The 121,896-nt window shown below is 48.4% G+C and overlaps 3 protein-coding genes and 1 pseudogene across 6 annotated transcripts; 3 read left to right on the forward strand and 1 right to left on the reverse strand.

Annotated features, from left to right (window-relative positions):
* Positions 1–52,352: 52,352 nt before the first annotated feature.
* KDM8 (lysine demethylase 8) lies at positions 52,353–76,105 on the forward strand. Of its 2 annotated transcripts, none has more exons than XM_043914555.1 (8): positions 52,353–52,506; positions 65,704–66,199; positions 67,398–67,564; positions 68,605–68,737; positions 70,671–70,715; positions 73,992–74,141; positions 74,977–75,069; positions 75,145–76,105. In XM_043914555.1, exons 2-8 carry the CDS (start codon positions 65,732–65,734, stop codon positions 75,307–75,309), a joined length of 1,221 nt encoding a protein of 406 aa, XP_043770490.1. In that variant the 5' UTR covers positions 52,353–52,506; positions 65,704–65,731; the 3' UTR covers positions 75,310–76,105. The 2 variants fall into 2 exon arrangements, with proteins under 2 accessions (XP_043770490.1, XP_043770491.1); XM_043914556.1 differs by lacking the exon at positions 52,353–52,506 and adding an exon at positions 65,501–65,561.
* On the forward strand, positions 61,188–61,284 carry LOC122702374 (annotated as a pseudogene).
* A 3,847-nt stretch (positions 76,106–79,952) lies between the features above and the next one.
* On the reverse strand, positions 79,953–115,383 carry NSMCE1 (NSE1 homolog, SMC5-SMC6 complex component). Of its 3 annotated transcripts, none has more exons than XM_043914558.1 (8): positions 115,245–115,383; positions 108,120–108,266; positions 89,179–89,300; positions 88,091–88,168; positions 86,799–86,945; positions 81,835–81,951; positions 80,646–80,766; positions 79,953–80,169 (listed from the first exon to the last, which is right to left on the reverse strand). In XM_043914558.1, exons 1-8 carry the CDS (start codon positions 115,372–115,374, stop codon positions 80,090–80,092), a joined length of 942 nt encoding a protein of 313 aa, XP_043770493.1. In that variant the 5' UTR covers positions 115,375–115,383; the 3' UTR covers positions 79,953–80,089. The 3 variants fall into 3 exon arrangements, with proteins under 3 accessions (XP_043770493.1, XP_043770494.1, XP_043770495.1); XM_043914559.1 differs by having other exon boundaries at positions 115,166–115,315; XM_043914560.1 differs by lacking the exon at positions 115,245–115,383 and adding an exon at positions 109,425–109,443.
* Positions 115,384–115,408: 25 nt separating this feature from the next.
* On the forward strand, positions 115,409–119,764 carry LOC122701538 (protein FAM50A-like). Its single transcript, XM_043914557.1, has 2 exons — positions 115,409–115,578; positions 116,333–119,764. Exon 2 carries the CDS (start codon positions 116,412–116,414, stop codon positions 117,429–117,431), a length of 1,020 nt encoding a protein of 339 aa, XP_043770492.1. The 5' UTR covers positions 115,409–115,578; positions 116,333–116,411; the 3' UTR covers positions 117,432–119,764.
* The last annotated feature ends 2,132 nt before the right edge of the window (positions 119,765–121,896 follow it).

Here is a 121,896-nt window from a genome sequence, read left to right on the forward strand (position 1 = left end):
CTGACCTGCCTCTAGAGAAACCCATATGCAAGTCAGGAAGCAACAGTTAGAACTGGACATGGAACAACAGGCTGGTTCCAAATAGGAAAAGGAGTACGTCAAGGCTGTATATTGTCACCCTGCTTATGTAACTTATATGTAGAGTACATCATGAGAAATGCTGGGCTGGAGGAAGCACAAGCTGGAATCAAGATTGCTGGGAGAAATATCAATAACCTCAGATATGCAGATGACACCACCCTTATGGCAGAAAGTGAAGAAGAACTAAAGAGCCTCTTGATGAAAATAAAAGAGGAGAGTGAAAAAGTTGACTTAAAGCTCAACATTCAGAAAACGAAGATCATGGCATCCGATCCCATCACTTCATGGCAAATAGATGGGGAAACAGTGGAAACAGTGACAGACTTTATTTTGGAGGTCTCCAAAATCACTGCAGATGGTGACTGCAGCCATGAAATTAAAAGATGCTTACTCCTTGGAAGGAAAGTTATAACCAACCTAAATAGCATATTAAAAAGCAGAGATATTACTTTACCAACAAAGGTCCATCTAGTCAAGTCTATGGTTTTTCCAGTAGTCATGTATGGATGTGAGAGTTGGACTATAAAGAAAGCTGAGTGCCAAAGAATTGATGCTTTTGAACTGTGGTGTTGGAGAAGACTCTTGAGAGTCCCTTGGACTGCAAGGAGATCCAAGGAGATCCAACAAGTCCATCCTAAAGGAAATTCTAAAGGAAATCAGTCCTGAATATTCATTGGAAGGACAGATGTTGAAGCTGAAACTCCAATACTTTGGCCACCTGATGCAAAGAGCTGACTCATTTAAAAAGACCCTGATGCTGGGAAAGACTGAAGGTGGGAGGAGAAGGGGATGACAGAGGGTGAGATGACTGGATGGCATCACCGACTCAATGGACATGAGTTTGAGTAAACTCCGGGAGCTGGTGATGGACAGGGAGGCCTGGCATGCTTCAGTCCACAGGGTTGCAAAGTGTCAGACACAACTGAGCTACTGAACTGAACTGAACTGAACTTGCCTTTGCCCACCCAGTTTTCCCCACAGTCAGTCCCTCTCATCAGGAAGTTTCCCCAAATCTCTTATCCTCATCTCTCAGAAAGCAGACAGAATGAAAGCCACAATCACAGAAAACTAACCAAACTGTTCACATGGATCACAACCTTGTCTAACTCAATGAAACTACAAGCCATGCTGTGTAGGGCCACCCAAGATGGACAGGTCTTGGTGGAGACAAAACGTGGTCCACTAGAGAAAGAAATGGCAAACCACTTCAGTATTCTTGCCTTGAGAACCCCATGAACAGTATGAAAAGACTTAATGACTAAACAACAACAATCAACCTGGTAACTTTCTTTTGGAGGAGCTTCATTCTCTCTGGAAGATCCAGAAGCATCTCCAAGGTCCCTAGGATGTATACACATACATATGGGCTTCCAGGCAGCACTAGTGGGAAATACTCTGCCTGTCAATGCAGGAGACATAAGAGATTTTCGATCCCTGGGTTGGGAAGTTCCCCTGGAGAAGGAAATGGCAACCCAGTTCTGTATTCTTGCCTGGAGAATCCCATGGACAGAGGAACCTGGTGGGTTACAGTCCATAGGATCGCCAAGAGTCAGACATGACTAAAGCTACTTAGCACGGACACACGTCCATTGCCATGACCATCCCTTAAGAAGGCCCATCTATTTTAAGCCTCACTATCCTCAGAAAGACCTAATCCTCTTCTCCCTCCTCCCAATGCCCCACACCGCTATCCACCCTTGGCGCTCACTCCAGACGTATTATTCATGGTGAATTCATTTGCCCCCAAATGCAGATATAAGATGTAATTCCCAAAGAATTCAAATGTAATTTAAAGTTATTCTCCAATATCTAATTTGCCTTTTATTTATTTAGGGCGATATTTCAGCTGGTGCCTTCCAGCCAAAGTGCCAGGGTTTGTTTACAGTGTCAGACCCGGCAATGGAAGCCACGTGCCTGAGACACAGACGTTACCAATTTAAAAAGTAATTACAACACTGAACACAGCCTTAAATAAAAGCGAAAAGGCAGGAGACAGGAGGGGAAGCAAAAACATAAATTGGGAACAATGCTGTTTTCCCCAGACGTTTTGTAATATTTGCAGCCTGTCTGGAACTGGTGCCCTGCCTTGGCTGCATCAGGCACAAACAAAGCATCCGGCAAGGAGGGACAGGGTGGCTCCATTCTGTAAAGAGGTGGAAAGACATTTCTAATCATGAGAAATCGTCTATCCGCCTGTCTGTCTTTTTTAGTAACATCTTTCTTTAATGAGAACACTCTTACACCGGTTCCCAGGAGACAAATTAGTCAACTATACCATGAGAAGTGATCAAAACTCAGCCCAGCACAAATGGACCTAACTAGAAAATGGGTATGTTCTGGCTCATGAATGGACATCAGTATGAAGGCAGGAGGAGAAGGGGACAACAGAGGATGAGATGGTTGGATGGCATCACCGATTCAATGGACATGGCTTTGAGCAAACTCCAGGAAATGCTGAAGGAAAGGGGAACCTGGTGCGCAACGAGTCGGACATGACTGAGCGAGTGAATGACATCAGGGTTAGCTTCAGATGTGGCAGGATCTAGGTGCTCAAAGTCTTCAAGAATCTCTTCATCTCAACTGTTGCCTCTGTTCCCTGAAGAGTTGACTTAATTTTCAGCCAGGCTTTCTCCACCCAGTGGCTAAGACAGTATCCCCACAGCTTCAAGCTTACATCCTATCAGCCTAGCGTTCTCAACAGAAAGAATCTGCTTCTCTTCCCACAGTTCTAGTGAAAAATCTCAGGTCCTGCTTTCACTGGTCCTCCCCGGGTCACGTGCTGATCCTTGAACCAGTCACTGTCGCGGGGGAGTTTCAGTGCGGGGATTGGCCAGACCTGGATGAGTCTTGCCCCTTGAGAACAGAGGAAGGACCAGTCTTGCCCAAACCACTTGGACTGAGAGTGGGGAGGGAAGGGTGACCCTGAAAAGGAAATTGGGGTCCTCTGAGAGTTGAAGAAACAGTGGGACTCTGGACAGGCAAAGGCAGCTGGTTTCTACCACAGATATGAATGATTTCTGTCTGTTTTTAATCCCTGCACTCTTCCTACATCATCCCTGGAGCATGTTTAGAAATATGTGAGCTCTGAAGAGGGTAATCTACGCTTCACTGTCAGGAGGATAACAGAACCATCCTGAAGAACATCATACCTCTAGTTTCCTCCCTCAATTTTACTTAAGTGAGTGAAAGTCGCTCAGTCATGTCCAACTCTTTCAACCCCATGGGCTATACAGTCCATGGAATTCTCCTGGCCAGAATACTGCAGTGGGTAGCCTTTCCCTTCTCCAGGGGATCTTTCCAACCCAGAGATTGAACCCAGGTCTCCCACACTGCAGGCAGATTCTTTAAAAGCCGAGTCACAAGGGAAGCCCCAACTTTACCTAAAGAAGCTGTCAATTACAGATGGCCTTCTGTGTTCACTGAGGGTAGCCTGTAGCATAAAAACAGGCACAAAGCAAGTTGCCCTTCAAGTGGATTACCTTCAAGATGTAACAAGAGCTTTGAGGCTTGAATGAGTCAAATAATTGCTTGTTGTTGTTATTGTTCAGTTGCTAAGTAGTGTCCATCTCTTTGCGACCCCATGGACTACAGCACACCATATATCCTTTACTATCTCCAGGAGTTTGCTCAAACTCACGTCCATGGGTCAGTGATGCCATCCAATCTCCTCATTCTCTGTCACCCCCTTCTCCTTTCTCCCTCAATCTTTCCCAGCATCAGGGTCTTTTCCAATGAGTTGGCTCTTCTCCAAATAATTGCCAATCACCTAATAATTAGGTCAGAGGGGAAGTAAGATATAATAGTTATGAACTGACTCCAAACCAGTGACTGTGGGTCCATCTTTCACCCAAAGAGTGACTGTGTATGTGAAGCAGCTAAGTTGACCATAGAGCTGTAACTGTGGGGCCAAATACCTGTACCTCTCAGCCAAGCATAGCACTGAAGGAGTCAGATACCCAGAAACTAAACCCGTGGTGACCACAGAACAAACCATCCCCAAGAATGTGCAGAAGTTAGCTTCAACAGCGACCCCTTTGGTAAGAAAAAGCAGCTGCAGCAGTGGACTTGCTATGAATGGACTGGAGGAAGACAAATTCCCTTGTGAACTAACAAATTCTTTGAGGTTCAGAGGGCAGGCAAGGGAGGGGTGGGGGCCAGGAAAGAACCTTAAGAGAACAGTGGTAAATGACCTACCAGTAAGGCAGGTGAGTGTTGAAATAATTGATCAGAAAGATGCAAGCACTCGTTTATGCCCCCACAGAAGTGGAAAGCTCTTGCAAATGACACAAGAAATAGACAAGAGACTAAATCTAAGTGACCATTCCTGGTACGTTTGTTGTTGTTTAGTTGCTCAGTCGTGTCTGACTCTTGTGACCCCACGGACTGTAGCCCCACCAGGCTCCTCTGTCCATCGGATTTCCCAGACAAGAATACTGGAGTGGGTTGCCATTTCCTTCTCCAGGGATCTTCCTGACCCAGGGATCAAGCCCTCATCTCCTGCTTGGCAGGCAGATCCTTTACCTTTGAGCCACCAGGAAGGCCCCTCCTGGTACATAGTAAAGGCTATTGTCATTGTCGGCCAGGTACCATGGTCATCTTTCACTCAATACTACCTCATTTTCTTTAATCCTTTCAGAAATTCTGTGAGGTGAGTAGCCTTGTTACTATTCAGCCTCACAGTCAGTTCAGTTCAGTCACTCAGTCATGTCTGATTCTTTGCAAGCCCATGGACTGCAGCACGCCAGGCTTCCCTGTCCATCAAGAGTTCAGAAAGATGAGAAGAGATGCCCAAAGTCACATCATGGACTAAATCCAGACTTCTTACTTTCCATTCTAGTGCTTTCGCTAACAGAAGTCTTTCTGTTTTTGAAGGGAGGGGGCAAAAAGGGAGAGGAAACTTGCATTTATCCGGCACTTATATTGCCTGGCCCTGTGCTCAGCACTTCCCCCCGTTAGCCCATTTCATCTCCACCACAGTTCAGTGAGACCATTCTATTGTTTCAGCCCCGTTTTAGTAATGGAAAGTGGAGACTCAGAAAGGTGAGGTACCTTTCCCTGCATTACTTTACCAGATCGGGCCTCTGGTGAGATTCAGCACAAGAAGAAACCTAGAAATTCTCCAGGAGCAGAGCCCCTCATTCACCAGGGCTGGCACAGCCTCATCTCTGCCCCAATTCCCGAGACATCACTGGGATGCCCTTGCTTCCCAAGAAACCAAGTCTGTGCACAACCCTGGGCCCACTAAGGGACCCCCAAGCTCTGTAGTTGGGTGAATCCAAGAGGAGAGATGTCCAGGCTAACAGTGTGATGCCAGGTGATTTCTAAGGTAAAGAGAGAGACACAGACAGTCAGAGCCTGCGAGAATTGGCAGAGAACCTGGAAGGAGAGGAGAGAAAGGGGGAAAGTGGAAGAGAAAGGACAGGGAGGAATTAAGAGGAAGGGAGAAGAGTGGGGAATGGCAAAGTGGCAGAGGAGGAAGAGAAAGAGGAGGAGGCATCTGGGTGTAAACATATAGAGATTTTGTCATAAAGGAAAAAGCAAGCTCTTTGTTAAACAGAGTCAACTCCTAACCTGTACTAACCATTGCCAAGTCATCACTCTCGAGCATGTAAATGAACGAGTGTAAAATGATGCACAATCGATGCTATGATTGTGGAGGGACTAGATTCCCCTGGAGATGTCAAGTAAGTCTTCACTGAGCTGCTGATGGGAATGCCAAGAGTGTGGATCAGCTTCCCATGTGGACAGGGGTAGAAAAGCTTTCCAGACAATGGAACAGCATAAGCAAAGATCCAAGGATTTAAGAGAGTGTGTGGAGTCCAGGAATGACAAGGAGCTAGTGAAGGCTGCAGCAAAGAATGGAACAGGGCCCAGAAATGAGGCAGTGCTAGATCCTGCTAGAGACTGGGGTTTTTATCTTGAGGACCTGTGTCTAAAACTTTCATTAAAGGGTCCCTGAGAGTTTGCTGATTTACACTTAGGGATTTATGAGTGCTCATCAAGAACTTGTAAAATATTGGTGTGTTCACCAAACACTAGCAGGTTCTGATCATCTCCTTGACAAGCAGCATGGAATGTCAGTGAACAGGTGATGTTTTTGTCTATGATCACTTTGAGGTCTAGTTACAGTGTTTTAATTGTCCCAGGACTAAAGGAAAAGAACATGAATAGACCTGATACAGAAATGATGTGTTTGTAACAGATAAAAGCCAATGGATGGCTTGCCATGACAATTAAAGGTTCTCAGAGAGAAAAGGGTAGGAGAATTGAGTCTCCACACCAAATAATAAAGGCAGCTAAACTCAAAAGAACATTTCCTAGGACAGCAATTCATCTTTAGTAAGTGTCAGTTTAGTTTCACCAAAACAACATCATCTATTTTATTAAGTAAATATACTAATTTGAATTTTATCACTTTCATTTGCACTTAGCTTCTAATTTTCTCTAGTCTTACAGCCATTTGTGAACTTTGTCATTTGATTCTAAAACAACTATAAAATTGGGATGCATCTCAAAATTTAGAGCCTCTTACAATTATAATTGACAGCATTTTTCCCTCTTACTGCTACAAAAACTAGTAACACATCTTCGTGCATTTTACTTTTTAAATTAATTTTTGGAGTATAGTTGGAGTGTAGTGTATATATAGTAAATATATCAGAGTATAGTTGCTTTACAGTGTTGTGTTAGTTCCTACTATATAGCAAAGTGAATCAGCTACACGCATACATATATCCCCTATCTTTTGGATTTCCTTCCCATTTGCGTTGAGTAGAGTTCCCTGAGCTGTACAGTAGGTTCTCATTAGTCATCCACCTTATACATATTATCAATAGTGCATACACGTCAATCCCAGTCTCCCAGTTCATCCCACTTCAGTGCATTTTAGATTCCGTGAAGATAGCATTTGGGGAATGAGATCAAACTTAGTTTTGTTTGTAAATAACTAAGTAACATAAAAAATTTTAAGTCAATGTGGAGCCCATAGAATGTCTTCCATAAAAACAATTTATATTGTTTTTCTATAAATCAGTAGTCGGTTTGGAATATCACTGATGACCACGAGGCAAGAAGAAAAACTTTTAATCACAGAAGTCAGATTTCCAGATTAGAAAGATGCTCCAGCGCTATGTTGGAGAGAAACAGGGAGGCCAGTTTTGTAGGAGGTCAGCTGAGAAATTATGAAGACCCAGACTGAAGAAATATAAGGGAAGATGAGGACTTAACCTGAAAAGATATGCAGGAGGCAGAATTGATCAGATTTAGTGACTGACTAGATGTAGAAGGGTGAGGATGTGTGGAGAGGGAAAGAGGGAGAAGCCGTATCCAAGGATGAGAGGGAATCCCAGCCCCCAGGCACAGAAAGGTAATGGAGGTTGGGATGCTCTGCTTATGCCAGTAATGATGCTGTTACTGACTGTCACGTTGCAGGCTGTGGTGATGATGGGGTGGTGACGGTGATGCTGAGACTGAGGATGGAGATGATGGAGGTGGTGATGGTGTGTCATTGACAAAACTGGCTTGGATAGTGGTGATAATGGTGATGATGAAGGTGATGGTGGTAGTGACGATAATGATGATGATGCAGGTGATAGCAGTGGTGATGACGGTGGTGCTGGTGGTGATAAAACTGGGTAAAGAGGTGATCACGGTTGTAGCGGTGACAGTAGTGATGACAGTGATGACTACAGTAGAATTATAGTCAAGATGTCATATATGACCAGGAAACCTAGAAGTAAATTGACCCCTCAGCTTCCCCATCTTGACACCAGGCACCTACTGGGGAAGATCCTACCTTCTCCTGGCCTCATCCATGAAACAAAAATCACACCTCTCTTTCCCCCATCACGATGGTAGGTATCACTCTCATGCTCTACTCACTCAATGAGAAATAAATTATAAGTGAGCACTGGAACCAACGGAGTCCCTCCACAGCAGGGAATATCCATTATTTACCCATAAAAATATTTTAAGGGTTATTAGCATGTAAACTGTGATTAATTAAGTTCACAAAAATTGTTTCTGATGCATGCAAATGAGATGGTTCCTGCTAGGTGAGACTGAGGTTTTACTCTATCTGCTGTGGCTAGCAGTTGTGGGGGGCGGGGGGGGGGGGGGTGGGGAGTGGACTTTACTGAACTTGTCTCCAATTCCAGAAACTTCAGAAAAAGTAAAACTATAGGGTCCACCTTCAGTGAGGTTCTGCTCTGAGCTCTCCCCAGTCAGGTCTGCACAATTAAGGAGACACGTTTGGATGCTGCTTTCCCTATTTGGAAAATTATTCACACCCATGAATCTAGAAGGAGCCAGAAGGTCACAGAGCTTGAGGAAACCAAAAGGGAGAGAACCAGCTAGCAGTGGTCCACTCTGACCACCGAGTTTAGGAAAAGGCCAAGACTAGCTCCAAGTTACATTGATTCTTCTAGGGCTCTCTGTGTGCCTCCTAAATTCTTACAGAATTTTCGCGAAGTCCTCAAGATCCTGACTGCATAGCCAACGGAAACTGGCCCAGAATTTGTGGCCAAAAATAAAAGAGATGGGGGCAAAGGAAGATGAACAGACCAGATCGAGTTGCATTGCAGGGATCTCCAGCACCCAAAGGGATTGTCCATTGTCTCAGTCTTTCAAGCCTCCAAGATCCACCTTGCTGTCTCTCTAGGCATTTGGTGCCACAAAGGGCGCACAAGGGTTTCATTTATCCAAGAACTCATCCAGGTCCCCAGCGCCCACCCTGGTACAGACGGTCCTCAGCAAAGGTTGCTCTTCCTGCAACCTCCACGAGTTCAGTCTTCTTTTCTCCAACCCCAGAAGTGCCCATCTCACCCAGACATCTGCTGGGTTGGGATGTCTGGAGAAAAAACATCCTGTGTGTGTCTGCATGGAAGCCCCAGTGAGTCGGCACCTCCGGGACATGCCCTCTCCTGCTAGGACCCGCCCACATCCAGAGGCGAGGAGGACTTGTCTAGACCTATGGGCGGCCAGAGGCTCTGTTGTGTGTTTTCACTCACAGCCCTGCAAGTGATGCCATTACTCAGGTTTTCCTGATGAGGAAGTGGGGTCAGCCATGCCTGTGGATACTAGAGAGTAGCCCCCACTTACCACAACTAGAGAAAGCCGGCGGACAGCAAGGAAGACCCAGCACAGCCAAAAATAAAAAAATAAAATTGTAGGCAGGAAAAGCAACTGGTTTGGTATCCAAATCTCCCAGGTGTTTTTTTTGTTTGTTTTTTTTTCCTGCTATTCACAAATAAACGGATAAGTAAGAGATACAAATGGTAACCAGACTTAGGAGATAAGAGTTCGATCCCTGGGTCAGGAAGAATAGGAAATGGCAACCCACTCCAGTATCCTTGCCTGGGAAATCCCATGGAGGGAGGAGCCTGGTGGGCTACTGTCCATGGGGTCACAAAGAGTCAGACATGACTGAGCACAGAACAATGGAAGCAGTATCAGAGGGCGCAGAGTCAAAAGTAATTTCCTCATCTAATCCAGTCACTGGTCCTCATTTTCAATCCCCACAGTGACCACTGGAACAGTCTCAGGCGTATCCCTTCTAGAGAGGGTCGAGAATACACAAGCAGACATGAATACTTCCCTCGGCTTCTCCTCTCCCTTCCAGATGGAGACACACCATCAACACTCTCCCCATCTTGCTTTTCCCCCTTAATATGTATTAGAGACTATGCCATTACAATATGTGCAAATCTCTCTCATAATTCTAAACAGCTATGGATAACCACAATTCATTTAATGAGTCCCCTTCTGAAGGGCCTTTAATAAGTTATTAAATGCATCCCATTTAATCCTCACAATCACCTCTGAGACACATGTTATTCCTGTTGAACAATTCAGTGTAATTCAAAGGCCATCCTTATACCATCTAAAATGATTAGGAGTCCTGAGATACTGTGATTGTGATTTATAATAAGAAATATGTATATTTGGCTTTTGTCCCTGTTCCTGGCACAGAGCTCCTAAAACACTTGGAATTTCCTAAGTGATAAGAGAAATAAAGGTGTCCTGATAATTATAATAGACCCCTTTTGACCGCATCTGAGTTTATCTTAATGGATGACTTTTGGAAAATACTTCTAAGGGGAACCAACCACATGATTGGAGGGTTAGACCATTCAGTCTGTCGACTTAAAAAAGTATTCACAACCTAAAAGTTGAGAGTTATGTTTTATTTGGTGGGAATTTTTAGGACTTCAAGCCCGGGAGGCAGCATCTCAAGTAGCTCTAAGAAAAATGCTCCAAGGAGGCAAGGGGAGAAGCCTGGTTATATAGAAGCTTTGCATCAAAGGGCAGGTAATCTGAACATCAAAAGATTATTGTTAGTTAAAGAAAACCAGATATCCCAAGTTAAGGAATTTAGCACTTTTCTATGTATGGAAAGATACAAGAGTCTGGGTTCGTGGAAATCACTCCTCTCATATGCATATTCCTATCTGGGGCCAGCATCCTGTGCTTCTCACATCCTGAGCTCCCTTGGGGCTCGCCATAGGAAGTGGCTGCAGTCTGGTGGATACTTGAGCGCAAGTATTCTTCTCCTTTCTCTGTGCCCTCAGGGTTCACTGGCTCACACTGGAGGGCTACAATTGCTGCTGACTGTGACATCCTTATTAACTGATAGGGCAGGCAATATTCCATTTCTCAAATCCCACCCCCTGACCTTCCAAGAAGGGAAAGGGGTGGAAATTGGATCAGTCTCCAGTGGTCACTGATTTAATCCATCATGCTTATGTAGGGAAGCCTCCATAAAAACCCAAAGACCTGGATTCTGAGAGCTCCCTGGTTGGTAAACACATGGAGATTTGGGGAAAGAAGTGTGTTTAGGGACAGCCTGGAAGCATCACGTCCTTTCCTATGCCTTGCCTTGAGCATCTCTTCCATCGGGCTGTTGTTGAATTACACCCTTTTACAATAAGCCAGCAATCTATTAAATAAAAAGTTTCTCTGAGTTCAGAGAGAGCTCCAACAAATCCCTGGAACCTAAGGAGGGGATCTTGGGAAACTCTGACTTGTGCCCAGTCATTCAGAAGCACAGGTGACGGCCTGGATTTTGACTGGTACCTGTGGTTGGGGTGGTGTGGTAGGACTGAGTCCTTCTGCTGCTACCTCCAGGGAGACAGTGTCAGGACAGAACCCCACTGGTGTTCAGGAATTGCTCGGTGTAGAGTTGGCATCAGAACCATAAATCCTCAATCCTGGCTGGACCACAGAATTACCCAGGGAGCCAGGCTGCCCCTCAGAGGTTCTGGTCCTGAGGGGCCTATGCTCCACCCCAGCCCTGGCCTCAGCTGCCGGATACAGTGTGAGGCACGGGCAAGCTTTGTGATAATCAGTCCGTCCACTTTTATTGGTATTAAAGGTGCTATTTCTACCGACTGCCTCTGCCACCAGGCTACTTCGGGACATTAACCTTTATGGCCAGCCCTCCTCTGCCACTGTATCTCGGGTAGCATCTTACTCCTCTCCACAAAGCAGCGGCGGCCGCAATAACTGGACATTTCATCCTCCAGGGCCCTTGAAGGACTGCCCCCAGATGGGACTGTGGCCTTTGGTTCTGTCCCCTAGACTGTGGTGGAGCTATACACAAACGTAGTAAAAGAGCAGTTGAGAGGATGGAGACAAGATACCAAGGGAGGCAGAAAAACAGAGGTTTGTGCCCTCGTCCCAACTGTACAAAGGTGACTTGTATGAATTGGCTCAAGGGCATTTTAATTTTTTTTTTACTCATAGATTTGCTATTGGATATGCTGGGTCTTAACTGCCACACCCAGGCTTTCTCTAGTTGCAGCGAGTGGGGGCTACTCTCTAGTTGTGGTGTTCAGGCTTTTCATGGCCGTGGCTTCTCTTGTTGTGGCGCACAGGTGCTCCAGAGCATGCGGGCTTCAGGAGTTGTGGCTTGCAGACTCTGTAGAATACTGGCTCAGTCGTTGTTTCACAGCATGTGGGATCTTCCCGGACGGAGGATCGAATCCACATACCCTGTACTGGCAGGCAGATTCTTAACCACTGGACCACCAGGGAAGTCCCAAGAGCATTTTAAATCAGATAAATCACCATTTATTAAGACACTGCTATCAATAAAAAGCATTATCCAGAGTGCCTACTGGATGCCAAAGGTAATATAGACATCACTTCTGGTTCTCTCTGAAATCCTACAAGGAGGTATTGTTGCAAAGAAACTAGACTATAGCCCAGAGGATGAAGTGTCTTTATCCAAGCATATCAGTCAGTGGAGACTAGGTCTTGCTGTGGTAACAAACATCCTAGTGTCATGAAACATTGGAGAGCAGAAAGCCAGTTCCTGCTCAAGCTGGATGTCCAGCAAGGGATGGCAGTGACTGCGATCCACGTCACCTTCTTTTGTGGACACTCGGCTTCATCCCCAAGACAGAGGATGAAGGACCTAGTCCTCAGTGATGTCCTGGTACATTTCAATAACAGTTCTCTGGGAGAAAAAAAAATACATAAATACTCATATTTGTTATTTTGCTGATATCAAGACTGTATAGTGTGCAGTTTATATATAATAATAAAATATGTAATATGCTTTATTGTAAATTCCATAAAGCCCAATAGTTCTCACAGAATGCTGTTATTGATTTTTATTGAACTCATACATCCACAGCCTACCGGTAGTAGCAATTCAACAATGATTTGACATATTTTTTTTTACTATTCACAGTGTAACAGCTACCCATAACACTTACTCTGCCTTTTTTCCTATCACTTTCTCAAGTCTAGACCATCAGCCAAACAAAAGGTAGCGCCCTGACTTGTAGCATTTGCCAACTTGGGTGGGATAAATACTCCCACTAGGATGGATGTCAAGCTGCCGAGGTCACTGAATGCAGAGCTGGAGTTGCGTGATGTATGTATGTGTATGTACATACACACAGTATGTAGTATTTCCACCGTACAACGATGTAAATCAGCTCAAGAGCTTAAGTAAAATAAAATGTAGCAAAGCAAAAAAAAAAAAAGTATCAAAGCAATTACTTCCTAAAGCGATGAGTTTTGAGTATTTATTACCTTTGTTTCTAATAAAAGGTACCTAACTATACACTTATGTAATTTAATTTTCAGTAAGGACTATATTTAATAACCGGCTCACCAAATTCCTGAACATTTAATAATCGGTTCTCGTGGGCTGATAGAAGCCTGCTCCCGTGCATCGCCGCTACTCTCCAGCTGCTGGGAGCATTGCCTTCCTCTTGCAGCTGTCATTCCACTCCAGGAATGGCTCTCAGCTGAAGAGCTCCATCTCCTACAAGATCACATCTCCTTCCTAGGGGTAACTTACATCCAGTGAGTGACTGACATGGGGTATGAAAGCTCAGATCATTGCCCCAGTGTGGGATGTGTCTGAAAGAACACCCCAACTTCAGATCTCTTTGCAGAGTCCAAATTCTCCATCTGCCCAACCTTACTTTCTTTCCTTCACCCATGAGTATGGGCCCTGAGAGCATCACCTCAAAACTTCATGTGGGTTATAATATATCCTTTTCAGAATCTGCTTCCCAGACAGCCCAGCCTTCACTCTGAGGTCTGGGTTGGTGGATCAACACATCTGGAACATTTGTGTGGGTCATCACGGAAGAAGGAAAGAGACATTTCTGAAGGGTGTCACTTCTGCTCACAACCCATTGATCGGAGCTAGTCACATGATCCCATAACCATCCTATTTAGTTTCCCCAAAATGGGTGCTCCAGAATACTTGGCCAACAGCACCGGTGATTACCACTGCACAGACACTCACAGCTGGGAATAGCAGCTCTGGGATGGGACTCCAGGTTTCTCTGACCACAGAGTCTATGGTCTTTCCTCCAGAACCTTCAGGTCCTTCTTCCTCACTAGGTCCTGAGAATATGAAGATGAGTAATATCCATTCCTGACCCTGAGCACCACTCTGAAGCACCCACAACACGAATGCTGACACATAGATGTGTCAGGTCAGAAATTCACACACTGACTGGATCTTAGTACCCCCAAGAGACCCCAAGAGACCACCAGTTGAGGTGGGCAAATACACTCCATCCTCCCACCGCACATAATACATGGCTGACATCACTAATCAATCATGACACTTCTTCCCAATAAAAGAAGTGGATGTGGTAAGATCTCCACTGGTGGTTCCAGACAGATATTATTAATCAATCAGAGGAAGCACATATTTTAAACCCACTTGTCATTCTGAAATCCTCCATTTTAAATATAAGGAACCTGAAGCCAGAGAAGAAAAGGTCATAAACTGCATCCATGGTAAGTCAGTTTGGCCACACTGTCACTGCAGCAAAGACATATGACCTGGGAAGACGGAGGACAGCCTGCCTGAAGCACTCAGTCGCGGCCCAGAGCTATCCCCAGTAATCCACTTTGCTTGGTTGATAATAACTAACAGCAAAAAACAATGAGGTTTGCCTTTTATTGGGCACATTCCCTGTGTGAGCCCCAGTGGTAAGTCCTTGAAACGCATGAATCATTTCTCATCCTTACACCATCCTCAGGTTAGCCATAGGTAGCATGATGTCTACCCATTTCAAAGATGGAGAAACTGAGACTTAGAGAGATGAGGTCCTATCTCTCCTGCAGTGAGTGTTTATTACATGGCAGGTTCCACCTCTCTTGATCCTCAGAGCAGCCCTATGAAAGGGGTAGTATCACCCGCTTTTTGGCAGACAGAGAACTGGGGCTCAATGAGCTTGTGTCTGTGACCTAAGGTCTGGAATCCAGACAGTCTGACTCTATCATCCAGCTCACGGTGGTGCATGCAGACATGCTAAGTTGCTTCAGTCATGTCTGACTCTGTGCAACCCTATGACTATAGCCCACCAGACTCCCCTGTTCATGGGATTCTCCAGGCAATACCAGAATGGGCAGCCATACCCTCCTCCAGGGAATCCTCTCGACCCAGGGATTGAACCTGCGGCTCTTACATCTCCTGCATTGGCAGGCGGGTTCTTTACCACTAGCGCTGCCTGGGAATCGACTCACACTGGTAGTGAATGACGATAAACAGAGAAGTTAGGAACTGAACCCCCTGTTAGTCTGACGCCCTCAACCACTAAGCTTTACTGACAGTGCTCACTGCCCATATGAGGGGTGATGGTAAGGAGAGACTTGGGGCCGGATCTGGGGTGCAGAGACCTTACAGTCTGCAGGGCAGGGCAGGACAAGAGAGTGGGATGGCCCACCCAAGGCAAGAGGTGATTGGCCAACAGGAAACTGATCCGGGCAACAGAGTGTTCTGATTGGCCAGATCTCATGCCCACCACAGGGCTATACATCCCCACGGCTCAGTGCGATGTCCAACAAAGATTATGCGCCCATGAAGTACTTGTTGAGTGATTGTTCCAGTTTATTCTTAGTGCATAGAAAACTACCCCTAGCTGCAGTGGCTTGAAACAGCAATCACTTCATGTACACACTGCTGTACTTTACATGGCTAACCAACAAGTCCCTACTATATAACACGGGCAACTCTTCTCAATGTTATGTGGCAGCCTGGATGGGAGGGCAGTTTGCGGAAGAATGGATACATGTGTATATATGACTGAATCACTCTGCTGGAACCTGAAACTATCACAATATTGTTAATCGCCTATACACCAATTAAAAGAAAAAAGAAAAAAACAGTCACTGCGTTTAGCTCGTGGATTCAGCAGAGTTGCTGGGCAGGCTCATTGGAGTTGGATGGTCTGAAGAGGGTTCACGCAGGTGTTAGCAGGCTGGTTAGCATCATCCGGGCTGTTCAACTGTTTCACGTCATCTCTGCTCATCCAGCAGGTTCGCCCAGGCTTCTCCACATGGAGTCTCAAGGCAGCTCAAGGGAACTCACAGCTGGCACTGTGTTTGCCCGCATCCCACTGGCCAAAGGCCTTCCCATAACCAAGCTCCAATCCGCGATTTGGAGTAGACTTCACTTCCTAGCGGACAAAATGCATCGCCAAGGGGCTGGATAATGGAAGAATTTTTGTTGCCACCTCACACCGTGATTAAATAAACAAGTAGATGGGTAAACAGAAAGGCAGAACGGAACTAACAAAAAGGTTATGTCCAGGTTGAGCCTCTGAATTCTGTCCGACCTCAGAAACTCTTATATTCCTCTGTCCATGGCGAGGAGCAGGGGAAGGAGGGCCCATGGCCCTCCGATGGGATGAAGTGGCTGAGGAAAAGCCAGCAAGAGTGAGAAGCTGAGCGGGTCCAGGTGCTCAGCTGAGTCTGAGCTCCAGGAAACTCTCCCGTCCAGGGTCCAGGTCCCCAACTAGCCCTGGGGAGGAGAGACGGGCTTGTGTGGTCACCAGGTCCCTGGGTACCATCCTCCTGCCTTCTCCTGCCCCTCCCCCAAGTCCGCACCCCAGCCTCTTGTCCCAGCCAACCCTCTGCCCACCTGAGCATTCTCCCAAACCCCACCAGTGCCCCGTGTGATGCACAGTGCAAGGGAGTGTAATCGCTGAAGTGATTACTTACAGCCATTACATTAAGTTTTAAAATGCTCCCTTCAAATTGAACAATGTTTTTTCAAAGTCAACAGCTGGCTCACAGCTTGAATGCAACCGTTAGTATAAATTAAATAAAAAGGGTAATAAAATCACAGCCTAAATTTAATTTCTGAAGAGTGCAGAGACTCAAAAAAAAAAAAAAAAAAAAAAAAACGAGCATTTAAATAATGCCTTTAAAATACAGCCAGAAAAGCAGAAGTTAACTCACTCCTTGATTATGTCAGCTAATGGACACACTGGCACGATTAAGCACAAAATTGTTCTGGTGTGGACAAAGTTCTGAACTCACTCTCAGGGTTCTACTGTACAGCCCGCAGGGTCTGCGTGGGAAGGGGTTCTCAGAGAGGGGACCGTATGTGTAGAGATCCCCACAGACTGGCTAACACAATTACATACACACACAGGTGAACACAATATCTATCCGGGACCGGCTGTCCCTTGAAACAAACTAACAGCAGAGATAATGTACAAGGCAGGCCCCCATCCCAAAGCATCTTCCCAGTACCTGCAGCTACCCGAGCCACCATTACCCGGCAGGATGGCTGCAGCTTCGTTGAACTTGCTTGTATGCAAGTTGCAAAATCTGGCTATAAAACCCTTTGGCTCTAAGAGGCTGCAGAACATACCACCCCAAAATATACCTCTTTGGCCTAAGGATTCTTTTGAGCTAAAGGCGATTTTTTAAAAAGGGATACAATAAAAGCTCTCCACCACCCCCCATTTGTCTAAAAGCAAGACATGTATTTATAGAGGTGTCCCTCCTCTCTGCCAGGATGGAGAGAAGTTCATTAGAGACAAGGCTAGACTCTCATCAGCATGGAAATGGCACCAGAGGAGTCCACACAACAAACCTACTAACTAGCTCTCATCTTCCATTTTTGTTGTTGTTCAGTCACTCAGTCGTGTCCGACTCTTTGTGACCCCAGGCGTCCCTGTCCTTCATCTCCCGGAGCTTGCTCAAACTCATGTCCATCAAGTCACTGATGCCATCCAACCATCTCATTCTCTGTTGCCCCCTTCTCCTCCTACCCTCTATCTTTTCCAGCATCAGCGTCTTATCCAATGAGTCAGCTCTTTGCATGAGGTGACCAAAGTATTGGAGCTTCAGCTTCAGCATCAGTCCTTCTAAGGAACATTCAGGGTTGATTTCCATCTTCTGTTAGTTTCTCCAAATAGTTACCTTGCCACCATTTGCCATCCTGGATACTCAAAGTCCGTTTCCTTTTCATGTCACTTCTCTAGCACTATATTGTGCCTTTGTTAAGATGCTATGTAAGGGCTTCTCTGGTGGTTCAGTGGTTAAGAATCCGCCTGAAGATGCAGGGGACGTGGGTTTGATCTCTGGTTCAGGCACAGCAAGGAGATTCCCTGGTAGCTCAGTTGGAAAAAATCTGCCTGCAGTGCAGGAGACCCGGGGTTCAATCCCTGGGTCGGGAAGATCCTCCGGAGAAGGAAATGGCAATCCACTCCAGTATTCTTGCCTGGAAAATCCCATGGACAGAGGAGCCTGGAGGGCTACAGTCCATGGGTTTGCAAGAGTCGGACACGACGTAGCGACTAAACCACCATTGTGCACAGCAACAAAGACACAGCACAGCCAAAAATAAAGAAATAAATAAAAATAGAGAAATAAATTTTTTTTTAATTTAAAAGATGCTACGGAAGCCCCAGTTCTAACCACCCCTTTGAGTTACATGACACTGTATACTCTCCCATGTGTATGCTGAACTTACATGTTAATAAACTTCTGTGTGTGTTTCTCTTGTGAATCTGGCTTCTGTGGGCCTAATTCACAGGGCCCCAGCCACTGAATCTAAGATGGGTCCAGGTTCGATCCCTGGTCAGGGAACTAGATCCCACATGTCACAACTAAGACCCGGCACAGCCAAATAAATTAATAAATATTTTAAATGAAAGAAAGAAAGGAAATCCCTGCCTGAAGGAACATAGATCCTAGCAGGCCAGACAAACAATGAAAATAAACAAGAAGCAATATGCATAGACTAGGAGAAGGTAATTCGGGTTTGGGGAAAAGAAGGAAGAGGAAGGAGGGAGTTGATGTTGTAGTTTTAAATAAGGTGTTTGGGGAAGGTCCTGCTGAGAGGGGGCAATTGGATTGAAGCCTGAAGGAGGGCAGGGAGCCAGCCACGTGGATATCAGGTGATGAGCATCCAGGCAGAGGGAGGAGAAATGCAAAGGTCTTGAGGCAGGAAGGAGGTTAGTGTGTCTGGAGCAGAGTGAGCAAGACAGTGGTAACAAGTGACGTCAGTGAGTTGCCGGGGAATAATAAGATCCAATGCAAAGGGCTAATCCATTCATTTGATTGGTATTTAACATACACATCAGACAGGTTTGTTGTGAGAACTAAATCAGATCAAGCAAGGGCAGTTTCTGGGGCTGACTAAGCTCTCCACACATAGGAGCCACTATGACTGCAGAGAGAGGGACTCCTGCATCCTGGGTGGGGGGAGGCAGACACGCCGCTCAGGGGAGCCTGGGTCCTGGCTCTGCGTTCTGCCCCTTGGTCAGGCTGCAGACCCACTGCCAGTGAACCCGGCTCCAAAGCCAGAGCCTGAAAGTGTGAACTGCCCTTTAATGGGGTGTCCAAGTGGTTGGGTTCCTCTGGTGGCTCAGACAGGAAAGAATCTGCCTGCAATGTGGGAGACCTGGGTTCGATCTCTGGGTTGGGAAGATCCCCTGGAGAAGGGAACAGCTGCCCACTCCTGTATTCTGACCTGGAGAATTCCCTGGACTGTATAGTCCATGGGGTCGCAAAGAGTGGGTCACGATTGAGCGACTTTCACTTATACTTTTCAGGGGGCTGGGGGATTTCTCCCTGGCCATTGGTCCAGGTGTGGAAGGTCTGCATCACAGCAAGAACTCTGCTGTGCCCTCTGCCCTTAGAGGAGAGGGACGCAGGAGCTGGTCCCATGGAGGGAACCAGGGGAGAGAGTGAGAAATCAAGAGAAGGTGCTCCTCCTTGGAAACTGCCCTGCGCAGCCTCGGCTAACGTGTGCACGTGGGGTGGGGGGTGGCAATCCACCTCTAGAGTCCACCTCCTACACTGCAGTTATTCACTCTTCATTTACTTACTATGCCCTCCAGCCTGGGCACCCAGGTTCACTCACTACCTGAGTCGGCCACAAGGGGGCGCTCGAGGTTCCCCTTTCCTCTCCCTCCTCCCATGAAGGTTTCAGACCAAGCCCATCTCTCACACACACACACACAGACTTCCTTCTCCATCTTCTGTCAGTTCTTACTCTTGAAAGTACTGGTCCCAGGGCTGGCATGGTAAGGGGGAACTCGAGGTCCCCTCTGGCTTCTGAAGGATGTTCACCCTGGGATGGCCTGGTGGGTCACATGGATCAGAGTTCTACAGAAGCACTGGGGCCATGGCTTTCTCTTTCCACCACTGTGCCCTAAGATCATCTCTCCTCACCTGAATGATATAAGACCTTAAAAAAAGATCAGCCAATGCTTCCTACCTTTAGGATGAAGATGGGGTGAATGAGACTCCCGTGGGCCCCCACGTCCCCCCACCTTAGGCTGTGGCATAGAAAAGATTGTCCAGGGAAGCGTCACAAACACCTGGGTGTCTATGAACTCCCTGGGCTTCTTGTGAAATTGCAGACTCTGTCTCAGGAGTTCTGGGGAGGGGCCGAGAATCAGCATTTATAACCAGCTCCTGGACACTCTGATGCAGTTGGTCCAAGATCTCATGAGTGGAAAGGATGGGGGCTTATATGGTTTCCATCCTTATGGCTGTTGCAATACCCCGACTCTTTCCCTCTCTGGACAGAGAGCAGTGATTCAGTGAAGCACTATTTACTTTTTAAGAAGTATTTGAAATAACTCAAGTATCCATCTATAGGAGTCTCAGTTCAGTTCAGTTCAGTTGCTCAGTCAAGTCCGACTCTTTGTGACGCCATGAACTGCAGCACACAAGGCCCCCCTGTCCATTACTAATTCCCGGAGTCAACCCAAACCCATGTCCATTGAGTCAGTGATGCCATCCAACCATCTCATCCTCCATCATCCCCTGCTCCTCCTGCCCTCAATCTTTCCCAGCATCAGGGTCTTTTCCAATGAGTCAGCTCTTTGCATCAGGTGGCCAAAGTACTGGAGTTTCAGCTTCAGCATCAGTCGTTCCAATGAACACCCAGGACTGATCTCCTTTAGGATGGACTGGTTGGATCTCCTTGCAGTCCAGGGACTCTCAAGAGTCTTCTCCAACACCACAGTTCAAAAGCATCAATTCTTCGGCACTCAGCTTTCTTCACAGTCCAACTCTCACATCCATACATGACCACTGGAAAAACCATAGCCTTGACTAGACGGACCTTTGTTGGCAAAGTAATGTCTCTGCTTTTTAATATGCTGTCTAGGCTCGTCATAACTTTCCTTCCAAGGAGTAAGTGTTTTTTAATTTCATGGCTGGAGTCACCATCTGCAGTGATTTTGGAGCCCAAAAAAATAAAGTCTGTCACTGTTTCCACTGTTTCCCCATCTATTTGCCATGAAGTGATGGGACTGGATACCATGATCTTAGTTTTCTGAATGTTGAGCTTTAAGCCAACTTTTTCACTCTCCTCTTTTACTTTCATCAAGAGGCTCTTTAGTTCTTCTTCACTTTCTGCCATAAGGGTGGTGTCATCTGCATATCTGAGGTTATTGATATTTCTCCCAGCAATCTTGATTCCAGCTTGTGCTTCCTCCAGCCCAGCATTTCTCATGATGTACTCTACATATAAGTTAAATAAGCAGGGTGACAATATACAGCCTTAATGTACTCCTTTTCCTATTTGGAACCAGTCTGTTGTTCCATGTCCAGTTCTAACTGTTGCTTCCTGACCTGCATACAGGTTTCCCAAGAGGCAGGTCAGGTGGTCGGGTATTCCCATCTCTTTCAGAATTTTGCACAGTTTGTTGTGATCCACACAGTCAACGGCTTTGGCATAGTCAATAAAGCAGAAATAGATGTTTTTCTGGAAGTCTCTTGCTTTTTCGATGATCCAGAGGATGTTGGCAATTTGATCTCTGGTTCCTCTGCCTTTTCTAAAACCAGGTTGAACATCTATGCAGCTATAAAAATATATATATAATAATAGTAGTAGAATAGTTAGATGGCTTGCTCTGTCGACAGAGGTCCAGAATAAACTGGTAAATGGGGGGAAAAAGCAAGATATAAAATAGTACATACAGTTTGATACCTTTGGTGTAATAAAGGAGGAAAATACACACACACACATAAACAGTTGACTGTATTTGCATAAAGAACTGTCAGGAAAAGTTGCACAAAAGTAATAAATGTGGCCATCTAAGGAGAGAGAGAGGAAAAAAATGAGCAGAGACAAGAAAAAGAGTGATGCTATTTTGTAACTATTTCCTTACATTAGTTTGCTTTTTGAAAGATGTAAACACAATAGAGCAGCAATTCAAACACTTATGAAAGAAAGCAAATCAAAAAGGCAAGCAAGTGAATGGGACATTCTCATTGGGGCCACAATGAGTTGTTCTATAACTCCTGAAGTAAAGATATGTCCCATTTCTTTAAGCTTCTAAATCAAGTCATATCCCCATTAATAAATTCAACTGTAGTCAATTTCTGGAGCCTTCTCCTTTCTGTGGATCATTGGATGATTCTAGGGTAGGGTTCGATCCAAAATAATTAGGAATGATCCTGTTTTCAGCTCATGTGGTCATCACTCTCACACTTACTGCCTGTGGGTGTAGATCCCAGGGACCAACCACAGACTCCACAGCTTACGGCCTGTATTTAAACCCCAGCTCTCCTTTTCACTGGCTGTGTGACCTTGGGCAAGTTGCTAAACCTCTCTGTGCCTCAGTGTCCTCGTCTGCAAATGGGAGTAATAAACAAGACCTATGACTTAGTGTATTTAATAGGAGACCAATCCAATGCCTGGCCCTAGGGAACGATGGATAAATGTTTGCTACTGACATTGTCACCGTCGTGCACAATGCCTCTGTCAACAGCTGCCCTTTGGGATGGGTGACAGATGCTTTGCAAGGGTCCTCTTCACTGATGCAGGGCTGTTTGGGGCCCCATGGATCATATTCCCAAGACTGCAAGATGGACAGTCCAGCTCCCAAAGCCCTAAAGGACCCACAACACCAAGGACATACCACTTGAGGGTCCTTTGCAAGGGGGCCTCACCCACCTCACCACTACCTCCAGAACTTTAGCATTTCCCACCTCACCACTACCTCCAGAACTTTAGCATTTCCTCACCCAGTCCCAGAGGCCAAAAGATACCTCTTTCCCCTCCAAGCACCAGCCCCTTGTACCTCTGCTGCCCAGACATGCATGCTCAGTCGCTCAGTTGTGTCCAACTCATTGTGATCTCACGGACTGTAGCCTGCCAGGCTCCTCTGTCCATGGAATTCTCCAGGCAAGAATACTGGAGTGAGTTGCCATTTCCTTCTCCAGGGGATCTTCCTGACCCAGGATCAAACCCACTTTTCCTGAATTGGCAGGCGGATTCTTTACGACTGAGCCACCTGGGAGACCCTCTGCCTCCCAGAGGAACTGGCTAAATTCCCCTCCAGGGAGCCTCAAACACCCAGCATTCTAACCAACGACATCAGAGTCTCCTAAGTGCCTGTTTAAAATGCAGAGTCCCGGGCCCTCTGGGGGCCAGAACTGGGGGTGGGAGGGGGGCCCGGGAATCTATGTTTTCAGCCAGCCCTCTTCATCCTGCACATCCTGCTCTTGGGGGTGTGGAGCCTCCGATTTTGCAGCAGGTCCTGGGGAAAAGGGAAGAAAGATCCCTTTCATTGCTTTCTGATGAGCCTAGAGCAATAGAAGGAAAGGGGAGGGGCGGGAAGACACCAATTAATTTTTCAATAATTCACACTGCTCCCAAGGAATAACTTTGAATCAGCTCTAATTCTGTTGAAGTTAATCATTCCTTGACGTCAGTTCTTCAACAGCTTTTAATATCAAATGACTGTGATCAGCCTCACCTCCAATTACAGCCCCCCACCACACATTTGGGAGCCCAGTAGTAGGGTCTCAACTGTTTTAACACTCAAAAAACTTTTTGCCCACCAAATTTTGTCCGGAACTCCAAAACCGAGAATCCCATTTTATGCAAATTTGCATCATGTGACTTGGAAATCGGGTGATTTAAAAATATTAATACAGACTTACCGTATGCTCCAATTTTGAAATCATGCAAATCTTGCTTTACGTTTATCCCTCTGGGAAATTTAGTCTTGAATAATGCATGGCTTCGGGAATGAGTCCCTCGCATAAATCGGATGAGAACCAATCTGCTCTGATGTGGGGAGGGGACCCCACACAACCCTTTCTTCCCTCTCTCACCCTCCCGATGTCTCCCACAGGAGCCTGTAGCCTGCGGTCAGCTTGGGTGTACATTCAGCTTTTTAGCTAAGATTTCCTGACCAGTCACGCTGCTGAGACTTGCCCTCTTCACAGTGTCTACACACTGGACCAGTCTTCCCAACAGGCTGAGAAGCCAGCATTATGACCGTCCCCAGCTCAAGATGAGGAAACTGAGGCTCAGGTCAAGGTCACCCAACAACTATATTGTGCAGAAGCCACAGCTGAAAGCAGCTTGTCTGATTCCATCTGTTGGTTGAAGGGCAGGATATTGGGTCGGGGGCGGGGGGTGGTCCCAGATCCGGGCCAAATACTGTTGAATCTCAACTATGGGCCTGTGTTGGAAGGTCACTGAGATTGTGATCATGCTTCTGTGGTCAACCCTGGAGAGGTGGGCAATGCCTTTGTCACAGGAACCTCCTACTGCAAGGGAGGTCGGGAAGGCATTTGGTGAGCACCCTGTTGACCCTTCCTATAAATATAAATATATATATGAGTTCTGTTATTAGAAGGGGGAGTGGATATTGAGAATGCAATCCAGAGTGCCTCGTGCAGAAAGGAAGCTAGAGGAGGAGTCTGGGAGAATGATGGGAACATTCCAGTTGAACAAAGGCAGGGGAAAAGGCTCTGCATACTTTAACATTTAGAGGCAGGAGAAAACGGCTGTTGACTTGGAGACCCAGAGAGGGAAGAGAGGGCCTGGGGGCAGAGAACAGGTTGGAAGACAAGGCTCCGAGCTGCTGTGAGGAGACATCACCAGACTCGCACGTTCCAACAGGTAGGATCCCAGGGGAAAGGAAGAGGGGTGGGAGCGTCTTGTCACATCTGTATGGATTCACAGAAGGATGACCCACCTCCACATGGGGGTGTTTTGAGCCCCTGCGAGTTAAGCCTCTTCTTCATAAGACTGTGGTACTTTCTCCCTGGGAAAGTCTAGATTCTATGAAATGTTACATCTCACTTTGTTTCCGTAAAACCAGCCCAAAGGCCCTCAACTCCTCTCACACTGAATTCTGCATATATTTCTGCATATAAAGAGAAATGGCCACATGGGGGAACCTAGTGCCTGGGAGGGTGGGCGTCTCCCTTCTGTGCCTGGCATGTGACAGGTGTGGAGTTAATGACCATCTAACCTAGGGGTCCCCAGGCCCACTTGCCTGATGATTGGCAGTGACTTGGATTTACCTGCTTTGACAAGAATTTTGGGCCTCCAGAGTCCTGTTTTCCCATCAGCAGTATTTATGGGATTACTCAAAAGTACTCACGTGCGTGCATGATCAATCGCTTGTCAGCTCAGTTGCTCAAAGTTCATGTCTGACTCTGCAACCCCATGGACTGTAGCCCACCAGGCTCCTCTATCCATGGGATTCTCTAGGCAAGAATACTGGAGTGAAAAAAAAAAAAAGCCTACTGGAGTAGGTTGCCATTCCCTCCTCCAGGGGATCTTCCCAACCCAGGAATTGAACCTGTGTCTCTTTCATCTCCTGACATCATCATCTCTTTCATCATCTTCATTGATAGGCGGATTCTTTACCACTTTACCACGTGTGAAGCCCTTAAAAGGTACCCACATAATACTCACAAATACTGGGCTGGCCAAAAAGCTCATTTGGGTTTTTCTGTAGATGTGATGGAAAACATGAATGAACTTTTTGGCCAACCCAACAGATCTGAGCCCCCCAGGAGTAGGCGCATCCTTGCCAGGCATCAACGTTCCCATCACCCTGGTCCTCCATGTATCACTGCTGTGGGGCGGGGGGGAAGCAGGGGAGGAACGGGGCTTTTTTTTAAAATTCACTGTTACAGCAGCCTCATGTCAGAGTCCCTTGGGACCAGTGTGTTCCAAAATAAAAGAGCTCTATCTGTTTTGAGTGACAGCCAACCCCCCCCAGCGTAGGGGCCGCCAAGAAGTCTGAGTGGCCTCTTTGGCTCCAGCCACAGAAACTTTCGAGACTATGTTTAGATCCTTGGGGATATGTGTACAGCTCCCAACAAATTCTCCTTCCCGAAGGCTGCCAAAGGGAGGGAGTCCAACAAGAGCATCGCCCAGCTCCCTGGACCCAGCGAAGGGACCGGGCCTGGACAGCTGACCCACGCTGAGCCAAATGAACTTCTCATGCGAACTGGATGCTGAGACCAAGAGACATGGGGTCTCTGTCTGTGAGGACCAGAATTTGCAACCATGGCCCCTCAAGAGGCAAAAATCCGAGAAACTTCATCCACGCTCAGGGCCAGACAGAAAGAGAGATGACAGGCACAAGAAAAAAGCACATGGATGTTTGTCCTGTTCCCAGGTCCTGGCCTTTCCTTCCCCGTGACTTCCACGAGGCCTCTGTATCATCCAGGCTGGTCAGGGCTCTTGGGTACCTGCAACCTGCTACACTCTAGTCAGCGGAGGAAATTAAGGCATTCACCAGACAATGCTCGGTGAGTCTCCAGAAGAATGAGAGGACTGAGCTGGAAGCCCACAAAGCCAGAAAGAGTCCCCAGTGGTCACTGCAAAGATAATCACAGCTGAGACCCTGCAGTGACCACTCACAGTGTGGGGGCTGGACCCACGGCACTCCTGCCAGGACCTCCTGCTGTCCAAAGCATGCTGCACACCCAAGTTGCAAGGGGGGGGGGGCGCTGCCAGACAGCACCCCCTGGCTACAAAGAAACACAATTTCCTAAAGGTGTTCAAAAGAAATCACCGATGTCCACTGCATCACTGTATCATTCTCTCTCTCTCTCTGCTCTGTCAGGGGCTACTACAAGGTCTGATGATGAAACTCTGGGCTCGGCATCCTGACCTCACTCTGACCACTGGACCAGTCTGGCTTCTTCCCAGGGTCAGGAGGGGTGAGACAAGTGTAGTGCTCAGGATGCAAAGCTTAAGGAGGCGCCGACTCTCAGGCTCATGGACGTTCAGGGCTGGCACCTGGGAGTGAGTATCTCCTTAAATAGGGTGTCTTGGCCTTGCCCTAGTCCAGGCTCTGCCCCTTGCTGCTCCCCAGAGCTTTTCTCTTCAAGGTATCTCAGTCTTCACATAAACACAGATGGGGGAGCCTACACCCCGCCATTCCCGGCACATTTCAACATGCCCTAATCCACTTAAAATTCATAGGAACCACTGACACATGTGTTTGGTTGAGTGATAATTAACAATGATAGAAATAAAGAAAAACACTAATCACGCACTGATCTTGTGCCAAACGCTTGAGTATTTCAACAACTCCACAGCTCTTTGAGACTGATATTTGGATTCTCCCCATTTTTACAATTTCTAAGTCACAGAGAAGTTAAAGGATTTGTCCAAGGTCATACAGCTAGTAAACAGCAGAACCAGGAATCAGCCCCAAATCTCCACACTGCCTCTTCCAAACCCTTTTCAAGGAAACCAGATGCCTGGCTGTGAGAGTCACAGAAACAGTGTAAATGAACATTTTGAGTTCAGTGGAGGTGTTTAGAATGGCCACAAGGTAACTGAGTCATCACCGAAATCTACTAGCTATTGTTAAAATTAGTAGCCTAAGAGTCAGTGCCACAACCATGACTATGGACCAATTCTTTTTTAATTTTTTTAATAAAAGATGGTTAGCTTTTGCCTTGTCTTTATTTAAGGGAGCATTTCTCAAACTTCAGTTTTTCTTTTTTGTTGTTTTAGAATTACATTCACATTATTTACCATTGTCTCATCCCTATCATTGTTTTTCCTTTGATTGATTGATTGATTGATTTGTCTGTGTTGGGTCTTAGTTGCTGCTTGCTGGTTCCAGGGCATGAAGTCTTTATAGCAGCCCTGCAGACTTAGTTGCTCCAGGGCATGTGGGATCTTAGTTCCCTGACTAGGGATCAAACCTGCATCCCTGACATTGCAAGGTGGATTCTTAACCACTGGACCACCAGGAATGTCCTGGAGCAATTCTTTGTGTTGGATTTAGGTGGGTGACCCATGTAACCTTCACTACAAGTAAGAGATGTCATTATCCCAATTTTATAGTTGGGGAAACTGAAGCACAAAAAAAGTCAAGTGAGTTGCCCACAATCACACAGCTAAGAAGTAACATCAGAGCTCCAAGCAGGCAGAGTGACAGGGTGGGTGTGGGTGCAGAGGTGCAAGAAGAGCCCATGAAACATATCCAACCCATCAACCACAGATTCTTGAAATGGACTGAAATCTGTCTCCTCCCAACTGCTCTTTTGAAACCAAATTAAGGCCCCCAGGAACCCTCTCCCTCCCCACAGCCTGTTCAGAGGAAAGATCATTTTCCCCAGAATCCCCACACAGTCTCCAAAAGACCATAGCCTTCCAGAGGCCTCGTATAACCCTGGTGACGGTAACCAGCTCTCTCCCGTCTTCTGCTGTCAGCCAAGTGACAATTATTTCAGGCTTATACAACACATATAACATGTGGTAATAATTATATCACCATATTGAGGGTGAGAAGCATTAAATAAAGCTCAGCATTAAGCCAGCCAGATGAGCACGAAGAGGCCTGGGAAAGGGTGGAGGGGGCAAGGGTCCTTTCTGGTGACTCCCAAGCAAAGCCAACAAGAAATCGTGGGTTGGACTGGGCTGGGGGACACCAGGATGGGAAGTGGGAGCTGGGTTCTGGGATGTGCCCTGGTGTTTCGGTGAGCACACAAATTTTATAAGATTCGATTCTGTTCAAAGTGGGGCTTCGCTGGTGGCTCAGACGATAAAGAATCTGTGTGCAATGCAGGAAACCCGGGTTCCATCCCTGGGTTGGGAAGATCTCCTGGAGAGGGGCATGGCAACCCACTCCAGTATTCTTTCCTGGAGAAGCTCCATGGACCAAGGAGCCTGGAGGGCTACAGCTCATAGGGTTTCAAAGATATGGACACGACAGAGCTGACTTAACACACACAGCACACTCTTTTCAAAGTAACTGTTTAGTAGGAGATGGTGATTAATACAGCATTCATGAGGTTCCACTAATAACTGAGGCTGATGATGATTTGCCCATGAATCACCGTCCCCTTCTTAGTCATGTTTATACCTTGGCATTTAACACAAGGTGCTTCAAATACAGGGGTGACTCATAAAGGTATCCGTGACTCGTCCTGAATTGTCTCGGTGGTGATGAAAACAGGAGTAATGGTAGTGGTAAAAGCAGCGTTGGTGCTGGTGGTGTGGTGACAGGGAAAGTCAAGCCGTAGTGACAGTGGCGGCTTGTGGGGAATGACGACGGTGAACAGGCTCACAGGGCGAGGAGGGTGATGGGGCAGCGCTGTGGGGTTGATAACAGTGACTGCAATGGGGATGAGGGTGGCGTGCTGATGGCAGACGTGGCACCGCTGATGGTTTGGTGACAGAGGCAGGGGCTGGTGATGGTGGCAATGCCATGGGTGATGGTCATGATGTAACACGATCCCAGTGTAACAAGGACAAGGGGCTGGTGGTGAGAGGGGTGGAGCATGGTGAACAGGGATGTTTATAATAGGATGATGATGGTGGTGAGGAAGGCTGTGTCGGTGGGAAGTGAAGGAAGATAAAGGAGGATGGAGAAGAAGGAGAAAGAATCTTGGGGCGCTGATGTCATCAGCCCTGTTGGCAGGGGCTTTGTTTCACCCTCTTCGGTCACTGGAGGTCAAAAAGCTCGCTGTCCTCCAGGCGAGGGACCCCTCCCACTACCACCACTTCAGCCAGAATGCACAACCTCGACATGTGCGTGCGTGCTAAGTCGCTTCAGTCATGTATGACTCTTTGTGACCCCATGGACTATGGCCCGACAGGTTCCTCTGTCCATGGGATTCTTCCGGCAAGAATACTGGAGTGGGTTAACATGCCCTTCTCCAGGAGATCTTCCCAACCCAGGGATAGAACCTGTGTCTTTTACATCTCCTGAATTGGCAGGCAGGTTCTTTACCACTGAGCCACCAGGAAGGAAATCCCTTCCTAGAGGAAAAACTGGCCTGGACCAGGTTTCATAAATACATAGATGCCCTCCCCCCCTCCATTGCCTAAATCATGAAGTAGGCTCCAGGAGAGAAAATACGGCAAGATGATGTGGCAGTCAAGAATCTGGACCCTGGAGTTCTCCTGGATTTGAATCCTTGCTTGTGTTGTTCAGTTCAGTTCAGTTCAGCTCAGTTCAGTTCAGTCAGTCAATCGTGTCCAACTCTTTGCAACCCCATGGACTACAGCACGCCAGACTTCCCTGTCCATCACCAACTCCCAGAGCTTACTCAAACTCATGTCCATTGAGTCAGTGATGCCATCCAACCATCTCATCCTCTGTCATCCCCTTCCCCTCCCACCTTCAATCATTCCCAACATCTGGGTCTTTTTAAATGAGTCAGTTCTTCACATCAAGTGGTTAAAGTATTGGAGTTTCAGCTTCAGTATCAGTTGTGTCCAGCTCTTCACGACACCATGGACTCTTGACCCCACGGACTATATAGTCCATGGAATTCTCCAGGCCAGAATACTGGAGCGGATAGCCTTTCACTTCTCCAGGGGATCTGCCCAACCTGGGGATCGAACCCAGGTCTCCTGCATAGCAGGCGGATTCTTTACCAGCTGAGCCACAACAGAAGCCCTGATGGTGCTGTGTGACCTTAAATAAGTTACTGAACCTCTCTGAGCTTTGGTCCCTTCATACGTAAAATGAAGTTCATAACAGCATCTATCTCCCACGATTGTTGTGAAGACGCTGGGAGACAATGCCTTAAAACATGTCATTCAGTGTGGAGATTCAATAATGTTAGTTATTAGTATTATTGGCCACCACTGCTGTTAGACAAATAGAAAGGACTGCAATAAAGGGTCAGGTCCCCCGGATTCTATGGAGCAGGGGGACTGGCATCAAGAGGCTCTCTCTCCTGGGCTCTGCACACTGTCCGGTGCCATCTGTCTTTGGGAACCCACGGGAGAGGCATCCTGTTTTCAGAGCAGCAATGCAGAGGTCAGAGTGGGAACCCTGTAAGACTGGGTTGCCTCTGGCTGGGGATGGCAGGGATCGAGTCTCCATCAGAGCAGCCTGGTGGTGTAATTTAGCTGGTCCTCCTGTCTGCAGAGCCTCCAAATCTGACAGTAGCCCTCTGGAAATGCTGTGATCGACTCATTCATTCGTTTTTCCTCTTCAACTTAAGATTGCTGGAGTGGCTTCTATGGTCTGCAACAAAGAGACTTAACGGATACAGCTGTGTTCCCTTGTTTACGGCCCATCTCCTCTGATCAGATGCTGTCCTTCCTCAGTCCACCCAGCTTTACCTTGGTCCCTCACCCTCTCCCAGGCACTGCCTGGAGCAGTTTTGCCTAAAGAGCCCCAAATCTCAGAGGACTGGGCGCCAACCAATATTTCCCTCCTTCATCCAGTCTTAATGAATCAGGAGTCTGCTAAGCAGATTTCCCTGGTGGCAGCATGCATAAGAATCCACCCGCCAATGCAGGGAACATGGGTTTGACAACTGGGAAGATTCCACATGCCACGGAGCAACTGGGCCCACACACCACAGCTGCTGAAGCCTGTACACTCCAGGGCCCACAACACAACTAATGAGCAGCTATGCTGAAACTACTGAGGCGCACACACCCTAGAGCCAGCAAGTTGCAGCTACTGAAGCCCGTGTACCCAGAGCCTGTGCCCCGCACGCAACAAGAGAAGCCACTGCAATGAGAGGCTGGTGCCCTGCAACGCAGAGTGGGCCCCACTCTCCACAAGCCCACACATAGCAATGAAGACCCAACGTAGCCAAAAATAAATAAATAAAAAGTAGTTTGTACATGTCAGAAAAATAAAAGACAAAAATTTAGAAAAAAGAATCTGCTAAGTATCTCACAGTCCCATGGGAAACCGTTATCACAAGAGGAGTGTGATATCCTTGACAAGGCAGGAACAGCGATAAGAATGGTGTAATAACATGATTTAACATGCACTCAGCCCTGGCCAGATAGCACATGTTTTTCGAAGCACTGTAATTCACTTAATTCCCATAGCAACATGATGAGATCGATCCTAATAGTCCCACTTTATAGATAAGGAAATCGAGACACAGACAGACTGAGCCACTTGGCCAGATTCTTAATGGCTTTAAGTAGCAAGTCAGGATCTGAAGCCTGACAACTGAACCCGAGTTCAGCTCATAACCACTCTGCTATCCTGTTTCTCTAAGGTTATTTAGGAGCACATAACAGAAGCACCAGACCAGGTTTTGTTTTATTCTGTTTTGTTTGGGGGGAAGGAGGGCACAGGAGGAAGGGGAGGTAGCCAACAAACAGTGGTGCTCCCTCAGGGCCTGGAAGATTTGTAGGCGACAATGTGGTGAAGAGATGGGGAAAGAATGTTCTTGGCAGAAGGATTAAGAACTACTTGCGCAAAGGCTCAGGGGTGAAAGGAAGCCCAGTACATACCTCTGATCGATTCCAAAGGCAATAGTACGTGGAGAGTTGTAAAACGATAGCAAGTAGGAGGAAGATAATCACGCACTGTTTGCTTTCTGTGTTCCAGGCATTGCACTAGTTAGGATAAGTAATTCCAGATGCTGTAACAAACAACCCCCAGTAAAAAAGTAACTTCTTGCTCCTGGTGAATCAGTCCAACATGGTGACTCCTGGCAGGCATGTGGCCTTCTATGTGGTTACTCAGGGGTCCAAGCTCCTCCTATCTCGTAGCTCTGCTATCTTCTAGGGCCAGGGTCGGCAAACATTTCTATCAAGGCCCAGATAGTAAATAGTTTGGGTTTTGTGGGTCATAGAGACTCTGCCACAATTACTTAACTCTGCCATTAGAGCACAAACACACAGTAATAGATGATCTATAAATGAATGGACATGGCTGTGACCAAATACAATTTTATTTACAAAAAGAGGCAGCACATGAGATCTAACTATGGGACATTATTTGCCAACCCCCAGGTGGCGATAGTGGTAAAAAAACCTGCCCGCCAATGCAGGAGACACAAGATACTGGGGTTCGATCCCTGGATTGGGAAGATCCCCTGGAGGAGGGCATGGCAATCCACTCCAATATTCTTGCCTAGGCAGTCCCATGGACAGAGAAGCCTGCCGGGATACAGTCCACACAGTCACAAAGAGACATGATTGAAGTGACTTAGCACACAGGCATTCTTTTATATATATATATATTTATTTTTATTTATTTGGCCATGCTGGGTCTTCGTTGTGGCATGTGGGTTCTTTAGTTGCAGCATGAGGGGTCAATTCCCTGACCAGGAATCAAACCCGCGCCCCTTGCATTGGGAGTGCAGTCTTAGCCGCTGAACCACCAGGGAGGTTCCGCCAACCCCATTCTAAGTTATCAGAGCCTTCCACTTTGAGCTTCACACTCAGCCAGGAGACAGGGAGAGTAAGAAGGATCTTAGGGTGGTGGGAGCAGTATAACAGTGCTGGCTTGGAATTAACGGCATCACTTAGGTCCACATTCCACTGGCCAGAACATAGTCACATGGCCACATTCAACAGCAAGTGGGACTGGGAAACGTAGGCTATGTGTCCATAGGAAAAAGGAAAGGGATTTTGGTGGACATACAGCTGTCTCTGCTACACACACTTGACATGCGTCCTCTCACTGAGTGCCGGGTAGGTAGCAAGAAAGTTATCAGTGGTCCCAATATACAGCTGAGTATACTGAGGCTCAAAGAGGGCTAGAAACTGGCTGAGGTCATCCAGTCAGTTGCAAAGGCCTGGCACTTCCAAAAGCAGTCTTGAGGGAGAAGAGGAAAAAGTAAGGAAGTCAGCCCTCAAGGAGGAAAGTATAAGTAAAAATCCTCCACAATGGAGGATGAATTTGGACTAAAATTCGCTGAAGCCAAAAACCCAAATGTGGACTTGCCTGATGGGCCACTGGTTAAGAATCTACCTGCCAATGCAGCAGACACAGGTTCGACCCCTGGTCTGGGAAGATCCTACATGCCACAGGGCAACGAAGCCCAGGCACCATAACTAGAGTCCATGCCCTGGAACCTGTGCTTCGCAACAAGAGAAGCCACCTCAGTGAGGAGCCTTCGCACCGCAACTCGAGAGTAGCCCCCATTCGCTGCAACTAGAGAAAACTCATGCACAGCAATGAAGACCCAGCACAGCCCAAAAAAAATATTTTATAAATACCCCAGGCATCATTCTCTGATCCCTCCCTTTCCCTCACCTGCTACAGCGCCTCAATCCAGGCGAGAGAGGACCCCACATTTTGAGGAACACTGCCCCAGTCTCCCGTGGCCACCACATCCTGGCACAGAACCCCAAGAAGTCACAGAAGTTCTAATGCAAACCTGGCTTCTACATGCCTACAAACAGCTGCTTCCCAGGCCTGGAGAGCAGAGTGTGTTTCATTTCATAATGGTGCTGGCTCGACTTCTAAATATTAGACATGTAGGGAGATCTCTGTCGGTGCTCTTGCCCTGGTCCTGCCAACAGTAGAGGTGGGGAGACCATCCTTACCCTGCAACTCCACTTCTTAACCACGGCAAGTACCATCTCTATGTGCCTAAAATACTTCCTGAATTCACCCACTTCACTCCCACTCCACTGCTTCCACCCTACTCCATGCCATCTTCACCTCTGCCTGGGCTAGGGTGATGAATGGCCTCCTAACGGGCTTCCCTGCTTCCCTTGGACCCCTCTCTGTCCTTTCTCCGTATAGCAGCCAGCACCACTATTGCTAAATGCAGTTCAATTCCCATTACTTCTCTATTCAACATCCCCCCGTTCTGCCTGTTCTTAATATGTTATCCAGATTCTCATCACGAGAGCCATGTCTCAGGTTCATCTCTTGCTCGTTGCCTGCTATTGCTCAAGCGCTTGCCACTCCTTCAGCAAGCCAAGCCTGTTCCTACCTCAGGGCCTTTGCACTTGCTGTCCTCTGCTTGGACCATTCTTCCTCTGGAGAGCCACATCTTGTACAGGATTCCCCCACAATCCGAAAGTAGAGTGTTCTATGAAACCTTTTGTAAGCTGAAATGCTACAAAGCAAAGAAGCAATTACCTCAGGACACATCTTGTTCACGGATGCACAAAATAAAACAAGATAAAGCACAGATGCTCACAGATACAGTTCAGAGCAACGGTGGCTTGATGCTGAGATGCTGAGTGTGATTCCCAGGGAAGGAGCTTGGCGGGGCCACTCACGGCTGAGGGTGCTCCACACCTGTATTTAACAGCTTGGGTGAATGCTAAGTCGATTCAGTCTCTTTGAGACCCCCATGGACCGTAGCCAGCTAGGCTCCTCTGTCCATAGGATTCTCCAGGCAAGAATACTGGAGTGGGTTGCTGTGCCCTCCTCCAGGGGATCATCCCAACCCAGGGAGGTCTCCTGCATTGGCAGGGCGGGTCCTTTACCAATAGCGCCACCTGGGAAGCCACGCGGGCTCTTCATAGGCCTGCTCCTGGCCTTGGATTTTTCTCTCCCCCATCAGCTCTGCTGAGACTGGCAGGTACCGAAATTTACAAATAGCCCCAGCCTGTACTTCCATGCAGAACAGCAAAGCGTCATAATTTCTGGGCTGTGACCAAGTGGAACAACTTTCCACCAGCTAAGGTGACACGTGGCAGCTGGCATTTGAACAAGCCGCTTCGCAGGAGCAGCGGAGAGACAAGTAAGTGCCACCTCGGGGCTATTACTCTCAGAGAGAGAGGAATAGCTACAAGCTCATGACTTTGGTTATTCAATTGGTGTTTCCCTTGAGGTGAAGGAAGAGATAGGTTATTTATTTAACAGGGCACTTACTGTGTGTCGGGCACAGCATCCTTTATGTACTGTTTCACATAGTGCTTTGCAAATGTCGAGTCAATTAAATCCGCATTGCAACCCTATGAGGTTGAACTACTACTATCCTCGTTTTACAAATAGGGAAACAGAGGCACAAAACACGGTATTGTGCTGGCTTTTGTCAAACGTCACTATGAATCAGCTATAGTCAGGGTTTGTTTTGCAGTAAGCTCTTAAACAGGCTTTTCCATGGGGCTCCTTCGCCGAGATGCATGAAATGAGTCAGGTCTCTCCTGCTCTGAACCCTCCAGCCCAGCTAGCCTGATAACTCCCTTAAGGGGTCTCAAGGTCAACTCCAGCCCAGCCCTAAAGTCTTTCTCAGTAGTCTGACTCTGCCACCCCATGGACTGTAGCCCACCAGGCTCCTCTGTCCATGGGATTCTCCAGGCAAGCATACTGGATGGGGTTGCCATTCCCTTCTTTGGGGGATCTTTCCCACCCTGGGATCGAACCCAGGTCTGCTGCATTGCAGGCAGATTCACCATCTGAGCCACTGAGAATTGTGAAATATCCAATCTCTTAAATGTTGACCCCAAAAAATGGAAAAAAGTTAAGACAACTCCAGCCAAACCTAGCATCTCTGTGGGCAGGATTCGACCAGAGGGGAGGCTAAGCTGGGGTCTCCCGCCTTAGGGCGGCCTCCTTGCTGAGACCTGGTCGGGGAGTGCCCGGAAGTAGAATTCAGCTGGGGGGGCGGGGGGGCCAGCTCCCTTCATCACCCCTCCCCTGCCCCAGTCACAGGAAGTTTCTCCGCAGCCCGGGGAGGGGACCTTTCTCCCCACCGTTATCCAAGACAGTTCCACGGTGCCTCAAATCCCCTGCAGCCTCTTCGACGGAGAACACTCTAAATTCTCCTGAGAGAGGAAAAAAAAAACAAAGCCGAGAAAGACTTATGGATTATTTCTTCCTCCCCTTCTGCTGTATCTCTCCCCTGAGGCAACAGCTGCCTGCCCTGATGAGAAGGGAAAGCGGGGATCTGGCAGCAGGAAAAACAACAGAAACAATAAAGTCGTATATCAAGACAGGATGCCGCTTTGCGTACAAAAGCAAACGGGAGGAAGGTGGGGAGGAGACGGAGCCGAGAGGACTGAAGTCCCTGGGACCGGACTGGGGTTGAGGCCAGCCCTCCCCGGGGCAGGGGGATGGACTGGGTCACTGGTTGAGATGAGGTAGTCAGGGAAGGCATCGCCTTCTGAGAGGTGACATTTGAGGTGAAACCTGAAGGATAAAGGAGCCTCGGTGTGGAACTAACCAGAGAGAAAGCATTCCAGCAAGTACAAAGGCTTCATGAGTGCCGCGTGCTAAGTAGCGTCGGACTCTCTGCGACCCCATGGACTGTAGCCCGCCAGGCTCCTCTGTCCTTGGAATTCTCCAGGCAAGAATACCGGAGTGGGTTGCCATTTCCTTCTCCAGTGGATCTTCCTGACCCGGGGATCGAACCCTGGCTTCCTGCATTCCAGGCAGATTCTTTACTGACTGAGCTACCAGGGAAGCCTCTCTTCTGGGTCTTTTTACAAATTTTCCTTTCAGTCTGTGACACCCTCCTTCCCTTTGTTTCCTACTCAGCTCTCTTCATAGAACTCAGTTCAGACCCAGGGATCGAACCTGCGTCTCCCGCATCACAGGCAGATTCTTTACTGCTGAGCCACCGGGGAAGCCCAAAAGGGGCAATGGGTCCCCCCAAAATGAAAATCTTTTAAGTGAGCCGAAAATATTTCCTGAGCACCTACTGTATGCCAAGCACAGTTCAGCAGGGAACAAGGCAGGCCAGATCCTGCAATCAGGAGCTGCAGCCTACAGAGCAGACAGGAAATAATTCTTTAGGACCTCGCTAGCAGTCCAGTGACAGAATCTGTGCTTCCACTGCAGGGGCCACAAGTTCAATCCCTGCTCAGGGAGGATCCTGAGCTGTGCCAGTGCAGCCAAAAAAAAAAAAGTTTATTTAAAATGCATGTCATGGGGACTTGCCTGGTGGTCTGATGGCTAAGAATCAGCTTTCCAATGCAGGGGACGCAGGTTCAATCCCTGGTCGGGGAACTAAGATCCCACATGCCACAGGTCAACTAAACCTGCACGGCACAACGAAGAGTCCACCTGTGGCAACTATTAAGACCTGATGCGGCCAAATAAATTAAAATAAAATTTTTTAAAAACACATGTCATGTTAAGAAGGCTGTGAGTGTTAGGGAGAAAGACAAACCAGCAGAGAAAGGAGAGGAAGGCCAGGGAGTTCTGAGAAGGGACGTCGAGCACGGCTGGAGGTGGAGGTGGGGCACTCCAGGCAGACGAAGCCAGAGCCTCCAAGGCCCTGAGGATGGGGGGCATCTGGAATGTTCTAGAAGTAGGAAGGAGCTGGGGTGGCTGGGACAGATAGAGTGAGGCAAGCAGGAAGACCACATTCTCAGGGCCCTGTGGACCATGGTAAGGACTCTGGGTACCCCCAAGTGAAATGGGGAACAAGCAGAGGGTCCAACTCACCGAGGTCCACTCCCCTCGGCTACTCTGCTGTCCTCCGCCACATACCCATCAACCCCCTTGAGTCCTAGGGAAGGCCGGACATAGCCCCCTCTTCTCACGGGCTTTTCTAGCCCAGCTGTCATCTCTGGGGCCAGCAGTGTATGTGATTTACAAGTCCCTCCCCTGGATGCTGGATTTGGGGGCATCTGGTCCGTTTTTATTGCTTCTGGACAGGGCTTTGGTACTCCTTCACAGATCAAATCACTGCCTGCCTTCCTGCTAATTCAAACAGCTGGTTGCCGCTCACTGATTCCCCTGTTCTAATTGCCAAGGGAAGAATTATAAATAAATGTGTACAAGCAAACAGATGCTGTCATTTAAAAAATCGATCCATCTAGCAAAAATGCCCCACTTAGGATTGAAGTGGCAGACTGCAGAGCATGTGTCTTGGTGACATTTTTAATGAAATCAGAAAAACAATGGCGCTAATGGATTCCCAAGGAGGAAAAGACCAAGGACGGAAGGAGGGACAAAGCAGGTATGGACCCACTTTGCAGCTCCAATACACGGGACTCAGAGCCATAGCAGAGACACAGGACTCCAGCGCTGTTCTGAATGACCTTCTCTGTTTTCCCCTCCTCCCAGCCTGCCCCCTCCTCTTCAACCTGCTGTGACATCACGTCAGATCATTTGTTACTGCTCTGTGAGTCTCAGATGCAACTGGTGGTCCTCACTTTGTGGTTTCCAGGAATCTCAGTCCGGGATGAAGTGTCATCCCCTTTGCTGTCCTGAACGCACATTTAAGACTGTCTCCCATCCTTCCTTGTGGCCAGCTTTGTCCTGAGAGATCACTGGATCCCAGAACAGAAGTGACTGCTGTCAGACATGGCCCATAAAAATCTTCCACGTAAGATCCACCACCATGGGAATATCCTTGGACAGAAGGAAGAAGACTTTGAGAGCCCTGCAGAGGGTGGAGCCTCACCTGGAAGGAGTGCAGGTCCTTGAATGACTGTATGGAGCAGAGCCTCCTCCAGACACTGGGCTGCAGTGAGAGGGAGAAATAAACTTAACGTGTCTGGCCAGAATGTTGGGTTAGTTTCTTCCTGTAGGGATCCTACCCCGACAAATACAGAAATCATTTATTCATTCACTCACTGAGCACATAGTAAAAATAATATCTAATTGTTTCCTTCAGACATCACAACAGTCTGGTGTAATGAATGTCATGAGCCCAGTTTTCAGATGGAGAAACTGAGGTTCGGAAAGATTAAGTAACCTGCTAAAAGACACAGAGCCAATAATAATAATAACAATGGCTCTCGTTAATGAACACTTTATATGTGCCAAACACTGTACTAAATGCAGAAAAGATACTTTTTTATTCCTCATAAAAATTCTCGTTGTTGTTCAGTCACTCAGTCGTATCAGACTCTGCAGCCCCATGGACTGCAGCGTGTCAGGCTTCCTTGTCCCTCACTGTCCCCCAGAGTTTGCTCAAACTCATGTCCATTGAGTTGTTGATGCCATCCAACCATCTCATCCTGGCTCCCCCTCCTCCTCCTGCCCTCAATCTTTCCCAGCATCAGGGCCTTTTCCAATGAGTCAGTAAAGAGATCAAACCATCAATCCTAAAGTAAATCAGCCCTGAATATTCTTTGGAAGGACTGATTCTGAAGCTGAAGCTCCAGTACTTTGGCCAACCTGATGGGAAGGGCTGACCCAATGGAAAAATCCTCATAGGTATTTTTATTATCCCTATTTTACAGATGAGGAAACTGAGGCTTAGAGAGATTAATCAAAGGGAGGAAGGGAGAAAAGATGGGAGGGAGGGAGGGATGGAGAGAGGAGTAGGGGAATAAATAAAAGCAGGGGATTCAAGCTTTCTGGTTTGAACAGGCTAGCTAGCACTGCCTGTTCTTGCAATCCCAAGAAGGAGTCTCTAATAAACGAATCACACTGCATCTTAAAATCCCAGCTTATCTCAAGTCAAGTCAGCCCTAGAGAAACACACACACATACTCCATAAAGGTTAAACCAGTTACATCAAAATAAAACATATGGCCACCCAAATCTGCATTTATTACATCTAATTGGAAGAGACGCAGTCAAGTACATGAATATTTTAGCAGTTTCCAACATGCAAATCACCGTGCCAAGACCCAATTACTCTCTAATCGGCACATGGCCGGCTGCTGGTGGTGTTGAGTTGGAACGGGCTCCATCCTTCCCCTCTGGGGACGCGGTGTTTGGGTGGTCTCTCATTCTGAGTCAGTTTGCATTTGTTTCTGCCTTTAAAGAGCACCCCATGAACAGAAAAAATTGAAAAGCTCCCTCTCACCAGGTTTATACCCTGGATTAGTGTCTGGGGAACACTATCGGCAAGCTATTTGGCTCTAAAACCAAATAGAAAATTCAAATCTTTTCATGCAATCTCTGACTAATCAGCTTTAATGAAGAGATTCTAGTGATTGTTGTTTAAGCCATTGGACATACAGGGAACAAATGGGAATTAACAGAGATTTATTTTTCTGGCCAATCCTGGTAAAGGCCAGAGTTCCCATGCAGAGATCAAGATGAGAACACAACAGCAGTATTTCCCCAAATGCCACTCATTTAAGTCCTTGCCCTGAGGATTTCCACCATATCTGAGTATCATGTAGCAAGTGAGTCACTTGTTTTTCTTTGAACTAATTCACCTTTTATTTTGGTAAATTTTGCATCATTATATAAATGAAAACTCAGTAACACTATTTAAGGTGTATTAGGTGATGCAGCAATAACATTTGATCCCAAGAGTTCAAACGTTTCACGTAACACTTGTTTCATTTTCAGAGTGGGTTGGCAGAAGACCCGCTTCACTCAGTCAATGAGTCTCGGGCAGAGAAAATCAATATCATCTCAGAACAGCCAGAGAGAACAGGAGGGTTGCACACAGGCTTTTAAATCTATGCACAGCCCATTGGCCAGGGATAGTCACATGGTCCTATCAAAGTGCAGGGAACTGGGATAAAGAGCGGGGTGGGGAGGATGAGCGTGCATACTGATAAGCAGTGAATGTCTCCATTCCAAAGAGTAACTGCCAAAGTAAAATAAATAGATATGATTAAATTCTACCTAGAAGGTTGTGCTGTAAGAATGTTCTGAACCAGAACATTAAAAAAGAAAGGAAATGAACATGTATTAGAAATGTGTTAACAACATTTGTAGCACCAAACTGACATGTCCTCCTTGACCCCAGCAGGACTAAGAGCTTGGAGAAGGCAATGACTGTCTCATAATGTGGCTTAATGTCATTTAATGTATGTCCCTCTATCAACTAAAACCATCATCAAGAAAAACCACACCATGGAAAGAGTTTCTTTGAGGCAAAATAGAAACCAGACAGGAGTGAAAGATATTTTGAATAAAATAAGAATCCTTGGTTGTGTAGCAGCACTGCTAATGTGACAGATATTTTCCAAAAATGAGGGCACCAGTATATCCCAACTCATCAGATCTTACCATGTGACAATAACAGACCTCCAACCAACAGGCAGAGAATCTGCGGTCTCTCCCCTTCATTCTGATTACAACAGAAGGGAAATCCATGACTTCTGAAGCTATGTTTAAACAAGCGATACACCCCAGGGGCAGTGAGCACACCTAACACCTGAATCTTGGTTTCTAAAACCATCCTTCAATAAAAAGGAACCAGGGCTCCTTTGAGAAATGGCTGATTCTAGACAAGATCAAGACATAGACACAATAAGGCTGGAATATCTTGTGGAACCAAAATGTAAGGAAGTGAACACACACACACACACACACACGATGAGAGGAGTGAAAGGGACACAGGAGTCAACCTGAAAGAGCTCCCAGTGGCCAAATCTAGAAGAATTCCAGCAACAAAAAAAGAACATACGCTGAGCACAATACTGAGCATGAGCCAACACTGACAAAAATCAATGGTTGCACACATAAATGAATGAGGGAAGACCAGACAAATCTCCCAGGCAGAAGAATTTCACAGAATGTATGTTAGATACTCTACCCTTAAGAAGACGGAGCCGAACTCCCCACTCTTTAAGCGTGGGCTGTGAATATTGAGTGACTTCCTTCCTCAAAATACAGTACGAAAGCAGGGGGGTAGGGGAGAGTGATTCTACAGTGGAAAAAACTCAGCCACCTGATCAAGATTAACATCAGTAGTGAACAGTCATGCTGACGCTATGTGCCCTTGTTATGATGTGATAGGAACCACATTCACCAATGTGGTTTTCTGCTCCCCCAAACCCATAACCCCAGTCTATGCACAATAAAAAAACATCCAGGAGATCCCAGTTGAGAGACTCAAAATTGTCAAAGTCATCAAAAACTAGGGAAGTATGAGACACTGTTACAGCCCCAGGGCACCACGGAGACTAAATGTACTGTGGTACCCTAGACGGAACCCTAGGACAGAAAGGGGATGTTTGGTAAAAACTTTCACAGCAAATAGATGAGGAAACAATGGAAACAGTGACAGACTATTTTCTTGGGCTTCAAAATCACTGTGGACAGTGAACTGCAGCCATGAAATTAAAAGAGACTTGCTCCTTGGAAGAAAAGCTATGATAAAACTAAACAGAGACTAAAAAGCAGAGACATTGCCAACAAAAGTCCATATAGTCAAAACTATGGTTTTTCCAGTAGTCATGTATGGATGTGAGAGCTGGACCATAAAGAAGGCCTGAGCGCTGAAGAATTAATGCTTTCAAACTGTGGTGTTGGAGAAGACGATCAAACCCGTGCCCCCCGCAGTGGGAGTTCAAAGTCTTTTTCTTTAATTAATTTATTTATTTATTTATGGCTGTGCTGAATCTTTGTTGCTGCTTGCAAGCTTTCTCTGGCTGCTGCAAGCAGGGGCTACTCTCTAGTTGCGTGCTTGGGCGTCTCATTATGGTGGCTTCTCTTATTGTGGAACACAGGCTCTAGAGCTGCAGTAGTTGCAATGCTTGGTCTCAGTAGTTGTGGCACATGGGCTTATTTGCCCCAAGGCATAGGAGATCTTAGTTCCTGGACCAGGGATCGAACCCATGTCCCCTGCATTGGCAGGCAGATTCTTAACCACCGACAATGGTGGGGAACCACAACCAATGCCAGTGAAGTCCCTCCAGTTAATCCTATGATGTCATTGTTCTAGTTGGTTTAAAGATGAAGAAACTGAGGCATGGGGAAATGAAGAGATTGCTTAGGGCCAGTCAGGTGGCAGAGATGGGATTTGAAGTTTCTCCCATCTATAAAATGAGGGTATCAGATAATAGACACCAAGGCCATTTCTGCCTCAGAGGTTGTGTTACGTATGGGTTTTGCCTGCTCAGCATCTGCTTCCTTTCTTCCAGTGTTTTCGACAGAACTGCCCAATCCTGACTCTCAATTAAGGGGGAACACATACCCAGTCTCAGCCAATCACAGGATCACAGCCAGCTTACACAGCGATTGGGCCAGGCATATATATGGGAACCCAGGCCACCCAATGGGAGTTTTCTTCAGGACTTCTGTTACAACTCTTTGGAAAGAGGCACTCTATTTCCCCTGGAGTTCCTAAGCCCAGGTTGTAAACTTGTAGCTGCCAGAGGCCACCATAGAAAGAAAGTCTACCTAGAAATAAAGCCAATCAATTCAGCAGAAAGAAGAGAGACCAAGAGATGTTGCAACACCATCTGAGCACCTAGATCCAACCTTGCCTGAAGCCATAATCCTTAAGATACTCTGTGATGTGATTCAGTAAATGTGACCATTTCAGCGAGATTTCTATAATTTATAACCAAAATATGTCTAATATAAATCAAAGAGGATGATATGTGCTAGTTTGTCCTTATTCTTACTCTCCCTACTACTAAAGTTCAGTTTCTAAGGACATAAAATATGCATTTCCATCTTTGTAGCTTCATCCTCGCTGCCCCCACCAGAGTCTAACAGTGCCTGGCTTATCAGAGGACTCTGGAAGTTATTTGTGGAATTGCCCTGATGGGGATCACTGATCAATTTCACCCCAAGCTTCTCCAGCTCCTTCACTAGAGGCAAGCCCTCTGAAGGTCTGGGGTGCTCGAGATTTGGTCTGATTCCTTAAGGAACATGAGGCTCTGGGCAATTAAAGTGCCTTCCTGTATTTTCTGCAATCAACCAGGACTAGAGGATTGGGGGACAGCTTTGCCCCAGTAATTGTATGACCTTGGGTAGGTAACTGCTTCAAGTTTCCCTTTTCTCTACTTTATAATGGACTTCTAAGGGCTTCCCTGATGATCCATTGGTTAGGGCTCCACAATTTCACTGCGGAATGTGTGGGTTTGACCCTTAGTCAGGGAACTAACATCCCACAAGCTGTGTGGTGTGACAAATAAACAAAATGAAGTGAAATAAAATAAAATAGAGTTTTAGTACCAATGTCTCCAGAACTATAAGCAAAGAGAAAAGGTGACAATGTGTATACAAAGCACCCGGCTCCTAAACACTCTAGAAATGGTAACTATTTCCACTGTTGAAAACAAAGGTAATCACAGTCATGATGATGATGATGATGTTAAATGGCTCTTCTGGTCCCCCTCCCCCCCAGGAAAAATCAATTAAGCTCTTTGTCCATATTTGCCCCCTCACTGCTCACTGATGACAGCTTCTCCCGATGGGCAGGGGGATGAACACAGGCGAGGACAGGGCGTCCTGTCCGACTCTTGCTTCTGCTTCATCCTCAGAGGCATCATCACACCAGGCTGAGCACAGAAACCTCCTGCAGCTGGGGGACAGCAGGGCAAACAGGCAGCCAGGCTGAGAGAGATGCCTCGGCAGCAGGGACTAGAATGTTCTGTGAGGAGCAGAACCCAAGCTGTCCCCTCTCAGGACAGCCCAGAGTCTCACACTTCTTCCCTCCCCTCTTCAGTCTACACTGAAATTCCTGGAGGAAGGAAGACAGAACAGCGAGATCGCAGGTAGGCATAGGAGGTGTAAGCTGAGCCTGGAGCCAGCAAGACCTGATGTGGTCTTGGTCGAACCTGGCCAGAAAGGGCCACCATCCCGCCGTCTCCCTGGTCCCTTTCCCCATGCCCTCTCGCAAGCCACATATCGAGAGTCCTTCCCAAGCGGCTCCCACTCTCCGACTCCCTTTGCCGGTTTTCCCATATTCTGCCAACCCCTAGTGTTGGTGCTATTTTCTTACCCCTCTTGATCTATTAAGATGCACGTGCATTTTCACATTTAGCACCTGAAGCCAGGATGCCTCTTGCAGACAACGTCATCGTGCAATCGCTGCAGAGCAGGTAGCAGTTGTGACCAAAATGTTATTGCCTGTACCTGTGCAGACTGGGCAGCTATTCCTAATGGAATGAATGCAACATCGACGCTTCAGCGTTCCCCAGCGTGGGAGAAAATGCCTCCCCAGGCAGTCCTTAGATCACCAGTGGGAACGCCCACACTTTGGGGGTCTTCGCTCTAGATCACCCCTACAGTCTCTTCTGCCCCCTTGCCCTCCAGACAGCCTGTTTACTCTGCCTGGAATAGCCCCCCTCCCCATGGAAGGTATCTGAATTACTCCCCTTCCCTTTATTTACCTCTGAACTATCTCAAGCTCATTCATACAACCATTACACCAGGCTTGCAGATTTGATGGGGTGGGAAATGGCATGGCAGAGGCAGCTTGTCTCTATTCCATCATAATCAGGGTTCGGCTGGGAAGACTTGCATGCCTAGGGCTAGAATCTTCGGAAGGCTCATTCACTCCAGCACCCAGTAGCTGGGCTTCAGGGTGGTCAGACGTCTTACATGGCCACTCCGGGCTCTGAGACTTCCAGCGAACAAAGAAGAAGCTTCACCAGTTTCTAAGACTCAGCCCCAGAACTCCCATAGCATCACTGCTGCCATATTCCACTGGTCAAAGTAGTCACAACCCTGCCAGAGACAAGAAACAGGAAGCAGAACCTGGACCAGTAGGTGAAGTTGGGACATACGGATTCTGGGACAAACAAGAGAACAGGGGATATAGCCTGAGACCTATAACTGTCTTATTAATACTCACCATGTAGTAGTCATGGGTAGGGAGGTTCTCATACCCATTTGCTGGAGAAGAACACTAGAGTTCAAAAAAGCAGTAAATGTTCTGGTCTGTCTGACTTGATGTCAGAGAATTTTTGCCTCCATCCCGATGGAGTCCAGCTAACAACACACCATGTTTTTTCCTGCCCAGACTTCTAAGATCATCTTCAACTTACTAACACCTTGCTGAAGCAGTGAAGATCACATGCCAAAGTAGAATGAAGGCACAGAGCAGGTTAAGTGACCAGCCCTAGGTCACACAGCAAACCACTGGAAGAGCCAGTATATGGGAGATTTTCACACCATCTTTAAACAATGAGAGTAAATTAAACGTCTCTTCTGTTGCCAAGCTAAGTGTTGTTTTTCAGTTTGAGTTTTGTTTGCATGTGTATATTTTAAATAAATGTGATAATTAAGCCACAAACATCCCCAGCACACTGGGGTATATTAAAATCACAGGCTGCTGATCAAATGGAGAAAAATCACAAACAGGGACATAAATGATGCCTTTTATTTGCTCAGTGCCTCTTGAAGCACTCAAATGGGTCTGTCAGCTTGATGGCCAATTCCAAGGCTGCGGGAAATGAGGGGAGGTGGGGTGGGGGTGAATTGGTGAGGCTGCAGGAAGTGGAACCCCATGGTGAAAGACTGCGGTTCTTTTCTTTTCTAAAAACATTTCATCTGTGCCATTGTTCACCTCAGCCAATTCTGAAAACACAAACAAGCTGGCCAAAGGGGTATTTATCATTGTCTGACCGGCAGCACTTCCCATTCAATGTTAAAGACCAGAATCTATTTCCTGATAGTGGAATAAAATCAGGGTATCCTTTTAGAGTCAGGGGGTCCTGGTTTCAAATCTCTTTTGGCCCCTGCAGTGGGGCCTGTCTGGGCTCCTAAAGGCCGAGTGTCCCCACTACTGAAGTCTCTGCCCATCCACTGTCAAATAAAAGCAAAATCAGACTTAGTAAGGGGAGGCTATGATTTGAAAAGAGGATTGCAAAGGGGAAAGGGGGTTATTGTATCAGAGACAGTGCTGTGACTATATTTCTGTAAGCGCCTCAAGGGTTAAGCAAAAAGAATCTTCCTTTTATATGGAAGAGAAAACAAAGGCAAGAAAGAACTGAGAGGGGGATGAAAGGAAGGTATGATGGGACAGTAAAGTGAAAGTGTTACTTGCTCAGTCATGTTCTACTCTTTGTGATCCCATGGACTGTAGCATGGCAGGCTCCTCCGTCCATGGGATTCTCCCGGCAAGAATACTGGAGTGGGTTGCCATTTCCCACTCCAGAGGATCTTCTTGACCCAGGGATTGAACCCCGTTCTCCTGCATTGCAGGCTGATTCTTTACTATCTGAGCCACCAGGGAAGTTAGGGAATATTTTGTCCTGAGGCCAGTCTCCTCTCATGAGGGATTAGGCTGAAAGTGGGGCAAAATTAAGGGATTTGGAGGAAGGAGAGAATTTAATCAGTTTAGTTAACAAGGGTCAACCAAAAAAAACCTCACAACCTAAACGCTGAGAGTTATGTTTTGTTCAGAGACATTACTGAGGACTAGAGCCCAGAATGGGACTTCCCAGATGGCTTAGTGGTCAGGGTTTCACCTGCCAATGCAGGAGCCGTTGGAGAGGTGGGTTCAATTCCTGGGTCAGGAAGATCCCCTGGAGGAGGAAATGACAACCCACTCCAGTATTCTTGCCTGAGAAATTCCGTGGACAGAGAAGCCTGGTGGGTTGCAGTTCATGGGGGTCTCAAAGATTCAGACAAGACTGAGGATGCATGCATAGCTCAGGATACAGCCTCTCAGATAGGAACCATTCCAAAGAAGTGAGGGAGAAGCCAAGATATAGAGGAGTTTTTGCTGAAAACAAAAAACAACAACAAAACACCCATGAAGTGGAACATCAAAAGATCATTGTAATCACAATATCAGACATCACAAGTTAACAATTTTAGTACTTTTCTATGTTTGGGAAGATGCAAGAGTGTAAGCTCATTAAAATTTTCCTTGCAATATGCATCTTAACTATGGAGGGCCAGTATTCTGTTCTTCTATATCCTGAATTCTCAGGGCTCACTGACAGGGGTGTCTGCTAGTGGCCCATGGCTTGATGATGGGCAACATTTGTTGTTTACTGAGGTGGTGGGCAACATTTTCACTTGGAAATGAAACTTTTTCATTTTCACAAGGAAAGTTGGCTCAGACTGACTGCTGGAGACAAGCAGTTCACCTAATCACTTATGAAGCAAAGAGCAGGGATTCAGAGGGTCTGTGACTGACCTTGTCATAGGTAAACAAAGTAGGCATTCATGAGTTTTCCCCAAGCCATAGAGGGAAGGGTGGTTCTTTGCAGCAAGTGGTTTTCCAGAACAAAAAAAAGGGTAAGGGGACTTCCTTTCATCCTGTTTCCCAGGAGCATAGGGTACAACTGAACCCTATCATCACTCAACTGGGGATGATAATTAAAAGAGCTATCTACAATTGTAATATTTTTTAAGTAACTTGGAATATTTTTAAAGTAACTTGGAGTGCACAGTAAATGTTCAATAAATATCCATGACTCTCACTGTGAGGTCCATAAGGGCCGGGTAAGTTGATTCAGTGTGTTTTCTTCAGGGCTAGCACAGTTGCCAAAATCCACTGATTAGCTGACGTGGCCTTGAGCAAGCTTCAGTATCCTGGACTATAAATGAGACATTTATAGTCTATAGGACTATAAGTGAAGTCGCTCAGTCGTGTCCGACTCTTTGAGACCCCATGAATAGTAGCCTGCACCAGGCTCCTCCGTCCATGGGATTTTCTAGGCAAGAGTACTGGAGTGGGTTGCCATTTCCTTCTCCAGGGAATCTTCCCGACCCAGGGATCGAACCCAGGTCTCCCGCATTGTAGACAGATGCTTTACCGTCTGAGCCACCAGGGAAGCCCATAGGGCCATCTATAGGAGATAGATGGGCCCCAGACTGAGCAGCCCCCACTGACCAGCCGGTGGACAGATATTCCAAGCTGAAGAGTTAGAGGAAATGTGCCCTGCCCAGACAAAAGACAGAGACCACGTATTTCTCATTCTCAAAGTAAAGGAGATAGTCCCAACTATACATATGCACAGAATGTTCCCTTGGAGGTCAAAAAGAGAGTGCTGTCATCCAACCCATAAGCCTCTACTGGAATCCATCTTGGCTAAGAGACACATGTGCATGCAGGGAAGGACCATGAGAGTAACCAAATAGGGACTCAGGGCCAGGCAAAGCAAGATGATTGGTCAAAGGGAATCAGGAAGATTTACCGGATATGAGTGACTCAAACTACCATGAGGGTGTGACTCTTTCTCTGAGTCCACCCATGTGTCTATCCCCAAGTACTCTTTTCCCTCCTAATAAACACCTTACTTGCTTCACTACTCTCTGTGGAAAAGGGTTTCTACAGAGCTTATGAGCCAGGGCCTTGTCACTGGCCTCTGCCCTGGTGGTCTAGGGGCTAGATTTAGCACCCTCACTGTCAAAGCCTGACTTCAGTTTCCGGCCGGGAAAAACTGAAATTTTGCTTAAAGCCACTGGTAGGTCAAGGTCACTGAGATCAACATGATAATCTTGACTGCACAGGGTTGTGGAAAAAGCTGCTTTAAAACTTAACATTCAAAAAAACAAAGATCATGGCATCTGGTGCCATCACTTCATGGCAAATAGATGGAGAAACAATGGAAATAGTGACAGACTTTATTTCCTTGGACTCCAAAATCACTGCAGATGGTGACTGCAGACATGAAATTAAAAGACATTTGTCATTGTAAGAAAAGCTATGACAAACCTAGACAGTGTATTTAAAAGCAGAGACATTACTTTGCTGACAAAGGTCTGCCTAGTCAAAGCTATGGTTTTTCCAGTAGTCATATATGGATGTGAGAGCTGGACCATAAAGAAAGCTGAGCACCAAAAAATTAATGCTTGCAAACTGTGGTGTTGGTGAAGACTCTTGAGAATCCTTTGGACTGCAAGGAGATCAAACCAGTCAATCCTGAAGGAGTACTTCCCTTGTAGCTCAGTCAGTAAAGAATCTGCCTGCAATACAGGAGACCTGCGTTCGATTTCTCGGTCAAGAAGATCCCCTGGAGAAGGAAATGGCAACCCACTCCAGTATTCTTGCCTGGAGAATCCCATGGACAGAGGAGCCTGGCAGGCTACAGTCCATGGAGTCCCAAGAGTCGGACATGACTTAGCAACTAAACCACCACCAATCCCAAAAGAAACCAATCCTGAATATTCATTGGAACGACTGATGCTGAGGCTGAAGCTTCAATGCTTTGGCCACCTGATGTGAAGAGCCGACTCACTGGAAAAGACTCTGATGCTGGGAAAGATTGAAGACAGGAGGAGAAGGGGACAGCAGAGGATGAGATGGTTGCATGGCATCACTCGATGGACATGAGTTTGAGCAAGCTCTGGGAGATGGTGAAGGGCAGGGAAGCCTGGGGTGCTGCAATCCATGGGGTCACAAAGAGTTGGGCATGACTCAGCGACTAAACAACACAGGGCTGTGGAGACAATTATGCAATTTTGGGAAATCTAAGGGGTCCAGACACTGCCTGACACATCCCTGGTAACCAGTGACAAAGACTCTCTCCTCAACTTAACTCTAGTCAGACTCTTCTGAAGAGTCCTCTTTGTAACTAGACCGTGCCCTTGGGCTCTGCTTTTAATCTGTTTAGTCTAGTTTCACCAAGAATTCTGATGGGTCAGTTTAGCAAAAATCCCCGACCCTTCATATCTGATCACCATCCTTATCCTCCGCCCTTGATATCTTATCACCCTGGCCTGCCATCAGCAAAAATTCTGTGAACTTGGTTCAGTTAGAATTCCCCTTACTCATGATGCTTCCTCTTAGTAAGTTTCTGTCCACTGAGCCAGACCTTGCTCCTTGGCTATCAATCTCCACTTGTCCTTCCTGTGTTCAGAGCTGTACTTCATCTCTTCCTTATCACAACATACCCCCACCCCATGCTCCACTGCAGCAGTCTTTCCTGGATAAAGTCTGCCTTTAGGGCATCCCAGGTGGCTCAGTGGTAAAAAACTCACCTGCCTATGCAGAAGACCCAGGTTTGAACCCTGGGTCAGGAAGATTCCCCTGGAGAAAGAAATGATAGCCCACTCCAGTATTCTTGCCTGGAAGATCCCAAGGACAGAAGAGCTTTGCAGGCTCCATTCCATGGGGTTGCAAAGGGCTGGACACGACTTAGTGACTAAACAATACCTTCTTTAACAAATGTCACAAATAAAGTTTTCTTTAACACCAGTAAATGAGTTTCCTTCCCATTTCTACCCAGCATCCAAAACCAGTATGAGCCAAACTCAGCATTCTGCTCAGCGTTTCAAATGCCTCTGCTCAGCGCTTCCAACGGCCTGATTCTTTAAGACCATAGGGTGAATGATCAAAACCAGACGCCCTGGGGTGATGCCCACACCACCCAACATCAAGGCAGCAGTGGCAGAAGTGAAGGCTCTGACTCCCTGCCTGCCACTCCATACTGACACCCTGGTCCTCCTCACTTCCACAGGCAGTGGATGCAGCACTTGGGGGTGAACTTTGAAAAGTCAGCATCTGCAACTTCCCTAAAGGACAAATATTTGGCCACTTTATTTCACTGAGCCTTGATTCTGTTGTTATTAAGTAGTGCCCAACTCTTTGCAAGCCCATGAACTGCAGCACACCAGTCTTCCCCGTCCTTCACCATCTCCCAGAGCTTGCTCAAACTCATGTCCATCCAGTCGGTGATGCCATACAACCATCTCGTCCTCTGTCATTCCATTTTCCTCCTGCCTTCAATCTTTCCCAGCATCAGGAATCATCTAATGAATCGGCTCTTCGCATCAGGTGGCCAAAGGACTTGAGCTTCAGCTTCAGCATCAATCCTTCTAATGAATATTGAGGATTGATTTCTTTTAGGATGGACTGGTTTACCTTGATTCATCTCTCTGTAAAAAAAAGGACTGACTGATAAAATGTGGGTGAGAAACTGCTTTGTACACGAAGTTACCATTACAGAGGTAATGGCGGCTGTCCCCACGCCACAGACGAGAAACCACGGGAAATGCCCAACAACCCTAGGACATAGCTCCACCCTCCCGCCTTTAAAATCGGGCGGGGCGGGGCCACGGCATCGATCACTCAGCGCTTCGCTAGGCACGCCTTGGTGGGCAATCGAGCTGCGAGTGATCGATACCCCGGCAAGCCTCTGACTACTCGGAGAGAGCCGGAGCGTTCGATTCTCAACGGACAAGTCGTCGCCGCACTCCGGGGACTCGACACCGTCCAAATCTGAGCCAGGTAAGTGAGCAACTCGAGAGGAGTGAGCAGCTCTGGCTCCTTAGAAGCGGAGGGCGCCGGACTCAGGGGGAGGACTGCGCAGGCGTCGCATGTGGAGGCAAAGCGTGCAGGGACCGTCTCGCGCGTGCGCTTTGGAAAGCCCGGGGCAGCCCTTCAAAAGCCACGAAACTCAGCGGGCCCTTGGGGAGGGGAAAACCGGGACGGCGCATGCGCTCTGAGAACGCAGTTTAGCCGGTCGACTCTCCGGAGCTGCCGGGGAGAGAGGGCCTAGGTCCCGCGCGTGCGTAGTGCGTTCCTTATGACAGGTATTGCTTTTTGCGCTTGCGTGCGACCAGGCTGTTGTGCGCTTGCGCGGTTTTTGGCCTCCAATTGGTTGGGTAGCTCAGCGGGTGAAGAATCCGCCTACAATGCGGGAGAGACGCCGGTTCGATTCCTAGGTCGGGAAGATCCCCTGGAGACGGGATAGGCTACCCACTCCAGTATTCTTGGGCTTCCCTGGTGGCTCAGCTGGTAAAGAATCCTCCAGCAATGCGGGAGATCTGGGTTTGATCCCTGGATTGGGAAGATCCGTTGGAGGGGAAGGGAAAGGCACCCCACTCCAGTATTCTGGCCTGGAGAATTCCATGGACTGTAGAGTCCACGGGGTCGCAAAGAGTCGGACTCGACTGAGCAACTTTCACTGATGCGACTCGAAGGCCCCTGCCCTTCGCATTGTTTGTACACGCAGGTGCATGCCACCCATCTCTGCCTGGCCAGTTACCTTTTGTTGTCGGTCTGGAACTAGGAAGATTGAGCAGGCTTGAACCATCGGGCCCCGAATGCGAACCGAGGGAAATAAAGTCCCGGGAGAGGCGCTGGGAAGGGAAGAGGTGTGAAACCTCCCAGTGGAGGCATGGTGGGGATACATAGAGCCGGTCAAGCCCACCCGTCCTGGAGGACCCGACAGGGCCTGTGCATGTGGCCGCCTGGAGGAAGGGGATGTCTGACTCGACAGGGGTTAACTCTGAGCATGGGTGTCGCGTTATGCGCCCTTGGAATCCAGCAAAGATAAGTCGCGGTGCTTAGCAGGGTTAGAGCAAGTCAGGGCAGGTGTTGGGATCACACCAGCGGGCTCCAGCCCAAGCCTTTCTGCACTTTGCAGAACTGAGCAGCCTGTTCCCAGAAAGCTAGATTGAAGCTGATATATTCCGAGAAGCACTTCAGAGCCTTAAAGATAATTTAAGAGAATTCTGGGATGACTGCAGTGGCTTCCTAGAAGGCTTTATTTTAGAGCTGACAGGAACCCACTTGGGCTGTTGTCTAACAGCCAACCAGACGCCACCTTCCAATGATATACTCCATGTGGATGTGAATTCATGAAGGTCAGGACCTGAGTTAGGCAGTTCATTGTGTACAGCCTGTACTTGGCTCCTTGGTGTTTTACATGACCAGCAAGAAGCTGTTTTGAAGTTCAGATTAGAGTGGTCTGTACAGCCAGACCAAAGTCAGTGTGAGAGGCTAGCTCATGCAGTCTTTATCTGACAACCCCCCCACCCCCGCATTGAACCACCCCCACCTTTTCAAGATTTTTTCATATGCCAGCAAACAGACCTTTCTGTAAGAAGCCAAGACAGTCCACTGAGAAGAGCAGTGCTATGCAGCCAGTACCTGACCTTCCCATGAAAGCTGTCTTACGTGGAGAGGCCAGTACAGGCAGGTGGTGCTCTGGGAGGTCAGTTTACAAAGCTAGGACGCAGGAATATTCTCTGGAAGGTTCATTCGTTTAATACAACCTTTTATAAAAGGCAGTTCACCTCTACCCTCACCACTTTCAAAAAACAGCCGTCTGTAACCAACAAGACATCTTTTAAGGCCAATACCAGTTAATCCCAGGAAGACTGACTTTAAAGTGAGTTTACAAGGCCACTCGGGCTTTTTCATATGGCAACATTCAGAAAACTTAAGATCATGGCATCTAGTCCCATCACTTCATGGGAAATAGATGGGGAAACAGTGACAGACTTTATTTTGGGGGCTCCAAAATCACTGCCGATGGTGACTGCAGCCATGAAGTTAAAAGACGCTTGCTTCTTGGAAGGAAAGTTATGACCAACCTAGACAGCTTTAAAAAGCAGAGACATTACTTTGCCAACAAAGGTCTATCTAGTCAAGGCTATGGTTTTTCCAGTGGTCATGTATGGATGTGAGAGTTGGACTATAAAGAAAGCTGAGCGCCAAAGAATTGATGCTTTTGAACTGTGGTGTTGGAGAAGACTCTTGAGAGTCCCTGGACTGCAAGGAGATCCAACCAGTCCATCCTAAAGGAGATCAGTCCTGGGTGTTCATTGGAACGACTGATGCTGAAGTTGAAACTCCAATACTTTGGCTACCTGATGTGAAGAACTGACTCATTTGAAAAGACCCTGATGCTGGGAAAGATTGAAAGCAGGAGGAGAAGGGGACGGCAGAGAATGAGCTGGTTGGATGGCATCACCAACTCAGTGGACTTTAGTTTGGGTAAATTCCAGGAGTTGATGAGGGACAGGGAGGCCTGGCGTGCTGCAGTCCATGGGGTCGATAAGAGTCAGACACGACTGAACAACGGAACTGAATTGAACTGAACTGATGATTTGGGGGACTGTGGGTCTCAATTTGCCTGGAATAATACCAGTTTATGACTTGTCCCTGAAAGCTACTTCAAATATTCAGCACTTCCAGTATTCGACTCGTGTAAGATGAAATTCCTACATGCAGAAATGACAGTCCCAAGCAGTGAAGAACAGAGAAAATGATGAGAATAAACAATTTTGAAAGAGAAAGATAAATGTATATTTTACCAAGCTTAGGCTTATATATATAGCATCCTGCTTCCCAGGTGAAGAATCCACCTGCCAGTGCAGGAGACATGGGAGCCTCGGGTTCGATCCCTGGGTCGGAAAGATCCCCTGGAGTAGGAAATGGCAACCCACTCCAGTGTTCTTGCCTGGGAAATTCCACAGACAGAGGAGCCTGGTAGGCTACAGTCCATGAGGTCCCAAAAGAGTTGAACATGATTGAGCAACTCGGCACTGCCTAGCATTCTGATTTGTATGGTAAATTCTGTGGTTAACCAACCTATAGCTGATTACCAGAAGGCTGTTTGTGCAACTTGCTTATCCCTTTTATGTGGAGCTCTTGGTCAGGTGTGGGCGGATGGGCGGGTGGGCAGTGTAAAGGCTAGTCCACAGTCCCACTCTGAAAGATTGTTCATACAATTTACCCTGATTCCCTCCTCTGGAAGGCCCATGCATTTACTACAACCTTTTATTAAAAAGGAAATTAAGTGAGGAACTCTGGGAAGCAAATCAGCAAAGCCAGGCCATGAGGCTATTCAGGCTGATACCTTTTTCCAGAAAATTGCTTGATAACGATTGTCAAGAAACCTTTCTGTCAGGCCAATGGGGAATGCTGGAAGCCTGATTTGTAAAGCCTGGACATGAGGCCTGGATGGGGGCTTCCCAGTGGTGCTACTGGTAAAGAACCTGCCTGCCAGTGCAGGAGATGTAAGAGAGGCATGTATGATCCCTGGGTTGGGAAGATCCCCTGGAGGAGGGCATGGCAGCCCACTCCAGTACTCTTGCCTGGAGAATCCCGTGGACAGAGGAGCCTGGCGGGCGACAGTCCATAGGGTTGCAAAGAGTCAGACACGACTGAAACGACTTAGCACACATACACCATTGTGAGACCATTGAAAAAAGCAGTGTCCTGCAGCCTATTCTTGACCTTCACTGAAAAGCTGTATCAACTGGTCATGTGAAAGCTGCTGCTTACAGCTTCGTAAGGCCAGCTCCTCTGGATGACTGTTTCATACAGCCAGGGAGGGGCCTTTCTCCTCTAAGGCCATTTCAGATGGCTAACAGGCGTCACAGAAGATAGGTTTGTAAAGCTAAGACAAAGTCCAGGCATCCCCTGGCCCTCTCACAAGAGCCCAATTTGTAAAGAAGCCAGGTTTTAAAGCAGGTCATGAGACCACTTTGGAAGACTTTTATATAATAGGATGTGACTCCTCCCCTGAAGTCTGTTTGAAGTGGCAACTATTTAAAAAACCAAATCAGGAAAGGTTCTGGGAGGCCTGTGGAACCAAGTCTGTATAAGACTACTCCCAGGAGGTGCTAGTGGTAAAGAACCCGCCTGCCAATGCAGGAGATGTAAGAGACGGGAGTTCACTCCCCGGGTTGGGAAGATCCCCTGGAGGAGGGCATGGCAACCCACTCCAGTATTCTTGCCTGGAGAATCCCATGGACAAGGGAGCCTGGCGGGCTATGGTCCGTGGGGTCGCAAAGAGTCGGACAGGATTGAAGGACTTAAACACACACGCACGCATGCGCACAGATGGTGGCCAGCATGGTGTCTCCCGGTGGCTCCCACGTGGTGCCCTCATAAGGCTCTCTGGGAGGCTGGTGTTTAAGGTCAGTCTTGAGAACTGCAGGGCCATTTCAGTGACTCGTACAGAGGCAACCTGTAAAATCACTTTGAAAACGAACTCAGCTATCCTCAAGCTCCCACCTCTGAAAGGCTGAGTTGTGCAGTGTTAGCATAAGATTCTGAAGGCCTTGTTGTAAGACATTTGCTGAGGAACTCTGGATTCAAAGTAAACAGCTCCGGCTATTTAATGTGGCCAAGAGGAGGCTGTTTTGTACAGCCATCTTGAGGCCCTCCCTCTCCGAAGGCTGGTCCACGTGGCCATCCATCTGAGGCTCTCCCGCGACCAGTTGGCAAAGCAGCCATTCAGCCCCCTTTCATTTGTATTTATGAAAACCAAAATACAAGATCACCTTGGGAAGCCATTTTGCAAAGGAGCACGCAAGACCACCTTAAAGTCTGGTTTTGTCAGGCCTTGGTGAGCTCTGAGAGGTCACCTGGGGAGGCCAGTTTACAAAGGTTAAAATTCTGCATCCCGGGGAACTAGTTTATAGGTCATTTGAAACCCTCTGGGAGGCTATTTAATAAGGCCACAAGAGACCAATTTACAGAGCTGGTACATACATAGGCCCAATAGAAGCCGTTTTTCTATTAAGGCAAATAAGTGGTCTTCTGGGAGACCTTTTTATAGGCCTTTGTGAGAAGCCAGAATATGAGGCCTCTGAGGTCTTTCCACACCCAAGATGAGATTTTTCAAATATGACCTAGGGAGCTCAAACCAGTGCTCTGTGACAGCCTAGAGGGGTGGGATGGGGCGGGAGTGGGGGAGGGGGGTTCAATAGGGAGGGGCCGTATGTACACCTGTGGCTGATTCATGTTGTATGGCAGTGAAAGGCGCTCAGTCCTGTCCGACTCTTTGCGACCCCATGGACTATACAGTCCATGGAATTCTCCAGGCCAGAATACTGGAGTGGGTAGCCTATCCATTCTCCAGGGGATCTTCCCAAGCCAGGAATCGAACCAGGGTCTCCTGCATAGCAGGCGGATTCTTTACCAACTGGGCTATCAGGGAAGCCCCACTGTATGGCGGAAACTAACACAATACTGTAAAGCAATTACCCTTCAATTAAAGGCAAATAAAATGTTTTTTAATATGGAAAGCAGAAAAGAAAGAAGAAAATTTAAATCACTTGAAAAAAAAATGCTTTATAAGACTTACGTGAGACACTCAGGGAGATGAGACCTGAGGCCACCCAGTTGGTGGGTCCATGTGCTCTTCTGCGTGTGGGTGGTGGATAAGACTACCAGCTCTGAAAGGCTGCACTGTGAGACTCTTCTAAGATTGCTATTAACGAGGCCAGCGCAAGGTGTTTAAGAATCTTCTAGGAGCAGGAGATAGGAATCATCCCAGCAGGCTTGGGCCAGGCCACCCAGGCTGTCCGAGTCCCGTCACACGGTAAGCCAGCTGGGAAGGATAACCACTGTGAACCAAGGCCTGAGCTGGGACCCAGAGCTCCAAAAGCTGGCACAGTCCTCATGCCTGAACACAAAGAGTGTTCTGGGTACACACTGCCACTTGCTATAAAGTTTTGGACAAACTGCTTATTTTCTCAAATCTCATTTCACTTACCTGTAAAACCTCACATTGTAGAGTTGCGAGAGAAATGTTAGATAGTGTACACAAAGCAGGCAGCATCGGAGATTCCCTGGTGATCCAGGGGCTTGGACTTGGCGCTTTCACTGCAGGAGCGCGGGTTCAGTCTTAGCTGGAGAGCTAAGATCTGCAAGCTGCGTGACGAGGCCCAAAAGACAGACAAACCTTGGAGCACTGACGTGGCACAGAGGAAAAGGGCATGGAGGTTGACCAGAAGTTTTAAGTCCTGTCTCTGTGCCTTTGATTGACTGTGGTGTTTTGGTCAACTCACTCCATTTTTCCTCCTGGACTTTAATTTCCTCATCAGCAAAATAGGAGGGTGAGGTTTCAGGGGAAATGACCACATACATCCCTGTTCACTTCCCAATATTGTGAGGAACAAAATTAGACAGGGATGCTAGGGAAACCATAATAGACTGCTCTTACTTTTGAACAGGACCAGGATGAGGTCCCTCAAAAACTTAACAAGTGGGAAAGGTTTGCCCTTCTCTTATAGGAAGTGATAGGATTTTCTCATCTGTAGAATGAAGATAATAATGATTCCTCAGAGCTTTCTTCAGAGTTAACCTAGGGAATTCCCCGGCGACCCAGTGGTTAGGACTCCATGCTTCCATCACAGGGGCCATGGGTTCAATCCCTGGTCTGGGAACTAAGATCCCACATGCTGCATGGTGCAGCCAAAAAGAAAAGTAGAATTAACCCAGATATCTGGCTTCACCATGTGTTGGCTCGTGGTCTTGTGGCTCTTTTCCCTCATCTATAAGACCACGGATTGGGAGACTAGACTGAGGTTTTTGGGTTTTTTTTTAAATATTTAATTTATTTATGTTGGCTGTGCTAGCTTGTCATTGCTGCGTGCAGGCTTTCCCTAGTTGCAGAGAGCGGGGGTTACTCTCTTGAGTTAATCCCAAGCAGTGCTTGGGCTTCTCATTCAGGTGGCGTCTCTTGTTGCGGAGTGTGGTTTCTAGAGCACAGGTTCATAGCTGTGATGCCCAGGCTTGGTTACCCCGAGGCATGGGGGATCTTCATGGACCAGGGATCGAACTGGTGCGCCCTGTACTGGCAGGTGGATTCTTAACCACTGGACCCCCAGGGAAGTCCTGCCTGAGTTTGAAATTTCTGCTCCTCTTAAACTAGCTGAATTGCTTTGGGAAATCATTTAACTTCTCTGTTTTAGCTTCTTTATCTGTAAGATGGAGGTGATAATACTTTTCTCAGAGTTTTTGTAAGAACTGAGTATATATAAGGTACTTGGAGCATTCCTGGCTTACAGTAAACACTTCATGTACATTATCAGCTTTGTAGGGTCATCATTCGGGGGAGGGAATGAGGCAATTCATGTAATACTCTTACAGATTCTGCCTGCTGAATACCAAATATTCCTGAGCTGGTGGGGAGTGAGCTGGAATGGGGCCCAGGAATAGGAATGGCTTGCCTAGTGCACCTTCAGGGGCTATATCTCTAGCATCCTTCACACAACTTTGCTTCTCTGTCTACTGCTGACCTCTTCACACACAATAGGGCCGAAGGGAGCCATGTTTGTCCTCCTGTTCTCTCTGAGTTATAGATGGAGTCCCAAGGTGTCCAGGAAGTCTTGTAGAAGTGTTTATTTTCTGTCGTTCAGTCACTAAGTTGTGTCTGACTCTTTGCGACCCCGTGGACTGCAGCACGCCAGGCCTCCCTGTCCCTCACTATCTCCCGGCATTTGCCCCAAGTTCATGTCCATTGAGTTGGTGATGCCATCCAACCATCTCATCCTCTCCCGCTGTCTTCTCCTTTTGCCTTATTATCTATTACTGTGTGACAAATCACCATAAATTTAGTGGCTTAAAACAACACACGTTTCATATCTCAGTTTCTGCAGGTTGGGAGTCTGGGCCTGGGCCAGCTGGTTTTTTCTGCATCAGGATCTCTCACAAGGCTCCAATTATGGTGTCACCGCTGAACTCTTATCTGAAGGTTCAACTGAGCAAAGATCTAAGCACCTGTATGCATGCATGCTCAGTCACTCGGTCATGTCCAACTCTGTGACCTAATGGATGGTAGCCCGCCAGGCTCCTCTGTCCATGGAATTCTCCAGTCAAGAATACTGGAGTGGGTTACCATTTCCTACTCCACTAAGCACCTGTGGTTGTTAGGAAAATTCAGTCCCTGGGGGACTGCTGGATCCAGGAGGGCCCTCAGTTCCTAGTTTGGTCTTGTTCTAGGCCACCCTCAGTTCTTTGTTGTGTGGGCCCCTGCAGCAGGGCCACTTGCTCATCAGTGCATGCAAACCAAGAAGGCAGTAGAGAGAGTCTGCCAGCAAAATGGACGTTCCAGTCTTAGGGAACCTGATCCCAGAAGTGACTTCTCATCTCTTAGGCCAAAAAGTAAATAGCTGCACATGGCTCAGACGGTAAAGAATCTGCCTGCAATGCAGGAGACCTGGGTTCCATCCCTGGGTTGAGAAGATCCCCTGGGGAAGGGAACAGCTATCCACTCCAGTATTCTTCTTGGAGAATTCTAGGGACAGAGGAGTCTGGCAAGCCACAGTCCATGGGGTCGCAAAAAGTCATACATGACTGAGAGATCAACACACTTAACACACACCAAACCTTCACAGCTGTTGGTTGGAGGCATGTATTAATAGTTTTCTATTGTTGATGTAATCGCTTCTCGGCCTTTGGGCTAAGATCAAGTGTAGTATCTATTGTTGATGTAACTAATTACCACAAACTTGATGACTTAAAACAACGAGAATTTATTAGCTTACAGTTCTGTAGGCCAAAAGTGCAACATGGAATCAAATCAAGATCTGAGGAGGGCTTCATCCTCTTCCAAAGGCTCTAGGGAAGAATCTGTTTCCTTGCCTTTTCCACCTTCTAGAGACTGCCCACATTCCCTGCCTTGGGACTCCCTTCCTCCATCTTCAAAGCAACACTGCATCTGTCTGACAGTTCTGTAATCACATTTCCCTCTGACCCTTACTTTAGCCAGGAATGATCGTGTCAAGGACTTGAGTGTTAGGTTGGGCCCAGCCAGATAACCCAGGATAATCCCTTATTCTTAGTCACGTCTGCAAAGTCCCTTTTGCCATGTTAGGTAACATCCTCACAGGTTCTGGGGTTTAGGATGTGGACATCTTTGGGGGACATTATTCTGCCTACCACTCAAATTACAGGTCCTGCCCATACTCAAGAGAAGGGGGATTAGATGAGAGTGTTCATAATAGCAAGCAAGGATCACTGGGCTCTCTTCTGCCAGAGGGTGACTGGCTTTCTTCCCTCACAAGAAGTGAAGCATCTGATGGGGCTTTATCACAAGCAGGTCTTCATTCTTGCCTTCACCATCCACCAGTGGCTCCTGAATATGAAGGGTTCTTTCATTATGAACCTCAGAAACCAACCCTGGCTGACATAAGCAAGAGGAAATTTCTTGGAAGGCTGTTGGAGCCTGTGGAATAGACGAAAAGCTGGAGAACTGGACTCAGAAAAGACAAGAACTAAAATGGTTCTGCATCCTAGGACTTGTAGACCATGATTGTGAGACCCTAGCAAGAACAGTCTGGTCCAGAAGTTGCCACTAGGAAGAATGAAATGTCAGCTGTCTCTGGTCTAGTTGATCTACTTAAAGTTTACTTTCAAAAGAGGCAACTCATTGACTAGCTTGGGTCACATACCCACCCCTTGGCAACATCCCACCACACTGAACTCAGAGGGCATGATGGAATTTCTCAGAAGGAAATGGAGATGTGCTGTTAAGAAAGATAAAAGATCTCAAGCCACCAAAACTCAACAAATGCCCCCTGTGTTCTCTGCCTCTCTTTCCTCGACACCAGAAGGAAGTTACTGATCAGTCAGGGCAGGATAGCTGTTATAGCAAGCATCATCAAAACGGTAGTGGCTAAACACATGTTTATTTTTTGCTCACGAAGCATTCCGGCATGGATATTCCTGGTTAGGGGACTGTCTTGTGGCTCAGCCATCCCCTGGGGCGTCAGAGTCCTTCCCTTCTGGGCAGTGGGTAGGGGTAGTGTGGAGGGTCGTATAGGAAGTGTTCATGGACCAGGCCTGGACCCTTCCATGCCCCATCCCATGCATTAGCTGGGACATGGTGTCATGCTCACATCTAGCTGCAAGTGAGACAGAGAAATGGGGTCGAACTGTGTGCCCGGGAAGAAGATGGAATGGACTGTGGTGAACTTTAAGCCAGTTTGTTTTTGAAAATAAAGTTTCATTGGGACACACCACACGCATTTGTTTACATGCGGTATAAAGCTGCATTCATGCTAGTGACAGCCTAGCAGCAGCAGCGGCTGTATGACCTGCAAAGCCTAAAGTATTTGATATCTGGCCCTTCACAGATAAAGTTTGTTGACCCCCAGCGTACAGCAGTCTCTGCAAAAGCATGATGGTCCCTGTTTCTTAGTATCAGATGAGATAGGGGATATGACAACTGTTAGTGTAAAACCTACAACCTGTGTGCATGCTCAGTCGCATCCAACTCTTTGCGACCCCATGGACTGTAGCCCACCAGGCTCTTCTGTCCATGGGATTTCCCAAGCAAGAAGAGTGGAGTGGGGTGCCATTTCCTTCTCCAGGGGATCTTCTCAGCCCAGGGATGGAACCGGCATCCCTTGTGTCTCCTGCATTGGCAGGCAGATTCTTTACCACTGAGCCACCTGGGAAGCCATCACGTACAACATAGTGAAAGTGAAGTCGCTCAGTCGTGTCCGACTCTTTGCGACCCCATGGACTGTAGCCCACCAGGTTCCTCAGTCCATGGAATTTTCCAGGCAGGAGTACTGGAGTGGGTTGCCATTTCCTTCTCCAGGGGATCTTCCCAACCCAAGAATCGAACCCGGGTCTCCTGCACTGCAGGCAGATGCTTTACTGTCTGAGTCACCAGTAGTGCAAATAAAGAACCATAAGTTGTGAGCAGTAGATTATCCACTTATTAGTAATTATTCCTAGAGACTGGCCTGCCATCTGTATATAATGTCCAGGCTAAAATTACTAAAGGCATTGTTGGGAGCCGCCAGGACGAGAAAGGAACCTGCAAGGCAGCTCTTCCCCTCAAGGCTGTCCCAGGGACAAGGTCACGGGACTAGAAAGGAAATCGCAAGACAGCTCTTCCCCTCAAGGTTGTCCCAGGGGCCCGGTATGTCCATTTCTTCCTTCTGTTTTACTGTTGTTGGGCTTTCTATTAATCTTTGGAAATGATAATTTATAGTAATAAGGCCTCGCTGGAAAAGTCCAAGTCTTTTTGGAAATGCTTAAGATTGCTCTGGCTCAGGACACGACCATAAACATCAAGTCATAAAAGAAAAGGCCACAGGTATAGTTTGGATGCTTGCTTAAAAGATTATAATGTTCTAGAATAGAAAAGAGTAGAGGTGTTTAGATTTAGAAGTAGATACACTGTTTTAGTTTACTTGCTCCTTGATTGAAAGGGTTTTCGCTATTGCTGTTTCCTTGCTGCTATTTGTTCATTGTTTCCCTTTCTTTAAACAACATGGGATATTATGGATATTTTTGTAAAATTAGAAAATGGGGTATATAGGATTTTAATAGAAGACTTATATTAACCAGCTTTACTGCCATTATCTTACTATTAATAGAGGTGTTTTGCTGCTTTAGAGGTGTTTTTGCTGTTTAATAGTTAATCGTTGTAAATTGAGATTTTGTGGTTTCAGGTAAAGAAAAATATCAGGTTTTTCTCATGGTACTATTTTCAGAAATGTCAAACATGTTACTATAACCCTTCCCATGTATTGTTTTATTGTCCAAAGAATTTACACCATACCTGAGATTTATGAAATATTGTTTTTGTTAGAGTGAGACTGTTAGGCCATTGAGGCAAGAAGATTATGTACAGGATATTTAAGTTTAAACCCTGTAATTAGAAACATTCTAGATGAATGCTTAGGGGAAAAACATGGGGAAAAAAATATTGACGGAAGCACAAACCAATATCTGATGTAATATGTGGTGGCTTAAGTGGGAGGTAACATTCATTCTATAAAAACTGAGCTATCCTAAAAATAAAAAAAGAAGCTACCTCTTCCACGCAACCGTCTGTGTGTGTCTGTCTGTCTGTCTTCTCTCGCCAACGCCGTTCATCCTGAGGGTTCCCCTGGATCCTGCTGGGGCTGGACCCCGGCAAGGCATCAATTGTGATAAACTTTTTTGTATAGGATTTATGTATTTCCAGGTTTCCTCCTGAGATGGTTAAGGTATCACTCCTTCAGTAGGCTGAATTGAGTACCTACTATGAGCCTGACTGCAAGAAACTCAAAGGCCATTCAAACCCAAAACACTGTCAATGAATCTTGGCTGGCTTCACATAGGGGATCATTTAAGATGAGCTTTAAAGGTTGGACAGGAGTTTGCCAGAGAGGAGGGCTGTTGGAGGCATTCTGGACAAGGACAGTACATGTTCCTCTCTGAACAAACATGGGTCCGGTGACCACTGCATGCCTACTATTAGGCCAGGCCCTGAAGATACAGTGGTGACCCCAGACAGATGGGGACCCTGCCCTCACAGAAAGAGACCACTGCTGAAGAATCAGTGCAGGTAAGATATACATTTCACAGGACAAGTAGGGAAGCCTTGGGGACCTGTAGGGGACCAGGTCTGTGCATGGTCTCTAGATCTCTTTATCTAGGAAGATTCTTCATATATATGTTGGGTTGGCCAAAAAGTTCATTTGGGTTTTTGAAAAATCTCAGTGGTTGACATTCTGGCCACTGGATGTCATCACAGACCTAGCTTTCTTCCCTCCAGCCTTATTTTATGAAAATATAGAACCACGGGTATATAGGCATAGAACATGATGTTTTGCTGTAACTTATTTTTCCCCCATGTGTGCGTGCTAAGTTGCTTCAGTTGTGTCTGGCTCTTTGCGACCCTGCAACCCTGCCAGGTTTCTCTGTCCATGAGGTTCTCCGGGGAAGAACAGTGGAGTGGGTTGCCATGCCCTCCTCCAGGGGATCTTCTCAACCCAGGGATCAAACCCATGTCTCTGACGACTCCTGTATTGGTGAGTGGGTTCTTTACCGCTAGCGCCACCTGGGAAACCCATGGTTTATATATATAAAAACCATGTTATATACCTTGTTATAAACCTTGTTTATATTTGTTTGTTCGTATATATATTATTATTATTATTATTTTCCCTCTAGCACCCTTCAGACTGAGCTGCCTGGCCCAATGGCGGGGCCCAGTGCGCTCTGGGAGGCCCTCCAGGCCCTCCTGCCCCACACGAAAGAGGAGCTGAAGCTGGAGCTGGGAGAGAAGGTGGAGGGCAGCGTGGTGATGCTGCTGCAGGAAGCCGCTGAGCTCTTCCATGGGGGCCAGCGGCGCGAGTGTCTGCAGACCTGCGAGGTGCTCCTGGACTACTCCTGGGAGAAGCTGAACACGGGGCCCTGGCAGCACGTGGACAAGGACTGGCGGCGGGTGTACGCCTTCGGCTGCCTCCTGAAAGCCGTGTGTCTGTGCGAGCCGCCTGGGGACGCTGCCTCCGTGGCCGCCGCCCTGAAAGCCTGCGACATGGGCCTGCTGATGGGGGCGGCCATCCTCGGGGACATCCTCCTCAAAGTTGCCGCCATCCTCCAGAAGCACCTGCTGTCCGGAAAGAGGCCTGCCTCCGGCCCGAGCCAGGAGCTGCCCAGCATAAAGGTATGGGGGTGCGGGGCAGCCAGTGACCACACCCAACAAAATCTATCAGCCCCATTTTCCTAGAAGTCAGGGGTCAGCTCTCCCCTGGGGTGAAGCCCCCTGGCGTCCTGACCCCTGTTGAAAAATTGCATCTGTATCAATTTGGAAACAGAGCAACCCTCTTCCTCAATTTTTTTTTTTCTGCTTGTGCAAAAGCTGTGCCCCTTGGGGAGAGTGGGAGGGTGGGAGCTTTGTGGGTCTGAGAAAAAGGACTCAGAGGGTTGGTGTGGCCGAGCCCTATATCCAACAGGAGCCTGTCTCTTTCACCTTCTTTCTGGCCCCTTGGTGGAAGAAGTGTCACCCACTTTTCTGGCAGCCTCTGTCTCTGTGTGGCTGAATTTGGATGAGATGCTACAACTCGTGTGACTGATTGGTCCTGCCCTTTAGATCCTTGCGTGTCCTCATGGGCTTCCCTGCTGACTCAGTGGTAAAGAATCTTCCTGCAATATGGGAGACCTGGGTTCGATCCCTGGGTTGGGAAGATCCCCTGGAGAAGGGAATGGCAACCCATTCCAGTATTCTTGCCTGGAGAATTTCATGGACAGAGGAGTCTGGTGGGCTTTAGTCCCATGGGGTTGCAGAGTCAGACATGACTGAGTGACTAACACTTGTGTCCTCACTGGTGTTTAAGGCACACGCCAGAGAATACCCCACAGATCCTCAGGGTGGTGGCCAGTCGCTCAGTCATGTCCAACCCTTTTCGACCCCATGGACTGTAGCACGCCAGGCTTCCCTGTCCTTCACCATCTCCCAGAGTTTGCTCAAACTCATGTCCATTGAGTTGATGATACCATCAAACCATCTCATCCTCTGTCACCCCCTTCTCCTCCTGCCTTCAGTCTTTCCCAGCATCAGAGTCTTTTCCAATGAGTCAGCTCTTCCCATCAGGTGGCCAGAGTATTGTAGCTTCAGCTTCAACATCAGTCCTTCCAATGAATATTCAGGGTTGATGTCCTTTAGGATTGACTGGTTTGATCTCCTTGTGGTCCAAGGGAACTCTGAGGAGTCTTCTCCAGCACCACAGTAATACTGATAATAAAGGTTAACTGTTGCTATTGTGACTAAGCACACCTCCATTCTCCTAGCATGGATGCAAATTCCTGGTGAAATGCCTCGAATTCTGACCTTTCTGTGGTTGCCGCCATCTTTTTCTGGACAGAAAGCGAGGGATGACCATGTGCCGATTCCAGATGTGACAACAGAAAGAACAGTGCCCCGGCTTCACTGTCCATCCCTCCAGTATTTCAAGAAGCATTTTTTGGTTCCAGGGAGGCCTGTGATTTTGGAAGGCGTGGCCAACCACTGGCCATGCATGAAGAAGTGGAGGTAGGTGTCTGCCCAGGGCCGTAGGGTTCCTCTTCCAAATTTAGCGTCCCCAAAGATGCCCCAATTCCTCCTCCCATGACCCCCCAAGAGAATACAGCCTCATAGACACTTAACTGCCAGTTAAGTGGGATGGACTGCTGAGGGGTTAAACAGACATTAAAGGCACAGTCCTCTGAAGCAGTGCCAGAGGTTATAAGGTCCTTACCGGCTGCAGTCTGCTTGCCCTAAGCAGTTTTTCATGAGTGCATCCTGGCAGTCCAGTGTTAAGTCTATTATGCCACTTTGCAGGATCTCAGGAATTCTGTGGGCTTTCTCAGGGGTCCCTGAGGCTTGAGAGTAGAAATAAGAACCCAAGACAGCCCCACCCCCTCTCCACGGGCTCCTGGGTTTGCTGTCTCCTCTTGGCTGTTTTGAGTCCCTCCCCAGGTTCATGGGGAGGTTCATGGTGTAGGCGTCAGATCAGGCAGCTAGATGGTGGCCTTGAAATGAGGAGGCGTGTCTCAGGCAGGTGACAGAGCCAGCCTGAGTCTTGGCGGTGGCTTTGTGGGAGTAATTGTTTTCCCTGACATGGGATGGGCACTGTCGTCACCTGCGTTTTACAGACGAGGAACAGGGCCCAGAGAGGTGAGGAAACTTGCCATGGGTCCCCTGGTGGGTGACAGGCAGGGCTAGATGTGGCACCCCACCAGAGCTGAGGACTCACCTGGCACCTCACCAGCCTGTACTGTCCACCGCTGGCCCAAATAAGGTCTCTCTGCTTGTGACAAGGCATGAGAAAGAGAAGTTGGGAGGCTCTAGGCCAGCTGGAAAATAGAGCTGCCCAGCAAGAACCAGATTCATCGGTTTTATCTGCAAACAGCTGCCCAGTGCCAGGTGGGCAAGTGACCTCACCTCTTTGCACCTGCATCTCCTCTGCAGTGAAGTGGGGTCTCCCTCCACCTCGTGAGCTTTTGTGCCAATGAAGGGAGCCCAGTGTGAAGCAGGGCGCCCAGCCAGTCTCAGGATAACAATAGCAATGCTAACCCCTGTCTTCCGAATAGTCTGGAGTACATCCAGGAAGTTGCTGGCTGCCGCACCGTCCCCGTGGAGGTCGGGTCCAGGTACACGGATGAGGAGTGGTCCCAGACGCTCATGACAGTCAACGAGTTCATCAACAAGTACGTCAGGAATGAGGTGTGTTGTTCGACTCCAGCCCCCTAGTGCTCCAGAGGGAGGGAACGCATTGCATGTGTGGGCAGAATAACTTCATATGTCACCAGGGGAGGTTTTGGAGGAGTCAAGAAATCATACCTGAAGGGCCTGTGGTCAGTAGGCTGGCCAGTGCAAGGAAGGCAGGATGTGTGGGTCCCATTTCAGGTCCTTTTGTTTTTTGAAGGGTTTTATTTATTTATTTTTGGGTTACAATTCAGTGCTTTTTGGTATATATGCAAGATGGTGCAACCATCACCGATTTGTAATTCCAGAACATTCTCATCACCCTAAAGAAACCCTATACTCATGAGTAGTCACTTCCCATATCTCCTCCCCACCTATCCCCAGGCAGCCATGAATCTGCTTTCTGTTTCTATGGATTTGCCAATTCTGGGTGTTTCACAGAGTTGGAATCATATAGTACGTGACCTGTCTGGCTTCCTCCATTTAGCATGTTTTCAAGGATCATCTCTGTCATAGCACGTACCTTTTTATGGCCAAATACTATCCCTTTGATGGATAGACCACATCTTGTTTACCCATTCCTCAGTGGATGCCATTTGGGTTGTGTCCACTTTTAGTATGAAAAATGCTGTGAACATTCACGTGCACGTTTTTGTGTGGACGTGTGATTCCACTTCTCCTAGGTATATATGAGGAGTGGAATTGCTGGATCAGGTGGCCACACTGTGTGTAACCTTTTGAGGAACTGCCAGATTGTCTTCCAAAGCCCAACTGCACCATTTTGTCGTTTCTTAACAGTGAGGACCTTGGGTGTCTTCCTCTTCCTGATACCTGTTGGCCGCTCTGGCCGCTGTTGGGGTCAGTGGCACCTGGTGTTGCGTCTACCTCGCCCCCATCTGACCCTTGTAGATGCCCTGAGGCATCTTCAGAGAATCCCTGAGCATCCAGGAGCCCAGTTTGAAAAGCACTGATCTTTTCTTTCATCTGCTTGGCAGAATTTTTCACAAAATTATCATCTCCTATGCAGGCAGAGATATGGGAAAGTGGGTGCTCCCATTAACGGCTGGCAAGGGTATAAATGATGTAGTGTTTGGGAAAACAACCTGGCAGAAGCTATTAAGATTTAAAATGTGTGTACTCCTTGACTGCACTGTTCTACTTTCGGAGGCACGTAAACAGAAGGACCAGAGCATTCGGCTGTTTGGGCTTCCCAGGTGGCACTAGTGGTAAAGAACTGCCTGCCAATGCAGGAGACATAAGAGACACGGGTCGGGAAGATGCCCTGGAGGAGGGCATGGCACCCCACTCCAGTATTCTTGCCTCGAGAATCCCATAGACAGAGGCGCCTGGCAGGCTACAGCCCACGGTGTCGCAAAGAGTCGGACCCAACTGAAGCGACTTAGCATGCACGCACACATGCATTCAACTGTTTACTGAAACACCATGGTAGAACCACATGAATGTCTGCCAGCTGGGGGGATGGTTGAATGGATAATGATGCATCCTGTGTATATAACATGCATCCATCAGAAGAATGAGTCACATATTCATGTATCCACTTGATGTATCATTAAATTGAAAAGCAGACTTCAAAGTAATGCATATTGTATGATTCCATTTTTATTTAAAAAAAAATCCTCATGTGTGCGCAGCCCCTTGACATTTCATGGAAAGTGAGCCCCTGGGTTCCGGGTGATTTACTCAGGTCCACCTCAGTAGCACAGGCAGTACCAGATCCTGAGTGCCCCCATCAGCCCTTTCCTGCTGGCTGGCAAGGGATGACATTGGCCCCAGGGTCGGAGCGGGGGGGCCAAGCAGGATGGAGAGGAGGGCCCTTGGGTGGTTGCCAAGGGCAGGATGCTGAGAGCCAGCTGAACTGGCCGCTCCAGGGACCTTTATCACAACTAATGGGCCTTTCTGTGTCCCCTCTGGTTTTTCTCCCGTGGAGCAGCCAAAGGACGTCGGGTACCTTGCTCAGCACCAGCTCTTTGACCAGGTAAGTCAGACCACGGCCCTCCATCCTTCACCCTCTCACCTTCTCCCACTTCCCTTCTGGGGCACTGGCCCCAGGGGGCAGGAAAGGGGTAGTAACCTCAGTTGCTTCCTCCTGGTTCTGCCCCCTGCTCTGAACAGGGAGGCACGCTCACCTGGTGCCCTTCTCACCAGCAGGCAGCAGGGGGCAGGCCAGGCCCTGGGACTGGGCTGAGGGGTGAGGAGGCCAGCTCCGGGTGGCCCCCAGGGGATAAAGTCAGAAGCCCGAGTGTGGTCAGAACTGGTTCTGGGAGCCAGGTGAGAGTGGCAGGCTCCAACCTGACCCAGAACAGGTGAGTTCCTGCTGACCTTGACCCCTAGCCCCAGCTGGGACTCTGCCAGCCTCTGGGAGCTGCAGGTCCAAAGTTACAGAGGGGAGGCAGCAATGGGGCCAGGTGAGCTATGGTCTCCTGCCCAGGCCTCCCCATGTGAGGACACATATGTCCTTTCCCCATCCTCTTTTGCTAAGTGAGGAAAAGAGGGATTTGAGTTGATCAGGCCTGTGCTGTGTAATCTCAGGAGACTGGCCTGTCCCATCCCCTGGCCTCAGTCGTACCGGGGCTCAGCCTCCAGGGCCCCTGGAAGCCACGGTGAGCTTGGCTCGCTGTCCTGGAGTGGCTAATTGCCATCTGACTAGAACACGAGGAAGCACATTGAGGGGAAGGCAAAGGACATGATTATTTTTAAGATGGACAAAGGCTTTGAAGCCGTTTTTGTCTCAGGCCCCCAGAGGAGGGTTTTCTCCTCTGTTGTTCCCACTACCATGGGGACAGTCTGAGCAGCCAGAGCCCCGGGGCCGCCCTGCAGCACAGAAGGGACGCCCGGCTGGCTTCTGCATGGCTTCTGGGGCCTTCTCCACCCAGCTCGAGGTCTCCCACCCAAAGCCTCTAACTGACTTTCCTCCCAGTGACCCCGTGTTTCAGAATATTTTGTGCTATGCCTGCCTTCAAGTCTCAGCCCCACCTGGGACAGTTTCTCCTCTTAGGGTCTCTGAATCCTTGGCCCCTGCCTCCGATTATATCATCTGACCAACCAATCACCTCTCAGGAATCCAGATGATGTCATCAGGGACCAATCAGCTTCCCTGCATCCCACAGGGCTGGGGTAGGGTGTTATTCCAGCCAGAAACTGTGTAGTGTGACAGTAAGCCTGGCGGGGGTGAAGCAGGTGGTTCCCAGAGGCCTTGGGGACCCTGCATGTAGCTTGAGGACCCCCCACCCACGGGACAAGGCACCTCAGGTCATGAACTTCTCCGTCAGCCCAAAGCAGTGGACACAGCAGCTTTTTTACATGAAAAACAGCCCAAGCTCCCCGCAGGGAGAGCATTCCATCCAGCCCTAGTGATGTGTGCACTAAAGGAATGGCCAGTCCGCCTGCAAGTGTCCCTTCCGACCTGGAGAGCTCACTCTGAAGATCCCTGATTAAACCAGCAGAGTGGGTCCCCTTTGCAACACTTTGGAAACCAAACTTGATTCTATGTTTAATTTCCCAGAGTCCCTGAGCCCTTGCCAGCATGGCAGGCAGTCTTGGGGGTTGGGGTTTGGCAGGGCTACAGTAGACTGGCCTCGTTTGGAAAGAACCAGAGTCTCAGAGGAAACCACTCACACCGGCTGAAACCACTTCCTGACCAGACCTGAGGAAGGCAGCTCCAGCCCCTCCCTCTGGGCGCTGGATTCTTCACCAGCCCTGGGCGTGGACCCCTAGCTGCAGTTAGTCTGGTCAGAAAGTAGGGTGAGTGTGGGGGATAGGAAGACATGAGGGGGCTACACGAGGGTACTTGCTATTTTAAAGTACAGACAGCCCCCAAATTATGATTGTTCAACTTTATGGTCATACCAAAGTAATAGGCATTCAGTAGAATAATTTGGATTTTGAATCGTACTGTTTTCCTGGGCTTAGTGGTATGTTTACCATACTGTGTGATGCTGGGCTGGGTCTCCCAGTCCCTCAGGCAGTCCATCACACGGTCACATGGGTAAGCAATGGATACACTTCCAGCCACTCTGGACCTGGATAACATTCTGGTTTTCACTTTCAGTACACTATCCAATAAATTGGGTGATAACACTCCACTTTTATAACACTCCATTATAAAATAGACTTTGTGTTTGATGATTTTGCCCAGCTGTAGGCTAACGAAAGTGTTCTGAGCATGTTTAAGCCAGGCTAGGCTCAGCTATGATGTTCTGTAGGTTGCGTTTTCAGCTTTTGATATTTTCAAACTACCATGGGCTTCTTGGGACGTGACCCCACCGTAAGTCGAGGAAGAATCTTATCTCATTAGAGATGTTCACTGATGATGCTGGGGCAGGTGAGCCCACCCACCTCCTCGTGCAACCTTGTCTGCCTGCCCCCCTCCTCCCCCAGAGTCCCAGCTTCACTCCTCCTGGAGGACACCCCCACCCCAGGACACCTCCACACAAAGGCACAGCACAAGCTCACTTCCAACTGGGTCAAAGTCTGCACGGCTTTAAGACTTCCACTGATGATCACTTGATGCCACCAGTAGCCTGGCATGGGGCTGCCCACTTTACCACATCCTCACCACCACTGGGTGTTATCACTTTTTCAGTCTTTGCTAATTTGGTTAGTAGGAAATGATGACTGTATTTAATCTGAATTCCTTTCTGATGGGACTGAAAGCCTTTTTATGTATGATCGGATTTTTGTTCTTTGCTTATTTGTGTAACTTTACATATTGGGATCCTTATTATTTTATATGAACGCTCTACATTAACCTTCATTTACCACAGTCCAGATGTTTTCCATTTTATTGGAATTCATTTATTTTATATTAATATACTGACTTTCATTTACCTTAAATGTACTGATTGTGATTGCTTTACCATGAGTAAATTTTGGAAAAACCTTCCTCTCCAGAGATTTGATAAATAAATACTCAGCCCCATCTCTTTTTCTTTGACTTTCTAAAATGCTGTGATAGCTTTAGAAAATGGCAAGCTGGTTTATTTTTAAGACAAAGTAGTGGTGTCAGGTTTTTTAAAAAAAGGAAATAAAATGCCTGTGACATGGAAAGAAATCTGAAAATAAAATTATAACCCTTCCCTAGTAATTCTGTATTTACTTTTTAAAATTGATTTTTAAATTCCTATGCAGTAAACTGTGGCCAGTGTCATATTACACAAGAAGACAGTATTGGCCTTCTGCTTAAGAGTCGGTTGACATCTAGGCTGCTGAGTCGCAAAGGCCTGGCCTTAACCCACCTCATCTGCTCTGTCAGATCCCGGAGCTGAAGCAGGACATCAGCATCCCCGATTACTGCTGCTTGGGCGACGGGGAGGAAGAGGAGATCACCATCAACGCCTGGTTCGGTCCACAAGGCACCGTCTCCCCGCTCCACCAGGATCCCCAGCAGAACTTCCTAGTCCAGGTTGGAGCCGCTCAGAACCTCGGCTTTCCCCCTTCCCCTGGTCCAGCCACACATTTTCCACGTTTAAATACCAAGGAGATGAACCGCAGACAGGGGCATGGACCAAAGTGAAAACAGACAGGGTACCGGGCCTCAGGGTGGGGAGGGGCTGCTTTCAGACTCCGGGATCGTCTGGGATCCCGCCGGACGCCTCACGCAGGCAGAGCAGGGCCGGGGTGCCATCTCAGCATGGGGCACGTGCCCCCACGGCTGCCCCCCTGCTGTCCATCAGAGCCAGGCTGGCTTCTCCTGCCAGAACCCTCTCCAAATACAGGGAAGCTGCTCAGCCAGTGGGTGGTTTTCCCAGGACGCAGACAGGGAAGCCTGTGTGTTTTATAAGGGGTGTGGGGTGAGGCGGGGACATCTGCTATAAAACCTTCCGTCATAGGCAGAGAGTTTTGACAAGCCAGAGTGTTCTTCCAGCCCAGGGCCCATTCCCCGGGACACGGCGGAGAGGCTGGGAGCCAGGCCGCCTGGTGTGAACACAGCTGTCACCTCTCAGCTTTGTGAACGTGGGACCCTCGGCCTCTCTGTGCCTCCATTTCCTCACGTGTCAAATGGGGGCGGGGGCATGATAAACCACCTCGGAGGGTCACGGCGAGGACTAGCTAACACACATTAAGCACTTAAACAGCGGTGGCCACAGCCAAGTGCCTACTGATTGTTCGGGACAGTAGCGAAGGCACTCCTGACCTAACACGCGTGCTGGGTGTGGGGCAGGCTGGGCGGGGAGGCAAGGAGGGCGCGCGCAGGGACAGCGGGGTGCCTGCTCATGAAGGGGGTCTCTTCCCTGCAGGTGATGGGCAGGAAGTACATCCGGCTGTACTCCCCACAGGAGTCGGAGGCGCTGTACCCCCACGACACGCACCTTCTTCACAACACGAGCCAGGTGAGCCTGGGGGGCCCGGGGGGGACCCACTCCCTGTCTCTTGAGACCAGACAGGTGACCCCTTCGCTCTCGCAGGTGGACGTGGAGAACCCCGACCTGGAGAAGTTCCCCAGGTTTGCCGAGGCCCCCTTCCTGTCCTGCGTCCTGTCCCCGGGCGAGGTCCTCTTCATCCCAGTGAAGCACTGGCATTACGTGCGGGCCCTGGACCTGAGCTTCTCCGTCAGCTTCTGGTGGTCGTAGCCGAGAGCAGGGGGCCGGGCACACAGAACGCACTCGTGGTCACACGCATCCTTCACACTGTGCCCGGCCCAGGGACCAGCTGCCTAAGGACACCTTCGTCAGAGACACTCAGGCCCAGGGGTGGCCCGGCTGCTGTGGGAGGCAGGTGGGACCCCGGAAGGACAGTCCAGGTCCACAACCCGCATGGAAGCGCCTGGGCTCCGAGCTGGCTGCCTGGACTCAGGCCCGGCCCTGCCGCTGGACAGCTGTGTGGTTTGGAGCAGGCAGCTCTGCTTTGCGCGTCTCCATCTGGCAAACAGGGTGGCGCTGGTCCTCCCCAGCGGGCTCCAGGGATGGGGCACGGGCGGAGCTGTGCTGCAGACCTCAGCGGCTGTCACCAGGCTTCATCATTAGTTCAGTTGTTAACACCGTTCTGTGCTGACTGGTCCGTCAGGACAGCCACAACCTGCGGGCTCTGGAGCGCGGTGGCCATGGCCTGGTTACAGGGGCGGGGATCCTCAGTGTCTTGCTCAGCTCAGGCCTTTGCTGGGCGGTGGGAAGTCTGGGGTGGTTTCTGTCTCTGTTACCGAAGTGTAACCTGCCTTCAGAGAAGTGCTCACCCCCGCTCGCTTGGTGGATTTTCCACTCCACACCCTCCCACCGACCAGTTTCCAGTCAAGAAACAGAACGTCTGGTAGGCCACCCTCCTGCCCCTTGCTGTCTCCATCATCCAGGGGTCACTACTCTCCGAAGAGGGTTTTAGGTCAGGAGAGACCTTCAGACTTTGCATAAACACATTTGTTTCGGTTGTATAAAACATGGTTGGTTTTGAGTTTTGACCAAGTGAGCATGCCGGGGGCGGGGGTATCACAGACCTGCAAGAGGAAGCCCGGGGCCAGACCTCCACCCACCAGGCCGCCTTCCCTCCCCCGCCACGCATGTCTGCTGGTCTGGCCTTGGTTTCCGTCCCTCCTCTCTTGCAGGTGGGTAGCTTTCTCCCCTGGGGGAGATGGCCCCAGCAGGTCAACTTCAGATCCCTGTACCTCGACCCAGCTCAGAAACCCCAGGGAGGGTTCTGACCGGTGGGCCTGGGACCTGGGCCCACCCAGGGGCAACGCCAGGATGCCGGGTAGCCGCTCTGATTGGTGAGACCTGTCTCACAAGCCTCCTCCCTCAACCCCCCTCCAGTTACTGGGAGAAGAGGGGATAGAAAGAACTGATGGGCAGCCAAACTAGCTCTTAATGTCCTCTGTAATAGGGCCAAGGAATTTGAACCTCACCATGTAGGTATGGATGTGAGAGTTGGACGGTGAAGAAAGCTGAGTGCCAAACAATCGATGCTTTTGAACTGTGGTGTTGGAGAAGACTCTTGAGAGTCCCTTGGACTGCAAGATCCAACCAGTCCATCCTAAAGGAGGTCAGTCCTGGGTGTTAATTGGAAGGACTGATGTTGAAGCTGAAACTCCAATACTTTGGCCACCTGATGTGAAGAGTTGACTCATTGGAAAAGACCCTGATGCTGGAAGGGATTGGGGGCAGGAGGAGAAGGGGACGACAGAGGATGAGATGGCTGGATGGCATCACCGATTCAATGGGCATGGATTTGGGTAAACTCCGGGAGTTGGTGATAGACAGGGAGGCCTGGTGTGCTGCGATTCATGGGGTCGCAGAGTCAGACGCGACTGAACTGAACTGAACTGAACTGAACTGATGTACGTCTTGGGGCTTCAGAGTTTTGAGTGGAGAGACCTTAAGAATAGGCCTTAGAGGAAGCTGCCTCTTGGCCGGGAGGAGGGGCTGATTCTGTGAGTGAGCCCAGGCCAGGGCCTGGCCTGATGGATGGGGAAATAAGAGAGCCATTTAGAAAGGAGCCAAGGGCTCTGAGCAGGTGCTCATGAGGTTGTTTATTCCCCTACCCGGCAATATCAATAGTTATTTACCTGATTTTTCATATGAAGAATTTATAGTAAATAACACCGCCGAAGGTAGTGAGGCATAAAATAGGAAAGCCACCATGTCTGCAGGCTCACCACGAGTGAGGAGCGTGGCCGCCGGGCCGCAGACGAGCTGTTGCTCTGGAGCTGCCCGTGGAGCCCTCGCCCCTCCCCAGCTCCAGCTCCCACGGCGGCCCAGTCCTGCTCTGAGCCGCGGATGACGGACGAGAAGCAGGTCATCTGTGTTCCGGTTCTGAAGTTAGGGACTAGAGGAAATGTTCTTTAGAACATATCGAGGGCTGCCCACCTGAGCAGATGTCCCTTGTCAGATGGGGACGTCACAGTAGACATCTGAGTAGAAGCCTGACGGACCTGGAATCCGGAACTGACAGTGAGACCCGAGGAAGGCGCGCCCCGCAGCAGGTGCAGGAGCCCTGAGGCAGGAACGCCTTGGCCTCGGGAGCAAGGAAGGGGCCCGCGCCGCGCTGGCGAGGGCGTGTGGCGTCAGCAGGGCCTGGACTGTCCCAGGGCGGGAGGGACGAGGTCTGCTGGAGCTGCCCTGTGATGAGGGCCAGAAGGGGGAGGCTCGAGACCCGATGAGCAGTGAGTGTCCCTGGTCCAGTGATCCCTGGGGTGACATGGTCAGGGCACCAGCGGGAGCGCCGGGCGGGGGAGGACAGGCTGTGCTGGGGGGTGGGCAGAACGGATCACACGGGCCCTGAGTGCCTGTGAATTGGGGGTCGGGGTCCCCAGGAAGTTCACGCTGGTGACTACGCAGGGGAGATGGCAGCAGGATGGCACCCAGCAGCAGGTGCTCAGAGCTTCCTCTGCACGGGCTTGGCGCGACCCTGCCTCCTCGACTGCCCAGCCCCCTGCTCGGACAGGCAGCAGGCCACGGGGCGCTGCTCTGCTCCGGGCCCCCGGCCTCCTGGCCCCTTGCCTAGCACAGCACCCTGGAGGACCCCCTCTCCCCAGGGGTGCCGCCTTGGAGGGTGCGGCGGCTGGGGCTACCTGCATCTTGAGGGCGCGGTGGAGGATGGACGGAACAGTGGGAGCTGCTGTTTGGTGCCCACCATGGCCAGGGAAGGGGTCTCACCAGCCAGAACGCCCAAGCGCAGGAGTGTCTTTTCTGGGGCAGCTCTCCTGACTTGCTGTGCTCTCAGCGAGCTTCCTCAGAGCCTTGAGAGAAATCCCTTTTCTGGGTAGGCTGATAGGCATGGTTTCTGTGATGTGCCTGGCACACACCCCAACCTCCCCCGCCACACTAGTCGGGGCTCCTACAGGTCTTCACGAAGACTTGCATTTGCTCTCAGAAGGCCGGGCCAAGGTCCAGCCTGGACCTGGGTCACACTCCATACCTGTCGACGGAGGTGAAATCGGGCAGAATGTCCCTGCCTGCACGGGTGGAGAACCCACCCTTTCAGCGCCCACAGCTCATTCCCTCTCTGCCCATAACATCGTATTCAATTTGCCGAAACAACTTCTTCCTCACTCGGCCATGTGGCTCAGGAGGGCTCCTTCCTGTGGCTGAGGGGAGACCTAGGTCACCAGTGCCCCCTGGACTCTCCCACCCCACTTCCACAAGTATGCAGACTGGATGTTTGCTGGGATGAGGGAGCCACTAAGCGAGACCTGCTCTCTTCCTCTTGACGGTGGGGACTGGGTGAGCGGGTCCGGGAAGCGTGGCAGCCATTTTGCTACCATGAAGAGGCTGTATTTGCTGGAAGACCATGTTTAACCCCCAGCATGAGGTCAACACTCGTGACAACAGGGTGGGGACAGAAATGCAGACGCGTGGAGCCGTCACTGGAACCACTGAGCCTCTTGAGACCCCCCTCTGGCCTTCCATGCTGCAGCCAGTCTGAGTTGGGTTTTCTATCATGACTGAAGAGGTCCTGACTGATACTGGGGTGGAAGGGAGGTGAGTCAGGGAATTAAAGTAGTGTGGCAAGTGATGGTCGAGGATGTGCAGCAGGTCAGGAACTGGGCGTCGAGGTAGTGACCGCCTCGCCAAGATCTAAAGGGTGAACAGGTGCTGTCGGCAAGGGCAGGACACGCGAGGGGAGAGCAGGCAGGCGGAGGGACCACTTAGGACAGAGAAGTGCCACGCCCTGGAAAGTGGGAAGGCAGAGAGAGAAACACACGAGGCCCCACCGCACGGCCTAAGCCTCAGGGCAGTGGGGGCATCAGCAGCTCCAGCAGGGGTGGTGGGCACCTTGGGAGGGTGACCCTGGGGGAGAAGCCGGGAGCAGTGTGGAGAGGAGGGGAGCTGGCCCAGCCTGGGTGGTGGCCATGGGGCTGAGGGCCATCCGGCAGGTGGCCTGCATGGGACTTGGTGGCAGGCTTGATGCAGGAGGCCCAGGGGAAGGAGGCATGCAGGCCGACTTCCTGGCTCCAGCCTGGGGCAGCTGCAGGCAGTGCAGAGAGCCCCGTGAGGACACACAGCCACAGCCCCTCCCGCAGCCTCGTGCTGTTCGGGCCGGTGCATTTGGGCCAGGGAGGGTGTGGGGCGGGTCCAAGGCCAAGGCTCCCGCATGTCCAGTAAGTCGGGCTGGCCAGTGTGGACAGGACCAGTGACCAGCGCTGGGGCCTGAAGGCCGCCCTGAGCAAGTGGCCTCGGGCCTGCTGGGCAGGAGGCGCTCGGCCAGCCTCGGCCTGGACCTGAGCCCGGACCCCCAGCTCTCAGTAAGCACCGGGAGAGGGGCGTGCCACCACAGATGAGGCCACAGAGGCTGCTGAGCAAGTTTATTCAAACCTGTTAACAAGCGAACATACAAGATAAAAAGAGGTGATCCACGTGAACCATGAAACTGATGCCTCTCTTCCCAGTGGAGCACTGGGTCACTCCCCCGAAGGCGGCGGCCTGGCTAGTGCTGCCGGGACCGCAAGGACCTTTTGTTCGATCTGGACATACCAGTCTCCCTCTCCTTCTCGGGGTCGAAGACCTCTGTACACAGAAAAGCCAGAAGGTACTGTGAGTGGCAGGGTTGGCGGACGACCCCAGTCACAAGCCTGTGCCAAGGACTCTGTCCCACGGAACATGTTACCCTCCAGGAAGGCAGAATGAGCCCCAGTCTGGGGACGCGCTTTTACCTCCCCTCCAGAGACAGGTGCAGGGGAGAGACTCTACTACACCAGACCCCCTCACGTCTCAGGGTTTCTGCTGGGTTCCAGAGAGCCTTGCGGAACCAAGGCCGGCAAGCAAGCCAGCCTACACTGACTGCAGAAGGTACTTCAGTATGCGGGGCCCGGGTTCCGCACACAGTCCATACTTCAGTATGGAGCCCCTGTTGGGGTGCCCTGTCCAGTCCCCACCCCAGTGCCCCCTCAGGGCCAGGCACAGACATTCTGGCATACCCACAGCCCTGCCAGCCCAGCTCTGTCACAGGCCAGGAAGAAAGCGAGCAGCTCAGGGACACAGACCTGGCACCTCGTGGGGCCAGTAGTCGTTACAATGGGGGCAGTGCGGCTCCGCGCTGGACTGGAAGTACTTGGCCACACAAGGTAAGTGCATCCTGATTCCACACGTCTCGCAGCTTTGACCCTGAAATGAAGAGGTGATGGCCTCAGAGCCCGCTACACACCTCCGTGTTCATAACCCTTCAGGAGACTGCAAGGAAGGCATCCCACCAGCTCGGTTATTTTGTCTTCCAGGCCCCAAACTGATAATGAGAACACCCCCTCAGTCTTCAGTGCAGTGAGTTTTAGTAAAGAAGCTGACAAGTGAGTGCAAAGAGAAAAACTCAAGGCTCCGGAGGCCAAAGCAGGGCGGAGTGGGTGGCAGCCAGGCGCTTGGAGCAGCAAGGCTGCCCACAAGCCTGGACTCTGAGCACGAGCGGGTCCCGGGGTGGGCATGAAGACGACCACAACTTTCAGAAGGCACTTCAGCGACGTAGGACAGAGCTTTAAACAGCCGCATGCACACTCTGTTCTAGAAATTCCACTCTTGGGATTCCAACCCAAGAAAAATAACCACCAGGTGCCCAAGGATGGATGTGCCAAGAGGCCCAGCCTGGTGCAAGTGACAACTGCAAAAAGAGAGACTGAAAAAGGAAGAAACACAGGGGCTTCCCTGGGCTCCTGTGGCTGAGACTCGCCCTTCCAGCGCAGGGCGTGTGGGTGCGATCCCTCGTCAAGGAGCTGATGCCCTGCGTGCCTCACTGCCGAGAAACCAAACATAAAGCAGCAGAAGCAATGCTGTAACAAATTCAATAAAGGCCTTTAAAATGGTTCACATTAAAAAATCTTAAGCAGAAAGACAAAAACAGAATCATCCAGCAGAGGTCCAGCTGCTCTGCTCTGAAGCCATACAACGTAGGCAGAGGCAGACAGCCAACAGGAATATGTAGCTGGGACAGAAAGATGTGTGGCGCGCTGCTGCCAAGATAATATGGGCCCCACAGAAAACTTCTGAGAGCCGTTCTGGGGGGAAAAAAAAGAGCCTGGGACAGAACAGAAGGACCAGGGGGGAGAGGCAGGCCCTCACGCACTTGTCGTCAGATGCTTCTGAGGAGACACCCATCGTCTGCTCACGTCGGGGAGGTTCCAGGCGTGTCAAACGCCTGGGCCCTGAGTGAGTCCTGGAGAGTGCCCCCCGCCTGGCCCCGGGTACCTGGATGAGCAGGCCGCGGCAGATGTTGCAGACCTTCACGGCGTCAGGGTACGTCTCCCGGATGTACTGCTCCATCTCCAGGATGGCCCGGCCGTGCAGAGTGAACTCCCCTTCCTTCTGTGGGGACGCAAGGCGGGGGCCTCTTTGATGAACTGGCACACCTGGCCCGCTTCCCGCCCGGGAGGTACCTCTGTTCCCACGGCCCAAGGCCAGGAAAGGGGCAGAGGTCCACACACCCCTTGCCCCACAGGCGTTCACACCAACCCCTTGTACAGCCTAAAGTGGGGAAAACTCAGGTGAGACCTGGAAGAAAAGCGAGGCGAGGACCTCCGCCCCCCATTTCCTTAGCACCTTCCTCGCGCCTTCACAGACGGGAACCCTGGAGCTGCCCCGGCACCCCCAGCAGCCCTGGATGAGGACAGAGGCCGGGAAAGGGAGCCGTGACCCCAGAGAGTGAACCCCACAGCCCCGAGCCAGGCTCCCGCTCCTTCCTCTCCCGCCGCCAGGGAGCAGCACAGCAGTGCCTCCCAGCACCGCTGCCTGGAGCTTCCGCCTGGACCATCCAAGATCACGTCCGCCCACACCACTTCACAGACGATGCTGAAGGTGGTCCAGGGAGGCCCCAAACCAAGTGGCATGGGGCGTGGTGAGGCCTCCTGGCTCCCGTACACAGAGTCCACACGCCGTGTAACCCCAAACCATGGGAAAGCCAGAACTATGGCTGAAACACTTGGCTGACCCCACGGCCAACTCACAAGCAAGAGGCAGGATGAGGGAGACCTGGCTGGAGACAGTGTCACAGAAGCCCATGGCCGTTTGTGCGTCCGAGTCACCTGAGGGGCTGGGACGGGGACTTCCCGACCGTGTGCTGGACCCCTGGCGGGGGGGGGGGGGGGTGCCGGGGGTCCTGGGCAGAGGCGCACACAAGGGTGGGGCAGGAGGGGGAGGCCGGCAGGCAAGCTTTGCAGAAGCCGCCACGGAGCCTGCGGCTGCTGGCTGAGCTCAGCCCCCCGCGCCCGCTTCTCTACCTCATGTCACACAAGAGGGGCTGCCGCTCCCGCCCCACACCCCGTTCCCCCGACTCCCGCCTCCATCCAGGGTGCTGTGTCACCCGGCCAGGGAAGTGCGTTCGTCCTGGGCCTCCAGTGTCGGGCAGGTGACCACCCAGGAGGAGATGGACATGGGCGCACAGTTAGAGAGCCGGAGCGACGACGGTGGGGAGCAGGGCAAGCAGGCAGGACAGAGCCCAAGGACTCCCGCGAGTGGAGGGAGGCCAGCACAAGGCGCCGGTGTCCTACACCGCGGACTGCCGGGGAGGGGACAGGAGCTCCGCGCCCCGGGGAGCAGGGCATGAGAGGGCAGGGCCCCACAGCTGTCCTGGGGCCTGTGGCCGCTACCTTCTCAAAAGCTCCACGTCCACAACGAGGCTGTCCCCATGGCCACCACTGTCATCTACCCTCCCCTGCGTGCTCCTCTGACCCTCTGCGGAGATCTGACCTCTGGGAGGCCCAGCCCCGTGAGGTGCCGCCATTCTCGGGCTGAAGAACTAAACCCCTTTCTGCCCACCTCCAGGCTCGCCTTGTGCCCCCTCCCCAGAGCACCCAGCCTCACTCAGCTCCTGAGCCCACCCCGCCCGCTCAGGGGCAGGCCGCTCCCTCTGCTCCAGACCGTCGTCCCCACCCCGACCAGCTGCCTCCTCCCCAGCCTGCGGCGGGTGCCACTTCCTCCGCCGGGGGCAGGTCCCCTGTGAGCGCTGCTTCCTCTCTGTCTGTGACTCTGCTTCAGCGAGAGTGGGGCTGACCGCCAGCTCTCTCCCCAGACCGAGAGCCAGGCCTGGTTTTGCTCACCCTGTGTCCCCAGCACCTGATGCGTGGCCCAGCACTCGGCCGTGGCATGATAAACATCTAAGGGCAGAGTATATAACAGCCCTCACATTGATCCCAAGGAGGAATGCCAAGGCCGGAGCTGAAGTTCAGAGTCAGGCTTGAGTCACATTTTTAAACGCCTACCACCTGCCTGAAAGTGCCCCGTGCTCATCGCTCATGACAGCACTCAGCCCTCTGTCACCAGGAGGGGCAGGCTGCCTTCGAGCTCCAAGGAAGATCCAACCCCAAGTGACCTCCCAGGCCTGACAACCACCCTCTGAGCTGGGGCCCTGTGGTGGGGACCGGCCCCTAGGCTGTGCAGACGTGCTGCTGCCGGCAGACGCCCAGGTTCCCAGGATCCACACTTCTCTGAGGCCACCTCCATCTCAGAGCCTCGCCCACTGACCCTGACCACCCCCCACCCCAGGGCCCCCAGGGGGCTGCATAGCTGCCTCAGCAGCTCCGTGCCGAGGCGGAGCCTTGCACAGGGCGCCGGGCAGGGCTCTCTCGGTGCTGGAGGGGGGAGGCGGGAGGGGGTCCCATCATAACGAATACAGTGCTGCTGGGGGACACGTCCCCCCAGCATGGCCTCTGAGGAAAGACCCACTTCCGAGAGGCCGAGGAGGACTCAAACATGGTCCCTCCGGTCAAGGTGCTGTTCCAGGAAGGCTGGTCAGAGCGCCAGCCAGCCCTCGCCCCGCGGCCCCTCAGCTGGTCCTTCACAGTGACACAGAACACATGGCCACGCCCGTGCTCATCAGCCTAGAGAGCACTGCACCCTCAGGACAAACACCGGCCAGCCATCACGGTCCTCATCTTTCAGATGGGAAATGGGCTCAGAGGCGAGACGCCGCCTCCAGAGGGAGCAGCCAGGCCAGAGGAGGACCCTGGGGTGTCCCACCACCACGCCCTCCCCCTCCCCGGTCTGTTCCTTCGTCCACGTGAGGCCCAAGGGATCAGTCAGCAAGGGGGGAGGGGGGCGCTCCCTCAAGACCCACGGGGCTTCGGAGGCCAGTGCTCACAGAACCCCCAGGCCTCCGGAAGGCAGCACCAGCACCTCCACTTCCCCAAGGAGGAAGCAGAGAGGACAGGAGCCAAGGCCCAAGCCAAGTCCAGCAGACCCCAGAGGCGTTCTTCCCTCCAGCCGTCCCTGCTCTGGGCAGCAGAGCATCAGTCCTGATAGAGTCGGGCACCCAGCCCTGCACCGTGGCGTGACAGCGTCCAAGTGCGCTGGACCCGCATGGCCACCCGCGGGCCCAAAGCCGGGCACAGAGGCTGTAACCGGGCGGCAGAGGGTGACCCCGGGGAGACGACAAGTGTTCGTACCAACACAGACTGTATGAGTGCCGGTACCTTCTAACCTACAAAGAGTTCTTGTATCATCTCGGGGGTAAGTGTGAGATACACTCTGTTCCTCTGGAACTTCAACTATCTGCCCAGCCACGGTTCAGTAAGCAGCGCTTCCAGGAGTGACAAGGTACAAAGATGAGGTCACAGTCCCTGCCCTTAGAAAGCTTGGCCGGAGGACAGAGTGCAGTCGGTTATGACCCCTGAGCTTCCCGAAAACATTCTGTATTGCCAAATCCACCTGAGAGAGGAAGAAAAACTGTGACAAAGCAACTGATGGGGCCTACAGTCACACTCGCTGGAGCCTGGACAAGGCTTGGCCACTTGCCGGGTAGGGGACTTCACCCAGACCACGGAGCTGCAGTGGGTCCAGCTACAGAACAGAGCGAAGGGCTCCCCATGGTCACAGGGGGTGAGCACCCGAGCACACGATGTGCAGACGTGCCCAGAGGCGCTGACCCCACTAGCGGCTCCTGCTACCCCTGCCCTCAACCACTGTGGCCTCTCCAGACATTTCCTCCAGTCCAGAAAGCCCCGCAGCAACTGTATGCTTCTGGTCAGACTGCCAGGGCGGCCCACCCCACGATCAACAACTCAGAGCACGGTTGCCGCAACTCCAGAGCTGAGCTCTCCCCGAAAAGGAAGTGAGCATCATGTCACCACAGCAGCGGCCTCCAGCCACAGGTCTGACCACCAAGTGAGGAAGTTGAGGGCCCCTCTGAGCAGTCTTGCCCAGACACAGGCCCAGAGGGGCAGGACCGGGGTGCGCAAGGCAGCACGGAGCCTGGCCAGCTCGGGTTTCTTGGAATCCGTGGTGCATTTGTGGAAAAAGAACTGAAACGTCTGACTGTTCCAGCCAACAGAAATAGACACAGGGCGTCTAGAAACTCGAACCTTTCACAGATTGCTACAGCTCCTCTCCAAAAGCTTGTCGACACGTCTCTTTGCTCTCTGAGGGCCACCATCTAAGTGAAAGAATCCCAAGAGTACTGGCCTTGGAGAACATGACAGTGACAACAGTGACGGTGACTGACTCCTGGGGGTGCCGGCACTGGGGCCTGACCCCCACCCCCTCACCCTGCTCCTCACTCACTTGGAGATGGAGCTATCACTCCCCTCTTACAGACGAGGAACACAGGGGCCCCTGCAGTGGAATCCGACAGTAGCACCATGCTCCTACTGACCACACTACACCGCCTGCTTGGGGACCAGAGTCCGGGGCCCACACATCTGCCTGAGACCCTGGCTCTGCCACTTCCAGTTGGGCCTCCCACCCAGGTCAAGTGAGTAAACACGGTCCTCCTCGCAGGGTCACTGTGGGCCTCAATGCAGACAGTAGGGGTTCCTGACCTCCAGGATCTAATGCCTGACAATCTGAATGTGGAGCTGATGTAATAATATTACCGAAAAAATGCACAATGGGCTTCCCCAGGGCTCAGATGGTAAAGAATTCACCTGCAGTGCAGGAGACCCAGGTTCGATCCCTGGGTCAGGAAGATCCCCTGGAGAATGGAATGCAATGCAATGCAATGCGCTTGAATCATCCCAAAACCATCCCCCCTCCCCAGTCTGTGGAAAAATTGTCTTCCACGAAATCAGTCCATGGTGCCAAAGAGGTCAGGGACTGCTGAGATAAGGGACCTGAATGGGCTCAGCTCAACAGACACCCATTAAATACAATACGATTTTGGAGGAAACAGTGTGATTCACTATAAAAGTAAGCCAAGCTGGAAAACCCACAGTGAGAAATACCTCAATCAGCCACTTGTTCTGTACGAACTTCTGCAGCACGTGCTCGGCTTCCTTCTTCCTCATCTTCTTGCCTTTAAGCTGATCAACCAGGTTCAAAATATTTGTGGAAGACGCAAAGCCAGTGTCTGAGTCAATAATCAGTTCCAACTGGAAGAAACAGGTACCACGTTCATCTATTAGACTGGGGAAAACAACTCCTCAGCAATAATGCCAATTCTGGCGGGGTGCAGTGAAACTACTCATATCACAGGCAGAATTGTACAACTCTTCAGGAAAACAGCTTAACAATATGCATCAAAAGCCATAGATATGTTTTGACCCAAGTTGCTCCTGCAACACCATTCCATATGAAGGACCTTAATGCCCCCCAAATCAAGAAGGATCACTTCACTCCTACTCAGAAGTGGGCAGGCTGGAACCGGGAAGGGAAGGAGCCAGGGTGGCCCCAGCAAGAGAGCACACGGGAGCCGCAGAGCTGCTGCGGACTGGGACTGGGAGAAGCCGGCTGGAAGCTGCCTTAGAACTTCTGCCCACAGCAGAGCAGAGGAACCGGGAAGACAGGCTGCTTGTGCGCGCGCACATGCACACACACACACAGACGTGTATTTACCATCTTAGAATCCGATTCTCAACCCTGGCTGCTAATGAGCCCCAGAGGCGGCTTAGGAAGCAGTGATTCTAGGACTCAGACCTCAGAGACTGGGACTCGACAGACCTGGAGGGAGGCGAGAATGTCCTCAGTACTCAGTTACTGCATGACCTCAGTTCCTGCCAGGCATCCAGGGCTGAGAACCACTATCCTCACCAGGTGCTCACCCAGGCAGAGTGGCAAGGTGGCTGAGTGAACGGCTCCGAAGCCGGGTAGGCAGAGCAGCACCCCTCAAATGACTGGACAGATGGATCACTGGGCACCTTCTCAGAATTCGTATTCAGCAGTCTGGGTGGAGACAGGCTCAGCCTTTCTGGCAAGCTCCCCGGGGATGCTGTTGAACTCTGGGACTCGAGCGGCAACACCCGCTCACCTGCATCCCACACCCAGGAGGTCCACTGTTATTCAACCAGTTGGAGTCAAACCCAGACCAGCTCTTCTTTCCCAGGCGGCCGTGGTGACCTCCCCAGCAATCACCTGGCGGCTATGAATTCTGAGAGGGGCACTTGGTGACCTGCCCCTGCAAAGGGCCTTCTCAGGCAGCAGGGGGGACCCAGTAAGACTGAAGTTTCCATTTCTGATGAAAGACGGAAGTTTTCTGTAAGAAGCCTGGCTGATGGGCAACGGGAGTTGCTGTACTTACAGCCTTTCTAAAGAGATCCAGCTCATTCTCTGCAAAATCTGAGGCCATTTTGGAAATTGAAGTCGTTGCAAGATTCACCTAAAAAATAAGTTAGCGTGAGAGTCGGGCTGCGCCCTTCACTTATCACAGTTAATTCACCTGCAGGCTCTTCCTCCCTCCCCTCCCGCTCCCCACCTCACCAGTCCTGGAGCACTTTTGTCCAGGCACTGTGGGCCACGAGGATAAATCTGTAACCAGTTTTACAGGCTTACATCTTTAGCTCAGTCAGTACATCTAATTTTCAGAGATTTCAGAACTCCCAAGGTTGTGCGATAGCTTCCAAACTCAGATAAATTCGGTAAACCTGTCTGCATGCTAGCGGAGCTTCAAATGCACAAGGCACTGAGAACTCTGGCAGTAAACAAAACTGATTTACCGACTTAACCCAACATTTCCATGACCCTTTCTTCCATGGACCAGGGTTTGGGAAACCCTGGGCTATAGCCCCGTTCTGTGTGGGCCTGGATGGTATAAGCCTGGTCTCTGAAGGCCTAAAGCAGTTCCCTACCCAAAGATGAGTGCTTGTATTTCACAAGCCAGGAGGGGTGAAAAAAAGAATCTGAACACAGCAGGAGGTCCCAACGAGGTCTCAGTCCTAGTGACCTCACGTGTTTCTTTCTTTCCAAAGCTTCCATGTCTTGTTCAAAATGAAAAGGCATTTTTACTCCTTTACCCCTAATAGTCCATTCATCTAGGGTGACTTCTTGCAGAGACCTGGCAACAACCAAAATAAAACCTAATGCATGCTGCCCAGTCTCAGGGTGGAGGGGGCATTCCACGTGGGGCAACAAAGCGAGCGCTGCGTTGAGAGCCAGGCCCAGGTTCTGTTACCCCCAGCCCTGATGGCTACAGAGGACACTATAGACCAGGGGGCCGGCAGTGAGCGTGGAGACGGGACTGGGTCAGGGAGGTGGCCAGGCCCAGTGTCGTTCGCCCTCCAAGCCCTTGGTGAGGCGGGTGCACCTTCATCTACACCCCAGGAAGGAGGGCAGAGGCTGTCTCCACTGCAGTTCCCCACATATCCACCCGGGGGCTCTGTCTGCTCTCACCAGTGCGTAAATGGGTCTCCCGTCATCTTCCGTGACGCCTTTCTTTATCTCTATGTACAAGGACTCCAAGACACTGTTAATGTTGTTGATGAAGTCCTCCAACTTCTCTACGGTAGCATTACCTGGAAATAAACAGGCAAAAGAAAAAAAGCGAAGGGTGCTGCATCAAAAGTGTAGCTTGTTTCAACCTGCCATCAACCAGAACACAAAGCAGCAAAGCCACAACTGCGCGAAGGCCCGGGCCCTGCTGGGTGAGTGCCGATGCCTGTGGCTTCTTCCTTCCTGGAGCGTTCAAACAGATGGCGCTGTCAGGCGGAAAGCCTGCCAAGGTCTTCCTGTCTTAGCTGGCAGCCCCTGGCCTCCTCCCCCCCAACCCCCAACCCGAGTTCCCGGCTACCCGGTCACCATCCCCACCGGGCACCTCGGTGCAGTGGGCATCACAACCCGACTCCTCTGCAGAGCCTCTGTCCCTGCCCGCCTCACACAGGTATCATGTCCACCTCTGTCCTTCCGCCTTCCGTTCGACATTCAAGAACATACTGAACACTGACACGCAGGCCCTGTGTCCTGGCCCGGGGCTGCCACAGTGAAGAATAACAACCCCATGGTAGAAACAGCCGCTCAGACCGAGCACCCATCCAGGGGAAGGCCCTGATCTGAGCACTTTTCACACAGTTATGAACCCGTCCTGACTGCAGAGGGGGCAGACTTGCCCAGGGTTCACTGGGAGCCCCTGACCTGAGTGCCAGCCACCTCCTGCTGCCCCTGATGGCAGGAGGTACTGCCCAGAGATGTACGAAGAAGCCAGCACCCTTCTCCAGGGCCATCAGGCCATCAGCCCAGGACAGAGCCTGGGGAGCACTGCTGGGGCAGGGAGGATGGACAGCAGACTGGCAGGGGAAGGAGGGACAGCCGGGAGGGCTGCGGAGGCTGCAGTGCAAAGTGGGAGCCAGGTGGCCCAGGACCCCGTGGGCTGGGGGGTACAGAGTGTGTGCCCGTCCTCTGGGGGCCACGGGAGCCTTTCGGAGCTGAGAGCAGAGAAGGCACATGGTCAGCCTGGTGTCCTGGAATCACCCTGCTGAACTGAGAGACATTTCTTTTTTTCTTTTTTTTGGTTACATCTCACGGCATGTGGGATCTCAGTTCCCCAACCAGGGATCAAACCCATGCCCTTGACAACAGAAGCACAGGGTTTTAATCACTGGACCACCAGGGAAGTCCCTGTGAGACTTTTAAACCCAGAGCACGTATTACTGTTTTCACTTACTAAAATAACAAATTTCAAAAGATTTGTGCCTTAGAAAAATAAGCTAAGGGGGGAAAAAAAAGGCAGGAAAAGAGACAATGTAACATTTATGAATAAAGCAATAATAAAACCAACAAAACAAAATGCTGCAGGAAAAAAGGGCAGGAAGGTTATCTACCACACTGATGACCAAGGCCACTGCTAAGAAGGGAACTAAGGTGAGCCGGGGGTCATCCCAGGGCACTTGATATCTGTTTGGCTTCTTACAGAGAGAGGTATGTGTAAGCTCTTTGAATTGCTAAATACTATGAAAGTCTAGCAAAATAAAAGGTCACTCTGGTGGCAGTGGAGGTCATGGCCATGTAAGGGCAACAGCTCTGGCACAGGCACAGCTGAGGAGGCCCAGAAAAGCTGATGGAGACCCGGACAGAAATACTAAGATGTGCATCACAGCAGGGGACAACCTCCCTTGATTTAAGTTGCTTAAGTTTAAAAAAAAAGTAATTGAAAGAAAAAATTCATATTAATAAACAAATGGTACATGGACGTGGCAAAAACTTTAACAGTAGTGTGATGATGTGGCCACAGATGCTATAAAACTGTGATCAGAGGAGTGAGACATGCTCACATTTCCTGCCCCTGTGCCTCTGAGCAAGAGCCCTCCTTTCTCACTAGTTACGAAAGCTGACTCGCAGGACACTTTTTCCCAAGAGCTGCTCTGGAGCTCTCCTCCTCTCTCACACCATGCAGAGCACCTCCACCGTAGACTCCTCGACCCAGAAAAACTCGGCCGTAGGGAGGGGGCGCCCAGGCACCAAGACCCATCTTCCACTGATGGACAGGAGCTACCCCATCTATCCCAAGTGACACAAGCGGCAAGTCCCACCTCCTCTGAAAGTGAGAATTCACTTTTTCCACTGAAAAGGCCTCTCCTGGGTGCCATTCAGAAAAATGTACTCTGGGGGCGGATCAAAAGCCTCCTGCTGCCTTGGACTTTCCAGAAAGCCCATCTGCAGAGATGAGCTAACAGCCACCCTGCGCCCTGCGCTTCCCCTCGCCTGCCACCTCTGGTTCGTTGTCCAGCCTCGCTTTTCAGAAACATGAATGTTTTCAAAACATTTTCATCTAAGGAAAAAAAAAACAAACCCACTTCCTATCGCTGTCCTTTATGCAGCAGCACACCTCCTGCTCAGGGGCTCCTGTCCGCTCCACTCACCCCACCCTCCGTGAGTGTGAGCGTCTATCAGGGCTCGGCCACAGTCCTCACCTCGGCTGACCTGCATGTGGCTCCCACAGACACGCTGTACCGCGTCATTACCTGGGAATAAGCTTTCTTCCTGTTCAGCAGCACCCCCTCCCCAACTGGACTTCTTGGGGGCAACCGAGGCAGCAGGAGGGCCAGCCCAGGCCCGCCCTGCCTCTCTGGGGCCCCCGAGGCCCACCTCTCCTTTCCTCCGATCCCTGAAGGCCACCTGGTGCCTCACATCTGGCCTCACACGTATCTAGGAAACTTACCTCCAACCCTCTCTCCTCTGCACCCCACCCCCCCGCACTCCAACCAGCCAAGCTCCGAACAGGGGTCCCAGACACATCCCTCCCTGCCCTGCCCACTAGGCAAGGGCCCTGGGCGCACTCTCTGTCCTCCCAGAGTCCTCAAGCACTTCCTCCCCTCTCACACTTTGCTCTAGTTACCAGATCTGGCTGCCTAACTCCTGCAGTTTTTCTGCCACATGTGTGACTTTGGGCAGGGGGGAAGAGACCCCACAACCAGAGAACCGAAGGGCAGGAAGCTGGGGGGTCAGGTCCCAGGTCAGCCAACAGTGGGCCCAGGCCCCATGCTCAGCCCATCGGACACCCTCTCAGTCTGAGCGAGGGAGAGCAACCGAGGGTTGGCTGGGGCAGTTCCAGCCAGGCGCTGCAGAGGGAGAGGGGCTGCTGCGCTTCCTGAGCCTGGGGACCGTGGGCTCCCCCTGCCCGTTCCCCAGCCTGGCCACGAGCCCTCTACCAGTCCTGTGTGTTCCCTTCCCAACAGCCTCCCACATGTTTCTTTCTAAGGTAGCCAGAATTGGGAACTCTTGCTTGCTACCAAGATCCCTGACGTGCCCATGAAGGGTCAAGGTAACACAGATCGGTGCTTCCCAAAATCAAGCCTCCAAACCAGCTACTTTTCACAGCTCTGCCCCCTCTCCCTAGAGCCCAAAGTAGAGAAGCCACAGCTGGCAAGTCTGGGCTATGTGAGTGTCCAATGATCCATTCGGCCCCAGGATCCCGTGAGTCCAGGGTCATGATGCCGGGCGTGAGACACCGAGCGTATCACGTGATTCTGAAGCAACTATTTCCAGTCTTGGTTCTACCACTTCCAGGGACTTTATTAGCAAACTAACAAATAACATGGCTCTTCCCTTCAGATTCCGAATCAACTAAGGAAAAACGATAGGCTTTAGGTTAGGTATCAGTGTATCAGGTTTCTGTGGGTAGCGCTGGATCAGAGGCTGGGTCCCTCCACACCAATGACTGGCAGTCAGCAAGGTGGGATAACATGCTCAGCACCAGGGCTGGACCAAGCAAGGGTCTGTAGATCCTCAGCGCCCCTGTGCGCTCTCTCCCTGAATGCACAGCATGTGTACCCATGCCTTTCTTGTGGGCTGTGGTGAAGTTCTACTGCTGGGCTGAGAACAACAGGCCTGTAAATGCAGGGCTCATTTCATCACTGCAAGAACACTAACTCCATAAGGTGAGCTGCTATCATCATCTTTACATACCAGAGTTCAAGCACTTGTCCCGAGCTCCCCCAAGCGGAAATGAAGCCCAGGTCAAGCATGGGCTTGAAGAAGAGCCCTCAGGGCCTCTGGGGAGCAGAGCAAGCATCCCCTGGAAACATTCCCTACCCCAGACCCCACCAAAGTCACATCTAATTTCTCTAGAACTTGCCCTTAGAGTCACAAAGAGAGACATGGCCAATACAGACAGACAGTGAGTGTGCAGGCAGGGCCTGGGAAGGATATCAGAGGGCCATGCCCAAAGGACACACGTGGAGCGGGGCCCAGCCAACATCTCATCCATCGGCCAAGAGAGGAGGTCCAGCCCTGACCATTCGGCCAGGTCACAGCTGCAGGAGGAACTGAACTAAAGGACTCAAAAGAAAACAGAATTTCTCGTTCTGTAGCAGGAAGTGCCTCCCCGTAGGGGCAATTAAAAAACGGGACTCGGGGCAATGGACAGGCTGGGACAGCAGAGAACCAACGGGACGCTTCTCTGAGGAGTGGGGGCTGGTTCAGTTCATTTTGAGAGACTTTCTTCTGGCCATCACTGTATACATTATCTCTTTTTCTTTAAAAACAAATTTTAATTTAACCAACAGACTTCTTATTAATCAGTCTCTGCTTCCCAGAAGCTTACGGGAACCCAAGGTTCACTGCGTGCTTGGGCAGCAGGAAGTCTGCTGCCCTAACTTCTAAGCAACAAGCAGTTTTGTTCCAAACTAGGCGCCACAGATAGGAAATTTTTAGGCAGAGGAAATACTATTTTAGGCAGAGGAAATAACAGCAAAAAATAAGACCCCAGGGGACTGAACCACTCAAGGGCCAACTTGCCCCATGAGAACCCTCTCATCTGATGGGGTGAGCTGGGTGGTCCTCCTGAATCGGGCCGGGGAGCAGACCCCGGGGCTGGAAGAGGCCGGCAGGTAGGCACACTGGGCCGCAGAGATATGCGAGGGGTCCGTCCCAGCCTGGGGCTTTCGTATTAACTGCCTGGGGACGATGGTCCTCTTGACCGACAGTGCGATAGGCGAGTGGGAAGACGGGAGCTGACAATGGCACTTCCATGGTGCAGCTAGTGAACAGTGCTGGGAAGAGCCGGCGTGAAAGGACAGCAGCCTTTCATGGGTCAGACAGACTAGACGAGTTCTCTCCATCCGTAAAGCACCTGCTGCAGTTTTGTTCCCCCAGGATCTCATACAAGGCCCTTACGAACAACTGCCAATGGGATACAGTACAATCTGTTTTCCAAAAGAGAACACCAAGGATCAGACAGGTTAAGGACTTAACCAAGGTCACAGGGCAGGTGACAAAGTCTGGACCAGAACATGTGGCCTTCAGTCTGGCACCGTGACCAAAGGACTTGCACATTCATTAAAAAAAAAAAAAAGGAAAAAATTCTTACTCAAATATGCAATGAGGTCTGGGAACTACGTCAAAATGATACGGGGGTACGCGGTTAGGAGCACAGATAAAATAAGATTAGTCATGAGTTGTTTTAAGCAGGTTATGAGTACATGAGGCTGCACTGCATTATTCTCTCTCCTTATCCCTCTTTTTCCATAATAAAAGGTTGAAAAAATATTTCAACACTCAACAACACACCCTGGTGCCATTAAGCCTCAGGAGTCTGAAACAAAAAAGGGAAAAATGACAGTGTCCGGTGACAACAGAGATTAGCTCAGGGCTCTGACGGTGCAGAGGGAACAGGCTTTTAATAATGGGCTCTTTTAAAAAATCTATTGGTGAGAGATCTGTCTCCAGGTACAGACATCATTTCCCCCCCTCCCCAAAATCAAGAGGTTATTTTGGTTAGGAAGTCTACTCTTGGGCCTTACTTCAAAAGACAGGGCATAAAACTTACTTTACAGCCCTCGGCACAGTTCCAGCATCTCAGCCACATGCAATTCAGTGCCCTAAAACCCATGATAACATCGCTGGAGTGGCGACAGGGACACACGCCAACTGTCCATATAAGTGCAGGAAGCCTAACCGGTCACTCCTCTGGCCAGAGGCCTACTGATCAGTACTTCTGGCAAGAGAGCAGCAGGACTCCCATCATGTTGGTACTGAGGTGGGGCAAAGTCCAGATTTGCCAGATTACACTGTGAGTCATCCCAGAAAACCCAACCACTTTCAGCAGAACTTCACTGCTGATACTGCTCATGGGCATCTCATTTTCATCTTGCCCTCTGAAAACAAGTGGTCCATCCATCACTGAGACGCGTGGCAGCCCCCACCCCCCTGCAGCCATGCAGGCAATCGAGGAGCTGCTGAAGGCTGTGCAGGGCAGGGCTGCCACCCCCGCTGAACCGAGCAGCTCCGCTCTGTCCCTGAGCTGCTCCCTCGGGCCCGTCAGCGCAGAGGCATGGAGACTGACAAGCCAGTCACCCACGGAGGCCGGGCGGGAAGCACAGACGTGGACAGCAGTGGGCACAGAGGGCGACGTGGACAGCGAGCGTCCCGTCCAAAGAGGCAGGGCTCTTCTGCCCCAGGCATGTGCCCAATTTTTAGGTTTTTATGAGAAAAATTGTTTTTTCTCATGTGAGAAAAGTTTTAAAAAACAGTTTTTAATCATTAGAAATACTGTTGGGTAAAAACTACACCTGCAAACTAGATCCCAATGACACCACCAGTTTTCAAAACGTGGTGTAGGCTGGACTCCTGCCATAAAGACACAGGGAGACTACAGAGGCCACGCTGTCCCAGGTCCACCAGAGAAGCAACTGTGGTTTCTCAGAGGCTGGACTACAAACCACTCAAAGGAATAGACTGTGTCACACACATTCTTCTGACAGACTGAATGTACAAACGGACAATAACCACGTATAAAAACAGGGATCTGATCCACAATCGGCACCAACCAGCCCAGGAAGTCAACCTATCACCTACAGGAAGCCAACAATAACCTCTGTAGAATGACCAGGTCTTGATTAATAACTGACAGCTTCCCTGACTTTTGTCTTAGGCCCAACCAGAGAAAGTCAGGAATGCTCCCCCAAACCAATCACAGGCTGTCCGGCCTCTAGTTAACCCACCTCCAGCTTCCCGAACCGCGGCCTCCAACTGGGATACCGCCGAGGCCTTCCCTCTCCTGCACAATGGAGCTTCCCCACTTCTCTGCCTGCCATCAAGTCTCCAAAACAAAAGTGCCTTGAGAGAGCAAGCTCTGAGTGAACAGCCCTCGCCTGTTCTCATCTGGGTGGTCTTTGCTTATGCCCACACCTCATACATGTGGGAACTGGCTCAGCGGCCCACTCCCAGCAGGGCTTAGGAAGGGGCTGAAAGGCGTGCAAGCCTGCGGTGCTGGCAGAAGAGGACTGACCACTTCTGTCCTGCCCACTGCAGCCCTCCTCTGAGTCCCCACACCCAGCCCCGTCCTCCACATGCAGCCGGGGTGAGCCCAGACCCCGGCACCACCACCAGCCACCCGGAGGTCACCCGGGCTCCCAGCCCACGGCCGCACTCCCGTGTGCCTGCTCGCTCTACACTCGGTCGTGCGGGCGTCCCCTGGCACTCACACGCCCTCAGCACCTGCACGCGTCATCTCCCTCTACGAGGAAATGACGACCACGCTTTCTGGATTTTCTAAGAAAACCCCAGTATCAGAAAACCAGCTTATAAAGGGCTTCCCTGGTGGCTCAGTAGTAAAGAATCCGCCTGCCAATGCAGGAGACACGAGTTCGACCCCTAGTCCAGGAAGATCCCGCATGCCACAGACTAGCTAAACCCAAGCATTGCGACTAGTGAGCCTGTGCTCCAGAGCCCAGGAGCCAAAATACTGCGCCCACCTGTCACCACCACTGAAGGCGGCGTGCCCTAGAGTCCGTGCTCCGCAGCAAGAGAGACAAAGGCAATGAGAAGCCTGTGCACCGCGCCAAGAGCAGCCCTGCTCACCACGACTAGCGAAAGCCCATGCAGCAATGAAGACCCAGCGCAGCCACAAATAAATAATTTTAGAAAAGAAAGAAAGAGTCTGAGCTTATGAATTCCCATCGCAGCTCCCAGAGCACTAAGGACCAGCGTCACGGACCTTCTGGGGCTCACCTCCCCACCCCCAGCCCCGGGATCTGAGAGTGGACGCCATGGGGAGGGACGCGCAGGAAGGAAGGGGCCGCAAGGAGCAGGAAGTACTCTGAACCAGGCGCGTCACCTAAGCTCCCTGTGTGACCCTCACAACTTTTCCATGAGGTAGATCAGATTTCCTTTATAAAACAGAAAGCAAAGACAGAAAGTGAAAAAAACAAGAACAAAAAACTTTCCTAAGGCCCTGATTTGAACTCACGTCTTCAAGAAAAGGCTTCCCTGTTCCTGCCAGTGGCTGTGTGGTGATCCTGCTGAAGAGCTCCCTCCCAGTCCTCCCACACACCCACAACTCCGCCCCTCGTGGGGCGATGCGGCGCAAAACACATTCTGAACCTAATGAGGCCCACGCTTGGGAGAGCGTGGAGCACACAGAGGTCCCAGCTCAGCAGATCCACGCTGGCCTGGGAGGGACCATCCCCACCCGGCAGACTTGGACGTAGTGACTCCTTCAAGAGCCAGAGATGTGAAAGCCACAGCATTTGTTCGCTCCTGGCTGCAGAACTTCCAGAACCCAAACACGCCAGCCTGAGCACACGTCACAGCTGCCTGTTGTGAAATTCCATATGTTTGAAAATTCATCAAGTCCCATTGGAGATGTTACTTTTCATGCCAATTTTATGCCACTTTTCAGTTATGAGCACACATGTAATCCCCGCTGATTAACTGGAAAGGCAAGCCGGCTGACAGCAGGAAGGTTATCAACTGTTCATCACAGCAAAAGGAGAGGAATGTGCAATGAGATCATTAAAAGTAGGAGGAAAACTTATTTGGAACCAGCATCTGATCATCGCTGAGTCCTCCTTGGAAAGAGAAGGTGCATTTAAACGTGACTGGAGACACAGGATGGAAATACTGAGAGGAAATGTGGACAGCATCACTGCCTGACCACTAACACAGGCCACCCACCATGAGCCAGAACCCTGAGGCCAGAGCCCTGAGCGCAGAGATGGTCGTGTAAATCCACATGAGAAAAACAAAGCTAGGAGGAGAGGTTTGACAAACACAGAAAATATCCATCACTCCCAACGTTCCTCTGACATGGTGTTCCCTCACCTATTTTTTGTACGTGCATTTCAGTTTACTAGTTTTTTGCCTAAACACTGTATTGCTTATTCTACTCACTAAAATAATGTTGAGACAATTTTTCAATCTAAGATTTTAGACATTCTACCTAATTTGTCCTTCTGACAAACTGTATATGACAACTAAATGTAACACGTGACACTGGGTGGCTCCTTTACTAAAAAAGACAATATTGGGACAACTGGAGAAACTCCAACGGGATCTGTGGACCAGATGATAGTGAGTGATGGATCGATGTTAATGTTGAAACACATGCTAAAGAATGCAGGGGTAGGAATTTCAAACTGGTAACCTACTCTCAGATGATTCAGGGTAGGGAAAGCTCTTACAACTCTCCTGTGAGTCTGGAACTACTTCAAAATAAAAAATAAATTTAAAAAGCAAGGCTAGGAGCTTCAAGCAAGGCAGGCCCTCAGTGAATCTGGCGCTGATGTGGAAGGCAGCACTGGGCAGTGGAGGCCCAGAGCCACTGTGTGAGGGGGCGCTGCATAGCAATCCACGCTCCAGGGGTTTCTGCTTCCAGCTCTGCAAGACAGGAGGCTGCACCCAACGATCCCCTGAAACCCAACGCGTTAAACCACACAAAACCAGAAAGACCAGCCCCCAGCGTTTAACAAGGCAAGTAACTTTGAGAGACTCATTGCCATGAAACTGTGGACCATGGTGACTTTGCTTCTGCCCTCAGAGCCACATGATCAGTGACACACATTCCAAGCAAGAGTCAGGCTCAGGTTTGGGGGCCCCTCAAGCCCCCAAGGTGGGCAACACCATGCCCTGACATCATCATCGGGAGGAAATACCTACTTCCCAAGGGCTCCTGGGCCTCTTAACAAAGGCTTCAAAATTCAGGTTTCCATGCTTGCTTTGTTTTTAGGAAACTGAACGCCGATTGTCTTGGGAGTCATTTTGAGGAGGGGGCCTCCTCACTTTGGGAAGAGGGCCTTTCCAGGTAAGCAGAAAGAATACTTTTCCTGAATGCTACACCTATTTTCATTGAGTCCCACACTGATGACACAGGGCCTTGTGAGACCAAGAGGATGAGCTACATTTTGGAAACCTGCTGACTTCCCTCCACGGCACTGACAGGCCACAGAACACAGCCCATGTGTTCCCGTCACAAAGCTCTGGGGTTGAGTGACTTGATCAAGGTTACACACCTACCAAGTAGCAAAGCCGGTTTAAATGCACATTTTTTTTAAACAGCTTTGTTCAGATATAATTCACCTACAATTTTAGAGGACAAATTTAGTAAGTTATGATACATGTTACACCCTTGAAACCACAAAAATCAAGATACTAAGCATATCCATCACCACTTAAAAGTCTCCTCATGTCTATGTGCAACCCCTTTCCCACCCCTCAACTACCCTCCCCTGTGTCATATCCCCAAGAGACCGCTGAACTCCTTTCTCTCACTACAGCTAAGAAAGTGCTGTGCAGAACTGTGTATATATGGATTCATAGAGTATACACTCTCCTTTGCTTGGCTTTCCCACTGGGCATGACCATGTTGAGATTCATTCATAATGTAGCACATAGCAATGGTTCCTTCCTTTTTAATGCTAAGCAGCACCCACCATCAGATGGATAACACCACAGTCCATGTATCAGTTCACCTGTCGATGGGACAATTAGTTTTTTTTTCATTCTGGGGCCAGTACAAGTAAACCTGCTCTGAAGACTTAGGCATGAGCCTTTATGTGAACACATATCTTCATTTCTTGAGTCTAAAAACAAATATATGAGAGAGAAATAGCTGTCGTGAAACTGCCACTGTTTTTCAAGATGGCTATAACATCTTATACCCAACAGGAGGTGAGGGCTCCATTCTTCCACTGTCTTGCCAACACGTGATATACAGTCTTTTAAACCACAGATATTCTGATAGGCATTTAATGGCCTCGAATTGTGATTTTAGTTTGCATTTCCCTAAGGTCTAATGAAAGGATAAACATCTTTTCAAGTGCTTGTCTGCCATCCACAGAACTTCTTTGGTGAAGTGTCTGTTCAAGTCTTTTGTCCCTTTTTTAACTGGGTTGTATGTTTTCTAATGGTTGAGTTTTGAGAGTCCTCTATATATTCTGGATACAAACCCTTTATCATATATGTGATATGCAAATATTTTCTCTCAGTATTTGGCTTGTCTTTTCATTCTCTAAGCAGTAAGTATATTTCAAAGAGCATAAGAGAACAAATTATTAATAAAATTTTGAAGTGCAATTAATAATTTGTTCTCTTGTGGATCATATCCAAGAAATCTTTGCCTAATCCAAGGTCATGAAGGTTGCTTCCTATATTTTCTTCTAGAAGCGTGATAGTTTTAAGTTTTATGTTTAGGTACATGATTCATCTTAACATTTATATACAGTGCAAACTTGGCTCAGGTTCACTTTTTTGAATATGGATATCTAATTATTTCAGCATTGTTTTTTGAAAAGACTATTTTCCCTGAGTTGCCTTTGCATGTCTGTCAAAAATCAGCTGTCTCTATTCTATTCCATTGACCTGTAGATCTTTCTTTATGCCAATACCACACTGTCTTGATATAGTAGTTACCTAATGTCTTAAAATCAGGTCATCTTAATTAACCTAATTAATCAGATAATTAATCAGCATTAATCCTCTAAGTTTGACTGTCTTTTTCAAAACAGTTTCTGCTCTTTTTGGTTCTTTGAATTTCCATGTGAATTTTGGAATCAGCTTTTCAATTTCTACAAAAAAAAAAAAAAGACCCTGCTGGAATTCTGATACGGACAGAGTAATGGGAAAAAGTAGATAATTAAACAGTTAATCCCACTAGGGGACTGTAGGGCTTCCCTGATGGCTCAGACAGTAAAGAATCTGCCTGCAATGCGGGAGACCTAGGTTCCATCCCTGGGTTGGTAAGATCTCCTGGAGAAGGGAACAGCTACCCACCCACTCCAGTATTCTTGCTTACAGAATTCCATGGACAGAGGAGCCTGGCAGGCTACAGTCTGTAGGGTCACAAAGAGTTGGACGCGACTGAGTGACTTTCACTTTTCAGGGGACTGTAAGTAAAGCAAAAAGTATGGGAGACCCCCGTAAGTTAACGATCACTCAAGAAAGCAGGTTTGCTTAACCACAAAACCAAGAAGGCTTGCTTAACAACAAAACCATGCAGCAGGAGCATGAGACACACCCTAAAACAATAAAACTACAACAATGGTGGCATGAGACCCACATCCTGCCCAGTAAGCTAATGATTCTTAGGACACACTCCTCTGCTTGCACCAAAAATAAAAATCTAAGAAAAAAGTGACATTATACTCAAACCTGAAATGATTTACAATTTTTAGCATATGTTACTACCTTTTTGCTCATTTCCACTGTGCCATGACAAGTCCCAGCTTGACCATGTAGCAACAAGAAAAACTCCCCTGCCCAACCTGGAGGAGGAGCTGATAAGGGAAGCAAGATATCTACTCAAGAATGAGGAAGAAGGTGGTCTTTCAACTCCTTCCCACTTCTGTGATTATAAAACCAGAGCCCACTAAGTTCTTGGCACATGGCACCCTCTTGCTGGCCCATCTGTAAGCCTCGCAAGCATCCTATTCTCATAAATCACTTCTTACCTACCACTCTGCCTCTCGCTGGATTCTTTCTGTGCTGAGACATCAAGGATCAGAGTTCCCTGAAGCCCCCTGAAATGCCACCAAATCATTTCAATCTGAGTGATACTGAGCTGAATTTATTAATACATATCATTCTGAGGAAAACCAGTATCTTAGCAATACTGAGTTTCCAGCCCATGAACATGGTGTGTCTCTCCATCTATTTAGCTCTTTTTAAATTTTTCTCAGCAGTATTTTGGGATTTCCAGTTTACAGGGCTCCTTACAAACTTTTGTCAGATTTATCCCTAAGTATTTCATATTTTGATGCTATATAAATTTGGTGCTTTTAAAATTTTTTTCAATTTCTGATGACTCACTGCTAGCACATTAAAAATGCAAATGATTTTTTGTATACTGATCTTGCAACCTGCAACTTTACTAGATCCACTTATCAGTTCTGGTAGCCTTTTCAAAGATTCCATCAGATTTTGTAATACACAAATGAGCATGTCTGTGAATAGACAAGTTTATTTCTTCCTTTTCAATGTGGATACCTTTATTTTATTTTTCCTTGCCTGAGTGCACTGGCTAGAACCTCTAGTACAATGATGAATAGAAATGATGAGAACAGACATTCCTGTCTTGCTCCTGAAATCAGGGGGAAAGTATTTAGTCTCTCACAACTAAGTATATTAGCTGTAATTTTACACAGATCCCCTTTATTGGGTTAAGGAGGTTCCCTTCCTTTCCTATTTATTTGTTGAGGGTTTTTTTTTTTAAATCAGAATAGATGTTAGATTTTTCAACTCTGCAGACAGTTGTTGATTCCTCTCTCCTGCTCTAAGCCCTGAGGTCCTATTTATCTTGCTTACACCCTGCTCAGGAGGATCTCATTGGTTTTCTGTAAGAGACTTCTGCTTCATCAAGCCAGGGTAGAATAACTGGATTTTGTCAAATGCTTCTTCTGCACCTACTGAGATGATCTTACAGTTTTGCTTTTTTAGTTTGCTAATACGGTGAATTACTATATTGACTGATTTTCAAATGCTTACCCCTTGCATTCTTGGTGTAAACCCTACTTGGTCATTTTATATCATCCTTTTTATATATTGCTGAATGAAACTGGCAAAAATTGTGTTTAGAATTTTAGCACCTGTAGGGATTTCCCTGGTGGTCTAGTAGTTAAGAATCCGCCTGCCAAGTTAGGGGACATGGGTTCGATCCCTGGTCTGGGAACTAAGATCCCACAAGCCTCGGGGCAACTAAGCCCGTGTGCCACAACTACTGAAGCCCACCTACCCTAGAGCCCATGCTCCGCAACAAGAGAAGCCACGGCAACGAGAAACCCACAGACCACAAGTAGCAAAAGCCCACACACAGCAACAAAGACCCAGTATGGCCAAAAATAAAATAGATAAAAAGAATTTTAGCATCTACATTCATGAGGGATTTTGGGTCTTTAGTTTTCTCTCCTTGCAGTATCTATCAGGTTTTAGTATCAGGATAATGCAACTCTTACAGAATGAGTTGGGAAGTGTTCTCTTCAATTTTCTGGAGGAGCTAAGGTAGAACTGGTATGACTTCTTCCCTGAATGTCTGGTAGAATGCACAAGGGAAGCCGTCTGGGCCTGGAACAGGCACCACTCCCAGCCCCATGTAAACATCCCACGCTGCTTCCCTGATGCCTTTTCTCCAGTGTTTCTTTCCTCAGCCTCAGGCAGCTCCCTTGCTGATCAGTTCCCAGCTCGACCCTTGACAGGGGTGGAGGGGTGCTCTACAGATCTCTACTCTTCTCTCCGTGCACCTCTCTTCTCCAGGACCCTGTCCTGCAAACCCTAGGTGCGTTCGTCTCCTGGACTCTCAGCTCCATCTCCTCAACTCAAGAGTCTGCCTGGCTCTGCCCGGCTCCCCCTGTGCCATGGCCTGAAGACGCTCTCACGGCAGTGAGTGGAGACAACTGTGGTGCTCACCCCCATTTTCTCTGTGGTGTCAGAAAGACCCTTGGTCACTGTCCCTGGTTACTAGTACACAGTCCCGAAAACACTTGGAATTTCCTGAGTGACAAGATGACCGGCAGGTCTTCTGTTCTAATGAGATGACTCTTGGCAGATCCCTAACTAACTTCAGGATGAGGGCCACCTGTAGAAAGACCAAGCCTTGATTTGATGCTTGGAACTTTCAGCCTCATCCCACAAATCTGGGGAACAGAGATTGAGCTAATCACCACCAGCCAAGGATTTCATCAATCACACCTATGTGATAAAACCTGCACTAGCTGTTGAGATCTGGAGAGCTTCTGTGACGCTGAACACATCAAGGCCCTAGGAGGGAGGAGCACCCAGAGAGGGCACGGCGGTTCCAAACCACCCCTGCCTGCCAGAGCCTGGCTTTGCATCTTATCTGTACAACTGCTCTTGAGTTGTATCCTTTACAATAAACTTAAAAAGCTTCCCCAATGGCGCAGTGGGTAAAGAATCCACCTGCAGTGCAGGAGACACAGGAGATGTGGGTTCAGTCTCTAGTTTGGGAGGATCCCCTGGAGGAGGAAATGGCAACCCACTCCAGTATTCCTGTCGGGAGGAGCCTAGTGGGCTATAGTACCTGGGGATGCAAACAGTCAGACAAATAATAAACCAGCAAAGGCAAGTAACATGTTTTCTTAAGTTTGAAGACCCATTCTACCAAAGTACTGAACCTAAGGAGGGCGTCATAAAAACCCTTGATTTACAGTCGGTCAGTCAGAATGGGTGGCCCAGGACTTGCAACTGGCACAGGAAGTAGGTGCAGTCTCAGGGGACTAAGTCCCTCCCTCCCTGGTGGGATCTGATACCTAACTCCAGGTGCATAATGTCAGAAGTGAATTGACTTCTTGGACACCCAGTTGGTATGCAGAGAACTGGGGAGGTAGTGTTGGAAAAAAACAACAACAACAAATATTTGGTGTCAAGATGGAAAAAACCCCCATTGCTCACCTCTCAAGAGATCACTGTCCTTCACTGACTAACATTTAGGGTTCCAAGTATTTTGTCCATTTTTCGACTGTTTCAGACAGGAAAAGTAAGAGAGTCCCTGCTGCTCTAACTTGGTCAAAAGGGGAAATCCTCCAGTACAAGTCTTCACCAGCACTCCACAGGCCTCCTGTACCTACGCCCATCAAGGGGGCTTACACTGGACTTGTCTGATTGTGTGTACATGACTCACAAAACCCAGAGCAAAGTTCATCTCTGTGTCATCGGCCCTTGCCCAGAGGCCCAGCCCACAAGGGGGTCTTAGAAGTGCTGCCGGATGGCCACATGCTTGCACACAGCCCTGGATCAAAATCAAAGGTGCTCCAGTGCCAGGAAAAGGCGAAGGCTTCATACCAGGATGTCAGAAAAAAAAGTACTAGCCAGGAGATGTGGGGAATTGGTCTTCCCCTAATGACAGTAACAGGGGAGCCCAAATTAGGAAGTGTTTTGATAAAAGGGATGAACGCTGAGGGAAACTGCAAGGAGAATAACTTGCAGTTTCAACGACTTCTTTGCTTCGTCCTTCTCTGAGGACCTGAACATTTTTCTAGTTGGTAAATGGGGAATTTCCTAGGAATCTCTTCAAATGATAGGAGATTAATAATATTGGTCTTCTAAGCTTTTACTTAACTTTCGATGATTTCTTTTCATCATCCCTTGGGGATATTAATCTCTCAAATAACACTGACACTTAAAAATAAGCTTTTCTCACTCTCTCTTTTTTTTTAAATGAAGGATGAGAGAAAACATCTACAGTTCTATCTTGACTTCCCTAGCCATAACCAGATCTTGATGCACAGCAACGGTCCACGAAATGTGAGGAATAAATCAATTCCTAGACACATTTTACAGGACTTTCCTAAATTAGGTCATGACAATTTTAAAGGTCAAACAAAGGCAAAAACACTTTCATTCTTAGTACTGAGGCATCATTCAGCTCCTTACAGTCAGCTCTGAAACTTCCCCATCAACAATAAAGCTCACTGTCAGGACTTAGATAAGAAACTAAAAGGGAGAAGGAACTGTCACGTAGGTAAGATTAAGAAAAACATGACTCTGCCTATCGCTGGAGGACACTGATGGCCAGGGTTAAAGTCCTGCTGCATTTTTTAAAGAGCAGAGAAGGTAGCTTGACAGGGGTAATATTCTATTTCTATAAAGGAAAAGTGAAAGTATGAGTCACTCAGTCATGTCTCCTTGCAATCCCATGAACAGTAGCTGGCCAGGCTCCCCTGTCCATGGGATTTTCCAGGCAAGAATATTGGAGAGGGTTGAGGCTCTCACCAAAGATCCCGATCCACCACAGTACAGGCCATCAGAGCAGATATATTTTCACCAGGAGGAAAGTCTCAAACACAGCAATAACTATGTCACTGTCTTGCTTCAAATCCTTCCAGAAGGTCTGCAATGTCCACAGAATTAAAAAACAAACAAACAAAAAAACCCATGACTATGGAGTACAATTATGGGCTCTTCATAACCTGTAAACCTACACACCACAAGAACGTGTGCTCTTCCCACACAGCGTATATTCTTGTCCAGAGCTCCCCAGGGTTCACACGTCAATGAAGTTTGCACACAAAGGATCAAGGAAAGTTTAAAGGGATTCCTCACTGAGGGCCCCTCCAAGCTTTTCACTTGTCGCTGTGCACCACCCAGCTCCCAGAACTTCCCACGAACACATCAGCGGACCAGCCACTTCAAACCCTGCCTCCTCTCTAAACGCCACCTCTTCTGTCCTCCTCCTGCACGTCGGGAAGGACACTGCTCTGTCCTCAGCGTCTACCCTCTTACTGCTCTGCCCCCCTCAGCTCCCGGGCACCTGGCTTCTGCCTCCGTCACACCACAGCCTGCAGTTCTCGAACGAGGCACCACTGTCCCCAGCGCCCCGCTCACACCTCACCCCCTCACCCTGGCTTAGCTCACTATTTCTTTTGAAAATTAAAAATACTGAAAGAGGGCCTTCCCCGGTGGTCCAGTGGTTAAGAATCCCCCTTACAATGCGGGGGGCGGGGGGGCCATGGGTTCGATCCCTGTTTGTGGAACTAAGATCCCAAAAGCCACAGAGCAACTACACCTGAATACTGCAACTACTGAGCTCACACACCATAACTAGAGAGTCTGCAATGAAAGATCCTATGTGACACAAGGAACCACCTTCATGCCGCAACTAAGGTCTGATACAGCCAAAAAAACTCACAAAACTACAGAAAGACAAAAACATACAATAAAAAAAACACTTATTCCTGTTAATCAGGACAACCACTACACTATCCTAATAATGCCATGTTTACTTCAAGTCTTTTTTTTTCCAAAGAACAAAATAAGACAATGAGGTGTCCATTGATTTCTAATGACAAAACGATCCCCCGCCTTCTCTCCCCAAAGACAAGCACCTCATAGCGCACCCCACATCCTTCGAGAGCCCACTTTCAGATTTTTACTCGCAGATGTACGCATTCACGAACAATAACGATTGTTATGTTTTACAAAACACTTAGCACAATGACATTGTACAATAGGTATAATTTACCAACTTTTTCACTCAATGAGATCTACCCACACTGACATTCAACTCAGTAAGATCTATGAATGTGGATTTCACTGATCTGTCCAAATGGATCCTCTTGCTTCTACTGAGACCTCCAGTTATTGAAACCAGGTCCTGTCTTTAAGTGCTCTGTGTGTGTTATCTTCGCTTCTCCCAACAACCCACTGAGAAGATACTCCCAATGCCCACAGCTGGGCCAAGTCTAAGGCTGTGCCTTCCACCACTGTTTGAAGGCGCCCTCTTGTCAACAGCCAACTGAGCACCTTCCACGCCAGCTGTTTAGTTTGTATCATATCTCTTAAGCCTTTGAGCCACCCAGGGTGCCAAGTACAAATAAACATCCTCATTTTAGAAGTGAAGAAACTCGGACTGGAGAAGGCGCTAGAGCTTTAGTGTGAACCACGACTATCCAGCCATCAGAGTCCAGGTTCTTAGCAACTGCGCTAAACGCCAGATTTACTTTAAAAAAAAAAAAAATCAAGAGTTGAAAATGAGAAAGATGGGCTGATGTGAGACAGCGAAAGACAGCCCAAGTCGGGAGTATCGGTAGACTGGGTACGTGGTATCGGTCCAACGTCACTAGTACCTGATCACACAGCAGCAGAGCAGCCTGGGAGCAGGGCAGGATACTCACAGTCATGGACCTTATAGCAGTGCTTCTGCAAGCGCTTGACATCGCACTCTTCCAGCACCCCGTGAGTCATCAGCAGCTGGAGGAACCGCCGGTGGACATCAGTCATGACGCCCATTCTCCTCGTGCTGCCCTGCATGGATGGAGGAACTAAAAAGGAAGCAGAGGAAATCCAGTCACGTCCGAGCACACCAGAAATGATGCTCCATGCTGTGCTCCAATTTACAAGTTTGTTACAGTTTCTAGAATCAGGTTCATCACGCTGATTAGTACAAAGATGAAAAGGACACAAGTCAGGGATGGGGCACATTAGTACTGTGCAGTGGTAAGAAGCTTGAGCTTCCCTGGTGGTAAAGAACCTGCCTGCCAATGCAGGAGACGTGGATTCAATCCCTGCATTGGGAAGATCCCCTGGAGGAGGAAATGCAACCCACTCTAGTGTTTTTGGCTGGGAAATCCCATGGTCAGAGGAGCCTCACAGGCGACAGTCCATAGGGTCACAAAAGAGTCAGACACAACTTAGCAACTAAACAACAACAACTGGTGACAAGAATGGACTCTGGAAGCAGCCAGAATGCCGGGGTTCACAGGTTGCTCCACCATAGAGGTGTGTGAAATAGGGACATGGACCCTCCACGCACTTCAGTTTCTGACCTGTTAAGTGAGAATGACAGAAACATCCTCCTTAGAATTACTATGAGGATTAAACGAACAAAGAACACAACAGCCTGTGACAACTATACATGGAGTATAACCTTTAAAAATTGTGAATCACTGTGTTGTACCCCTGAAACTTAAAATATTGCATAACAAATATACCTCAATTTAAAAAAATACATATAGGAGCTTGGTGTTAAGAGTCTAAAAAAGTTAGCTATTTTTATAAGTAGACAATTCCGGGGTCTGAAAGTTGGCTCAACCTCCCACCAGGTCTATGGCCTGGGATAAATTTAGCTGTAGCCCCATTTCTCACTATAAAATTAGAATAATGTTCACTGCTTAGAGAGCTGCAAGGAAACAATAAGAGCTGGTTTCCCTCTCCTCTCCCAAACCACTGATAAAACAACTGTCATGTGCTAGGACTGCAGGGTGTTTTGAAAATCTCCCTGCTCTCTACTAAAACGTTATCTTTCCACAAACCACAAAGATCAGAGCTGATAAAAGAAGCCTTGATTTAAAAAAAAGAACAAAAACACAAGTCTGATCTAAAAGCCTGCTCCTGCCACAGAGAGGTGGCGCAGTGCAGGGGTAAGACCTGGGGTTTAGAACGAGACAGAGGGCTCTGAGACCAGTGCTTGCCAGACTTGCCTGATCTTAAGAATCACCCAACTCATGTATTATAAATGCAGATCTCCAGGTCTTTTCTGGAAGTTCTGACTGCAGAGGGGCTTGGAATCCTAAGGTTTTAACATCCACTTCCCGTGACGCCATGATCTTATCAGAAAGTCGCTATTACCTTAGGGAAATATAACACAGAATAAACACAGGTTTACCTAATACGCTTAACCTCAGTCTTTTCATCTATAAAAAGATAATACTATCTTTAACACATACGATGCAGTTTAAATGAAATATGACTACCAAGGGTTTGCCAAGAACTAGCACCAGGAGATACGCAAAAAGGTTACTGTTCTTTCTAAAGGCATCATTGGCTGAGCCTCAGAACTAGGAAGATGCACTATCTCACGACCAGCCCCTCTGCCTGACTGCTAGCTATCCTCGAGTATATCTCACCAGCATCTCAATCTCAAACAATCCTAAACTGGACCCACCTTCGCCTTCCTCAACCCTTTTCCTCCCCACAGACCTCCTCCTTCTGGAATCACTGGTTCAGGTGTTACAGTCCACGCAGAGATACAGACACCACAGACCTGATCATCGAACTCTAATCCTCCTCTCCTCTGGGGTTGACTTAGCTCCAGCCAGTACTCAAGTCCTGCCAAGTGTATTTCCTATCATTAGAATAGGATATCTTCATTCATTCATTCTATTTTTAGGTACTATGTGTGCATGCTCAGTTGCTCAGCCATGTCTGACTCTTTGCGACCCCATGGACGGTAGCACATCAGGCTCCTCTGTCCACAAGATCTCCCAGTTAAGATACTAGAGTGGGTTACCATTTCCTACTCCAGGGGATCTTTCCAACCAGGGATCGAACCCACGTCTCCTGCATTGACAGGTGGATTCTTTACCACTGAGCCACCTGGGAAGTCTGTTTTAGTACTGAGTACACCCTTAATTGTCAGTGGTTGTTCCAGGGACAAGAACAGAATATTCTGTGGACTTTTATCCTAGAAACTACAGAAACTCAGGTTCTCCAAATTAAGGGTCTTTAAATAGATGATGCAGCCAGGCTGTTAAATCAGATCAAAAGCTTGCCAAATTGAATAATGAATAAAACCTAGCTATATGACATAGGAGTTACTTCTAAAACATAAAAATACCAAAAAATTTACAGTAAAAGGATAGGAAAATACATACTCTGTGAACTAACCAAATATTAATATGACACAAAATAGACTTCAGGGCAGAAATTATTACTAGAGATAAAGATGGTACCCATAAAATGATACAAAGGTTCAGTTCCAAAGAAGCTCTAACCATTTTAAATGCTTAAGCACCTAATAACAGAGCCTCCAAACAGTTAAGGCAAAAATAATCAGGCCTACAAAAATAAACATATAAATCCATAACTACAGTGGAAGATTTTAACATAGCCCTCTCAATCACTGATAAAGTGAATAAAAAGAATCTGTAAGTTTACAGAGAAGACTTTTAAAATGCAGCAAAAAGCTTAATCCAATGGACATGCATAAAACACTGCACCCCACAGCAACAGAATACAGAATCTTTAAGCATACTCAGAATAATTTTGCAAACTGCCACACATGGGCCAGAAATCAAGTCTCAGCAAACTGTAAAGGACTGGCCTCATTCAGAATATGTTCTCTGACAGCAATGCAATACAGGTGGAAACCCGAAATGAAAAGTAGAAAAGCTGTTTAGAATTTAAGAAACATACTCCTAAATAAGCCATTATTAAAGGGGAATTATTAATGGAAATTAGAAAATATTTTGAACTTAAAGTAACAAAATATTACACACAGAAACTGGTGGAAGGAAACTAAAACAGAAGAAAGAAATTAATAGCCTTAAATTTTTATATATATTTGAGGGGGGAGGGCATGGAAATTAGTGAGTTAGACATCCATATCAAGAAGCTATAAAAATAATAACAGCAAATTAAATACAAAGAAAGTTAAAGAATGAAAAAAAGACCAGAAATTAATGAAATAGAAAATAAGTACATATCTGAAAAGGTCAACAGAACTAAAATTATTCTCTGAAAAAAATAATTAAGTGACAAACCTCTGACAAGATTTTTCAGGAACAGAGAGAAAATTTACAAATAAATAACATTTGGAATGAAAAAGGGAAACCAAATGCAGACACAAATGTTTTAAAAAGATATTATGGACAAATTAAAATAATCTGAATTTTAAATATGTATAAAGTCATAGGAATTCATTCAAAACTAAAAATTATTTTAAAATGTAAACAATTTCATAACCATTATAGACATTTTATGGGAAATTTATCTTCCCACAAAGAAAACTTCAGGTCCCAATGGATTTATCAAGAAGTTCTACCAAGTATTCTAGAAACAAATAATTTCAAATGTTACACAGACTATCGCAGAGCCGGAAAAAGAGCAAGCTGTCCCCAAAGCATCTGATAAGGCTGACATAAGTTGGGCACGGAAACCTACCAAAGACGTCAAAAGAAAGTAAAATGAAAAGTTCGATATTTTTCGTGAACACAAATGCAGTAGGCCTAAGCAAAAACATTAACAAACTGAATCCAGCAACGCAAAAAGAATGATATGTTGTGATCAAGCAAGGGTTTAACACTGAAAGTCAATCAAATGGCATCTGTCAATAATATCTCAATAAAAATGGAGGGGTAAGGGGACAAAATCAATGTGAGCGACCTGGGTTGGGAAGATCCCCCAGAGAAGGAAATGGCAACCCATTCCAGTACTCCTGCCTGGGAAATTCAACAGAGAGAAAAGCCTGGAAGTATACAGTTCATGGGGTCACAAAAGAGCTGGACATGACCTAGCAACTAAACAACATCATCAACAATCACATTAATATAATAAAAGAGAAAAAGCACACAATCATCCTAATAGATGCAAAAAAATAGCTGATAAAATTCAACATCCATTCATATAAAAACTCTTTAGACTTGGCATAGAAGGAAACTTCCTTTACTAAATGACATCTACAAAAACCACAGCACACAGAAGACTTAAGGATGAAAAGTTAAAAGCAGTCACTTTAAAATTCAAATTGATCCAATGTAACTGAATCAAAACAATTCCAATCAAAATCCTAACAGGCTTGGGATGCATGACTGTGTGTGATTTGGCAAGATGGTTCTATCTATATGGAAAAATGTAAACATAAAACAGCAAAGACATTCCTGGAGGACTTGTCATAGCAGGTACCAAGACTTAATATACAGCTAGAGTAATGAATAAAGTGTGATAATAAAGTTGTGATAATAGCACAGAAATGGACAAACAAGGCCAATGGAATAGAACAGACAACTAAGGAATAGAAAAAGGTACATACATGGATACTTGGCATGCTGCAGAAATGGAACTCCAGAGCAAAGCACTTTTCAATGAGAGGTGCCAAGACAGCCCATTATACATACATGAGCAAAATAAAAATAAAATTAGACCCTTATTTCACAATATCCACAGAAATCAATTCTTGAGGGTTAAGGTCATTAAGACAGGAACACTATAAAACTTTGAGACAACAACACAGGAGTTTATCTTTAGGACCCACAAGTAGGGAAGGACTTCTCTAAAAGATATTAAAAAAACAAACCATACAATAACACTGATAAATTGACTTTGTTAAAATTAAGAACTTTAAAAAAATAAATAAATAAATAAAATTAAGAACTTTGCTCACTAAAAACAGAAAGCAAGGGAGACAGACAGAAACAGAAGACAAGCTCAAACTGGAAGATATCTGGAACACATTTAAACCACAAAAGATCCATAATGAGATTTAAAAAAAAAAAAAAAACTCTTACAAATCAGTAAGAGGAAGACAGCTGAAAGAGAAAAATGAACATGGAAAATTTTATGAAGAGAAGGCACAAGTGACTAATAAATTAAGGTAAGAAATGCTCAATCTCTCAACAGGCAAATGAGTGTTAAAACCATAGTGATTAATGTCTTATCCAGCACCAGATAGGCATACATTCTTAAGAATGGCTGAGGCTGAAACTTGCATCAACTGCTGGTAGAGTATAAGCCCTTATAATTACTTCAGATGCTTATTTGATAACACCAGCAAATCTGATATCCCCACAAATCCACTCTTAGGTATATGCCTTACAGAAACTTTCACATTTACCTCAGGAAGTACGTTTAAGGTAAAAGTAGCATGCTGTAACAGCAAAAATCTGGCAACAGTTTAAGTACCAGTCAACTCAAGAATATCTACATAAAGGCATTTATAAACATACCATGGAATTCAAAGCAGCAATGAAGTAGAGCTACTCATGGCAATATGGATACATCTCTTAAACATAACATTATGTGCAAAAATCAAGTCACACAAAATATATATTTGGATCTCATTTATATAAAATCCAAAAACTAGCAAAACCATATATTGTATTCATGAGCGATAATATTAAAAACTACAAAGAAGAACAAGGGAATGGTAACACAATATTCAAGGCAGTGGTTATCTTTGGGGAAGGAAGAAAAGAAATCAATGCAGGCTTTGAGAAAATGATAATGTCCTATTTCTTAACCTGGTGGTGGATGGTCATTGTACTTTTGTTCTTCAAACTTCTATCACATACTTTACAGTTGTGTGTTACTATCTTAAAAAAAGAAAATGATATAAGTATGTTAAGGAACAGCCAAAATTAATGCTAAGAAGGAAGAGGTACAGAACGGTATACAGTGCTATAATCTGGGGGAAAAGCAGGGCAGAAGTGAGGGTGAAAAATATATATAGGTTTGTTTGTGCATAGAAGTCAGTTGACTCTATGAAGGGGGCAGGGGTTAACCATGGATATGTATTACCTACCCAAATAATTTATAAATAGAAAAGTTTGTGAAATAAGAAAATCTCAAACATAACCATCTGTGCCACATGCCAGACACAGTGTAAATGCTTCATGTGCACAGTCTCATTTCATCCTTGTCAGAACCTTATAAAGAAAGCATGACTGATCCTATTTAACTGATGAGGAACCTGAGGCTGAGAGGGAAGAAGGCAACAGAATTAGTAATGGAGACAGGGAGTGACCATACAAAAGCAGGGTTAGGAACTGTGACACCCTCGGTTCAAATACTCAAGAAATATGAGAGAACAATAAAATTACCATCCAGGTCCCTTCTCTGCAATTCTCAAATCGAACACCTTCTCAAAACCAAATCTTTTAGGTTTGAAAACCTGATCTAACCTAAGGTGAGATTATTTAGGGTTGTTGTTTACCTCCTTGGTGTAAATATGCACATATTTAGCTGTGAAAAAAGTATCTGATTACAAGACACTGCTGAAGATATGACAGGACATACAATGTATGCACATTACCTTTGGAAAATTCTAGAAATTCGGGATTCTGAACACATCTAGCCTCAGGGCTTTGAAATAAGGAGCTGCGCACTTGTACAAACTAAAAAGTTCTGTACCCAAAATAGTGGGGAAGCACAGAGGCTGTCAAGACTGAAAGTGTGGTCAGTGGAAGGCCGTATTTTACTTATTCAGATTAGTCAATTTTGTATTTCGCTTTTACAATTAATATTCTGATTTAAAGTATTTCTTCACCTAATATTACGACTTTAAAACGTCTGTGTGCGTGTAAGGGACTAGCTTCCAGCCTGCCTAGCTCTGCTGCCCCTCTCGGGGCCTCAGTTTCCCCACCAGGAACTGAGAAACCTCAGGCCCCCGGACCCCGGGGACACACTGTGGCACAGCACGGGACCGACCCCGGGGCCTGACCCGCACCTGCTTCCTGCCCCTCGCCTTTCGAGGCGGCCGCTTTCTGTTCCCTTCAGCCTCCCGCCGCAACGCGCGGATTACCCACCACAGCGCCCAAGCGTAGTCCACACAGACGACGACGAAGGCAGAAAAGAGGGTTCGGCCCCTCCTTCTAGGCGGGGCGAACGCGGATGTGGCGCTTCCATTGGTTGCCATCTCAGATCCATCCCTCCCATCGGGTGACGCACTTCCGTTCTGCAGCCCGCGCCGTTGCCATGGTGCCGCGGGATCTGTCGATAAAGTCTCGAGTTAGCGTGTCCTACGCGAGTCTCTGTACCTTGTGGGAAAGGGCTTCCTCTTCTCGTCCTCCGCCTCCCACCTCGCGGTGGCACCCCGCGGCCCAAGAAGAGGAAGAACAAGAGTGCTGTGCGCCCTACTCAGTAGGTTCGATTCCATGGGCACAACTTAATGCTCTGTCCTGAGGCAGTTTCCCCAACTGTAGAACTGATAGTGTTTGCCTCATGGTCAAGAACGTGGCCTCTGTTGTCAAATAACCTAATCTAGAATCCTGGCTTTGCCACGTACTGGTTGCCGGATCTTGGGCAAATTACTGGGCTGCACTGAGCCTCAGTTTCTTATTCTGTCAAGTGGGGATAATAATAGTATCAATGAAACTGTGTGTTTGTGAGGTTTAAAAGCGATAATGGCGCATGGAAGTGTTTAAATGTTAACTACTGTCTTACCTGGGGATTGTTGTGAGAGGTAAATGACGTTATTAACAGAGGTGAAAGGACTGTTTTTCATCTCCTGGGCACTCATATTTACAAATATTTGTATTCCTGTCCCTGGTCTGAGTGCTGGTCGTGCAGTCTAGCAGGGGCAACAGGTAACTAATTACAGACCAGTAGAAAGTCCAAGTGTCTATCCCTGTGATGATAGCTTCAAGTCCCTACTTGAGGGGTGTCCACTCCTGTGATCTTGGACAACTTCTCAGTTTCTCTGGACTTCAGTTCCCTCATCTACAGGGGGGAGGAAAGCAGTAGAGTATAGTGATTAAAAGTTTGAGCTTCAGAGCTGGGCCATCTGGATTTGAAACCTGCTTAAAATCTCTGAGACCCAGGGCAGAGTACTGAAGCTCTCTGCCTCAGTTTGCTCCTTCTATAAAACAGGATAATAATAGCACTTTGTTGATAGGGTTGTTGTGAAGACTGAATGAGTTAATACACGCAAACCGAGCCAGTCCATCGCCGCCGTCGCCGCCGTCGCCGCCGCCATGGCTCAATACAAGGGTGCCGCCAGCGAGGCGGGCCGCGCCATGCACCTCATGAAGAAACGGGAGAAGCAGCGCGAGCAGATGGAGCAGATGAAGCAGAGGATTGCTGAGGAGAACATAATGAAGTCCAACATTGACAAGAAGTTCTCTGCTCACTACGACGCCGTGGAGGCCGAGCTCAAGTCCAGCACTGTGGGTCTTGTGACCCTGAACGACATGAAGGCTAAGCAGGAGGCGCTGGTGAAGGAGCGGGAGAAGCAACTCGCCAAGAAGGAGCAGTCGAAGGAGCTGCAGCTGAAGCTGGAGAAGCTGCGAGAAAAGGAGCGCAAGAAGGAGGCCAAGCGGAAGATCTCCAGCTTGTCCTTCACCCTGGAGGAAGAAGAGGAGGCAGGCGAGGAGGAGGAGGAGGTGGCTGTGGACGAGGAGGAGCTGGAAAGGGAAGAGATCACCACAAAGAAGAGGAAAATGGGGAAGAACCCAGATGTGGACACAAGTTTCTTGCCTGACCGAGACCGGGAGGAGGAGGAGAATCGGCTCCGGGAGGAGCTACGGCAAGAGTGGGAAGCCAAGCAAGAGAAGATTAAGAGTGAGGAGATTGAGATCACCTTCAGCTACTGGGATGGCTCTGGGCACCGGCGCTCAGTCAAGATGAAGAAGGGCAACACGATGCAGCAGTTCCTGCAGAAGGCACTTGAGATCCTGCGCAAAGACTTCAGCGAACTCAGATCGGCAGGCGTCGAGCAGCTCATGTACATCAAGGAGGACTTAATCATACCTCACCACCACAGCTTCTACGACTTCATCGTCACCAAGGCTCGAGGGAAAAGTGGGCCCCTCTTCAGTTTTGACGTTCATGATGATGTGCGGCTGCTCAGTGACGCCACTGTGGAGAAGGATGAGTCGCATGCCGGCAAGGTGGTGCTGCGGAGCTGGTACGAGAAAAACAAGCACATCTTCCCCGCCAGCCGCTGGGAGCCCTACGACCCAGAGAAGAAGTGGGACAAGTACACGATCCGATGATGTGGCGGCAGTGTGGCCCCGGCTCCCTGCGGTCCCCTCCTCTGGTCCCCAGGACTCCGGGTGCCCGGCTCCCTCCCTGCTCTTAAGATGGGATCGGACCTGCTCAGCCCCTGCCCTGGCGCTGTTGTTTCTTGCCTCTTTCTTTCATGACACTTGGAGCACCCGATGTGTATTTTGTCTAAAAGCTTTTTTTGATCGAGCTAAAATTCACTTAAAATGAAATTCACCGTTGTGATCATGTCAAAGTACACCACACAGGGGTATTGCGTACATTCACGGTGTTGTGAATCACTCCTGAAAGAGACCCCATGTCCATTAGCAGCCAGCCCCTCACACCTATTAGTCTATTTCCTGTCTGTTTAGATTTGCTTATTCTGGAAGTTTCTATAAACAAAATTATACAGTAAAAAAAAAAAAAAAAATGCATGCAAACCACTTACAAGAATGTCTGGCACAGAGTAAGCCCTCAGTAAATGTGAACTTCCATTACTAATAGAGCATCCCTTATAAATCGCCTTGGGGCAGTCGAATAAGAAAAGAACAACCCTAATGAGACCATCCATGCTTTATTTACTCTGCAAAGTTTTTGGCAAAGTTTCAGCTCATCATCCATATTTAAAGTAGAAGCATTTCAGTTAAACCTCTGGGGTATCTGACAGCTCTTGAAAAGTGGGGCAGTGTAGGGACAATCAGCCTGCACTTTCCCATGGCAGTGTTTGTTCAGAGCTTGGTAGAGACTACACCGCTTTGTAATGAGTCGTGTGTTTCCTGGTGTGTGGAGAAATAAAAACTGAGGACCAGGAGTAGAAAATGCTGGGGACATTTCAAGGTCAAAGGGCCAAGAAAGGAGGTAGAAAGAGATTCAAGACAATGGTGTCGGGGCAAATAGGTAGGAGAGAGTTTTGAGAAGTAGGGCATGGTCAATATCATCAGCATTCTGGAGAGATCAAAAAAGAAGTGACACTGATTTAGAATCAGAGGGCCAATAAGAGCCCATAGAGGGGGAGAAAGCTAGTTGGCCTCCAAGAGAAGTGGATGCACGGAAGCTAAAGTGGGGGTTGCTGACTACTTTTAGGAAAGATGGTTTAGGAAGAGGAGATGTAGGAGCAGAGGGAATAAAATAGAACAAAAACAGGGGAGACAGGACACAGGAGAGGATGGAGTCAAGGACATAGAGAGGATTACTTTTACCCTAGACAGGAAGAGAGACACTCTGAAACAGGAAGAAAGGAGGTGAAATGACTTGATGAAGACTCACCCCTGATATTTTCTATTTTCTCCAAAAACTAGCAAACTCATTCTGCTGAATAAAGGAGCTGGTGAAATGCGAGGGGACGTGAATGGAGTCAAAGGGTTTGCTGAAGGGAATGCAGAAGTGAAGTTTCAGCTAAGGTTGAAAAGATAAATGTGTACAGAGGACTGATCCTTCCTGCAGTCTCCCATCCCCATGTCAGGAGCCTCAGAACAGAAGCTCGGTGTGGATTCATCCTGGGGTGGGTCTTGGTTGGGCCTACACAAACTGACTGTAGAAGGCAAAGGAACTGGAGGGCATTGTGGGAGGGCCTGTGAAGTGATCCACGTGGTGGGCAGGCAGAGGGAGGGAAGAGGGAAAGGGCTGAGAAATTGACATGGAGGGTGCCATAACCAGAGGTCTCATGAGGCAGGCTGGGTTCAGGAGAAGCAAGTAGAGAGTAAGGATTAGAGTTGATAAGGGAGTGACCACCCCCCACTGGGTGACCTTCCTGCCTCAGTGTGACTCCACCCGCAGAAGACAGTCCATTTTCTAGTTGGCTCAATGAATATGTTAGGACCTTTGCAGTGCCAGACTTTGGACTGTCTGCTACAAGACAAGCGTTTCTTTTGAAAGTTGACCTTCAAAGGTATGAGTCCCGTGTCCGTAAATATGTTGTACCAAAGGGACACGACTCAAGGTTTGGCTAACGAGGAAGCTGGGGGCAAAATCACAGGCTGGGGCAGTAGGTCTTTAACCTGAGGACCATAGAAGCTATTGGAGAGGAAGTGATGAGGTCAGGTTTGTATTTTAGACAAAGAACGTTGGCACATCTGTTCTTTTCAGACATAGGTGAAACGTTTGACTATGCAGTGGCCACAAAGGAAGCCTCAATAAATTCCAAAGAATCTACAGACTGTATTCACAAACCACAACGAAGTAAAATTAAAAATCAACAACAAAAAGAGAGCCAAAAAGAAACCCATTCGATTCACAGAATATACCTTAAATTAGTAACTGAAGTTACTTCTGAGGAGGGAGCCAGGAAGACAAAATGATTTGGTTTTTATCATGTGCATCTATTACTTAAAATAAAATTGAAAATCATCAGCGTACATTTGAGTTTTATTTCTTAAGCTTATTTGTTTTATTTCTTATTATATATCTTTTTTACTTTAAAAGATTTTATAATACATCTTAAAAAGAACATACATTTGGAAGCGGAAAAATACACATGGCTTGAAAACCAATACAGAAATTAAAAAATATTTAGAAATAAATGACAATAAAAGCCTGAAATAAAACTTGTGAGGTCTAACTAGGACAATTAGAGGGGGTATTTATAGCCTTAAGGGTACTTATTACAAAGCAAGAAAACAAAATTTAAGTGTTCCGTTTAAGAGGTAGAAAAATAAAAACTGAAGAGACAATAAGAGGAAAGAAACTTTTAAAAAGCAAAGAAAGAAGAGTAAAATGAAAAAAGGAAATGAAGTTGACTATGGAAACCAAAAACTCGTGTTCTGTTAAAGACGAAATAGACAATCTCCTTGTAAGACTGATCAAGAAAATCACACACATAGGCAGTATTATAAATGGCAAAGGGGACAAACCAGACAGAGTAAAAATGTTAGAAAACATCAGAGTATACAATGAACAGCTTTATATCAATATATTTGAAAACCTAGATAAAAAGGGTAATTTTTGACAAAAATACAAATTACAAAACTTGGTCCAAAAAGAATAAAATTAGACCAACAATCATCAATGCAACTAAAAAAGTGGGATAGAAGATTGACTCCAACTGCCAAAATGCCTACACCAAGGTAATTTTACTGGAATGATACGTACACACACAAAAAATTGCGAAAAGCAGAAAACAAACAAGAACTGTACAATGCAAACTGCAGTGAAATGTGAACAGGATCAAGTAGTCTATCCAACACATTCCGTGAGGCTAGTCTAATCTTGATACCAAAATGAGAACAGCAGAATAAAAAAAAAATGTCAGTTCCATATATAATACAAATATAGATGCAAACACTGAGTCTTGCAGTGTATCTTCCAGAAGAGGAAATTCAAATGGCTGCAGAGTGTGTAGAAAGATATTCAACCTTACTATTACTTGGAAATAAAAGCAAAGAGATACCGATTTTCCCCCATTAAGAATGACAAAATGTTGCCAAGGGTGAGAGGAGACTGGTATTCCAGTACATATATGGTGGAGTTGTAAACATTACAGCTGCTCTGGAGAGCAGTTTGGTGTTACTGAAATTGAAAAAGCTCATCTAGCAACTCCACTTCCAGGAAATTAAGTGGAGAAAAACTCCCTTGTGCACTTGTAGAGGGCTGCTGCCACAGTGTTGGCAACAGAGGAAAAAATGAAAATATCTTTAACAGGGAAATGAAAATGCAAAATATTCATGTACAATAGGCAATCGTGTAACATTAAAAGGGATGGATTAACTCACAAGTATTTCCATGGATGAATCTCAGAAGCATAGAATGGAGTGAGGTTAAAAAAAAAAAAAAAAGCAAGATACAAAAATAATGCAGCAGAATTACCATTTATGCAAAATTGGCAAAAGGCATGATGGGAATAGTTTGTATTTCCAAGAGATACATATGTGCATGTAAAAATATTTTCTTTTGAAGGACTGGAAATATTGTCACAAACCTGAAACTAGAGGGCCTTTAGGAAGGTGGAAGGGGGTTTAGGATGGGGTAGAAAATAAAGAAATCTTGAAGTGTATCTATAATATGCTAACCTTAAAATAATAAAACCATATATGCATATAGTGTTTGTACAATATTCCAAACATTAACTTTAAAAAAGAAGATAAATGTGCCAAAATGTTAACAGTGGTTAACGCTGGATTGTGGAAAATGGATGACTGTCGTTTTGTTTCTCTTTCACTTTTCTATACTTTCCTTTAATTTCTCATAGGAAGAGTGAAAATAAGAAAAAGAACAAAAACCGTATTTTTAATTTTTAAAAATATATAGCAATCAATGCAGACTAGAAACTCTTTTCAAACCCTTTTCATCTTTTTGTGACAGTCCTCTTTAGCATCTATTATTCACATAATTTGGGGATTCATTACATTTGAAGTTTGATGCAGTGGAGGTCATGGGTATGAGTTGGTGAAGCAGAAAGGCAAAGTGGCCTCTACTCATACCTTATCTTATAAGGATGGAGACAGGCCCCAAAGGTCAACTTTTATTTTATTTTATTTT

The sequence above is a fragment of the Cervus elaphus genome, chromosome 10, assembly GCF_910594005.1.
Source record: "Cervus elaphus chromosome 10, mCerEla1.1, whole genome shotgun sequence".
NCBI classification, from domain to species: Eukaryota; Metazoa; Chordata; class Mammalia; order Artiodactyla; family Cervidae; genus Cervus; species Cervus elaphus.

Excerpts from the sequence above, each read along its gene's own strand:
- LOC122701538 (XM_043914557.1), top strand. The coding sequence starts at position 116,412 with ATGGCTCAATACAAGGGTGCCGCCAGCGAGGCGGGCCGCGCCATGCAC.
- KDM8 (XM_043914555.1), top strand. The coding sequence starts at position 65,732 with ATGGCGGGGCCCAGTGCGCTCTGGGAGGCCCTCCAGGCCCTCCTGCCC. Across the intron at positions 68,738-70,670 it reads ACAAGTACGTCAGGAATGAG|CCAAAGGACGTCGGGTACCT; the intron begins GTGTGTTGTTCG and ends CCCGTGGAGCAG. Across the intron at positions 75,070-75,144 it reads TTCTTCACAACACGAGCCAG|GTGGACGTGGAGAACCCCGA; the intron begins GTGAGCCTGGGG and ends TCGCTCTCGCAG.
- NSMCE1 (XM_043914558.1), bottom strand. The coding sequence starts at position 115,374 with ATGGGAGGGATGGATCTGAGATGGCAACCAATGGAAGCGCCACATCCG. Across the intron at positions 108,267-115,244 it reads GACTACGCTTGGGCGCTGTG|TTCCTCCATCCATGCAGGGC; the intron begins GTGGGTAATCCG and ends CTTCCTTTTTAG. Across the intron at positions 86,946-88,090 it reads TGGATCTCTTTAGAAAGGCT|TTGGAACTGATTATTGACTC; the intron begins GTAAGTACAGCA and ends TGTTTCTTCCAG.